Raw genomic sequence first — 144,179 nt, 5'->3', positions numbered from 1 at the left:
GCCAGTTGTTGTAATGAAGGCATCCTGATTTAACCACTTTGCTCATGGTAACCATTGCTCTTAGTGTCCGGAGTTCCTCAGGCTCTGACTGCCAAGGGCTGCTGTTGGAGAGGACCTGGTTACCCCTCTGCCTGCAAAGGCTGTAAGGAGAGAGGGAATTAAGGGGATCAGCTAAGTGATAAAACACTCTACAAAAAGGAAAAGTGCATGTGTGCAGAGTTCCCTAGACTGCCTTAATATTGTATGTATTCAGAATTATTCTGTGAATAATTTATGCAAACATATTCCAGTGCTACAACTATTTCACTGGGTATTTGCTGTTCTGGGGCTTGTGCTGGTCAGCTGTTTCTGTGTGATGGTTACTATTCTATTCACACTTGATTCTTACACGTGGCTCTTTCGGGTGAATGTATTTGACTATTTGCCAAGCTTTCCCTATGTGCAAATAAATTTTGCTTTCAGCAGTGTGCATACAAAATCCAAAGAGAGATAAGAGGTTGCAGATACTGTCAGGAAGAACAACAGTACCAAAAAAATGCTTCTCTACAACATTTTTTTTTTTGTCTGATGGTGCTCTGGTTGCAATAGCTGTGTTTCCAAGAGGATAGGAGGCTACCCCCAATGTTACTCCCCTAGTCAGTTTTGGGAAGTGCCTGGAGGGATGCCTGAAGCCATCCTGGAAGCTCTGAAGGCAATGAGGAGTCCAGCAGCACTGGATCTTTAGTTCTTACTAGTCCAGTAAGCAAAAAAGCTGTGCCACATAGCCCAAACTGTGTTTGTACACCACAGTGTAGAGCCCACCTGACCACACAGACAGAAAATATTCAGGGATGTTGTATGATTATGATTTATGAAAACATGAAAAAATTATATTCCTGCTTCCTTTCTTTCCATGTATTTTCCATCCTTGCTCTTGCTTAGATTTATTAACCTGGGGGACAAAAAGACATTAAAAAAAATCACATTGGTATGGCTTATTTTTTCTGCTCCACCATGTCCACTCGCTGAGCTCCTTTGGAGCTTGGACACTTCTCTTTTGCAATTCTTTCTCACCCAGTGCTGGGCAATGAAACTCCCTGTGGTGGCTGCAGGGTGCTACCTGGCCCCAAGGAAGCAGCATGTGGGGCTAGGGATAAAAGGGGAGTTAATAAACTCAGTGAATTTTCTGTTTTCTCCCAAGATGAATTCAGCTGTGTTCTCTCCTGCTGTGCAAAATGATAATGAGGCAATTGATCGTAAACAGGTGCAGCGAGGAGCTGCTCAGCACACAGGGAGCCTTCGCACTCCATTGCCACGCTCAGGGTCTGAATCTTAATATCATTCCACAAAGAGTGACAGAATAATAATTTCCATGTCGTGTTAAGGTAGAAACCTGTTAAATTCAGAATCTTCTGCAATTAATGCTGCTTTTTTCATAGGTTCATTGCATTTGCAAAGCTTCGTTTCAGGGATTCCTTGAGCAAGGAAACGCATCTTTATGAAGTATTTGTGTAATGAATTATTTAGTGGGGATCTGAAGTTTTACACCATTTATAAATCTTAGAGTTTTATGATTACCTCTTCTTACTATTCCTCGTTTTTAATTATTTTCTTAAAAAAGCAACTTAGTTGTGTCTCCGTTTAGTCTTTCTTGGTGCTGTGGTCTTACCAGCCTTGTTGTGGGGGAAGTCTGGAGCAGAAAATACACTCATAGTAACACACACACATACATTCCCATGTGTACGCAGCTCTGTAATAATGCACAGACAGAAACATAACACTGGATGGGTGGCTGCTGATTTTCACTAGGACAACAGCACTTCTTTGCAGAAGGGGTGTGAGGATGTGCTGTGGAGCTGGGTGAAGGGATGGCGCAGTGCAGGGGCACCTCTTCTCACTCCACTCTTCCTGCATTCCCAGTCTTGCAGAAGGTTGTTTTATTCCTTTTTTTTTTTTTTTTTTTTTTTTTTTTTTTTTTTGACTGCTTTGCATTTTCATGCTATGGGAGATACTCTATATCTACACAATATATGTTCTTTGTTCCCTTTTTTATGGCTTCTTTGTTATTCTCTAAAAGAAGCCTACCTGGATCTGAGTTGCATTCCTTTATTGACCAGTCTTTGACCATGGTGGTTTGTGCTTTTAACTTAGGTGTCATCCTGTGCCTGTCATCCTATGGGTGTATTCTCACAGGGGCCCCAGTGACAACTTGCTCAAAACCCACTAAAAAGTAAAGGAGACAAAGCCTTATATATTCATTTGTGTCGAAATCCATGAATCTTCTACTCAGCTTTAAATATATGCTGAAATATCTTTTTCAGTATCTGATTTGTTTTTTTAAGTTGTCACTGGAATGACATCTTTTCCTCTTTGAAATGATTTTATCAGATCTTTTCTGTGTTCTGTACCTAGAAACTTCCACAGGAACCACTTGTGCTGGAAACATGTGTACACATGAGTCAAAACCATCTGCTGCTCTGTCACCTGAAAGACTTTGTAGAGAAAGCTAATGCATAATTTATAGTAAAGATTTTTGTCATGTTTGGAAGTTGTAGATTTTTTTACCTCAGCTCTGCAAAGGGGAAGATGCTTTTTCTCCACAAAGAGCCTACAAATCTAGTCTTAGTATTGCAGTCACTAACTCACATGGGTAACACCTGCTCTGTACCTGGTAGGCTGGTCATGCAGTGCCTTGAAGGCTGTGTAGCTTCACCAACCCCTGCTTGACTTCTTGCCCACCTAAATTTAGCCCAAGCCTCCAGGACTCACCTGCTCTTTTGGGATGTAAGGATGAGTACTCCTGGTGTCTGGTCTGTTTGATGCAAGTAACCAGTAACCTGAAAGGGAATGTAAATTCATGTGGTTCCTCACAGCAAACATAGTCAGATAAGGAGGCAAGTTCCAAGGGTGAAAGTGCATCCTCTGGGCAGTAGACAGTGTCATCATAATAGCTATATGGAACAAACACCATAGACAAAGTGTATATTGAAGACAAAAGACTGATTCCAGACTGAAAGACACATAATTTAGTCTTAGTAAACCCACTGTCTAAAGGGGAGGTCTCAAAACTCAACTCTTGTTGTTCCAAGAACAATACTGGGAATAGATGATTGTATTGATGAGAGGGTCCTTAAGATTAAATCTATGTGTATTACCAAAGAATATGTTTTCAAAAACAGATATTTAGATTTTATGTTCTCTGAACAAGTGAAATTGTCTTCCTTCTCCAATGCTCCATCAAAGATGTTATCTGCAACTCCTCAGTTTCAAAAGAAAAAAGTTCAGTAAGAATAAAAATGGTTTTCTATCCTTTATTTAGGATTTGTGCAAAGCAGCTGCCCAGGGTACCAGACACACAGTGGATGAATACACAATACAGCCTGGGTATACAGTTTTGACTTAGAATTACATTTTAAACCTACAAGCCATGAAGTGAAACCCTTACATGTTGTGTGTGCCATGTGCTGAGTAATACATTGGCATAACGTTGTATTTCTAAAGTTAAACTAATTCTTGTGGGTAACAACCATTGGTGCAGTGTTGGAATAGGAGCAAGAATGCTAGTGGGTGCGTGTTATCTGGCTTTCTGTGAAATCTTCTCAACAACTCTCTCCAGATTTAGCCAATGGCCACAGTGCCGTTGACTTTAGACAAAAGTATTTCTGCTTTAATACTGCCTTACCACGTAATACATGGAACTTTTTTATGAAATATGACTCAGTATAGATTTACAATATGCACCATCATCCTAAATGTGAAAGAACAGATGTTTCCCTATTACATCTTCTTTTTCTCTGCTTCATCTTTGGATTTTTCGAGTATACTGTAGCATACTAATTTGAGCTTCACCAGGTCATAAAATATTGTTCTAAATCACTTCATCCTCCCCCAAATATTCTTAAGCTAGTCTTACTATCATTATTAAAGTTCTTGGATGACACATGTGCCATCCAATGGGCTAATAAACACAAAATATTGCACCTTATTGTACTGTGATTTACCTCCACGCACACAATTCAGAAGGGAAATGGTCAGTGATCTACTGCACCACAGAAATATACATAGGTCTATGTGGCTGGATGGGATACACCCAAGGGTGCTGAAAGAGCTGACAGGGGTGCTCATCCAGCCACTTTCCATCCTTTATCAGCAGTCCTGGCAGACTGGGAGGGTACCAACAAATTTCAAGTCACCCAATGTGACACCCATATAATAGGAAGGGATGGAAGGATGGACAGGGACACTAAAGTCCTGTCAGTTTTGTTCCAGGGAAGCTGATGTAGCCGATCATCCTGAGTACTATTATCCAGCACATGCAGGATAATAGGTGATCAGGCCCAGTCAGCATGGATTTATGAAAAGCAGATCCTGTTTGCAAGCCTGATCTCCTTTTATGAGAAGGTGACCTGCTTATGGGATGAGGAAAGGCTGTAGATGTTGTTTGACTTTAGTAAGGCATTCTCCTAGAGAAACTGGCTACTTGAGGCCTGGATGCTCATACGCTTTGCTGGGTTCAAAGCTGGTTAGATGGCTGGGCCCAAAGAGTTGTGGTCAATGGAGTTAAATCCAGTTGGCAGCTGGTCAAGAGTGTCGTCCCCCAGGGCTCAGTGCTGGGGCCATTCTGGTTTCAAGTCTTTATCAGTGATCTAGATGGGAGGATAGAGTGAACCCATAGTAAATTTGCAGGTGACACTTAAGCTGGATGGAAGTGCTGACCTGCCTGAGGGCAGGGAGGCTCTACAGAAGGATCTAGGCGGGGTTGATAGATGGGCCAAAGCCAATTGCAAGGGTTTCAGTAAAGCCAAGTGTTGGGTACTGCACTTCAGCCTCAACAAGCCCCAGCAGCACTACAGGCTTGGTGAGGAATGACTGGAGAGCTGCCCAGCAGGGAGGGACCTGAGGTATTGATTGACAGATGGCATGAGCCAGCACTTTGCCCAGATGGCCAAGAGGTCCAATGGCATCCTAACCTGGATAAGGAATAGTGTGGCCAGCAGGACTAGGGAGGTGACCTTACCCTTGTACTTAGCACTGGTGAGGCTGCATCTCAAGTACTTTGTTCAGTTCTGGGCCCCTCACTACAGAAAGGATACATAAGCTACAAGAATGTGGCCAAAAGAAGGGCAACGAAGCTGATGAAGTGTTTGGAGCATACATATTACAAGGAGCAGCTGAGGGAGTTGAGGTTGTTTATACTAGAGAAAAGGAGGCTGAGGGGAGATCTTAATTGCCCTCTTCCACTACCTGAAAGGAGGCTATAAAGAGGTGGGGATTTGTCTGTTCAATGAAGCTACAAGTGACAGGACAAGAGGTAGTGGCCTCAAGCTGTGCCAGGCGAAGTTTCAATTGGATGTTAGAAGGAATTTCTTCACCAAAAGAGTTATCAGGCAATGGAACAGGTTTCCCAGGGCAGTGGAGGAGTATCCCTGGAGGAATTTTAGAGTCATATAGACATAGTACTAGGAATAAGGTTTAGTTAAGGACTTGTCAATGTTAAGGTTAACAGTTGAACTCAATCATCTTGAAGGTCTTTTGCAACCAAGGTAATTCTGTGATTCTGTGTTAAAGTTTTCATGGCAGTACAAAAATAATGTTCTTAAGCTCTCACATGAATATCAAAAAGCTATGCTCCTTGTCTTTAATCCATCATTTCTATTAGCACTTCTTTGCTTCACTTGTTTACTGTTGTGTCAGGAAGACTATTCCTGCTTTGGCTGTAGTACACACTGCATTTTACTGATGTTTTCACAAAATTCTTAATTGGCAGGTTTGACTGGGTGCTTTCCAGAGGGGTCTCTTTCACTGGTGCTTACTTTATTAATTAATTTATGTCTACATAACACAGCCATTCTCTGATGGAGCCATTGCAGGGAGCATGAAGGGATTGTGACACAGCTCCTTACCTGACAACAAGTGCTGTTCTCAGTCTCCCAAGTCCCTTACACACACCATCATCTAAATGGGGACAGATCATAGGTGCTGGAAGCAGATGGCTGTGAGGACTCCTCCTGCATTATCAACTGCTTTGTTAGCTCCCTTTTGTTACTGTGTTCTGCATGGTGTAGATGTATTGTCTGATGAAGACAACATGGGATTTATTTTTCTCTGAGAAATGAGCTCTAAAAACTTAAGTTTGCCAAATACGTGTCAAAGGGACCAAAACACCTTCCCACTCATGCTGCTCTTTTTGATGCTGGCAGCAGTTCACTGATCCCAGTGATGGCCTCAGTGGTGGCAGAAATGGCCAAAGGAGCTGCAGGAATGGGAGCAGCAAGAGCAGCAGGAGGCTGTCCCTGTCTTATGAACTCTCACGTTTTGCCTACCAGAGAGCATTCAGCATTAAAAGTGAGGGCACACAAAAATTGAAAGGGCTTCAGATAACTTTACAGCTAAGAAGACTTATGTGTTTTGAAATGAAGAATGTTGCAGCACTGCAGTGATAAATAACATGTGAAGGTCAAGGCAATACTTGCGGTAGCAAAAGGCAGCCACAGTTTGACAGTAGAAGTCCATTAAAAAGAAAAGAACTTTTGGGGAGCACCTCTTTGTCTCACTAGTGCTATATCATTGGTACGTGTGGCCAGGAGCCCAGGGAAAAAAAGGAGGGCAGGAGAGAAAGCCTCCACTATCTTTGGGTTCTAGACATATAGATCATATTCCAGAATTCATTGTATGTAGCATTGCATTGCTCCTTTTGTATTCCCTTCAGCAGTCAGCAAGCATAAAACATCACACAGCTGCTTTGGATTAATTTGATGCTTTAGCATCTTCATGTTGCTGGGCTAAAATGATGCTATCTTGGCATCACTTCATTCAATGACTCTAATAGATCTGGGCAAACACTCCTTTGGGTTCAGAGACCAAACAAAAAAAAAAATAGGAAAAATATGTCTTGGGTCAGAATATTCTAAAGTTTTCTTTGGCAAAATGAATCCAATAGCATCATCATGCCAAAACCTTAAATGAACCAAAATGTTTCATTGCACCAAAATTGAATGTTTTGTGTTCTGATTATTCTTCTCCTATTTTAAATTGAATGATACTATGAACAAAAAAGTTGGAAGATTTTATTTGCAAACCATTGGAATGAAAGGATTTGCCATCTTAAAAGATTTATTCCTGTGCTCTTCTTTCAGCCAAGAATTTAACTGAATTCAACCTGAATGTACACAATTTCTTTTTTTTCCCTTTCCTTCTTTTTTTGTCCAATTCACTGTGTATGGAAAATATCTCCCAGAACTATTCCTTTTTTTATTGAGCCAGTTCTTAAATTTTCTTCCTGCCCTATCAGTGAAATATTCTCCTACTTTTACAGGTTTTATTTTGACTTTTTTTTTCTGATGAAGGAAATTTCAGTTTTGTTTCTTGATGATCTAAAAGCTGCTGACATTTGCTCTGTGCCTATGTTAAGATCAGTCATTAGCTGGGCCTTGGTCCTTCCCTACTTATTCTGCAGTAAAGTTACAGGCTAACAGGGACTAAGGCAAACTCTGTGCCTTTGCAGAGTAGATGGTGCAGTCAATACACTTTCCTTGTACACTTGGTTTGATTTAACTTTGTAAAATATGATTTTTTATTTTTTTACCTATTCATTAAGCAGCATTCAGTTAAAGCACAAGTGTGAAACTATGCGAGGAGAGATGAATCAAAAATTTCTATTTAGGTTGACATGTTTTGCATCTTCTTGAAACACACCTTGCCTTGAGGATGCTTGGCTCTGCCAGTGAAGCCCACAGTCCTCCAGGCAAAAGTCCCTCTCTGCCTAGAAATATTTCTGTTGCTGTTTGTTTGTTCCTTGGCCCAGCATCTTGGTAATCTGGGCTTTTCCCAAAGTACATGTACTTGTGGGCACAGGCTGCTGTAGTGCATCCAGTGCATTTGGAAGCTATCTGTCTTCTGGTTTTCTTATGGACATAAGAATTCTCACGAAGAATTTCCAATTAACTTCTCTTTAAAGCTGGAAAGCAGGGCTACTTCCCAGACCTTGCACAATTCATGTCCTTCCATCCATCCCCCTGGAATCTTCTGCATGTACATTATAAGTATCCAGTAAACAGTGTGATTAAAATGCAATTATTTTGGGACAATGAACGTTGTGTCCAAGGCTCATAACTTGCCCCTTGCAACCTTGAAAGAGGCCCATTTGAATGAAATTTTCTAAGTCTGCCTTGTCTGCAAAAGTGAGTTTTAAATATTCCCATAAAACCTCTTCATTTCCTGTGCCGTGTGCATGAAAATGTAATCTTTAGTTTGTTGGGGCAAGCAAAATTGAGGTTTGAAAATTATGCTGCATTTATATAGAGAGAGTTAAATAGGCTTGAAAATAATCCTTGTAAGACTTTTATTTACACAACCACAATTAATCAAGATCTGATTGTTTGAAAACTACAGTATGGTATGTCAGTAATACTTCAACAAACAAACTAATCAACCATTCTCCCTACTGCCTAGAGCTGATGAAAGAAAAGGATTTTTATTAATTCTATTTTTAAATACTTGAGAGCCATGAAAATGCTTGCTGGTAAGAGCCAGATGGGTCCCTCGATAGTGAGATTCTTTTATAGGCTCATTCCTCATTTCTGTGGCTAATGCTTTCCTCCTAATGGGGAGATTGTCCTCTCAGATCCTATTCCTGGTTGCACTGCCATTCTCAGAGGCAGCAGGAATACTGCTGGCATGGCTGGCATGGCATTCTGGTGGCCACCACTGGGGATGGATGTGACACTGAGACTTGAGCCCACCTCCAAACTTGGGTTGCTGCTGAGAGTGGAGCATTCTGCTGGACTGAGGGTTTCTAGTTATTCCTGGTAGCTGGGTGCCTTCTTGGTGGCTCAGCAGAAAAGGAACAGGGCAGGGCTGAATTGTCCCACATGCCTGGCCACGGGCAGTCTGCTGGACTGCTCTGAACTTGGTCTCCTGGCCAAGTATGGCAGGCTTTAGGTTGGATGAAATCTTTCTCTCTAGCTTAACAAACGTAAAAATTGCTTCATTTTTGGCATATTTTGTGTGTAATTACATCCTTTGATTTTTTTTCTTTTTTTGCATCAATTTCCTTCTGTATGTATTTCCTTCCAGGATAAGCCTGTCAGTATCCCTCAGCAGGCCTCCTGCAGAGCTCAGCCTTGTCCCTCAGAATGGATTGGCAGAGACACCTCTTGCAGATCCTCTTACTGAACAACCCATTGCAACTTTCTCAAGCATCTTTAAAACCCAAATTTCAAAAAAAATCTTTGAACTTCTGATTCAAAGCGGTTGGAATGATGTTGCAAGAGGGTGAGAGTGAGGCAGGCAATAAATTGCCTCCTGGGACATTAACTCACCAGAACCCTCTTACTTTCTTGTTTTCTTGAAAAATTATTTCCACTTGGCTACTTCTGTAGACTTCAGGTTTGACAGATGGGGTTCCCAAAGCCAGAGACCACTCAGCCCCAGCTATTGTCCAGGCCAGTGAAAAGGCTTCACACCCAGAGATGGTGTTTTTAGGAGATGATGCCTCAGCTGCCTTTGCTTGCATTTCCAGTAGCACTATCTACATCCTGGGTCTGTGCCCATGTGCACCGACCTGCTACAAGGTCCAGAGGTGTGGAACCTGCAGACCTCTCTGATCACTTTCTACACCTGAAATGTGGTCGAGGGAGGAAAAGCTCCTGGATAATGCACTATTATTAAGCTAGAAGGAGGATTCTTGATTGGAGGAGGCATATTTGGGGCTTTTGCCCTTCAGAGGAACGGACTTGAGGCTTGTGTTTGCCTGCCTGCGACCACTGGATTGGAGTGCCCTGCTGGAGGCACTGGAGCTGCAGTGTGAGCTCTCCCAGCCTCGGGAATCCTCTTTAGGCAGAAATGCGGTGGGAGAGGCAGAGACTATGGGAATCAGGTCAACCTGATTAGCAGCAAAAGCTTGTCCAGGGATATTAACAGCCATATGGAATGAGCTGGCTGAGCCCTCTGGCTACACGGGGCTGCCTGTGGATCAGCAGTGCAGAGCCTTGTGCTGGATGTCAACCAGAACAAATCTGTAGTTGGAAAGTGGAAGATCCTGAGCTGGGGAGCTCAGGAGCAGCAGCAGCAGCACAAGGAGGGAGGTAGGGAGGGATGAGGGCAATTAGAAGACCATAGGAGGAAGGGGAAGTGCCAGCTGGGTGCTGTGGGGGAGCTTTCATGGGAGCAACAGTGGGTGCTCCTCTGCAACCAAGGGCATTGTGCAGCTTTATGGTTAGAAGGACCAGAGAAATGCCCTGAGCAAGGTCTGACATGGGGTTACAGAGAATTATATGGAATTTGAAAATGTGGGGAAATTTTGGAAGCTGGGGCATTTTGACCTAGACTGCATGCAGATTAGAGCTGAAACTATGTGGAACCATGTCATGAGCTTTCTCTGGTCACTAAATTCTGACCCCTGAAGTGCCAGAGGCCCACTTCAGACAAAGGGGCCACAGCTGAGTCTGTGGTTTCATGTTGCCTGAGGGATATGGAGCACTCCTACAACATGTTTCAGAAGCCTCTTCCTTTGAGGGTTGCAAGCTTGCCAGTAGTAAAAGCTGAATGTAGCAGCCAGTTATTAGACTTATTGCTTTGGGATTTTAGGATGATGTGGGACTTTGTTCAGAGAACATAAACTGGGACTAATTTTCTCTGGTGAGAAACAGAGTCAGTCTCAGCAGATGCACAAGACCTACCACTTATTTGAGAGATGGCATCTTTTGATTTTTGCTAGGGGTATGTAAAGTACCTATTGTAGAGAATGTAGTAAACACTGCAACAGAGGGAAAAATGTTAGATTCCATGCTGAAACATAATAGCAACTGAAAGCTGGAGATGTCAGTGACTTTTGACTGAGGAGGCAGCATTGGCTCTTGACTTGCTGTCTTGGAGGTACAAAAATATCTAAACCCTCAGGCAGGAAACATAGCAAGAGAACATTTATAAAAAATGCTAAATTAGGGTAGATGTTAAAATATTCTGCAGAGCAGGAAATACTACATGACCAGACAAGTGTTGGTCAACCTCTGCAATGATGGTGATGGGAAACCTGTAGGCCCCATGTCTGACCACTGCTCGGGGTGAGTTGCGTGGAATGTCCTATCTAAACAAGAGTGCGTGTGCTTGGTCAGCAGTGTGCATTTGGGTTGCCCATTCTGCTCATTTTAAATGGAAGTGGAAAGGTTATTTTCGGAGGTGGACCATTGCAAGAGTGTGAGCGTGGTAATATGCATATATGTGTGTGAATATTTGCTTCTTGTTCAACTGGGGAAGAAGTTCCTACAAGCTGTTGACATGGAGCTGCTTCTGCTCCCTCTCTTGGTGTGCTTGTGTCTGCCTTACCTTGCTGGTGACTCTTTGCTTCTGTTTCCCCCAGGGAGAACTGGCATGGGTTTATACATAGCAATATTTATAATCACAAGCCATATGACAACCTTCTGTTTATCCTTCAGTTGCCACATTTCTTTAGCTCCATTTATGTGCAACCAGGCAGTGTGTCTGCAAACAGTTTGGTTGCCATCCCTGGCGCCTTCTGTGTGAGCAACCACCTCCGTGCCATGGCTCTATCCACTGACCAGGGGAGAAGGGCTGTATCTTGTGCCTTACGCTGCCATATTAGCTGCCACTTTCTTGGCTGTCTTACTTCACCAGGCCTGACAACACTCTTTTTCTACCCCATGGCATATGGGGTCCACGGCAGACCAAATGCGCTCAAGACACAGATCCATGTCTGTGGCTGTTGGCACTGATGTCAGGATCTGCATCTCATCCTGCCTGCTTTGCAAAGGGATAGAGGGTGCTTTGAAGGCCAGAACATTTTTCTTCTCTGACAATGCAGCACTTACTGCCTTGGTCTATGGCAACTACCACGAGGCATGTAATAAATGGTCAGGGATATTGACACACAAGACGGAAAAGCATCCTAACCCAGTATCTACACAATCTCTAGTAGTTCTCAGGGACCATTTGGTATAAAAGTTTTGTTCCATGATAGAGTGCCACAGAGGCTGATTCTGGTTCTGTTACCTCCCTTTTCTTCACTGTGTCAGTAAAAATTGATTTCAATGGCTCAAACTCAGATTTATTTCATTTTTCTTAAGCATTTTACAAAGAATTAGCAATACTCACAGACTATATGCCTAATCAGAGACCGTATAATTATAAATTCTTGGCATGAGATCATGCTTGTAAATAAATCACAGACAAGGAAAATAGACTCCTTAAAAAAGGACTCCTAGTGTGCTGCAATGATAATTATTGTGATCATAAGGGAAGCTGTTGACAGACAAATGAAGCAGTCTAGGAAAGCTGGTGAAGAGATTAATCAAGATGGTTCACCCTGGTCAAATTGTATAAAGTGCAAAGTGGTACAATGAAATTCAGCCTATACCAAGCATCAGGGCTATCTCGTATGAAGTTTTGACATCTCTAGAAATATGTGATAGAAGTTTGCTAATGTCACGTAGGAAACCCTACAGTGAAACTTAAAAGAGAAATTATTAAATTTCAGACTTTAAAGGCAGATGTGTAGTGGATTGGGAGAAATAGCTAGTCCAGTCTGGTTTTATGCAAGTTCATTTGGGGTCTTATCTCCCTGGCTTCACAGTCATATTGTGTAATAAAAACAGTGATTATGGCTTCCTAGGCTCACTCACCTGGCTTAGATGTTGGCAAGCTTTCATATATATCAAGCCTCAGCTGTGGGCTTTTAAAAATTACTTCCATTTTTAAAAATAAACTATAGTAAATTAATTAAATTTTTCATTCACTCTTTGTGCTGGAATAGAACACACCATCATGAAATACACAGAACTTTAAAGACTTGTCAAGGTCTGTTTGGATCTCTCAAATTTACTCTGTAAATTAAACTTAATTTTGTGAGCTCATTAAGTAAAAAACCAAGCACAACAAACAAGAGCTCAGTCCCTTTTGTGAATCAGTAATTTTTCAAGAATGTAATGAGATTTCTTACTGGCGAGTTCTCCCAATTCATAGCTTGCAACTCACAGCTTAAAACCTATAACTCAAATCATGCACCTCGGAGCAAAACGGTCACTTCGCTGAGGGTGAGAGTGCTCATCCCTCCTCCTACAAGATGGTGCAGGCATCCCCTGTATCACAGCATCAGCACAAAAGCCTCAGCAGCCCAGCTCCTGTTGGATCTGCTTCCAAAGTTTTTGGTTCAGGTGACATATTTATACCTTCCAGTCTTTCCATGAGTTAGCAGATGCTGATGAGGCTGCCAGACAATCAGCATGCAAAGATGATGACTGCAGGAAACAGCAGCCTGCAGTTGATAATGGCTGCAAATGGTTCTTTCTCTTCCTATTCCTCCCATCCTGATTATGTGCTGCTCTTCCTTTGACCCAATGGTCTGGCTTCCAATATCCACTAGGCCTTAGCACGACCTGCGTTAGCCACAAATCTACATGGGACCTGAGTGGTCACAATTATTAATATTAAACTGTGCTAGGAAGTATAAGGTTGGTAAGTCCCAAATGCTGAGAGAACCATCAACTGGGTTTCAACTGGCTTTGGAAGCAAAAGAAGATAATTCCCCCTCTTGTAGACAGACCAAAATTCTCTCTCTGGGAAAATGATAACCACCGTTTTGCAATAACTGGACAGACCAAAGTCCTTTCTGAAATCATTGTTACCATAGCCACATCCAGGATTGGAAAAGCCAGTGCTGAGTTATCACTTCCAATCTGAATAGCATGAGCAATTTTATGGGTTTGTAAGCATTTCTTACGCAGTTATAGAAATTAGTTGATGGCTGTGGCTATATATTGCTATAAAGCTGTTTCTATATTATTTTATCACATTGCAGTTAAATTCTTGCTAGATTTGTGGACTCATTATTTGACCAGCTGTCACCTAATGTTGACGTTTTGTTGACCATTTCATAAGACTGGACTTTCTCCTGAATGTACTTGCCCAGGCTCCTGTCTGCTTAGTTCTAAAAATATTGAATCCTCGTGATCATGAGGAAGGACACCACAAACTGCTACAGAAACATCATGGAATCATAGAAACATTAAGGTTGGAAAAGACCTTTAAGAAAATTGAATCCAACAATAAATCTAACTCTGCCAAATCCACCACTAGACCATGTATCTAGAAGATGTGATGATGAACTCTTGGGGACTGTTTGCATAAAGCTGTAGCTCCGAGCACCTTCACCTGCTGGTGCTGAGGGCTTAAGGAATGCTTTACCTTTAAGCTATTTTGACACCTTCTTTTCTGCTACTCTCTTCTGCTTTCTGTGCCAACATTGTAATTTGAATGGCAGACAAGATCAGGGATTTGATTGGGCTGGAAAAAAACTATTTAAGGAGTGCTGAACCTTATGTGTAGTTGTTGCCTCAGACTGCAAGACTAATTTTACAGCTGTGCTGTGTAATGGCTTTGGCCATGATTGTCATTCTCATTGGCATCCGTTTGTACTGCTGAAGTGATGCAGAGAGAACAAGCTAGTCCTTTATTATTTACTTTACTGTTATTTTCTGTTTGCTTGTGATGGCATGGACCTGTTTTGCAATAAATGATTAGATTTTAGATATACAAAGTAATGTAATTGTATGTGATGTTGATTATGACTAAACACTGTATTTGTAGATAGCCAACGCACTGAAGCAGTTTATTTTGCCTGGCTTTCAGTTTGCCAGAACTGAAATGCTGCTGTGTTCAAATGCAGCCTGCATGGAGCCCAAAGTGAAAGCTGATCTGTAAAGAATCAGGGCATGGTATATAAAAAAATACAATTACATTATGTGCTACTTATTCACACATAAGCACACTTCCAGCCCTGATGGCATGCAACTGTAACCCAGGCTTTCATTACTGGTGCTGCATGGAAATTAAAGTTGAATTTCTCATCAACACCTACCTGTCACAAGGATCCTATATGGATTAATTCTTGTTTAGAAGACTTTGAAAATTAAAATTATGCTGATTTCACAACTTCCTTACATATAAGAGAGGTGTAATTCTCAGCACATAGATGATACTTATTAATACATCCTAGTGTCAGGTACAGTTGTCTGCAAAATACTTCAGTGTTTGACCATAAATGATGAATGGATGACTATCACGATCTCATAAAACATTTAAAGATATGTACTATAGACAGATGCTACTGGAGTTTGTGAAGCCATTAATCGGTAAGTGAGGAGCTGCTTGCTTCTAAAAACTGTGTAGGCTTTGGTACTTAAGATCCCCTCCTCATCCTGTGAATTTTAGTGGTACCTCAGTAGACCCATGAAGGGCAACTGTTTGATAGGTGGGCGTCTGGATGTGGAGACATCTTCATGACACCTATCTGCAGACAGCAGAGGTGACTGATACAGCTTGTGAGCAGTAAGAGAGGACGTAAAAAAAAGGCTAGCGAGTGATGATGGATAGGTGAGATCCTCTTGTAATCTGTAGCATTCCTGGTGTGACTCTCAGCTGCAGGCTTGCAGGAGGCCAAGTACACTGTGCCTGCCCGAGAAGCTGAAGCCATGTGCCCCTGCCCACATGAAGCCCTTTGCCATGTGCTGATTCTCTTTCAACGTGTAACCTGGGGCTCATATCAAATCTGATTCTCACCAGAAAACCACACCTGGGAGCATGTGCTGTTTCCTAGCCAGTGCAGCCAATTTGCAAGTGGAGACCAAACCAATGCAGAGTCCTGGCAGAAGAGGCTTCACTCACCTGGAAGGAGGGGAGTGACACAATGACATCTAGCATCCAGAAGTGTTCTGCAAAGCTTGGCTAAGGGAGCAATCCTTTAAAAGATTGAAGAGGGAAAGGTCATTTTATTTTGTACAAACCAGCTACCAATTGTGCACTGTCAGTCTCATAGATTTTACTCATTCATCTGTACTCAGAAGCTTGAATATGTGTGCACATGGTCTTTCCAGGACGCTTTGTGGTGACAAAGGATGAGGGAAGCATCGTGCCTTCTGGCTTGTTCTTATTCTTAGCAACTAGGTGGTTGGTATTTTTTGAATGTGCCTTTTACACCTTTTACAAGTTGACAATGACTGTCCAATCCCTTCTGTCCCACCCCTGTGAGTCATTAGGCAAAGCTGCTAATTAACTCATTGTCCTTTTGTCTCACTCTGGGTGTGGGTTTCTGTACTTCGATTGCCCTTTGTTTTTTCAATGGGAGTGTTTAGAGGATCCACAGATAGTTCAGCTGTGGAGTTGATGACCTGTGAATGTGGGCGCCATTAGCACAAGTCTCCTTTCCTGTCTTCTTCCTCCACTTCTTCTGGTTCTCCCACACCAGACATGTCCCACTCGTGCTCCATCCGTACCCAGACTGACATTTCTACAATAGCTTTTCACGGAATTGTGTCCAGCACTTCTGCTTCTGCTGGATTAGGCTCTTACGGGTCTGGGAAGGCAGATGACTGAGGAATGTGCTTGATGGCACTTCCTATTGGAAAATTTTCCTGACACCTATGGCACTAACTCAGGCTTCTTTCAGCTATGCTGGGAGCAATGCCAACAAAAACTTGTGAAATTAAAGGTGTGAATGTGAAGGACCATGATAATGATGCTGAAAAAGACAGGATGGCATGACCAATGGAAGGTGTTGCTTGCTGATCTTATCTTGATAAGAATGTCTGTGGCCACAGGAGATGGGTATCACCTGTAGCACAGAACTATGAGTAGTTAAACTTACTGGGAAGCACCTCCTTCTCAGAAAAGCACTCACCAGACAAGTGTGTAAATAATTATATTGGTATACTTGGGAGATGAGATGAATTTGCCTTTTTTTATGTATAACAGAAATATTTATTACAAATGTTTCATTTATGGGACTTCACAGGCACCCAGCTATGTGCAAACCTGCAGTAAACAAAGTCTCCTTCCTAAATGTTTTCTCTTTGCATTTTGGGACTGTTCAAAATGACCGAGACTCAATATTCTGTTAATGGTTTAATTTAATAAAATTGCAATAAGCAAAACAGCACTGGGTGCGTGGGGACTCTCCACTCCACTCACACGCACAACCCCTAGAGCTCTGGAATTACCTTTTATTGATTACAATTCTATGCATAATCAAAAGGAGGTGGGCTTACATACATATTCATAGGATTACATAATTCCATTATAATATTCATGATGGGCAGAGTCTGGGAGGAGTCTTCTTTTGGGGAGATATCCGGGGGGTTGTCAGGGGGTCTTTGGATGAAGCAAGAGGTCTTCCTCAAGCTTCAACTTTTTACCTTTCTTGATTTCACTGACTTCTTTATATTGTTACAAGGCAATATCAGACCCAAGCCATAACTTTCCCCTTATCTGCTGGTTGTGACATCTTTATGTTCTTTTTGTGCAGATATTCACATTCCTATGGTGCCTAGTTAGCCTTGGCAGTGTCTTGTTTTAAGAACAGGACCTACACTTTTAATTATCTTTGAGACAGAAGTTAGCCTCGTTAGGGCCTTATATTGTTCACACTGTTTCAGTGGAAAATTACGTTTCATCTGCTTTGTCTAGCCCCATATTCACTTCTTTCTCAGTTTAATTCTTTCCTGAATTTTACTGATTAGGAATACAAATTCATCAACATATATTACAAGACCTAACTTAAAAAAAAGATATTAGGAGAAGCTCAGTACACCTGTGTCTCTTCGAGTTCTCTCACTGGGATTTGTACTCGTGACTCCACCAGAGCACCTTTGAAAATGTACACTTCTGTGACACCCACGGCAGCTTTATAACTCCAAAGAGCTGTTATCCCCAAAATAGATTTGTTACCAGGTGTGCAGAGTTCACTCCCTGCACAGAGACAAGGTAGTGGGGGTATTACAGTCTTGAGCAGATCTGGTGCTGACAGGCTAATGCAAAAAAAAAAACCACAAACCTAATCTATTGCCCTTGATTGGTGTCTCTCCATATTCAGAGAGTAGGGGCTAAAGTGGAGTAAGGGTTTTTTGCCATGCTAATGACATCCTGTTATCTGTATGCTTTAGGTTGCATACAAGATTGCAGTCCTGCAGTGGGGCCAGTCCACCACTCCTTAGCAGGACAGCAATGATAACTCTTTAGCACAGTCATGCTGAGTGCCACTGAACAGACCAAGTGTCTGCAGGCACAGGGGTGGCCATGGGTGTTCCGGAGGCAGCCACGGATGAGGTCAAACTGTGCAGCTTCCCATCTTTTGAGAAGTGTAGGAGAATCAGCTGGACCATCTGTATTACCCCTAGGCCACGAGACACGTCCCAGTGAGTGTATGAGTGTGGGTAGTCACTTTGTCAGGATATCTGTGATGGGCTTTGAACCCAGGAAAGCTCCAGTAAACAGGCTCTGCTCAGGGGATGTGTTTTGGCTGGAACAGAGGAGAGTCTCTCTCCCTAACAGCAAGGAGAAGGAGCTCAATGGGATGCCATAGCTATGGAGGAGCAGGAATGTTGGGTTGGGTGCATGGGTTGGCCATATGCACCACACAGACAAGATGACAGTATGACAGGCTGGAAGTGCTGCACCTTTATATATGGTTGTGGTCCTGTTGTTGCAGGGGCAAGGTAGGGAGTGTGGCACTTTTTTGTGGCAGCAGCCAGCTCTGGACTGTGGCATTGCTCCCCTGTTTTGTGCCGCAGCCAAGTGGAGCAGCTGCTCAAACCCTCATTGTACATCCTTAGCACTGACACATGAGGAGCTGTAGGAGCAGCATCTCCTACAAGGCTGATGGTTTGTTTTGAAGGACAACTCCCTGACTGGTTACACTGCAGTCTTCTCTTCTTCAAGCAGTAGGTTTGGACAGGTGACTGTTTGCTTTCTGCCCCTGCTGCCCAAGGAAACATCTGATCTCTCAGTCCAGTGCTTGGGCTGGAGATGGCCCAGTGGGGATAGACTTGTCCCAGAACAATCAAGTGCAGTATTCCCTTGTCAAATGGCTTGTCAAATGGCTGTCAAGGAGTCACTGCAGGAGAAGGGGAAGGGCTATCCTTAATACCAGGATGGGAAAGGAAAATGGTGGTTGATCATTTCTTTAGGAAGGGACATGGGGATGCAGGTTTCCTGAAAAAAAAGAAAAAAAAAATTAGCCCTTCGTCATCTCACAGTATTCCCAACCATAAAAATAAGAAAAATGACTTGTCAAGGAGGTTGGAGACATTAGTTAATGTTTGTGAAGCACTAAGTACTATAGCAATAAATTACACGGGAGATCCTATGAGGATATTACTAATTGTGTATTCAGGGTAGAGTTTGAATAGGATATAGTAAATAAGGCATGAGGCCATGCACTTTACAATGAGGATAAAACAAGCTAATGAATTGTTGCTCATTAAAAGCATGCCCTCCATGTTCACCGAAAGGCCAAAGGTCCTGTGTAAAAAGGTATATGTTATCCTGTAATTAAAGATTTTACAGTGCATACAAGGGTTACAAGGCTTTTTTTTGTCTGGGGAAAATTTAAATCAGGAATTTCACATCCTCTTAGTACCCAACGTTGCAACCCCAGTACTCTTTGAATATAGGCTTTTATGTAATTCATTAGAAATCATTTAAATATCATGTTTACCCTGCTTGTCTTGCCACAGCTGGCAGTGAGCTCCTTCTCCCATGCTGCTTTCACCATCTGGAATAAACTAAGTAGCTTCCTGAGGTTCCTTAAATCCCGTTACCAAATTCCATCTTCTGGACCTATAATCCCTGCCCTCCTTTGTCATTAAAGAACCCAGCCCCATCTCTTCCAAGCACCATAAAACATATGTCCCTATCAGGTCCTGCCTTTCCTTATCTTTTTTTTCTGTTTTTTTACCATAGAGACATGAAGCAATAAAATGTCAGTACCTCTTCCTACGTTTATTAATATAAAATGAGACCATTAGTGATTCAGAGTTCTGAAGTTTTCCATGTCAGATTAATTAGTTCAAAGAAGTGTTTAGTTCAGCCTAAATTAGGTTTTAATTAAATAGCAGCTAACTTACTTACTATATATGGAAATTCAGACTGTCTGTTCTCTTCCTAAAGAAATCCGAATTCCAGTACCCTGCTGAAAATCATTAAGGTAAATAAGAAGTGGAGAATCAGATCACCTTCAGTTATCATCCAGCAATAAAAAGCAAATTACAGAATCGTTCTGGTTGGAAAAGACTTTTAAGATTGAGTCCAATTAATATGTTTCAGCTTTACACTGCAAATGTATTATAAATACAGACAACAGCAAATAAACAACCAACAGTAAAATGGTTACAGAGAAAAATGGAAGATGATGGATTTCAATGCCTTTGCTTAAACAGTATCTGTTAAACAGTGTAGTTTAACATGTACCACCAATCAGCCATGCACAGTTCAGGAGGTTCCTGGTGATAACTCCTTGACACAGCTGGTGGAGAAACCAACAAGGAGAGGAGTACTGCTGGACCTTGTGCTGAAAAATGAGGAGGAACTGCTTGAAGTTATGAAGACTTGGAACACCTTTGGCTTAATGGCTAGGAGATGGTGGAGTGCAGTATCAAGTGCAGCAGTCACAGAGCAACAACAGTGAACATAACCCTGGATTTCAGGAGAGCAGACTTTGACCTCTTCAGAGATCTGCTTCTGTAGAGTACCATATGAGGGTACAAGCCCTGGAGGGGAGAAGAGCCTAAGAAATCTGGTCAATATCTAAGGATCATCTCCTCCTAGCCCAGGAGCAGTGAATCCCAACAAAGAGTAAGGCAGTTGAGAGAGACCTGCCTGGATGAACAAGGAGCTTCTGGACACACTTAGATGTAAAAAGAAAGTCTACAGAGGATGGAAGCAAGGACAGGTACCCTAGGAGGAGTACAGAGAAACTGAGCAGCCAGGGATCAGGTTAGGAAAGCTAAAGCCTCGTTAAAATTAAACCTAGCCAAGGGCATCAAGGGTAATAAGAAAAAGCTTCTACATGTATGTCAGTGAAAAAAGGAAGACTGAAGAAAATGTGGGCCCTTTGCAGAAGGAAACAAGGCCAGGTCATGAGAGGATATGAAGAAGGTTGAGGTGCTCAGTGACTTCTTGGCCTCACTTTTCACTAGCAAGGGCTCTGGCCACACCACCTAGGTTGCAGAAGGCAAAGGCATGGACCATGATAAAGAAGATCCCCCCAACTGCAGGAGAAAAGCAATTTTGAGACCATCTAAAGAATCTGAAAGTGCTCAAGTAGATGGAACCTGACAAAGTTCATCAGTGGCTTCTGAGGCAACTGGCAGAAGAAGTTGTAAAGCCACTTTCCATCATATCTGAAAAGTCATGTCAATGGGGTGAAGCTCCCACTGACTGGAAAAGGGGAAACATAAACCCCATTTTCCAATAAAAGGAAGCAAAGAATACCCAGGGAACTACAGGCCAGTCAGTCTCATCTCTGCCTGTCAAGATCATGGAGAAGATCCTCCCGAAGGCTATGCTAAGCACACAGAAAATAAAGAGCTGGCTGGTGGTAACCAGCATGGTTTCACCAAGGGCAAATCATGCCTGATGAATTTGTTGGCTTTTTACAATGGGGTCACAGCATCAATGGGAAAGGGGATAACAACTGATGTCATCTACCTGGACTTCTGCAAACTGTCCCACATGACATCCTGGTCTCTAAATTGGAAAGATAAGATACAGATTTGATGGGTGGACCACTCAGTGGGTAAGGAATTGAGTGGCTGGTAACACTCAAAGAGCTGTGGACAACTTCTTGATGTCCAAATGGAAACCAGTGATGTGTGGCATTCCTCAGGAGTTGGTAGTGTTTAACATCTTTGTGAGTGACATGGGCAGTGGAAATGAGCGCACCCTCAGCAAGTTAGGTGATGACATCAAGCTGTGGGTGTGGGTTCAACATGGTGGAGGGAAGGGATGCTGTCCAGGACCCTGACAGGCTTGAGAGGGGGGCCCGTGCCAAACTCATGAAGTTCAACAAGGCTGACTGCAAGGTCTTGCACCTGTCTCAGGAAAATCCCAAGCACAAATACAGGTTGGGTGAAGAATTGAGGGCGAGACAGCCCTGAGGAGAAGGACTTGGCAGTGTTAGTTGATAAGAAGCTCAGTATGAGACACCAATATGTGCTTGCAGCCCAAAAAGCCAACTGTATCCTGGCTGTGTCAAAAGAAACATGGCCAGCAGGTCAAGGGAGGCAATCCTCTCCCTTTACTTTGCTGTGCTGAGATCCCACCTGGAGCAGTGTCCAGTTCTGAAGCCTCAAACATAGGATGGAGATGGAGCTCTTGGGGTGAGTCCAAAGGTAGTGCACGAAGATGGTCACAGGACTGGATCACCTCACCTATGAAGACAGGCTGAGAGAGCTGGGTTTGTTCAGTCTGGAGAAGAAAAGGCTCTGGTGAGATCTTTTAGAAGCCTTCCAATATCTGTAAGGAGCCTACAGGGAAGCTGGGCAGGGGCTTTTACATTGGTATGTAGTGATAGACCAAGTAGGAATGGTTTCAAATTTGAAGAGGGCAGATCTAGGTTAGACATTAGGAAGAATTTTTTCCTGTGCATGTGGTGAGAAACTGGAACAGATTGCTCAGGGATGTCGTGGATGCCACCTTCTTGGAAGGCCTCAAGGCCAGGTTGGGTGGGGCTTTGAGCAACCTGGTCTAGTGGGAGATGTCCCTGCACATGCAGAGGGGTTGGAACTTCAAGATTCCTTCCAAACCCAAACCATTCTATGATACTATGAACTGAATTTGTGCAATATGTTCTCTTTGTGAAACAAAAATTATAAAGATTTGGAATAAAGCAGTGGCACAGTGATCTCTCTGAGCAGAACTTTAAATAATCACTTTTTAATATATGGTAGAAATAACAAGTAGTGCAGGGGAAGTTTTGACCTGGGCATCAGCAGGAAGTGGAGATGGCACTTGGTGTTATTTGCCTTGAGCTTCTGCTTCTAGTGTGCTATTAATCTAATTATTCTAGCAGTTTATCACTAAAACTTTTCTTCACCATTATTTTATGTAATAATCTATAGGTTTGTTTTCCAGAAAAGTTAAATAATCAAGGATATTGCTGCATCTCATCACTCTGACTTTCAATTCACCACCATGATTTCTCTTTGGTTTCAATAAGGCTGGTACAGGGATGCTATTATCTACACCCTCCTGGGCCTCCATGGCTTTGCAGAAATCACAGATCAAATGCTCACATCCTGCATTTTTTTCCTGGGACCAGAGAGCCACTTCAGCCACAACAAACTCTCCTAATTATGTTGCAGCTGAGATTTTCAACCTGAAAAAGCACAACTGCTCACGTACCACGTGAATTCAAAATTCAGTTGTTTGGTTTTCACTGTGTCATGCAAAATAATTTTAAAAGAAAATAGCATTAAGAGTGCATAGAGGTGAAATTCAAAGAAAAGAAACCAACCCTTCCCTGCTGACAAGCTAATTTGCATTCTGCTAAGAATTACAGAATGAAGTAAAATTATTTTATTGCCTTCTTTCATCATTATGCTGCAGTGCTAATTATGCTCCTGGTGTTCTAAAGTCTATAATGCTATTTCCTGCCACTGAGTTCCCATTTCTTTATTAACTTAATTCTTTAAACACATGCTTTATGCCTCTAGTTAGGACCGAGTAGCAGTCTATCATCTCACAATGACACCGGTGGGTAAGCCTTCATCCAGTGTGCAGATAGAAATGGCAGAACAATGACTCTATATAGAATTAAAACCATAGAAAAATTATTAATATTTTCCAGGATGATCAACATATGCTGCCACAGAGTGAATATGAAATAATCACATTTTAATATGGAAAACTGATGAAGTATAGAGCAAAAATAATGCAAGTTATGCAAAGATATCCCTGCTTTCATGTAAGAGGCTGGTGTTTCTCAGTGTATTTCAGGAAGGCACTACACTTCCTGAAGGCTAGAGGATTTGCTGGAATCACTGCTTTGCATAGACTTCAATAAGAGTGACCTTTAATTTCTGACACTGTTTCCATCTGACTTCTGAAAGAGCTAAGGACATTTAACCAAGAAATGAGCACATCTCTGATAAAGTTGGACCCACTGCCACATCTCTGACAAGCTCAAGGCTTAACATGGAACAAAGGGTCATTGCTGTCTGGTCTGGGAAGTGTTTGCAAAATGTACATAAGCAGAGGCAAGCTAAATAATAAGCAGTTTCAAGGTGCTTTCCAATCACTGCTAGAGAGAGATGCATGAAATATGACTCTGTTTTTATTAGAGTATGGCAGAGTTATTCACATAGAGAATACACAATTCAAGCATTAACCACCAAGCAGAAACCATCCCCCATGGGAATCAAGCTTATGATGGTAAAGGGAGTGCCTTGGGGCAATATAGTCTGATGGCTAAGTGCAATATGACTGCAGAAACATTTTAATTTAGTCCTTTAACTAACATTGTACCTTCTGCTCATGCTTCTAGGGGGGTTTTAGCTGCTGGGATTTTTGCACAGAAGCTGTCCCTGGCACAACCCTAGGACCAGACCTGCGAAAGGTGATGGCAAAGGTTTTGTCACCACACTGGCTACAGTGCTTCTGGGGATGTGCTGGAGAGGTGTCCTTGGCCAGGGAGAAGTGGTGAGATCTGCAGTTCCTTTCCTTTGTTAGAGAGGGCCAAGCTTGGGAACAGAGCTGGAGGCTACCAAATGCTGAGCCTATAGGAATTTCCAGCATATGTCTAAGGCTATTAAGAATTACACTTATGCCTAAATGAGACCTTCAAATATAGGATGCCTGTCATCAGTACAATTGTCTGGCAAAATTTAGTGGTGTGATTTCCAACCATACTTCCAGCAATTGTCACAGAGACATATTATTTGGATATATTATTTGGAGACATAGTCAGACATGACTGTGGAATGTTTTACTTCCATGGCCATATTTTTCTCTCCATTAACTGATTACAGTTGTAATTCCTGATAAAGCCAGTGGGAATCATACCCATGTGTTTGACAGCAGGAACTTAGCCTGTTCACTTGAAGCCAATGAAGCATTTTTCTAAGGTCTTCTAATTAATTATAATCAGGAAATTGTTGTTTATGTTTTAATAAATTGGCACCAGACAGTTTTAATTTGAAAAAAAAAATCTTCTTTTATTTTCCCCCTCAGTAAATTACACAATTTCTGATAATCGTTTGAATCAATGCATAACTGAAGCAGATCATGATAACATTTTGTTTGAAAAGCTTTGTTACTTTTCCTCTTGTCCTAACCACTCTCCTATGTAAGACTTCAACCTCCCACTATGTGAAGACCACGAGGTTAGACAAATTATTGCAGCGATTTTGTCATATAAGCAAGTGCTTTAGGCTAATTTAGATCATCAGAATCATTTCCCATTTTTCCTACATCTAATGATATTTTGGATCTTTACTGCCCTTTTGCTAATTATTTTAAAAGAGGCTTTGTAATAGAAAAGGAGATCTATCATCAAACCAGTCATTTTTCTGGCACACTGCACTGGGAGTAATGCGATTGCTTAAATACAAATGGTGTAGCTTTAACATCGTAATGTAATCACTCATTTCTTTGCCTTTCATTCTAATAATGTAAGACGTAATGAACTCTGGGTTGATGTAATAATACCCTGTAAGTATTTCTATAAGATTTGTGTTGTCATTTAATATTATTTTTCAGAAAAGCAGGACAAAACGTAGTTCTTGCCATTTTGCTCCGTTACTCATTTTGTGATTTTTATGTTCTCCCACTATCACTGGAAAGAAATGACCGAATTAACCATTTTTACAAGCATTTGCTACTTGTGCATACAAGCCATTCATTTAAATGACTTGTGAAATCAATCAAATAATGGGGCCCAGTCTCTTTACCCTGAATAATGACTTCAAGGAAGATCCACCTCCCTCTCAGGGAAAGAATGGATAGCCGGGAATGCTCAGGGGAATAAAAGGGTTTAAAGCACGGCACATAAAAGACTGAGTAGAGAAGTCTTTGAAAATAAATGCAGGCTTCAACAAAAGATTAGAAAGAAAAGGGTACAGAGGGAGCGGGGGGACTTGGTGTAGATATGGGCAGTGCATACAGAAGAGGCTGCTGAGGAGATGCACAATGCCCTGATCGAAGGGCGAATGTGCTGTAGGTGCAGGGTTGTAGGCAGAAAAAAAAAAGCATTTTGATGAGGGGCATGGGATGTGCAGAGTCTGGCTGTGGCTAATGGGTGAACGAGGAGACCCGAAAAGGAAGCCAGTCTGGAAAATTACATCAGTTAGCTCAAAATGAAGTGTTTATATTTCCACTAGTAGAAAATGAGCTATTTTTCACAATCACAAGATGATGGTGAGAAAAAGGGAGCTGAGGGGTGTATTAATGTTCTTTAAATGTTACACCTCGTAACAACTATTTTCCTTTTTCCCGCGTCTCAAATCTAGATCTAACTGAAAATAAAAGGCACCTGACTTCTCATCAATCCTGAGTGAAACAAAAATCATAATATTGCCTCACAGTTGCATGTCTTCTGTCTGGGTTGTTCTCATTTGTAGCAAAGTCACACTGGAAGAGACTCTTAGAGCAGGACTGGAATAGGCTGCAGCATTTCTGGTAAGTGTTTACATCCCACTTCTACAGAAGAAAAGCAAATACAGAAGTGATCAGAGAAGATGGTAGGTAAGCTGCTGGCTGATATCTTAAATTAGCATCTTCTGCTTCAAAAGATTTTCTAAAAATTATTTTTAGCCATTTTCTCATTTTTTATTATCAGTAATCTGTTGATAGATTAAACATGCATTTGAAAAGGAAGACACAGAACAGTAACAGATTTGAGCTATTGTAGCTGAAAGAATTACTTTACATAACATGGTTGACATTTTTAATCATGTCAGAGGTATCAGCTTCATGGAGATCAGCTAAAAGATCGTCACTGCTTTACAAATTTCCAACAAGGTATATCCAGCCACTTCCAATTATTAAAATAGCAGCAGAGTCACAAGACTTACTTGTGGATATTTGGTATTACTCTCCATCTGAGGTTACCTACTGGACTGGATCAGTGAAGAGTCTGACCCAGCATTGTACTGGCAGCATTTTGAGCTCTGTTTTTCTAGGAGAGTTATCCATGCACCATGGAAGATCTTATCTGAGCAATTGGATATTTTGGTTTGGAAGATTACAAAAGTGCCAAAGGTTGAGCTCAAATACTGCAGTGTTTTCTGAATATTGGATATGAATCTTAAAATAGTGAGTGGGACTATGTTGACCATGGTAGAGAGACAGGATTACTGGTGGTGGGTACAAGACTTATGGATGATGAAGGGCATCATCAAGATCCTCTTCTGTGAGATGATGCCATACTTTCACCATCCTGACATGACATTTCAGAGCCCATAGCCATGCCCAAGTCAGTGGCTGCCATCCTTTAGAGACTTGCAGGCTCTAGCCATTACTTCTTGATCACTAATCCCTTTGGGGTGGGCAGGTCCATCTCATGGACCTCAACAATGATGTTGTGGAGTTTTCATACTCCAAAAACATTTTTTATTCCCATAGTGTTGTGGGGGATATCTGAGAAGATCTACGTGCCTTTGGTCTCCATGACTTCCTAAACTGAGAGAGAGCTTGATAAAATTCATATTCTCCTTCTGTTCCCAGCCTACTGGCAGCTACAACTTCATACACTGTAAGGCTTTGCTCAAACTCTAAAGGAGATTTATGGATTTCTCAGATTTTGATGCAGATGTGGCAGTTTCAACAGCTCCAGCCTTGGGCTTGGTAGGGATGTTGCTACCTCCATTCCAAGAAGGGAAGGTTTATGGTGTTTAGGTTTTGTGGGAAATGCTGTATGATCTACATGTTGTTTGATCACAAAGCCATACTCTGACAGCAAGAGTGTACTTGTAAGGTTTAACCACACCTTTTCTGCATGTAGGCTGGAAGTAAAATGAGCTTTAAGTCATCTCACTACCAGATGCTGAGCTGTGTATACCACACTGACTTGGCTCCAGCACTCCCAGTGATCTCCAGTTACAGGTATTTTCTGAACTCAGCACAAACTCTGTGAGGATGGAGGTGAGCCCTTCCATTCCGGTTGACCAATGGAGACCAGGTCTCTGGTGGATGTATGCGTGGTCCCCTCCTCCTATCTGGGGGCACCTGGAGACCTGGAAAGCACTGCATGTTCTGCACTGCATGTGTGGGCACATGGAGCAGAATGAAGCTTAAACAGCAATGCTTCCCTGCAATGCCTATAATAAGAAGACAGAAAAGAAAAGTTTTCTAAGATATTGATGCATCATCTTCCCCCTCTCCTGGGGGAAGGGATTGAGAGTTCCTTCACACCCTGGTACCCCCTCTAAGGCTGGCCTGCTTTGTCCACTCATCCCCCAGGAACATGCAATCCACCACCCTTTTAGTTTACTTTTATTATGTGGCATCCAAACATCTCTACCCTTTTTGCCTCTCCTCTGGTGGCATAGACCTTTCTGGCTTTCAAGAAGTCACCTCCTGTGACTTCCTGTTCCATCACTGCCACAGGCACCTGGCACTGGGGAGACCAGGGCAGCAGCCACAGCCCAGCAGAAAGGGTGGAAGAGAGTTTGCCTGTTAATAGATCTGCAAGAAGCAGAGAGGAGAAAAAGTGGCAGGATGGGGAAGCTCAGTAAAGGCTGTGAAGGCAGAACTATGCTTGATAAGGAAATAGGATAAGGGCTGGGTAGATTAGGTCCTGGTGGAAGGGAAGGAAGTCCTTCAGCAATGTAACTTTCCCCTCCCCCATTTCCCTAGTGGGGGGCATGAGTTGCTTGCTTGCTCCCTGCCACTCCCTTGCAATGGCCATTGGTACCCAGGGCCCCTGATCCTACTGTGCCCCCACCCAAGGGTTGTGAGTGCAAAGCAGACATGAGGCAACACTTGATGGAAAGGCCCAGGATATGAGAAATCCTGTTGTAAAGCTGGCTCTGCTCAGTGAGAAGGAGGAGCTGGGCAAGGGCTTACTGTCTGGCCTCAGATAACTGCATTATCTTGACAGGTTCCCATATGGAGCTCACCTGGATTCTAGCAATGAGCCAGGCTGGGGCATGAGGTTTCTGATGCATACAGTTCCTCTGTAGAGAGTTTTCCTTCAGCTTATGGCTCCAGTGCACTTCAGAACACAGTAGTCTCCATGGGCAGCCTAGTAAAATCCATCCCTTCTCCAGAGCTTTGAGACCAGTGCTGTAATCCCAACATAAAACCTATAACTCTCTCCCCCCCCATCCCTCTACCTCAGAGATGTTGTATAAAAGAGGTACACACCAGCTGGAGTCAGAACTGGGGGTGATGGCAGAGGAGGTCTTGTGTATGCTGTTCAGGGGAGAGGGCTGCAGAAATGTCTCTGGATGTTCCCTCCCAGGAGTTTGCTGTAAGGCTCAGGGCACGGTTCCCAAAAGTGATGTGAAGGCTCACATTCCTTCAGACTCTCCTACATGGGGACCCTGACATTCATGGAATTTAAATCCAAGGACGATGCTGGCTCAGTTGGGTGCTCCCTCCCAAAGCTTCTCAAGCTCCCTGTACTGAGCACAGGACTGACTATTGATAATAGTACTGGCCTGCCAGAAGACTGTCTTCATCTTTGACTTTTTAACAACCTTCTCCACCACTTCTCTTGTGAGCGACAGCTGGTGGGAGTTTCTCAGCCATCTGAGATTTTTACTGGGTTATTTTGCTTCTTGACAAACTTATTTCTCTCATGGCATGGTAAATGTCATATCATCAGGGCTGCAGGTGGCAATTATCTTTAATTTTTGGTGGGTGGAAGAGGGAGATCCCAGTGTGGTAGAGGTGTAAAGAAGAGATAATACAAAAAGGAGGATAATGAAAGATGGGTTTAACGGTAGAAGGCAAGAAAAATGAGAAAGAGAAGGCTTCAGAACTGAAGCCTGGATGAGTGAGGATAATGCAACAGAGAAGCAGACACCACGATAGCAGCTGAGGACTGGCAGCTGACAACAAATAGGAAGATATATGTAGTTCTTGATCTGCAACCACCTTCAGGCTTTGAGGCCTCTTCAGTGTCTGTGACCCTTCTGGGAATGCTTGTACCTTAACTACATTCTTGAAATCCTTGGAGTGGAAAATCCACACACGGATGTAGGACCCTCTCTTATTACTCCATTGGGTGCTGTAGTGCTGTGGACCAGAGCTCCTGGTTTGGTTTCATCCCACAGAAATCTGTTTGGTGCACACCAGCAGCACTTTGAAACACCAACTAATGTGACAAGTGGGGAGACAGTCTGGGGATTTGTTAAATATGATATATATATATATAACATGTTATATATATACATTAGCAATACATCTGTTCATGACCATGATCAAGAATTTTTATCAGATCCTGGTTCTTTTTTTTTTTTTTTTTTTTTTTTTTTTTTACCTTGTGGGTTGTATTTGAAGATATCTGTTTAAAAAGAAATAAGATTACTGGTTATTGTTTCTGCAAAACTGAGAAAACTAAAAAGAATATTTTCTGAACAAGAGATATTTGTGACAACACAAAGAACGTCACCCATAGTTTACTTTTCTTCTATGTTGTAAATATTTCAAACCCAAATAAGTTTGTGTGGTAGCTGACAGATATATTGATTTTGCAAACATAAATCTTTGAACAATGTTACTCCCATTTTTTAAAAAGGCCAAATAAATTGAGAGATCTGCAGCCTGGAGGAAGAGAGGAAATAGTAACCCTCTGTGAAACTTGATTTCTGTATTTTCACTACAACAGTGAATTATTGGCATGCTTCCTGCCTGAAGGTTAACTTCTGTTGATTCCCTAAACCCCAAAGATACTGTGAGCCTTCAACTTCACAGATGCCTGAAGCTCTCCAGAACTGACATTGATAAGCTCTTGAAAACAAGGCCTTTTTGTAGCTCTCATAGAAGTATTTTTCTTTCCTGTTCTAGTTTTGCTAAGCTCAGTTTATAGTGGAGTATCCCAAACCATGGCCATGTGGGCACTTATGGCTAGAACCAAACTTCTCTGCCTTTGTTCTGCACTTGTGTCCTGTGTCCAGCTGTGGTCTGGAAGCCCTCTGACTGTTTTAAGGTGAGGGTCAGGGGTCAGCAGCAGCAGTGCCTCTCGAGTAACCAGAGTGGCCTGAATCCCACCATCCATGCGTGCACAAAGTCAAGTTTGTTTTGGTTGGGCCTCTCTCCGTGTAGCTATGCCTTTTGTTATTGAAACTCCATCTTCATGAAGGTTTGAGACATCTTCTGCAGTAGATCTCCTTTGTCTTGTCAGGCACCTTACTATTAGTTACGCGGTAGAAATAAGCAGGGCAGACTTGGTTGAGTTCAGTTTGTGGTGCAGTATTCATAGAATCATAGAATCATAGAATTGGCTGGGTTGGAAGGGACCTCAGAGATCATTGAGTCCAACCCTTCTACCACCGTTGCGGTTGCTAGACCATGGCACTGAGTGCCACATCCAGTCTCTTTTGAAATATCTCCAGGGACGGAGAATCCACTACTTCCCTGGGCAGCCCATTCCAATGTCTGATCACTCTCTCCATAAAGAAATTCTTTCTAATATCTAACCTAAATTTCCCCTGGCACAACTTAAGACCATGCCCTCTTGTCTTTGTTGAAAGTCGTCTGGCAAATTCAGGAAACCCCAGGATGCAGCAATGCCATCCTCTGTTGATAATAATCAGAAAGTCAGTCTTTAAATTCAGAATGTCAATTGCCTATTGATGATTGCACCTATTTGCTAGCTTATTCATAGAAACTAGTGGTGTGAACGTTGCATTAAAATCTTTAGCTCCCTCAGTACAGAACTGTTCTCTCTATTTGAATCTTAACTTTCTAAATCTTAAACTAAGCTAAACCTGTCTTAGTTTATCAAAATTATAAGCTGAGCGTATCAAAATGGTCATTAAAAATAGTACCCATCTGGGAGGGTACATTTTGACAAATATTTTTTGTTGCAGTATTTCACTACATTTTTATGAGTGAATCTATAACTGTCCAGTTGTGGGTTTTGGGGGGGTTTTTTGTTGTTGGTTTTTTTTTATTTTTTTGTAGTGAAGATAGGTTATAAAGTGTTTTTCACATCTTCCTTTTGTGGCGCGATGCAACTTTTTCTGAGAACTCAAAGATGAACAACACCAATAAACATAACTGTTGCAGAGATCTGGATCTCAGAGCAATGCTCTATAGTAAGAGATCAATAGGAGCAGAAGTTTTGTTAGGAAGCTCCCTGTTAAAGCAAGAGAAAATGTGTTTTGGGGAACCTTTGACCCCTCACTGTGTTTATCTCAAGTTACGACCAGTGTGGCCATGCTGTGAGGAAGTGCAATCCGTGGTTGATAAAGCTGTGCTGGTAGAAAATTCCTAGTGTAATTCCACTGCATCAGCAAAAAACTTCAAGAAAGATGTATTTTTTTGTGTCACTCCACCACTTCATTGAACTGAAGTCTTGGTCCTTCAGCCTCTCTCAGCAGCCCTTTAAGTAGAAACATGGGTGCCAAGAGCAATTCTTGTACTGAAGAAAGGGCTAGAGATGGAGAGCTATTGAAATGCAGAGAGTGAGGAAGTGTGTGGCAGAAAGAAGCTCCTGATACAGTTTGACACCTCTTCCTCCATGAGTCAGTGCCTTTCTCTGTTCATGCTTCAGTGATTCTCTCTCCCACTAGGCTGCAATTCCGACTCTCAGCAGCCAAGCGGTACCAGTAATACGAGGGGGGCTTAAGATCTGGAATCTCAGCCCTTAGGATGAACTGAGAAGCTGAAAATGGAGATGATGGCCTGCCAAGATTCAGAGGAGCATAGCAGCATGCCAGATCCTTGCTGGATTTGAGCGTATTAGCCTGGTAAGCATCCAGTAAGGGGGCCCAACTGGGTCTGCAGTGCTGCTTTTATGGTAGAATATCACTACTAAAGGGGTTTTACTACAGAGCTCCCAAAAACCAGACAAATTTTCCAAGCTAATGCAGGGCAAGGCCTTGAAGACAAATAACAGCGTATTTATATAGTGCATTTCTTTTTGCCGTCAACTACGGAAAAAAGCACATTGATTCTAGATTACTATGTCAGAGATACATGAAGAACATCTGTCACTATGACAGAATAATAAATCATCACACCAAAATCCTGACATGCCTTTTTTTCATTGGCAAAGTAGTTCCTTAAAATGGGATATAATTAAGTTGCTTAGAGCTGCATATTATCTATTTTGAACGTGTTATTTTTCTCACAAGAAAAATGTTGGATGAAACAGACCAGTTTCATTTTGTTTTTAAATTAAGCTAGTTTAAAAATATGACTACTACATACCACAGCAATTCAGGGTGCTGCTAGGAACTGTCCCATGTGAAGAAATTATATGGAAAATAAACCTGTGAGTAAATGACAGTGCTGTAAGTGCACCAGCAAACCATGCTGATATGGGAGACAGATAAATAGTAAGAGACCAGTATAGCTGCATCAGGAATTCTACAGTGACTTGAATATCAAATAGGAAATCCTGCACAGAGTGAAAGCAAGGGCATGTAAGTGAGGTGAGTAATAAAGCAGCAGCATAAACATCTAGGGATAAAACTAGGAAGTCTAAGTCACTAAATGAGTTACAACTTCTAGAGCATAAAATAGAAAAAAGAAGAGGTTCTAAAAATACCAGGAAGTTAGAGGAAGAGAAGGGCAGAGGAACAAATAACTGATACACAGGGTAGAGCAAAAATGTTTTATTATTTATTTTGCTACATTCTATATGTGCACATAAACATTAATGATACTTAACAACATCTTTTTTTTTTTTTTTTTTTTTTTTTTTAATAAGGGGAAGCACATATGCCAGCATAAAGGAAAAAAACACACAGAAGAATGTTTGAAAAAATTAAGCATACACAGATGTCTAGAGCTTGCTGAAATTCACTTAATGCATGCTGGGCTCTCAACTTATCTCTGAGAGTTCTTGGAAGAGTGGTTAAGTCACTGGGGCCTGCAGCAACTCTCTGTCCTAAGATGGAAATAGAGTTGGGGTCACACTTCATGTTTTTGGTAACAGTCTGAGATCTGACATTGCAATGCACATTTACAAATTGTTTTAAACAGAACACTCACTTGGTTTGAAGACTCACTCTTCTGAATTCTTGCTGTCATGGAACACGGTTTAAAAAAAGAGAAAAGATAAGAGCAATAAGTTTTCTTAAACCTGTCATTCATGGAAGGCTAAGATCTGGGCACTATTAAGTTGTTGGCGTCAGCTCTAGTTTGCAGGCTGATTACCATTTCTGCTTTTACAAATGGGAAATGAAGAACCTGAGGAATTGGAGTACCCTGCATAACTTCGATACTGAAAAAGATAGCATGACAAAATAATTGAGAAGTAAATGCATACAGGCCATGGGAATAAGATGATAAGAAACAGCCAACATGAATTTGTCAAACTAATCTGATTTCCTTTTTGAACAAGGAAACTGGTCCAATAGATAAGGAAAAGCAGTAGAAATGACTTTATGTTGACCCAAGATGTATCTTGACATAAGTGAGGCTTTTGGCACTGTCCTGTAGACTCACAAACAGTAAGGAGTGAGTAGGGAAAAGTAGGGAAAGCTTCCCCCTTTGAATTCCCTCCTAGTTCAATCCACTCTTAAATGTAAGCCTAAGACATGATTGCTGGTAGTTGCACGAGGAGGATGTTGAAGAAGCATAGGTCCTCATGGAGAGGCTTCAGTGTTTCAATAAAGACTTAGATGACAGAATTAAGAAGAAAAACTACTTACAAGCTTGGTAGATGACACTATGTAAAGTGTTGCAAGATGTGTGCTCAAGGATAGAATTAAAATTCAAAATTATCTCAGTAGATTCCAAACAGTTCAGAAATCAAATATCAAAAATTCGAACAAAGACAATGGCAGAGGACTGCATTTGGGAAGACCAAATTAAAAGCACAGCCAATTAAAAGTCACCACAGATGAAATCTAGTGATTAATGAGGGCCATGAATAAGTCAACAGTGTGATGCCATTTAGAAAAAGAAAGAAATGTAATTCTAGATTCTCTTGAATTTTCTGCTTGAAATAGTATATATGACAAGATAATTAGCATGCTCTTCTTGGCACTGGTGAGGCTAAAATACTGTATTTTACTCTGAAGCACCATAATTTAAGAAAGATGTAGAAAAGCTGGAAGGAATCCAGAGAAGATAAACAAGGACAAGAAGTTTGGAAAATTAGATCCATAAAGCAAAGTTACAAGTTTTGCTTTTGTTTTAATCTAGAAAATATAAGACTTTATGGAGTTCAACATTCTTCAAATACGTAGTGGGTGATATAGAGATGGTAGCAATATGTTTCTTTCATGTCTGCTAAAGATATGGGCAGAATGTAAAGGGAACTTTTTAGCTCTACTAAAATGTTGTAACTGGAAAAAAACATTATCACTGGAATATGTTACCCAAGAAGGTTGTATAATCCCTGTCATTAATGATTTTAGATACAAATCAGAGGGGCTGCCATCTACAATTATCAAGACAGTTGTGGTCTTCCTTCAAAGTTACGAGATGGACCAGATGAATGTTTTGTAGTAGGTGGCTGAGATCCCTGGAACCATGACAGAACAGACAAGTTATTACAAAGTAATCCATAACAGATTTTCACTAAGAAAGCATTTGAAAATTCCACATGTGGTCCTGAGTGTATTCCTTAAGCGTTATGGAAGACTGTACAGGTTGACCTCTGGACTTTTCTAAAAAAAGACAAAAATTTTTCCCCCTTTGATCTTGTGTTGTGGAGTCTTTTTTTAATTTGTTTTTATTTCAACTCAGGAAGGTTAGGTAGAGCTTTGATTTAAAATATTGAGGAATACCAGACTATATAACCCCTTGAGATCCCATCCAAGTTTGTATTTCTGTGATCTGTGCAATCTTGAGTATCTTTTCTGAGTTGTTGAAAAGCTTTGCAAACACAAGTTAATTATTAAACTAGGTCTTTTCCTAGGGCGATAATGACCTAATCATTTATGATAGTGCTCAAATGGGTAGTTAAACAAGTATATCCAAAATAAACACAGATCAAATAATCTTTGCCAATGAAAAAAGGACAAAATCTTGTTTTCATGACAGTGGGTCTGCAAAACAACAGCACAGAGACAGAACTCAGTAAAACTAACAAGTTAGGGCTTCTCGATTTCTGAGAAATTCTGAATTTTAGTAATTTTTTGTATTAAAAATTCTAGTGTATTGTTTGGTTGTTTTTTGGTTTGAATTTTCTTTGTTGTTTGTTTTTTTTGTTTTTGTTTTAAACTAGGAAAGTGGGAATGAGAAAAAACGTGTTTTGGAAAAGGTGAAAAGTTTTGAGGACTTAAGTTACAATGGAATATTTCAGCATTCAGAAACCAAAATGTTGCAGTCATTGTGTCCCACATATAAACCTTATGATAGGGAAACACAGTCCTCTAGGGACCCTGGTATAGACAAGTGAATGCCAATCAGAATTACAGTGCAAATGAAGTAGCATTTTTTATTGTTCACTTAAGATAAACCTTTTTAAAATCATACTCCCAAAGGAAAACTGACTTAATTTTTTTTCAGAAAATATCCTCCTTGCTAGAAATCCAAACCCACATAAAACTTCTTATAAACTGTATTGTCACTACTTAGTATAACAAAAAAAAATGTCTCAAAACCATTTTCTAGAGAAATCTATGCTCATCACAGTGTACCATGGTGTTGACCCAAATATGGCCACAAACACTGGCAGTGTTTGCAGTAACCATTATTAATTTAGTCTACAAAAAGATGAAGATAAACCTCAAAGATAAGATCAAGGTTTGGACTCAAGATGACTTTCCAGAAATTCAGAAATATTTAGGTTAGATGTTTACTGACTCTGCCATACTTCAGTCAATGTCTGCTCGTCTTTTTGTTCTTTAAAAACATATGTGACTTTTAGACACCAGTATAATGATTTCATGCTGCACAAGAACATTCTCTCTCATAAGCAAAGACTGGATTTTGTGAATTTTGCTGTGCAAACGAATGAATATTAACCTAATGAACCTGGCTAGCTTCAGGCCCACCATTAGACACCCTCCCCTTGTTAAATAACAGTAAAAAACAGTTCAAAGATCCCTGGACAACCCTGTCAGGTGTCAAGGACAGCCTTAATCCCAAAATGCAGACCCAGCTGATCAAATCTCATCTAGGATGAGCTTTCTTAGAGCATCCCTGGTTTTGTTGTTATGAGGCGACTCATAAACCCTATGGTCGCCTGCTTGGTTTGTAGGCCAAGATGTTGGGTACAGCCCCATGGCACACGCCAACAGCCTGAAGTGTCTTAAGCAGCTTAAATAGCTTTAAGCAGCTTTGAAGACTTAGACACATTAAGCTTATAAAGCAGTTTTAAGCTGCTTAAACTGCTCTAGGACTTTAACAAGGGCCCCATGATGCTGCTCCTCGCCAGGCAAGTGAAGCGAAGCTGGCTGCGTGCTGCCAGGGGCTGGAAGGAAGGCGCTACAGGGGATGAGCTGGAAAGAAGGAGTTGTGGGGTTGCCACAGATCCTGCCAGGAGTCTGCAAATGCAAAAGCTGGCATTGACATATTTGGGGAATTATACTGTGTAAAATAATGAATGGTACACTCTCTTTCCTTGCTTAGTTCACCTTTTCTTCCTCTTTTGTAGCTACTTCCCTTCCCCAACCATCTCCTTCTCTTTTTTCTATTTCTCCCATTTTGCTCAGGCTCTTCCAGTATCTATTTCCTCTTTAATTAATTCCTCCCAAAGAGACCAGTGGAGTGCTCTTACTGCAGTGATATACTTTCATGAAGAAAACACATCTCCATGCAGCCTATTCAGTCCTCAGAACCATGCTGGAGTAACTGCTCATTTGTATCATTGTGGTTTAACCTAAATCTATAACTTTTTTCTCAAGAAAAGTGTGTAAGTTGACAGAAGCATTGTGGAAAAAGCCAACTGTGTGATTTTGGAAAGAACCAGTGGCAGCCATTAGCTTATCACCTACAAAAGCAGATAACCAGCTGGGCAAGCATTGTTTAGAAGAAGGAATGCAATGCATTGATCTGTACTGTGGCAGCTTGGGCAGTTGTTCTATCACTCAACTCCACCCAGGAGGGGGAATCCAGAAGAGGAAGGGGGACCCACGGGTTGAAGTGAAAACAGATTCAATGGAATAATAATAATGAACTAATATTTACCCAAATACTAATATAAGGTAAAAAATTATACTTGTCTCCTTTGCACTCCTAGGAATGAAGGAGTGCCCAGCACTACGAGCATGAGAGCTCCAGCGAGAATGCGATGGTCACAGCAAGGAGAGAAGGAGGCCTCAATCAAACACAGGACACACAACGAGACAGATGGAACCTTCTCAGGAAGATAACCATGGTAGGAGTCCCAAATATCCCCACAAACTTCCCAGTATACAGTGAGGGTGGTGTTTATTGTATAGAATATTTTGAATATTAGAATATTTTAGCTTGGGTCAGCTGCCCTGGGCTTCACCCACCCACTGCACCTGCATAATTCAAAACTACCCTTTAACTTGGTCACTATGGAAACCTTGCATACCAGAGCTGTGTATAAATGAAAAGGATACATTTTATCTCTCTTGATCCCACAGAATTGGACTCTACAGCCTCTCAAAACTACAATTTCTCTGAACAGAAAAAGTTATTTTATAGGTCTGTCCCAGCAAAACTAGGACAAATTTTGGAGGGTTCAGAAAGGATGGAGGAGGAGGAAGTGTGGGGACAGCTGTCTGGAAAAAATGGCCAAATGTATCTTCCTTAACTCCTAGGGTTGAAAGGACCTTGTTTTCACTTCCCTCTCAATCTGGAGTGTGCTCTGGAGTGTGGATCCTTCTGTTCCTACCAAAGAATGTAACACCTCCTCCTCCTCCTTCCCCTTACATGCAAGACAGCAGGAGCATGAGTAGCTGCTTAATTTATTTACAATTGTCACCATTTAGTAACTATTCATTTTGAACTGCCATGATAATAACTAGGGCTGGAGTGATGATGTTCTAGAGCACCTGAGCTGAATGAAATGTCTTTACTGCTGAGGATTTGCTCAGGCCTATGTCATCATGTTTTCCTCGTGCTTGAATCCCAGTTCTTTTAATAGGAATATTCTGCTATTCGATATTCTTCACTGATTTCCTGGGACAATACCCTAACTTCTTAGGTATTCTCTCTCCAGAGTACTCAATTTAACTGCCTGCATATTTTCCACAGACTCATGGAGTCCCATCACAAGTGACTTTGTATATATCACAGCACTAATCGTAATAGTGCTGCAAAATTGATCATATTCAAACAATGTTTTCTAAAGCCTTGAAGGTGTAAGCAGGAAGAGGGGTCATGGTCAGCCTTACTCACTGCTCTATTTTTTGCTCATTATCTATGTTACACATTCCTAAGTGATGTGTATCAGCATAGCATGTATGCATGCACATCATGTCCAGTGTGGTGCATTTATACAAGCATGACTTAACACTCTTGTTGAGGCTTGATTTATATCAAACACTATTTTTCCCAGTAGACTGAAAGCATGACTGAAGAAAATAATTTCTACCACAGTCTATTCCATTCAAGTCATCAACACACTTTAATCCCTTTTTCCATTTATCCAGCTATCAATTGTTACTTCCTTCCAAGTGTGTTCTAAAACTCTACATAATATGCCAGTAGGATTCACTGCCTTGTAAATTACCAAATTACTTCTGCTCCTTAAATATTTATTTCATATACTTCCATCAGGTGACACTACTAGTAGTTAACAGATTTAGTCTAAGTGGAGTATTGGAGCCATCAAAGCATCGTTTCCTTGGCTTCATGCCTCATGTTTACAACATTCTCCTTATAGCCCCAGCTCTTTGTCAGGCTTCAGCCAGTTCATCAGAAGAAATGGCAGGTTGTCTGGGCTGCCTATGGGCCTCGTGGTCAGTGAGATAGTGTTACCTGCTTGCTGTCCTGGCAGCTCTCAGACTGGAGATGAAGGTGAGCTGTACCCACCATTCCCTCAAATTTGATAGTGATTTGGGTCTCGCTCCCCTCTAGGCAGCTGTTAATTTGCATCAATGATTAATGATGGGGATTAATGAGTTTAATTAAGGTTAATGATGAGCATGGAAAAGTCATCTTTTTTGAATTCTGAAAAGCTGTATCTATTAATAACTAATGCATTTTATGACCAATATTTTTCTTTACATCTGAGAAGAAAAAGGTCCCATTCATGTTACAAGATAGTTGGGGCAGTTTCAGATCTGAAGGATTTTTTTTAACATTTGTAAACCAGGAAACATACAACACCAGACACCAAGTCATGTGTACAGGCTGCAGTTTGGCAGACATTTATGCATACGCCCCAGTTTTCAACTGGAGCTCCACTTCCTTTGGCTTCCAGGAAACTCCAGTGCATGTTAAAATTAACTCTGCTGATTTGAGGCGTAGCAGCACTGCACGTTTGCATGCTGTGATAAGCAACTGCACATGAGCCAGAAATATTTTGTTGACTGCAAAGAGCGTAGTGAGGTCTCACATCTGTGCTAATCCACCAGTGGAAAAAGATGTTTCAGAGCTGTTGGACTAAATCTCCAAGTGCTGTCAAGCTGCCAAGGGTCCTGTTGCTGAGCAGATCTCCAGGTGCTGGTCACTGATGGCTACTGCTGCATTTACCAACTGCTAACGTGGCAAAAATGTATGGGACAGCAGACCCACCCTTCCTTCCTTCCTTCCCCAAACTCAACACAACTGACTCCTTGATGAGTGTGTAGGACTAAAGCTGACCTCACTACAGGACAGCATGGGGCTTCATAAGCCAAGCTGCCACTTTTTCTCACCCTTCCATGTTCTTCAGCCTCTTCTCCCAAACCTTTGTATTCCCACCAGTGTTTATTTTCTAAAGTTAGCTAGTTTATATCAAATTAAATTTATAGCTTATTTGACTAGAAAAAAATAGCTTTTCTTTACATTTGTTCCTAGCTGTTTGGGGGTTTTTTGGGGGGGTTGTTTGGTTGGTTGGTTTGAGCTTTTTCTAGTTTTCAGTTTTGGTGGCTACCTTCTTTGGCTAATGGATGATACAGTGAATTGCCTGAATCTATTACATTCTGTGAATACCATTTCCCTAGATTTCAACACCAGCCCAATTCTTTGGCACTGCAGGAAGCTATCCTAAGAGAAGGGATTTTAGGAAGAAAACCAGCATTTACACTCTACCAATGTTAATTTTATGCATTCCTTCTTGCATTCTTCATTCTGAAATTGGGCTCCACCCACATCCTTCCTTGACACACATCCGTGTGAGGATGACCTGGGGAATGCTGGGTGAGCCAGCAAGCCTGTAGGCTGAGTCACCCCAGGAAGGCAGACTCTCATCTGGTAATTAGGATGGAGGAGAAGGAAATGTGCCAACAAAACAGGTGATCTGAGCAATGCATTGCACCCCAAAATGGATATTGCATAATGCTCTGCTATGAGAGGGACATGTGGAGAAGAGCACAAGCATGCATTTCCAAAATGGCCTTCAAAATAGGAATTAAAGAAATACCAAAACTCAGTCTATTTCTTTTCATGGAGCACTTTAATACTTAATGTGAATATAATAACCAAGCCATGGATAGAGCAGGGGTATAGTATAATACTCTGAGTATTTTTCACCACTTCTATTTGTGTGTCTTTTCCTGTGCACAGAAGCTCAAAACCAGGGCCACAAACACAATTATGAGTATTCAACAATTATGCCACTTGTTGGATAGTATAAATGGCAGGGACTAACGGGCTGGTAGCCCCAGCGCTGATGTCCTCACCACCTCTGATGCAGTAGCTGCATTTGGCTCCTGCTGGACAGGCAGATGGTAATCACGTGGGGAAGAGTCAGTGTCTTTTGTTCCTTTCAATAAGTTGATCCTCAGTTTTGTTGAGTTGCTATCTTCTATTTTGATTTTTAGAGTTTTTTTCAATTCAGATTTTTTGCTTCAGTCCTTGAGTAACTTCTACTGACTCAATAACTTAATTTCTGTCCTCATTTCTGCTTTTTAAATATATCTTGCTTGGCTTAAGTTTATGTGCTGTCAAGTTGGCAACATTTTTTTTTAGTAGAGCGGAGCTGGGATCATGTAGTTGACCTAGGCCTTCTGTTAAAATAGTAAGAGTGTGAGAGACACTGATCTGTGCTTGTTGTCTGACATTTCTAAGCACCTTGCTGACTTAAAAATGGGGACCTTACCAGATGGCAAAAAGACTCTGAGAAATAGATACTGGCACAAACACCACCTGAGGTCAGATGTGCTACATAGCTGGTAGTAGCAGTGATGGTCTTTGTCATGCCAAGCAGAGAAGGATACACTTCAAAGGGAAAATCACTTAAAAATCAGTAAGATAACACTGAAAGAAAAACAGTGCTGCATGATATTCTGATTTCTATTTATAAGATTTATACAGAAAAAAAAATTAAATTACCGTGATGATAATTAATCACTGACACAAGTTGCTCAGAGAGGCTTGGCAGTCTGTGTCCTTGGAGGTTTTCCAGACAAGATTGGATAAAACCCTAAGCTGCCTGGTCTGAATTCAGTGTTGACCCTGCATTGAGTGAGATGGATGGACTAAGGACTGCCTGAGTCCCCTTCCAGCTTTGATAGTTTGGAAATCCTGTTCTTTAAATCACTGCTAGAGCCAAGGGTAGGTGAAGTGGAGAAATGGTGTTACAAAGGGAGAATGCTCAGCATGACATTTCCCATTATGACTGAATTTTGGCAAAGCTTAGCTGCTGCCATCCATGTAAGGTGATGCTGTCTCTCTATATATCTTGTCCTGGTGTTCCTAGTCTCTCTCTTGAGCTAATGCTGGTCCTTGTCCAACATCTCTGTGAGCTATTTCAGCTCACCAGCCTGGCATAAGCTGATTAGTTTTTTTAAACTGGTTGGCTTTCTGCTGATATAGTTAGCTGAACTATTTCACTAAGAGACAGATGAGCACCACAGCATGAGGAGGAGGTGGGAACATGTGGTTAAGACTGGAAGGAGTCAAAGCTGAGCAGAGCCCTCGCAGTGGGAGGGAGCCATTAAATTTGCCTCGCTGCCTCATGAAACAATGTGATATATCTGCAGCAGCCTTCAATACAGGCATAACAACAAATTGGGTAAGCTCAAAAGGGATGCATCATAAAGAAAATAAAAACTTGGAAATATAAATTCTTTAATGCTGAGACCTCTGAAAAGTGTGAAATTACAAAAAAGAACATGAACACAGACAAATGAGTGAAAAATAATGTTCAAGGAAAGATGAAGAGAGAGGTATTAAAGATCTAACACTTGAAACTGAAGCTCATGCCATGGTAGAAAACCACACATCTTGTTTACCAAGCTACAAAAATCCTGTGTGGCTAGTTTAAACAGGAAATGGGCTGATCAGAAGCAAAGATAGGGAAATGCGTGCAACAGAGATAAAACAGATGGGCAAAGCATTTAAAAAAAGCCAGCAGCAAAAACTCAGCCCCACCTTGACATGAGGTTCTGTGACAGAAGATGATGTAACTTTGAACAACAGATTGCCACTGGCTCAAGAGTGATATCAGAAAAGCAAGTTGTAGCCCAGCAGGTAGCAGCAACAACACAATGAAAGATGATTTGCCATAGGAGAACTACTAAGATCCCATGATGTCAATGTGGAAGTAAAATCTTAAAAGGTGCTGTATAAAATCTGGGAAAAAAACCCCAACTTTTGATGAGGGGGGACATGGAGTTGTTAAAAGATTGAAAAATGAGACTGGGAAATTGTCTCTCTGTCCTATGCTATAGGGGAGGTCATTTGCTGTGGAATGCTGAATAACATGACACAGATGATAGATTCAGAATTGAAGGAGAGCAGACTCTGGACTCAGGCCCAGAAAACTGAGTATTCACACAAAAGAGCATCCTGAAAGAACACATGCAATGACAGGCTTTGCTCATCACCAGTTTCATTGAATTTTTTTAAGGTCACTTGACAGCAGCCTTGGGAAAGCTTCATGGAGTTACTCAACTTGTCCTCCATCATCACAACCTTGCAGAGAGGGATGGATGGTTGCATCTGGGATCACATCTAAGTAATGGACTGGTTCACTCTGCAAACTGGTGTAAAACAAGGGTACCCTTGCTCTCTGTTGCTGTCTTGCATTATCATACCATAGCTACTGTGTAAGCAGCACAAGTAGCAGCATCATAGCATAGTTTGGATTACACGTATCTTGGAAGCATAAATTGTGCTAGTAGCATTTTCTTGCTGAGCCATAGACCTGAAAAAAGCTGTGAAGGTATATAACCTAGCAAAAAATAAGTCAAATGGGATTCAAAATCAGCTATGAAAGCAAACATCACTGAAAACTTAATACCAGCCATTCAAAGTCATGTTAGAAAGCACAAAGACCAGGAAAGTAGAACATTTTCTTCAGTGGGGCTTTCTTCAGCATTCTTAAAGCATTTTGATATCTTGCCTGTCCTTTCCATATCCCACTTCTGAGTAACTAGGAAGGAACTGGAAGCAAGGATAGGAGAGTCTTCCAGCATTCATACTCCAGCATATGGAAATCCCAAGATGCTCAGTTCCAGAATGAAAACAAAATTTTTTAAATTAGTGTTTACCTATAATTACAATGCTAAAATGGGCCCCGAGAAGTAGAGCCAACAAAGGTGCAAGAAGACTAAACACCTTGAAAGAAAAAGTGCCTATGAAAAAGTCTGAACACTGGTCTCTGTCCTCAGCATTGATGCCGAATTTTGCCCCAAAAGGCGAGAATAAACTGCCTCAAAGACTTGGTTTGAGTCAAACAGGCAGGAGGTATTGTATTAACGACGCGCGTCGGAGAAATCGCAAAGGGATTTCTGAATTCCCGTGACAAATGCAAGCCTTTTTATACATTTTGATTACAGAATTACATCATAGTACATATGTATACATATGTATGACAATCATACATATGTATATAGAGGCGTGGTATAGGCGGGGCGTAGGGCGGGGCCTTTCTTTTGAGGAGCATCTTGGTGGTTGTTCCGGTTGCCTTCATCATTGGCAGGGGGCGTCCCGTGAATCTTCCTCCTTTAAACTTTTGAACTCCTTCCTAATTTGGGCAATCTCCGATGTACTTGGCTTGGCCCCCATAGCTTGGCAGAGGCCTTTGGGTCAAGCCGACCTTGTTGGCTCTGAAATGCGCTGAGCTCTATCACTGCCTGTTCCTATCTCTCTTCCCTGCCATTGTGTTCCATTCCTTAACCAATTTATTGCTCTATGTGGTTTCCTAAATGCTGAGCTTTCTCCAGATGCTCTATATCCTATGCTTTAACCCATTATCTCTTGAAAGTAACTGTTTTAGGGGCTTCAGCATAGAGCTGACCATCCTACCAGCTCTTCTTTCACCAGAGTCAGCAGGGATGTATTTGGATATATTTGGATGTATTTGTATATACTGGATGTATTTGGGTTGCATCCTCTGAACAGCAGCCCTCAAGAATCCTCCACAAAATGGTCCACTAGAGACTGGCATGTTGGAAGAGGACACTCAGTGGAGACCTAAAGATCAGCCTCACAGGAACAACAGTGATCAGTCTCAACTGTCCACTAGAAACACCAACAGATGAGAGACAGGAATAGAAGCTTCTGCTTCTGTGCATCTCAGCCTTGCTATAGGAAGAAGACAGTAAGTATAAAATAAAGTCTACCAGAGAATCAAACACATTCCTCATGGTTGCATTGTTTTCTCAGTGAAAAAACAAGCTATCACTTGTTTTGATAGCTGCCTCTGGAGGTAATAGTTGTGAACCTTACTGAAGGGGATCAAAAGAAAGCCCTTGCTTCAGAGATGCAGAGATTACCTGATGTCCAGAGTAAAGCTGTAGTGAAATGAGGCAACCAGGTGCCACTAATTGCCAGGGAGTGAGCATGAGCTTGTGTCAAGCCCACATGTGCCTAATTAGGGTTGGCCCCCTGGTCCTGCTCATGCGCAGTGGGGGCCCACCCGAATTAGGCACAGATGGGCTTGACACAAGCTCATGCTCACTCCCTGGCAATTAGTGGCACCTGGTTGCCTCATTTCACTACATAAAGCACTCTGCCAAATGCTTCAAGGAGCAGGGGTCCTGTTGCTAAGGCTCTGCCCTGTGATTGTTGCAGTCATGATAGACTGGGGAGAAACTCCATGCCAGGAGGAGTTGGCAGGTGCGGGGCTTGGGTAATCAGTGGAAATTACATGATCTTTGATTAAGGAGGTTTTGCCTTCCATACATCTTCAAAGGTATCTGTAGCTTACTGACGTTATAAGCAATGATGGTTTATTGTTTTATTACTCAGACTGAATGAGAGATCTTTAATCAAACTGTGTTGCATTAGAGACAGTTCTGCTGTTTAACCGTAAATACTTGGGCATGCAATCTGGTGTAGAACTGCAAGGCTACTAATATCTATAAAATAAGTAGTTCTTTTCTATTGATCTACCAAGTTGCTTCAGCTTGTAAGTTGATGTGCCAGGGCTCGTAGACTAATGTTACGTTGAGTACTTTCGGGATATACAGTCTCTGCTACAATTCGAAGCCATTTTCTTAGCCAAGTTTTAACACAAAACCACTATTTTTATGTTTTGTTTCGGTTTCAAATGTAAAAATCTGTTGACTGCTCTCAGCTTTCTTCTACTTTTCTTATAAAATCAGCCCCACACATAGCCTAGATTCCTCAGTGGTAACTGGTGAAAATTTTCTCCACCTTTTCTGCTGTATGTATTCTTATGCCCTGAGCAGCAGTATATATATATATATAAAGATATTTTTTAAAATTTGGGAGCATGCTCACCAAAGCCTATGTGTATTTCTGTGAATATAGGAGTTGTAGTGAAGAGCCTTACTCAGGCGAGGCTCTTTAATGTGTTCCTATGTTTTAAAAACACACTGAAGAAAAGTTTGGTGTGCTTTTACACGCTTTTCTGCATGGGGGTGCACTGAAGAACAGGTTTTTTTTCTGAAATCAAAACCTATCTGAAATGTGACTGCCTGGATCACAGAGCAGCAAGAGCTTATAAACCATAGCTCACACTTTCCTCACCAGCAACAAAAGTGCACATGGTACAGATTGCATATAATCACACAACAGTTCCTCAGCAGAGATGATGCTGTACAGGACCCTGCCTTCATTCAGGGGAGGCATCAAGATGAAGGACACGGGCCCTAGAACACAGCCATGACCAAGATATCTGCATGATGACATTTAATTTTGTTATATAATTAGAGCATTCAATTATAAAGTGGAAGACATACTTACACTGTATTAGAATATTCTCTGCTGTAAATGAGGTTGAGTTGATTCCCCAGCAGGCTGGCCAGAGAAAAGCAATAAGCTTTTAGCACTGACCAGGGACAAAATTAACCAAATGGTATGTTTGCTCGCCTGCCCTGTCCTGCCCTGCTCTCCTCTCTCTCGTGCCCTGGTCCTACAGCCATGACAGCCCTCTCCAAACCAAGAGCCCCTACAGCAGAGATCAGTGGGGCAATGTATGCTTTTTTTAATGATATCTGCTAATAAATTATTTCTCCTTCAGATTCCTGCCTCAGCTCTGCTCTTTTGCAGGCTATTAGTTGGATGGAGCAGCTGCAAGCCTTAGAAAGAGCAAAGACTCTTCAACAGTTTTGCTAATTTTCTTGGATTAATATTGGATTACTTTTACCTCTGCAAAAACAAGGACTTTTGATATGAAACCTTGTGTCTTTAAGATGATCTGGCAGGTTCAGCCATAGCTCACATAAGCTAGAACATTAGGGCTCATTTCAAAGACAGAATGGCAGCCAAGACACAACCACGAGCCCTTATTTTCCTTTGAAAAATATGATTAGTTTTTCATTTTCCTCTTAGGCAGCATTAGGCTACTCCCCTGAGTGAGCAAAGGGTCCTTTATATTTCATAGATACTTGGGGAAATTACCCTGGCATTATTGTTCCATAAGTCACTTTCAAAATATTCTAGATAGGACTCAGAGATGGAAAGACAGCCTGTGACCGGAGCACACAGCCTAGAAACAACTGAGCTTAAACGTGAGGGCAGCAGGCACAATGTACAAAACAGATAAATCAGGATGACTGCATAGTTGCATTCTTGTTTTTTTCAGTGTACTAATTCACAGAGAACACAAAAAAAGCCTGTGTAGCAAAGACGTATGAAAAAAAGACATGCTGAAAGAAATATTTGTGTTGTATTAGCATACTGTCTGCTGTAAATGAGTTTGGGCTAATTACTTATCAGGCCACACAGGGATAACAGGGGAAGATAAGCTCCTAATATCACATTCAGATTAATTAATTAAATAGAATAAACATAAATTATTTGATTCTGCTCTTTCCTGTTTCAATTGCTTTGCTTGGCAATCTTAGTAATGTTCTTTAAAATATTCTTTTATTTATTTTCTTACGCAGAGAGAGAGAGAGAGAAATGAAATTCCATCATGATGCCTCATTTTCTTCAGCAGAATGAGACCTGAAGAATCAGCTCAGATTTCTGCTATTTCGTCTAATGGAGTGTCACTACCTGTCACAGGTTGTCATCCTCTGAGTACAGCACTCCCAGAAGAGGATCACTGATGGGCACTGGTGAGAAACATGAACCAAGGATTTGCTTCTCAGCTGGGGTGACAGCTAATCGGGTAGATGAAAGATAACCTGCTGCATCTCCCTCAGCCTCCCACTATCCTTGTCTTTTGCCTTCTCCACTTCATCCCAGACCCAGTCTCCTCCTGATCTCCCAATCCAATTAGTTCTTTGCTCACTCCCAGTATGACATTCTTCGCTGACATTCCCAGTCTACTTGACTGGAGTAACTCCTTAACTCCCCAGTCCCTCCTTCCCTCCCCATTCCTCATCTAGCACAGCTCTGGGATCCAGCATATCTGCCTGGGAGTCTCTCCATGGTGCATTTCAACAACTCCATCTTCTGTACTCCTGATCTGAACAACAGGGCCGCTGGAACCAGAGGAAGGCAGACCCCCTGCTTTCTGTTTGGGTGCCCAGACTGCTGTCGTACAGCTCACAGGAGCAGATGTTTATCCACAGCAAATAGGACCTTTAGGAAAATTTGCTCTTAAAGTCAAAGTCATCTGTATTAAACATGTGCCGTGAGTTTTCATATGCTTATCTCATGAGGATGAGATAAACCAGATAATTTGTCCCTGACACAAATCTTCTATCAGTTTTTAAGTCCTTGCACCAAACTTGTGAGATGGAGGCTTTGTCATAGAAGACACCAGAATTTTAAAGCACAGCATTTTTTCCCCTACAGCCTGTCAGACATGTCAGACTAGTTTTACACCAGCTCCCCTTGAGGATGTATATCAAGTAAAAAGTCTTGAATTATACAATTTCTTATTGTTTAGCTAGGACATGATACATGTCCTAGGGGCTGATACATTTAATCTCATAAAAAGCATTCTAATACCGTTAATGACCACCCTACAGACTTTCATTCCTTAGAGAAGATAAGAAATGTCCTTGCAAACAAGAAAAATTAGATCCTGCTGTGCCAAGGCCTACGCTCTAAATAGTTCAAGGTGACCAGTGTACAGCTCAGCCTGTTACATAAAATAATTTGCAAAGGTCAGTAAAAATTAAAGATAAAGTGACAGTCTTTTCAAGAAAAAAAGACCCAGTGATAAGCCCCAAGGACTATGCTGAAATCATATCCAATAAAGAAGAAAAGTACGAGACTAGGTTTAGTGGGACAAAATTGATATACTGTAGAGTAAGGCTAACTGAGGAGCAAAGTGAAGAGTTGATGGGTTATTCTGCCTCTCTGGTGCCCCTAAGCTGGTGAGTCAGCTACAAGGATGCTTAATTTGACCCAAACTGCGGAAAGATAGGTAGACAGCATAGTTGCAGTCATTTCCCCCATCCCCTGCAGTCAGTCCACCACAGCTCTTTTGCACTGGGCTTTTATTATCAAGGAAAGCTCTACAGACAGGATTGGGCCAGAAGGAGGAATCCAGGTGGCCTCACACCTCCATTTGCACTGGCTAAATCTTGAACAACACCTGGAATGAGACTGGCATAGCCCCCTACTTTGTGCTTTTCCTTCCCTCCCTTGTTCTTTCCTCCTTCACCTGTGTTTCATAGAATCATAGAATTGGCTGGGTTGGAAGGGACCTCAGAGATCATCAAGTCCAACCCTTGATCCACTACTGCTGCAGTTACCAGACCATGGCACTCAGTGCCACATCCAGTCTCTTTTTAAATATCTCCAGGGACGGAGAATCCACTACTTCCCTGGGCAGCCCATTCCAATGTCTGATCACCCTCCCCATAAAGAAATTCTTTCTAATATCCAACCTAAACTTCCCCTGGCACAACTTAAGACTGTGCCCTCTTGTCTTGTTGAAAGTCATCTGGCAAAAGAGACCAACCCCCACCTCTTGTTTCCTCTTGTTTTCTGTTTAAGAAGAATCTGCTTGAGATGTTAGAGCCACATCCTCTAGAGAGCTGCTGGGATGCTGTTAACAGACAGCTTCCCAACAGCCGTGTTAGGGACAGCAGGACACTGCTGCCATTTCCATGTTTCCCTGTGACCATCAGACATTAATGCTGTGCTGGAGTTTTTCTGGCAATGAACTTGTTATTCACAGCCAACACCAGAGAGCCTGAGTTCTTTCCCCCTGCAGCTCTTGTGCCTTCTTTGTCCCTTATTTGTGTTGCCTGCCTCTCCAGGGAAGGCCTGGGCTCTGACAGCAGCTCCTGTAGCACTTCCAGCCCATTCCAGTGAACTTCCTTTTCTAAAATAAAAACAACAATAAATTGTCTTTCTTGCAATCTATTTAAGCCCCTTTGACAATGGTGGTTTGCTCATACAGATTCTTAGTAGAGAAGAGAATGGAAATCAGGTATTTTTCAAATGAAAGCCTTAGTTTTCTGCATTAGAAGCATTTTTATTGTTTTCCCCTTATTTTTTCTATCTTTAATAAAAGGTTTAAAAGATTTACTGTGGTTCATGTTGCCACGGCAAAAAACAAGCTAAGATTTATGCATTTGAAACCTCAAACCCTATCCTAAAACATGTTTAGCAATATAGTTTCGTTACATCGACACAGTGCCTTCAATACAGTCGGCCTTCTGGGTCTATTTATTTCACTCAAATTTGACTCAGCAAAATTAAATTCCCTTATATCATTCTGCAAGACAACTCATTTTATGTCTGGATACAAACCAATTCACCTCCTAAGCTGCATCATCAACTCCTGCCCTAACATGCCACTTAGCACTAGTGCAGCTGAATGGAAAATGAAATGGTGATGGCTTTATAGAAACGTGCTTAATTTCTATGGGATGCTTGTGAGTATCAGAACAATAGAGAGTCTCTTAACTACCATGTCTAATGACACTCTTTTTCCTTGGCTTAGGTAAGATTTTTATGTAAGGGGATGGCAGTCTACTCTCACTGTATAAAGCAAAAATCTTGACTGGATTCTATGAAGTAACCCTTTTTTTTTTTTTTTTGCTTGTTTTTACTTGATATTTGGGAAATTCTTCTGAAATGACAAACTCTGGATCAAAATTTAAAAGTCAGGGTATTTTCCATATTTGAAAGATTTCTCCATGTGATTACACACAAGAAAATTATGGAAACGTCTTATTCTCCAACTATTCCATTTTGTCCCATCAACATGGTTTACACTTCCCCTTTGCTATATACTCTTGTGCAATGGTTTTATTGTGTCTGTTTTATTTTTTATATTTATTAACAAAGAAAACAGATAAATTATCTATTTCAGGATGTGATGGAAAATTTTATTTATTTCCATGTCAGGCTGTGGAAGGCTAGTCAGGGAATATCTCTTTTCACCTAAACAATTGTAAGTCCACTGGAAGAAAATTAAGATTGGACAAATAAAGCTTTTCTTTGCCTATTATTTTTTTTCCCTTCTCCCTCATTTTATGTTAAACATTAGTATCCAGGCAAAGCAGCTCATCACTTTAAGCCATAAACCTGTTCTTTTTCCTGTTTCAGGGAAATCTTCTTTCACCTCCAGGCTTCCAGTTTGGCCAAACCAATGGGCTATTATTCTACCTGGGCTATTACTTTATTTTCCTCTTCTCCCCATTGATCTAAGCATGGTTCCCATGAAATCCCAGAGGGAAGACTTGGAACCCAACAATTACAGCAACATCCTTCGCTGAGCAGGTTAGAGAGAGCCTAAAGATTCTCAATACTTTTCAGTCCCAGCACACCAGCTCTTGTAGTACCCAAAGTGTATGTGCACATCTAGCTCCTTTCTCTTGCTGTCTGATTATAACATTTAGAGATACCAACAATCTGGGGACGGCTACATGACTGCAGCCTGAAGAGGGAAGGACTTCAATGCTGCTTTCTTCAAGACTGACATTTGAGAGGTAATCTTTGGCTGCTTGCAAGTCTGAATCACTCATTTTTAGTGGCTTGCTATATATCACTGAGAGAGTTTCTTTTTCCCTCTACCTTGTTGAAGTGGAAACACTTTTTATCTTTGGCTCCCTGTACTCCCTTTAAAAATCCTGAGGTGTTTTTCTTAATATAACCCTGTGCCTCAGCTACAGTGCATCATAGGTAACGGTGTAAGAAGAGTGTGCTATATCTGATATGACTACTGCACGACTCTGATCTGACAAAATCTTGTTGTAATGCTGTTGGGACGTGGTTGCTTTAATGCAGTCAGCACGGAGCTGGCACTGCACTGGTGGGAAAGCATAAATACTGCAAGGGAAATGCAGCAAAATTGGGAAGAAGTCAGTCAAGTGTGGCAAAGCATGAGTAAAAGAATGCAAAGACTGAAAGGAAATGTTAACAGGAAATATATTCAAGAAAATACATTGGAGGGTGTAGGATCCAACTGTATGCAGTTACTGAAAATGCAGATATTGACATTATAAAGATTTTTTTTCTTTTTTGATAAAGAAGGATGTATGTAGGAAAAAGGAAGTAGGAAAATGAAAGAAAAGCCTTAACAAATGTACCTGAAACTGTGAAAGGTGTTGGACTGTGGCATCATATTCCAGTGACAAGAGTGGTAACTTGAGCTGTTTAGCTTTTGTACCTGGGCAACTCTGTAGAAAATTACAGAATGGAAAAAATTCTGCACTGGCCTATTGGATAACCATAAATAATTTAGAGCAACTTCTAACTTGTCTTCCATAATACAGTGGAAAACTGATTATTCTGTTATGTAATTTCATCATGGCTGTCTCTTTTTACCAGAAAATAGTGTGGTTTTTAAAGAAATGTACATATTGTTTTCACCTCTTCTGGTTTTGTTATTTAATTTTCTCAAGGGAAAATGATTTGTCATGTTAATCACTTGATACTTCTGCTATTCAGGTCTGGTTTTACATCAGTCCTTCTCAGTTTGTCACCCACCTGTGACTGATCAAGCAGAAGCTAAGATTATGTATTTTGTAAAGGTGAACCAATATATCAATCACTGCAAAACTGAGTTGGGACACTAGGACAGACTGTCAGCAAGTACAGCATGGCCTGGTTACTTTAGTGGAGGTACACTGAGCCATATTTGCTGATAATCTGAATACTGAGTATCCCTGTTGACCTTTTTTTTTTTTTTTTAATACAGTATAATCTCTGAAAGAGTAATAACTTGAAATAATCTTTTTTGGCTGGTATATGAAACTAAAATTATGTCATTAGCTGTGAGTTCTATCCCAAGACAAAAATGCACCCAGTTATTACTTGAGACCAAGAAAAAAATGTGCAGTATTCTCCTTATTTTAATCTTTTACTGGATGATAATAATGACAAATTAGAAACTACTTCTGAGTTCCAACTTCATTTTAACATTTAGGATATCTGCCTGCTGCAAATTTTATCTGTCTTCCAATTACAACAATATGTGAGACATCTCAGTCTTTGAGGTCCCTCACAACATGCCCATGGGACAAGAAAATACTATTTTTGTGCCAATGCAAACAGAGCTATAGAATCACTAATTTGCCTAGGGAAGTATGGGATACATATATAAAAATTCAATCTAGTTGCATGTAACCTTAGAGTATGTCTCTAATGGATGAACCATCACCCTTGATCCTAGCTGAAAAGTCAAATGTTATAATCAAATAATACATTAAAATTCATGATACTGTAGATCACTAAGATATTCCTTTGGGGTATGGCTTGTTCAAGAAGAAGTAAAAGAAATAAATTAGGCTTTTAGTTAGTTACATATTGCCTACAGATCTACAGAGTTGTGACAAAAAGAAATCAGGAGTGCTGCATTGCACAACTTCATAATGCTGCAGTTAGATTTTCCTGTATATTTACAGACTGGTTTATTTTAAAATCTATTCAAGCACTGGAAAACCATAAATACGCAGCTTCACAGATCTGTAGGTCAGATTTCTGTAACTGTAATACAAAGCTTCTGCTTACAAAGCTCTCCAGTTTAGGAGAGCTTGCGTGTTTTACTCACGTTTCATTTATGAAGCAGCAGGATCTCCCACAGTATTGAATGGCTGCACAGTCCTGACAAAGCTCCACATAGAAACAAAAAATATGCACTAAGGGGCTGTTCTAGGAGTGTCAGAAGATGACAGCAACATTTCTAAGAGGTGTAACAAGTGCTTGCATGGTTCCATCGGAAATACAACTGAATCCTGATGCACAGCTGGTTTTCTTTCCTTACCAGTCCTTCTGAAAGTTCACACCTATGCAGTCAAAGCCTCATTCTGACTTCTCTATTAATTTGTGAGTGTCAAACGAAGCAAATCAACAGCTGCAAAATCTGGTTTCAGTTACAGTCTTTTGGGTTATGCAAACCTCCAGTCCCTACTGTTTGCTACACTATTGTAAAGGAGCAGAAAGTGAAAATTTTAGCGTGCAAACTTTCTCTTCAAACTTTTCAGAAGGACATAGAATGACCTGCCCCGAGTCCCGTAACACCCTCAATCAATAGTCATCCATTGAGCTGTGTGAATCACAGGCTTTTGATCTTGGAGCTTCTTTATCCACCTGGTACTGAAAGAGTTGGTTGGGATACTGCACAGTGCCTCTAGAAACTGCCCTATTTAATGAGCAAGAGACTGTGTGGGACCAGAAACAACAGGTGTGCATCTCAGCTTGTAATAATTGGAGGAATATTTCTGTCACCTTATGTACTATATTTTAATTTTTAAAATACTGTTTCTCATAATAAGTGTATTTGAGAATCACCCTTTTATTTTAAAGAAAGAGGAAAGTATGCCTGGGAAGCTGAAACATGGGCATTAGGTTATCATCAGTATTCCACAACTCTGTTGTGATGGGACAGCAGAGTTGTCACTGGCACAGTCATTGACTTTTTATCTCCAGCAGTCAAAAAGTTTCTTCTCTGTCAAAAAAAAAAGAAACATAAAGATGCCTTATTTGTCATTTAGCACTGCTATGTTCTTATAGGCCATGACTGAACATTTAAGCAGCCAAGGTGGCACCACTTTATCACTGCCACTGTTGCTTTTAAGACTTACAGGTCAAATTGTAACCCCAGGTAGGAATTTCTCTACAGCTGGAAACTGAATGTAGAAGAGCAAAGGCAAATTGAACTTTGCCCATTTCCCACCCTTCTCCCCTAGATGATAAACAAACACAAAGACTTGGAGAAGGAAATGTTCTAAGATGTTCAGTAGTTGCCTAGATCCATAAATACCTTGTGTTAATTGAGAGTGAAATGTGTGAGGTTTACATATTATCTATCTACTGTTACTCTATATATAATCTACTCCTTTTAATCTCATTATCATATAATCCCCTAAGAATTTAAACCATAAATAATGACAATAGAATGGGAAAATTGGAGAGAGGCTTGGAATATTTCATCCTTTAAGTCTTGGGGCTTAAACAAGTCAGAGTGTCTCCCATGGCAAAGAAAGCTTTCAGAGCCAAGAGGCCAGGTAAGAGCCTTTAACTTTGTGTGCAATCGTACTGACTCCTGGCCAGACACAGGGCTTGGAAGGTGTTATCCCAGGCAACACGGTCCTGTGTCTATCCACTGTGGCTTTTAGCCAAGATTGTGACTTGTTTATCCTCTATTTCAGTGTCCCACCCTCTACTCGGGACTTTTTTAGAGAAGTTGCATAATGAAACAGAGGAGTTGGTTTGGCTCCAGCTGGTCCTGGTGCCTGTTGTCCACTACGGGTTCAGTTTAGTTGCCTGAATGAGGCTTGGGACACAATGAGAGGGAAACTCTAAATAGGTCATAGGCTTTCTAAGAGGTAAACATTTTATTTACTAGCCAATTGCTAATGCAAAGCAATTTTTCAGTAACCAAGATAAAATTAGTTATATGTTTCTGCTTGGAAATTTGTAGCATGCTTCTTTGGCTTAAATTGATGAATTCTGAATTTTTTAATAAGCTTTGCCTCATTAAAAACCCAACTGTTTGTAAAAGTAGCAACATGTAAAAGCAAACCAGCCCTTCTTAGTTTCCCTGTATCTGTATTCAGAATGCTGTCTCCAAACAACCTTAGAGCAAGTTTTTGTTACTGTATTTTTCTCTTATTAGTTTAGCATAGCCATCAGTAAAGGCCTTGTTTACATTAAGCAAATGTGCAATGATGCAGCAAAATCAATTTAGTCACACTGATGCAAATCCCGCATACAGATGTAATGCCTGGGTGCAAAGTAGGGCATTTCTGAATATAAGCAATATTTAAAAATGAAGTGGAAGAGAGAGATTCTATTCTTCCCAGCTGATTCCTTGCTGTGATTCATACAGATGCTCCCAAAAGCCTAAGTTGAAAGAATGGGATTTTCTGGTAAAAAATAAGGGTTCATTAAGAGTATTGTTGATAGTGAAGGTGAAGGAATATCATGACCTATAGATTGTAAGTTGCAGTAGCTTAGCAAATAGATTAATACTTTAGAAAACACCCTTTCCATTTCAACTGAGCACATTTGACTTAAAATCATTGGGAAAATAAATATGTGATTGCACAACTCCCCTTTACAGTTACTTTTCAGAACAGAAGAGAAAACTAATGTATTTTTGGTTCTGGGCTGTTCTTAGTGACCTGTTGTCAACAAGAGGGAAAATAAACCTCTGACACCCAATAACAATAAGAAGAGAACAAAATGTACCTTACTGTGGATATTCAGCCTGTGGATGGGCAAAAAAATGGCACAGCCTGTGAAGGCATTACTGAAAACCAGTTGGGGCCAGCAAGCTGACAGCAGAATACCAGTAATGAGATAATGACCATTTTCCATTGCAGTCTGCAGATATTTTTGAATTGTTATTATTGTAGTCTTTTGTTTTTTCAATAAAAATGCTTTGCAAGATTGTGAAGTTGGAGTAGAAGTTCTAGTAATTTAGTAAAGGTCTTAGATGAAGGGGTTTTTTTTATAAAAAAAGATTCCAAAGCCTTTATATAGCTGTATAACATTTATTTTACACAATAAGAAATGAAAGGCCAAAATCCAAACAATTTTTGTTATTAAAATCATATTTTAAAGCCAGACTATGTCCTAAATTATTTTTTTTTACAAAGTATTTTAAAGTTGAAGAATTTTTTCCCTAATCTGAATGAAAGAACATCCTGAAACCCGTGATTTTTTTGTTAAATGAAATTTTGACTCTCCTGACAGCTAAAGACTCACACTAGGGAGGTGAAAAAAGTCATTTGGGGTTTCCTTCCCATTGCTACTGATGCTGAAAGTGGCTGTTAAAGCAACCTTTTTTTCCCTCACCCTCCTTTAAAAAGAAGTTTAGGAAGTCCATTTTCAGGAATGAAGTCAGGGCAGAATCTCATCCTGGTGTGTTACCATCCCCCAGTAGAGCCAGGTGACTTCAGAAATACTGTTCTGTAGGTCCAAATCCTCTTTGGACCTTTCCAGAAACATAGACTAACAGGAGTTTCTGCAGTGTTTCATTTTTATTAACATCAGTGCTAATGCTGACAAGAACGTGAGCAGGAAGCCCTCATCAGAGAGACAGAGGCAAGAGAAGTGCTTGAGCAGGTAGGGAGCTAAGCACTCAATTATGACAGAATTTTCAAATCCACAGGTTCTACAGCTAAATCCCCTGCCTCATAATTCCTGAGATTACTGAGATTTATCAACAGAAGCTGTGGCCCCCACTGGATAATTCCTGAGTTCCTTGAAATGAATCTAATACCCAACAGGGCTGTTTGTGCTGCTGCAGAAAGCTATTTCTGGCCTTTTACGTTTCAGAAAAGAAACTGGATGTGACAGATTTGGAGCTGCACTGCCATAATTTAGGAATGTGATCTGTTGGCCTGATTATTTGGATGAATGTCTGCGTTTAACTCATCAGGGGCTAGTTTGAGACTACACTCTTTAATCATTGGGACAGTCTGGGATTGGGCAACCCTGGGATTCCCCCAGTTCCTCTGAGGCTGCACAGCCAGGAAGCACAAGGATTGGGAAGGGAAAAGAGATTCAGTTTTGAACCACGGGGTCTCAGCACAGGCATCCTTCTCATCCCTAGGAGTGATGCTAGATCTCTAAAGGTCCACTGGAGATTAGAGATGGGAATTGTAACTGTTTGATAAAACAACTGGATAGAGCATTGTCAGGGGATGCCAGCTGGGATGTGTTCACATTTAGCCATGCTGATAACACAAGTTTGTGGAATTTTCAACAGAAGTGAAGGTCAACCCTAAAAAATAAATTTTGGAATACAAGAGATTTGTGAATACCATGGTCATTTTCAGCAGGTTTTATTCAAAGGGAACTCAATGGGATGACCCCAGGGTTAATTTACAAAAGCACAGTGACTTCTCTGAACATGAAACTAGTGGGAAGCTGTGAAGTGGTATTGATTTTCCACAGGTTAGAGTGGAGGCGTGTTGGGTGGAGCATTGGAAACATTTTACAGGGCAGCTGGCCCACTCCAGGATGTTGGAACCAGCCTCATCTGTGATGAGCTTCCAGCTGAGACCAAGCTGGTCAAGTGAATCTCTTCTGGACTGTGAAAGAAGAGTGCCAGTGGTTGTTTGCCAGGTGCTGAAGAAATATTTGATTTGGGTGAACAGCATATATAATAGGACAGGAAGAAAGTTCTTAAGAAACTGTTCCTCAGTTTGGAGGAAAAGATTTCTCTGTTTGTGTGCATGTTGACTAAATGAAGTATAGGAAAGAGAAAGTAGAAAATATCACTCTTTCCTGGGTGAAAGGGCAAGTGGGTGGTTTCCTGTATCTTTATAGGTTCTTAATTGCAGAATTTAAAAAGGCAGTCTATAGGCCAGGTCATATTCTAGATTGATTCCTAACTCATCCATCATAGCCAGGGAGGCACTCTGTTCATCCACTGCTTATTCCAGCTGTTCTGGTATGTGAACTTCTCCTTCTTCACTGTTGCTGGAAAGGTTAATTTATTACATCTCCCTAACTGTGAATTTCTAATGCACTCATCTTGCCACCAGTGAACATCTTTTATATTTTATGGATTTTGTTCAACAGCAAAACCAATCATATATTAAGACATCCATTTGTCAAGAGAAGCCAGGCTAGAAAATGCTGTGTATTCTGAGGCAGATCCTCCCAGTGACTGCTTTGTGTTGCTAGTAGTGGAGTCTGGCCAAAAAGCTGCTACATCCACCTCTTAGATGACCACAGTGACAAAAGAATTTTTTTAATGATACAGAGCACTGAGTGTCGTTTGCCACTTCCTTTACTGTTGCCACATAAGGTAGAAAACCGAGCTGTCCAGATCCTGTCCCCATGGCTTTGTTTTGGTCAATGAAAAAACTTTGGAAAGAGACTGGTTAGTGTCCCATGGCTGCCTGAGGAGCAGGAAATGTGCATGCTGATGTTTCAGGGTAATCTGGGAAGGGTTGGGGTTTGTGACTGACTAGTAGAAAATCTAGAAATACAAGGAAGGGACAAACTGTACCTTAGACAAATGGAATAAATCAGAGCTAGCAAGTAAATTCTGAGTGCAATGAGCTCCTAGTTATGAGCTCTCCATTAAGTTCTGCTGGGCAGTTGGCAGCCATTTCCTTCTGCAGTCAGCTTTCTGAATGGTAACTTTTTTTTTTTATTATGTTGCAGGAATCCATATTACAAATGGCAAAGATCTAGACTGTGGGCATAAAGTACATATCTAAAGAGCAGGCAAAATGCTGAAGGAATAACACCGCTTCTGCAATTTGCTTTAATTGTGATGTCCAGAAAAAACAGAAGTTTTAGTAGAAGTCACATATTGTCAATAGAAGTAACAAGTACATTCTTCTGTAAGTGTAGAAGAGGGAAGGAGAGATAAAGTTATCTCAGTGCCTGGTTGGTTCCTTCAGCTAGTCAAGGTAATTTCCATGATCTCTAAGCTGACTCTATCAGCTTGTCACCATCTTCAGGTTTTCTCCACTGGTTTGTCTCATTCCAGTGAAACACTGGAGAACCCAACAAGTCATAGCCTGCTTTTGACAGAAACTAGACAAAACACGCAGCTGTCTTCAGGCTGAAGACAGCACATCCTGTCACCTCATGGTGAGTTTGTCTACATCACCTTTTACAAGCAGCCTCAAGCCAGATATGCCTGGGGTCCCATCTGGCCAGATACAGTGTAGCTGTGGTCCACAAGCAGTGCTCTTAAATGAGTATAATGGGGAGCATCATCTTTCGTTAACTGTTTCCACATTTTGCCTGAACAACACAGTTATTCATACTTAAATGCTTTTTCATTCACTCTTTTCTTCCTATGCTGCATGGCTGTTTATTTTGGTATCATTATTTCTGATCCTTTTCAATGCTTTTTTTGCTTCTGTCCTGAATATTCTTAATATGATGCCACCACTAACAGGAAGGAGAGCAGGGCTCTACATTCAAGTTAGAATCACACAAGTTCAAACATTTACTTTAAATCAGATGACACACAACTACAGATTTTACAGTATAGATCAAGTGTGCTTCGCCAACATCCCAAGCAAACATATTTTGAAGGAAACAGAATTGTAGCATTTCACTTATATCTGGGATACTGGCTCATGGGGATCAGAATTTTCAACAAAGTGTCTGCTCATATCCTCTGATCTTCGTACCGTTAGATAAGATCTTAATTTTCCTGTGTGGCCACCTGTGGGAGAAACAGCTTATACTAGTTAGAGAAAGCACCCAGTTTGATGATTTTACAACTTGCTATCAACCATCACAAATATATTACTCATTGACTTTCCAATCATGTTTGCAGTTAAAACTAATCAACCATACTTCAGTTACCACATGTTCCTCCACAGGTTCATTTTAATGGCATTATTTGATACTTTTTCTTTCACCTTAAGGACCTTGTATCAAAACTTTACTATCCCCCTTAGCTTTATTCCCAAATCTGCTTCATCAGTACATGCACACACTTGCAGCCCATTGGTTCCCATCCCAAGGAATTGTTAGAACATCACTGTAGCTACACCGGGGAGCATGGGATCAGTGAACCAGGACAACGGGGCTCTGCCCGACTGCTTGCTGGGTCTCAGCAAAGAGAGAGAGGCAGCTGGACTGCAAGGCGGGAAGTGTGCTTCAGAAAACTGCTTCTGGTGATATTTTTTCCTTTTGTATTGGCAAGTGAAGAGTTGAGGATATCCCTCTTTTGGTATTTTTATGCATGGAGTGACATTTATCTCTTAAGAGTTCCTCATTGTAAAGCTAAATCTGCTCTTTCCCCTCCTTCCCTCCAAAACAACCTGTAGCATTGTTCTCCTTTTATCATGGTAAATTATAGATGTGAGACAAGCTGAGTAGTGACAGCACTCTTGAATGCAGTTGTTTTATGCGCTCAAGAAATTCAGCTTTTGTCATGTATGGCCCTCTTCTGCTGGTCCTTATCAGATGTCCGGCTGATATCTGCTGTGGACCTTCAAGCAGAGAGCCACGTGAAATATTCTGAGGAGTTGGGATTCCATTGCCATTCACCTGTGACCAGCGTAGAGCACAAGCAGCGCTTCATCCTTGCACGTGTACTCAGGTTAAGGCATTTGATCCAATCAAATGTTTCATCCAAACCGGGATCACACTTTTCCATCGTACTTTTTAAATTTTACTGCTTGCCACCCAACTTCAGCCTGTGCATGGCAGTGATGTGATCCAACAAACTGAATACGGGCCAAAATTTACACCGGACACCGGCACTTGAAGCGCGGGCGAGAAGGGGAACCTCTCTGATAACCTCTTAGAAGGTGTGAAGGCCTCTCCCACAACCAGCACCAGGCTACTCTGACGAGGGGGCGGCCATTTGGAATGGGGCTGAGGGAACCGTGGGCTTCCAGGGGGGCGGTAAGGGAGCTTTTATCTCAGTGTGTGAGGGCTGACAAGCGGCAGCGCCCCGCGCTTCTGTACCCCTGGGCAATCACCACCATGGGCACCCCCTGACCGTCTGAGGGGAAGGCGGGGCTGGGGCGGGGCCCTTCGGGGCGAGGCCCCTCGGAGCGGGGCTTCCGCCGGCCGTCGGGCGGGTTCCTGTGGCGGGGCGGGCGCAGCGCTGGCCGCACGTAGGCGGCGGGCCCCGGGCGGGGCCTCGGAGGGGGCGCGGCGGGACGGGGCGGGACGAAGCGGGGCGGGCGGCACGGGGGGGGGAGGGGAGGGGACGGGGCGGGGCGCAGCGGGGCGCGGGGCGGGGCAGGGGCGGGTGTTGTCCCTGTGTCGCGGCGGGGCAGCTCCCTCCTCCCAGGGCAGGCACACAAACATCGCGGGGCGGAGAGCGGTGTGGCGGCGGCGGCAGCAGAGCAGGCGGGAAGCGACGGGGAGCAACGGGGCCGCTTCGTTTCCTTTCGGCGCTCCGGCGGCCGGCGCAGGACAATGGAAGAGGCGGCAGCGGCGGTAGTAGCGGCGCCGGCAGCGGCAGCGGGGGGGCCTTGCCCGGCGGATCGAACGGGGGCGGCGGCATTGAGTGGGGAGAACGAGGCCGAGAGCCGGCAGGGCCCGGCGGAGCGGGGCGGGGAGGTGGCCCCGCTCAACCTGTTGGACACTTGCGGCGTGTGCGGGCAGCCCATCCAGAGCCGGCGGCCCAAGCTGCTGCCCTGCCTCCACTCGGTCTGCCTCCGCTGCCTGCCGCAGCCCGACCGCTACCTCATGCTGCCCCCAGCCATCCCCTCTTCGGCCGCCGGCACCCCCAGGGAGCCGCATCCTCCGGGGCCCCCCTCCTCACCCCTCTCTTCGACGGCCTCACCCCTACACTGCACGGCCGGTAAGTAGCTCCTTCTGCCGCCGACTCCTTCCCTCCCTCCGCCTGGCCCGCGGTCCCCGTGGTCTTAGGTACTGCCCTCTCCGTCCCCTGCTTCCCGGAGGGCCGAGTGTCGTGACAGACGTGGCGGGGCGGGGAGGTGTCACGACGGTGAACTTGGGGTGCACACGGGGTGCTGTGGGCGGGGTGCAGGTGCCCGGCCGTGGGACTGCCGGGGGGCAGGGACCTGTCAGGGCGGGCTGTGTTAGCTGCTCGCCAGCGCCAAGACTGGCGGGGGAGTGGGGTTGGGTTTTTCTTTATTTTTTAATTGTTATTATTTTTTAAATTTCCCACTTCGAAAGGGAGGGATGGCTGTAATTTACTTTCCCAGGACCTCTCTGTGTGGATAGAGAAACGATAGGAGCCGTCCCCTCCTCCCCTCCTACTCCTTCCCTGTCTTGGGCGGCTTCTCCTGATGGGCGCCCGGAGTGGGATGGGAGGCGGAGGGGAATGTGCGTGAAAGGAAAAACCTAAAAGGTTTACTGTTGCCATTTGCCGGGGGAAACAGCCTGGACAAGGGGTGGTCTGAAGGCAGAAAAAACCGTGGGGAAAAAACAGACTGTCTTGTTTGGTTGTGGGTTTTTTGTTGGTTTTTTTGTTTTTTACTTTTTTTGAGTAGCGTTCCATGTCTGGTCGTTTGGGGTTGGCCCCTTAAGGTGCCGTGCACTTGGCAGGGCATCCCGCCGGGGTGGGTCCGGGCGGTGATGGGGGCGGAGGAGCCATCACGTTTGTCCACGTGATGGGCATCCCGGAGGGACCCGGTGGTGGCTCGGTGGAGGAGTGAGCTGTTTAATTGTTCCTCTGAAGGGAAAACGCCGCGAGGAAGTTTTGGTGAGCTCCTATACCGGCGAAGTATCTTATGTCAGTGCTGTAGGAGATGTACAATAAACTCCTGCAATCTGAAAGTGCTTTTCCCAATGCTTTTTCTGTTTGGTTGTTTTTTTGCTTTTTTTTTTTTTCTCTTATTTTCTTTCCCTAGCCTTCTTAAATCTAGTAAGCCACTTAATTTCGTGAAAGGCAACTTGGTTTTAAAAAAAAAAAAAAAAGGGGGGGGGGGAAAGGTGGGAACAAGAACAAGCATCCTCTAAGTGGAAATGGGTGAGGATCCTCGAGAAACTTGAGCAGGAAGTGTAATGAAAACCATGGGTATTAGCGGAAGTTGTGCTTAATGGGATGGTAGTGGGGGCTCTAATGACAAGTTCTATAGGAAGAAAGAAGTAGCTCCAGGTCGGCCATCCTTAAGTGAATATTGACCATTGCCCTTGTGCATTTCCTAAACATTTTACCATCCTGCTAGCAGTTTAGAGCAAAATGTTTAGAAGCAAAATGCTGAATATGCAAAATGTTTGCAGCAATTACTAAAGGAACACCTTCTTTAGAGAGGAATGTTTGGGACAATTGGAGAAGTAGAATATCTGAGAAAGTCCTTCCTGAGAATATTATTATCTGGACATGCTGAGCCTCTTCATTTACATGAACATCTGTGTTGGTGTAGTCATTCAGTCTTTAATTGTAGCATGTAACTGATGTAGAAGTCAGACTGCCCTACCCACATGTTCTAGAATGGAAAAATCTGTAAGACCCAAAGCCCAGGATGTTTAAGTTTAGTTGGCCCAGGTAATGTTACTGCTCAAACCACTACAAGTAGAACTGCAAATTCTACACGGGAGCAACATAAGAAACACAAGCTTTGGTGTATGGTGAGGTATTTCAAGATGAGTTATTTGGAAATGAGAAAGAGGGCAGAGATAGAGCTGGCTCAGGGGTTGCAACATAGGCTGAAACAATACAATTATCATCTTACGAGTTTTGAGGTCATGAGCAGCAATTTCCAGATGTTCTGTTTAAATACAGCAGAAATAAGGATTCTGTAGGTTGAGTAAGAAATGAAATGCATTATAAGAATGAAAAGATTAAGTTTATTCAAACATCTGCCTGAGAGGACCAGTGGTAAATGAAATAATGAATTGTAGCAACAGTAAACATGTGGTTCTGTTGCCTCCTTTTGACTGCATAAGTTGGTTTGGTTATTTTTAAGAATGAATTATACAATTTATACTCATCCTCTTTCTACAAATTTACTGTTTTGTTTTTTGTGGCATTTTTTACCCCTTTGAGCTAAAAGAAAAGTTACTTTCATGCTTTCACATTATTATTCATCTTCTAATGGGAAGAAGGAACTACAAATGTCGTGCTCTCCTTGACCCATTCTTAACATCTTCTCATGGTTTTGGTACAGTTAAATTGACAATGCCTGTACACTAGTTAGCAAAAACTGGACTTGATGATGGGCATTGGCTGCTTTCTGTTTTCCAACTGATTTAAAAAATTTGTAGACTTAAGTTAGGATTGGAATAAAAAAATGTCAGTGTTTAAAAGTGATTATATTGAGAAAAGGTGTTCTTAAATCTCAGAAGATGGAAGGACAAAACAATGCAAATCTGTCATCTTTTCTGTTACTAACATTGTGCAAAATGTTTGAGGTGTGACCTGAAGAAATAAACTGAAGACTATAAGCTTAGACAGTTGGATAGTAAATACCTCTCATGGTGAGATTACTGTGACTAAACTGAAGAAATAAACAGCAATGAAGCTATTTGTGTTGAAGGGATTGTCCTAGGTAAGGAACACAATAGAAGGACCAACTATGAAAAGCTCCTGAAAAATAAGCACAGACAGCTTATGCATGTGTGCAGAGCAGTAAGATGTTTCACAAGAAGGAGCCTGAAAAAAAATTGTAGAAGGAAGTCTGACTTGAAAAGAAGATGGTGTGTTTTGAAAAGTTCCTCACTGAGCCAGCTTTGAGGTGGACTGTTTTGCTAATGGCCAAATTAGTTGAGAAACAGGTAGCTAAAGAGAATCTGAGTTACAGGTATAATCTGGGTGTTTTTTGTCTTTATGAAATTGCTTCCAAGCAGAAACAGTCCTTCACTTTACTGGAATAGCCTTCAACTTCCTACATACAGAAAAGCTCACTTGGAGAATGTTGACTCTCTTCGTAAAGATGCAAGCACCTAATAAAGGAGTACTGTGAAAAAAAAATTAATCAAACTAGAGAATCTCAAATGAATTAAGAATTCTAGGGTTCCTCCCTTGAATACGAGGTTCAGCATGGGTAATGGAAAAGACAAGTATCAAAGCATTCAAAGAGTTACCTGTGGTGGATGTTGATCAGGATAGGCTGGTGGAAAGGCCAGTTGGTATGGATATACTCTATATTGCCACATGTGTTCAGTTTTGAAATTTCTATAGAAAAATCTTCTGATCTGTGTACTGTTCTTGAAGTTTGAGGTGATGCAGAATCAGCTGTGGGTCAGACTACAATGGTCTCAGCACTTGAGAACTCGCTGTTTTCTGAATGTCCAATGGTAAATTATTTGATGTAGGTGCTGTTTTTGTTGTTGCATTGCCAAAAAACAGGTTGCCATGATCATAATGTTCCTCACTGTGGGGAATGCTGCAAGAGTGGGTCTATAAATGTGATAATAGTTTGTGAGCAGGTGTGTCTATAGACACTGCTGTTCATGCATTTTCCTTTTGTTTCCAAAATGGGCACTCTTCATTGATTATGTGAGTTAAAACTCCCTCATACAAAAAGTCTATTATTAGAAATATACCATTTGCCCAAATTTTGTACTGGGTAGTGCTTCAATGAGTAGGTGAGTAGCTGTCTATGCTTAATTAAAGGACAGTATTCATAATCTGGAAAGTATCTGAACATCATAGTACATTTGTGGAATATTTAAATGTAAAAGAGATATATGAAAACAACAGAGCTGTAGATCAAGATCCTGTTCCTTCTCAAAACTGTATTTTGCATTGTTGTAAAGATTCTATTTTGTTGTTTGTCATCAATCCATACACCAAAACTGGTGTGGGGAAAAACCTGGTGAATAGAAATGTGTAGCGAAGTTTTATGTGCATATTAGGATAAATCTTACTAGTGTCGAAACGAAAAATAGAGATAGAGGTTTGGGTTTTTTTAATGTGGTGGGGTTTTTTGTTTGTTTTTTGTCTTTTTTTCATTACTATCTATAAACTTAACATGCTAGCATACAAATCTGTATGAAGCTGTTAAAAGCATAAGATGTTTGGACACTCCAGGATATAAACTGAGTGTCCAGACTACACAACTCAAAATATATTGGATAGTTGCTGCTAATTAAGGAATAAATATTTTGGAGTTACTAACCAAGGATTTTAGTGATCATGTTTCAGCTTATTGCCCTGGAATATTGTTTGCCAATACCACTCGGAGGTCTATAAGGCATGGAATGCAGACCTTGATACCCCTTCATGTACATGTTTGGCATCTGCTGATTTATTGTGTCCCACAGTCAGTCCTTATCCAGATGACTTTCAGGCTCTCATCTGATCTTAATATCTGGATTTCATGATATCATCACTTCATTTGACCTTGAAAATGCAGCTTTTGAAAGGGAGTTAAATTTTCTTATTTCTCTGTGTGTAGCATGTTTTTTTCCCCTCTTTCATTTTGATAATTATTAGGACATTTATTAGGTAGTTTGAGGGATAGCTTTCACTGTTATCTCTGGAGCATCTCTGGAGGGTCTTATGACCCTCCTGCCCTGCATTGTGTTGTTGGAACCATACAATAGGCAGCTATACTGCCCTTCCCCCCTTGTGACCATTTCAATATGAATAGGTGTTTATGAAAAAACTCCTATTTCAGAAATTAGAAAATTTAAAATTTTAGAGTTTTAAAAGATGTTTACACTAAGATCAAATACTTTTAATAAAGTAATTTTCACTTATTTCCTTAGCAACAGTACACTGGTAAGGCAGGGTTCTTAGGTGAATATGGGGCTGTAGACCCCGTTGCAGACCTGTGCAGATAAGCACTAGCAAAGTCTCCCACTGGCCTTACTACCTCTGATTTAACTTAAGTGTGTTGTAAAAATTTAATGATGCATTATTTTTTTTGGCTAATTTAAAGGTCACAGAAAAGGTGTTTTCACAGAAAAATTCCAGTCATGCTGTTAAAACTTACCACACCAATTAGCCAGCTGTGGAGTCATTTACTGTTCAAACTAGGTACTTGCAGCTGGAACCTGGATTGGAGCTGTCAGTTGTCATAGCTGAACCAAGTACCTGCTTTTTTTTCTAGTGGCCAGAGAGAATGCATGTAAAACATAAATGTTTACCATCAAAGAAAGCATGAAAACAGTTGTGTGAAGGAACTAAGCAAATCACACCATTCTTCAGGAGAAAGGGTCTTGTAAAGTCAGGTATGAAATCAAAGGTTAAGCTAAAGAATGTTGCTAATGACTTGATACGGTCTCTCTAGTACTTCAAATAAGTGCTTTTTTGAAGCTTTTATGTGGGAGAAAATTGTGCATTACCTTGCATACATTACTATCTTATGAAAGAGGACTGATTTTAAACAAGCCTTCAGATTCTTTTTTAAATTTATCAGTGGGCTGTGGAAAACGGGGAGATGGTAAGCGAGGCTAAGCTGTTTAAACTCCACTCGTGGATTCTGAGGGCCCTTCTTTCAAAAGTGGGAACTCCCTAAGTGGGAGGACGTGGACCTCCAAAAAAACCCAAGCCTTTTGCTTTCTGACTGCAGAAAGATTCCTGCTTCTGATTAATAAGTGAGTTGCCACAGGCAAGTTCTTTTTTTTAAAGTGGTGAGTTCCCCTTTCTACTGAAGTCTCTCAAGTGAATATAGTGCAATTTGAATAAAACAACACTATAGCTGAATTACCCTTTGAACTAAAATGATTACCTAATTTGAAAAATGTGTGTTTTCCCAGTGAGTTGACACATCTTTCTGAACTGTACATAGTAAAAAACAAAACAGGGCTGTTTTTATGTAAATGTTGACTTGGGAAAACCCCACGTGTTTTCTGGGATGCCTCCTTGCGTTTGGGAAGCATGTAGTAAACTTAAAAGGTTCACTTAATCTGCTTCATTCATTTGTAGCCATCTGCTAGAGTCACAGCTGTGAGTAAGAACGTGTGGAGTTGCAGATTGAGCTAATGCTCAGAGTGTAGTGTGAACTTTTGTTGGGCTGGCTTAGGCTGCTGCTGTGACCTTCCTGCGTCAGGGTACTTGTGATACTGATGCTGGATAGGGGAGGGAATGCTGGCAGTGGTGCAGGGAGTGAGGAGGTGGGAAGAGTAGTAGAGCTGCAGCACTCTGCTGAGGCTGGAGAATAAGATGTTATAAGTTTTAAAGTAGAAGCAAAGTTCTAATTTTAAGTGCAGTGTGCCTTGGTAAAACAATCCGGCATCACAGGCCTGTTTCTAGAGACGAGCAGTGTGCAAGATGGGCCTGAACAGCAAAAGTATCAAAAGCAGCTTCCTGTTTCCATTACTACCTTTTCTCGTTTATGCATTTTTTTTTGTTGATCGCTAGTAGTTCTGTTTCTTACTTGCTTTTGGCTTACTTGGGGGTCCTTCATCACACATTAGCAGCTATTGTTCTCAGTTGTTTTAGCCTATGAATTGTTGAGTTTACCAACTGCAGAATACTTGGCCTTCAATAGTTCTATTTTCTCTTCTAGCTGGTGGTTGCCATCTGGGATGATGAGGGCATAGCCTGCACTGCAGACTGGCAAATTCTTCTTTGAAACTCCTTAAATAATTTAGACTACTCCCATTGCTTAGATTAATCAGATGTTAAAGGACCTTAATCTGCTTTTGAAAAACTCTACTTAACTTTTTCTCAATCCCTTCTCTATGCAGGAAATGCAAATGCAAGTTTAGAGCTCATGCTTTAGGTTTTGCCTGGGCAAGTATTGTCTCAAAATACAGAATTATTTCCTGAGGTAAACATAATGTAGTTTGCCTCCCATAATCTAACTAAATGTGAGTCCAGAGATGCTAGTAGCCTTTTCTTCAACTATATCACTCCAAACTGTAAAATACAGTGGTTATTCCCTGCTTGATAGCAAAGGAAGGGTCTGATGTTGTGAAAGAATTCTGAAGAGCCTGGGATGGAAAGTACGGGAATGCCTGTGGGCTTCCCACATTTTCTGGCAGTGAAGATGGAAAAAACCCCACCCCTATTACCTAGAAATGGGATCTTGTTTTGTATCACAAGGCTGAGCTGCTGGAAATGCTCTTACCACTTGCTAAATACTTGTTGTATTAACTGTTGGGACTGGCACCATCAGTAAAATTCATTGTATCTTGGTGGATGGAGCAGCAGGTTCAAGTGCAGGTCGAGAGACAGCCCTGTGTTGCCTTTATATTCTCACAAATGGACTTATAATGGCCAGGTAAAGCTTAGAAACAAAACCACAGTTCATGGTAGTAGATCATGTGGCTTCTAGATTATTATTGCTGTTCTTTGAATTTGATGAGGCCAGAGATCTCTTCTCGAAATAGTAATTCTAAACAGTCTTTTGGCAAAATGAAGATTACTTTATACATGGGCATCCCAAATGGGTTGAGCTGACAGGATGCTTCCCTCTTTTCCACCCTTTGTGCAAGCGCAGAATGTAGTATGGATTCTTCAAGCAGCTAAATGGTAATCATACTTCTGTTTAAATTCCATTCAGAAACAGTATCACAGTATCATCGTGTTGTATTCCAACCTGATTGCTCTTTTTTTTTTTTTTTTTTTTTTTTTTTTTTTTTTTTTTTTTTTTGTGGGTTAATTCCCACCCCTGCTTCCAGTTCCATTGGACTTCATAAGATTTTCTTTAGCTGCCTTTGGACTGATTAAAATCTAGTGTAGGTGCTTCACATATGTCTGACTTCAAACCTTTGCCAGAGAAGCTGTCATTCTGTGAAACAATTTTTAAAGTTGTGGTTGATTGTTTTTTTCTTTTTCATTTGTTATTTATGCCAGCCATGTAAGCTAAAAAACACAATGCCAAGGTCAAGCCTTTGTGTATATTTCTTGAAAAATAAAGTAGGAGTAGAAGTATAATCTAGTTCATTTCTAAACCAGCATTGGAGGCAAAGTGTAATAATGTTTTCATAAATTCAGTATCTAAAAATAATATATGATCAATACTTTCAGGCAGTATGATACAAGAAAGTGGAAATAGAGCAAGTGAATCTAAAGACATTGAAAGTAAAAGGCATTTATAAAGACACATTTTGGTAGATTAATTTCCCTAAGCTTCATTCTTAGTCATGGTGGGAAAGCACCTTGGAAAGATCTCTGCTCTGGTCTGGGGAAGAAACATAGGATTTTTTTAGTGGATGTTCATATCAGCCAACAGGGTCTAGTTCATGATTCAGTTATCTACTGCAGATTGCAAGAAGACAGAATATTATGAGGTATGCAGTGGGAGCACAAGTAGTGCCACTGATGGTAACCTGTTTTCTGAGAGCTGTAGGGCAGCTGTTTGAAATTGCTGTCCATACTTGATCATTCAGGTAATCTCTTCAACCCAGAAGTAATATGTTTTATTAGTTACATTCAGTAATTTTTAGATTAATCCATTGTCAGAGTGGAAGGAACAAAGCTGCTTCTTAATTAATGCTGGCTCTTGGAGGCTGGATCAGTATGGATCTCTCCAGCTTTGTAGTCTTAAAGTTATGTGGGAAGTGGAAAAGGTGACTGCCTTGCTTTTTAAAGCCATCAAGCAGTGATGTGGGATACTGGGCACATATAAATGTGAAGTAAGTTGGCTTTTTGTTCCTGTAAATCTACACCCAGAAAATGCAGCACTTGTAGCTTGCAGGTTACTTGGAGGATCTTCTCTGCTCTAATTACTGGGGTTAGGATAGTGGAGAGATTCTTGCAATTGAGCTGGATGCCCAATTGTGGATAAGATATTAGTGCAGTTACTAGGAAGGAGTGGATGTTTTTCAGATGTGATTTGTCTGACCAAGCAAAGAATTCTGCTTTAAGGATGAGATGTCTCATGACCTAACTATGTTGCCTGGGTCTGCATTGACTGTGAGGAAAACTTGTAGTAAATACATAGGATGTAAATCAACACTTAATCGAATCTCACCCAAGGTATTAAAATTCAGGAGCACTACAAAGAAACTTTATCCATTTTTCAATTGCAAAGTTGAACTTTGTGGAGTCCCTTTGGCATGGTAAATCAGTATTATTTATGTGCTACCATTAACAGGTCCTTTTTCATAGATGCAAAAATTCTGCATATTACAAGCTTTAGTATTAAACAGCTTCTGAATATAATAAGCAGTCAGAATAGACTGGGTCTGAGAGTTTTAAGGTTGTTTTGTTCAAATAAATTAAATAGCTTGAATCTGTACTTTATTATTGGAATAAAAATGTAGAGCACTCAGACCTATCTGATGGAAACTGCAGGAAATAAGATGCATCTTTATTTTTTCATCTTACTGACTATTTATCAGAGTTGGGATTGTCATCAAATATTGGTTTTCCCTTGCATTTTCTCTTGTTGAAGAAAAGTCTGCTAAGACCCTCCTGCCAAGTTTTGAGGTTTGGACTGGACCTATTTGCTTTCCAAACTCCTCAGACAGGAGTCTGTGTGCAGCTGAAGCCAGTCTTAGCCTCTAACCATAAAGAAAAGTTTGGACCCTAGGTTCTGTCTCAGTTGGTTCATTATCGCTTGAGCTGGGTACCTCTGAAGAGGGACCCACTTGTGCTTTTTAAGGCCTCAGTCTGATGCTGCTCTTGTTCACTTGACGTGCATATGACTCTTCATCCAGCTGTCTTCCATGGTAATTACATCTTCCCTTTCTAAATGGTTCTACCCTCCTGTATCCAAGGGTCCCTGTTCAATATTAGTCAGTTCTTGTCAGGGCAACTTTCCTTTGTTCTCCAGTTACTTCTTACCAGGATAATTCTTCAACTGTCCAATTTCTCAACCTTAAGCTTTGGTTAATCCATCTTACCACTGTATAAAATAGTTTAAGAGTTATTATCTTATTGTCTCCATCTTGTTTCAATATTATTCTAGGTGGTGGAGTAAAAATTTAACTAAGATTCAGTCATATGTGTTCAGCTGAAGTTATTTAGAATTGTGGTCCAAGGCCTCACTAATCCAGCTACTCAAGCTGAGTCAAAATGTTTATGTCAAGCAGTATTCTTTTTGCTCAAATCTTAAACAATTATACAGTTCTAATATTCTTTAATCAATGTATAAACTTCCTAAACTTCCTATCATCAGTCCATTTCTGCTTTAAGCTTGCACTGCAGTTCAGTTGATGGCACTGAATATTGAAACTTTATTGAATATAGCCAAGATTTCCTTTGGAGGTACAGACTGTAGTTTGTTTGGGTACTACGTAAGAAATCTTCAGTGTGCCTCTTTGTTTTATTTTGCACCAGGAATTCCATATCACAGTAGCAAAGATATGTGAAATAGACTGGTAAGTTGAGACTGAACTATCCAAACTTGAGTATCCTCTGCCATTTATGAATTTCTGGTATGCCTGTGGTATTCAAAAAATATCACAGGCCTGGCAGATGCACTGCTCTGTCCACAGGGGACCTGTTTCCTTCTGGAATAGTAGCTGGAAGATGGGTAGGATATCTCCCACAAATTAGGTATGTCTGTTTAGGCACCTGAATTACTCCCCTGAGGCTCCTGGCTTGAAAAATAAGGGCCAAGAGGCTAGTTTCCCAAGTCTTCCTGATAGGATAGGTACTTTCCAGTTGATGATCTATTTGATAATGGGAGGACACTTATGAAAGTAGAGATGCAAGGGTGCATCTGGGCAGTCAAATAAGAGGGGGAGTAACATGAGCAAGCCAAAGGCCTTAAATTCATCGAATCAGACCTTGAGGATCATCTGGTTCAACCTTTCTCTGCAAAAGCACAGTCTAGACCCAGCACCCTATCCAACTGAGTCTTAAAAGTATTCACAGTTGGGTAAGGTGCCACTTGGAACATTATTCTTTACTGTGAAAAATGTTCCTTTTCTGTCTAATCTTAATCTCCCCAGGAGTAATTTTGTACCCATTTATCTCATGTCTTTTTTGTGACTACTTGTAAAAAGGAGTCTTCTTTGTAGCTGCCCTTCAAGCATTGCATTAGCTATAATAATTAGTAATTGCATTAGCATTATTGTTTTGGGAGACATTTCTTCTGAAGTACTCTGGCTGAAGCTCATTATTTACTCTTGTTCCCACTGCTGCTTCTAACTTTGTTTACTTAATATAGTCCAGGTTCTTAGAAGTAATTTTTGAAGCTTTTTTTTTTTTTTTTTTTTAACGTTATCTGCTCAGTGTTGATGGGAACATTAAGGTATCTTTGTGGATAAAACAGTGAAGAGTGTTACATGCACTTGGTCCCCTACTGACAACAATCACAGGGTTGGAACTAGATGATCTTTAAGGTCCCTTCCAGCTCAAACCAGTCTGAGATTCTGGGATGCTACGTTGGAGTATAGTTTTCATCTTTTCTAAGAGGCTTAAAAAGAACCAAGCCCTTTGGTGCCTTCCAGACTGGTTTGGTTCTTTGGCTTGTGACTGGTTCCAACTGCCCAAATGATAATCTGCTTACCTAATTCTTTTATAACTATCATTTCCAATAATAGATGCACTGTACTGCAACTACTGAACTGTCAGTTGGTAGTAGATGGGAACTATTAAAAGATGAAGATCAGACTATGATGTTTCTTGCTACAAGACAGTAACTACTTAGCTGTGTCATGCTCACAGCTCTAAGGTTGGGTCCATCTCCTTACAAGAATTTCTGGGAACAGGATTTTTTTACGCCCATGATCTTTCTTAAGTAGTTATAACAACATTCTAGCATGTTGTTATTCAGGGAGAAAGGTATTAATTTCCTTGTTCCAGAAGCATGTGGATACAATGGACCTAAGCACTGTGACAGAAACCTAGTGTCTGCAAAACGGTGTTTCAGTAGGATGTATGAATCCAGGCAGCGTTAAGCCCACTTTTAAAGTGTTAGCAACTCAAAAAATTGAATAGTAGGCAGCTCAAAGAAAACTCTGCAAGAATGTCACTGAATCTCAAAAACCCCTGCATCCTGTATCCTTGACTTCATTAAATGTAAGCTGGAAATACATGAGAATTTCAGAACTTGAAATAAGGTATTTTATTTTCAGTGAAATAAATGCTTATCACAGTCAGCAGTTATAATTGGCATAATTGTTGGCAGCTTCTGCATTATCATTTAAACACGTTCATTACCAAGGCAGTGAGGTTTTTTATTCATCTTCTTGTACTTAAATATTGTCTAACCCACAATAGTAGCGTTTCCCTTTGTTACCATCATGACACTTCATATAATTGTATTATTGAAGGAAATGCATTGGGCAGCCTTGGATGTGAACATAAACTCTCCCTTCAGTATTTCTTAAGGTATTAGGAAGTGACTGGAGAGTCTGCTTGCAAAATTTACAATCTATTAAATTTAATACACAATATTTGAAATGTTTGAAGCATGTATAGCAAAACAATGAACCATTTCTCAGAGCAGCTGAAATATTTTAATTCAGCTCTGCAGTGCTTTCCAAGAAAGTCAATGCACTGCAGCGTAAAAACTGGCCTGTAACACTCTTCCAGAGGGGGGATTACAGCAGGTAGTCTTTGTCTGGTTTTCATTTATGAACATGTTCAAGGTTGGTAAATAAAGCATACACATTTTATTAAACTTATCAACTAGAATTGTGGTTGCTTTGAATTTTTCTCCTTTGGCAGTGGGTGCCAGTTTCCCCTTGAGATGTGCTCGCTTGTTGGTTTAACCTATCTCCCCTCCACTAGCAGCAGGAGGCTGTCAGAACTAGATAGAAGCAGCTTTTTCTGGAACAAACTGGTTTGAAGAAGTAGTCAGTTTTGCAGCACCACTTTTGGCTTAATGAGAAACAAGAGGAAAGCAGTAATTATTCTAAAAATTGATTCAGACGTTACTGCACATGGCATCATCTCTCAGATTCAAGTTTTCTAAGTGTTTGTTTTTAACAGAAAGAGGCGACCTGTGTAAATATAACCAGTTTGCCCTCAACCCCATGCATTTTAATGAAAGCCCTTGCAAACATTAATAGTGTCTATATACACAGTGAGAGGAGAAAAGATTCTGTAGGTCACAATTGAAATGCCCTAATTTTCTGTGTAGTTAGTCTAAAAATCATGTATCTGGCACTGTCTTTAGACTCCAGCATACCTCATATTAATGTTTGTGCAATTTTTAAAAAATTGTAACTGTGTGTGACTTGCTGTTAGTATTTTCTGTTCAGAAATCTGTTAAATGTTAAATAGTTAAAATGTCAAATAAGACTCCTGTAAAATTGAGGAAAATCGCCTTGCATTAACCTAATTAATTTATTCTGCAATGACTGTGTCATTTTAGGAAAAATTAGTTATGACTTGTGAAGTCGTAGTTTAAAGAAATAAAAGTAGTAGTTCAAAGAAATATGTAAGCAATAGTTAAAAGGACTCAAATGGAAATGTACTAGCTAAATAACAGAGGTAAAAGAAAACCTGTATAGCAGTCATACTAGAATGCGGTTGCTACAGAGGATATGTGCATGGCAGTGGTACATGTAATAATGGGATGTAGTTGCTTTGGAAGACTTACCTCTGAGAACGGGCTATGGGATTTCTCAAGGCTGCTAAAGTCTGCAGAAGTACCCAAACTGGGCAAAACTATTTCTGAGGCTTCAGAACTGACAGATAAGTAATAAGAATGCTGCAGGTCATCCAAAGGACACAGCGATGAAGATGATGATGAAGAAATGACCACCAAGGCCACCTGGAGACTGTAATGCACATGTGGAAAAGGGTGACCACCTATGTTAATGAGTTCTTGGAAAAGTTATTAATATGTTAATCGTTTATTGGAAACTGTATCAATATGTGTATTTCACCTGTATAAAAGCTTTGTAACCAACTAATACCAGTGAGCACTTCAGGAGGAGCAATCCCCTGTGTGCCCATACCTGCTTAACAGTCTCCCAGACTTTTCATGGCATCATTTGCTTCCAAGCACTCTAGTAACTTAAAGAGCTCATTTTTTAGTATATTTTTTTCACTGGTATGTACTGAAGAAAGAGAACCCCTAAGCCCTCCTTTTTTTCTTCTTTTTAGTAAAATGCTTTGCGTCTACAAACAGAAAATAACCTTTTGGATCTACAAATGATTATCCAGTGGCTTTATTAAATTGGCTCTAAAACCTGGTCGCTACAGTGGAGATGCAAATGAGCTGAAACTGGGGCAGACCAGAGCAGTCTCCTCCTATTGTCTCAGGATGCTTCAGTAGTCTGGAACATACTCCCACGAAATTGAGAACTGAGTTGGAAATAATGCAGTATATGCCTTAAATCCATTCTGCTGGACAGCTTGAGATTGCGATGCTGTGGATGCAGTGTGTAATTTGTGAGGAAGAATGAGATAATGTGCCTTCTCTTCCCTTGCATCTCTGAAATGTTGTTGAGAATTCCTTGAAGAGGTTACACATTTTAGGCCTGTGGCCAGTGGGAACTGTTAGGGTGGAAACTTCACTCTTCTCTCCTGGCACAGCCCCACTTAACCAATGTTTTGTTTCCTAATCCACCTCATTGCATGGCAGCATAAATCTGTGTGTTCGCATGGGAGAGAAATGAGCAGGCAGGGGAGCCAGGGTTCTTACTTTTATTAGCAGTATGGTGTCTGGGTCTGGTTCAGGCAAAGTCTGTATAATGTTCCAAAACTGCTGTTTTTTTCTATGAATGGATGGTGCTGCTGAAAAAGGTGGAGGTCTTTTCCCTCTACTTCAACTCAAGACCCACCTGCTCTTGATCCAGCTCACTCTTAAACAGCATGAAAAACTATCCTGGTTGAAAATGTGGTATTTTATCACTTGCTTTCCTCGTGATAGTCATGGTGGTGATTATGGAATTCCTTCCAAGTAATGTGTGTTCACTCACTTGCTTGAGAACTCTGGAAATGCTCACTCCATTAAAAAAAAATATCCTATATGATTATTTTGATAAAAACCTGAACACTTAAGAACTTTATTCTTCTGAACAAGAACAAAGAGGTAGCTATGCCTTTAAAATCTTACTTCGGGTAGTGATTTCATGCTAGAAACTGGCAGTTACAGGTGACACATCTACTCTCACAGCTCAGTGGTCTGCCCACCTAAACTTAGGTCCTCCTTCAGCTTGCCTCAGTGCACAGGCAGGAGAAGAAACAGTTTCAAGCCTCTTTTCCTTCTAGATAGACAATGGATTTCTTTGTTTTACACCTTTGAATGAAAATATGTATGTAATAATCAGTTATTAGAAGAAAGCAAATAATGCAATTCTTGTTTGGATTCTTAAATATGAAAACTTGAGCCCACGTAAAATGAGGCTGCTCTCAGTGAAAGGCACTCTAATGCATATAATCCTTATCCCTTGCAGTGTTGTTCTTTTGAAGATTCAGTAAATGCTAAGACTACAGAGGAACTGTACATGTGTCTAGCAATAGTTTGGGTTTTTTTCGTCTCTACTTATCAGTTGTCTTGTCTTTTTTGGATATTATCCACTAAACCTTGCAGCACATCAGGCCCTAATAGACTGAAATTTTCCATTATTTTACAGATTAATTCTGTGGGTTCTCTTCCTGCCCACATTTAACCCATTGTAATGGACACTACAGGATAGAAGAAGTAATTTGCATTTGATGTGAAGAATATGTTAGAATCAGCAAATGGGTCTCTTGTTATCAGTGGAGAAAGCAAGGTTCTGTAGGAGAGGGAAATCTGCTGGCCACTCAACTCAAGCTTGACAAAAGCTTGAGAGGGAAACACATGGTTTGAAACAAATAGGCAGTCAGGGAAGGCTAAGTCCAGTAAGAAAAATGGAACAACTTTTTCTGGTGATATTCAAACCCGCCTGGATGCAGTCCTGTGTAATGTGCTGTAGGTGATCCTGCATTAGTGGGAGAGTTGGGGTAGGTGTCTCTAGAGTTCCCTTCTAACTCTGATTCGGTCTGTGGTTGCTGGTTAACTACACCTGTAGCTGCTCTGCTCTCCTGGTGTCATTGCTGAATCTTTGTTGTTTCTGTTCTTTAAACTGAAGGATGTAGATAATGATAGGGGATGCTACTTCAGGCAATTTTATGAAAATGCAAGGTGACGCTTAGCCAGTCCCCCACCCCCCAACTCTGTAGAGAGGAATAGGAAGGGAAGCTTGGTCTCAATATGTTTCCTGTTCTAGGTATTACTAGATCTCTCAGATATTCCCTGTGTCTCTGGAGTGTAGTGCAGCATCAGGCATTCTGAAAGGAAATTACACTAAAAATAGCAAGTGTCAATTCTTTATTTCTGACAATTTGCTGTCATAAGAAATCTTCTTTTGGAGAATCTTAAGGAAAATTACCTCACTAAAATAATAAGTTCGCATTGGAAGCCTCCTGACTATATTGTTCAATTTGCATCCAAATGTCTCAAAGCTCTTTAGAGCTGAATAGGTCAAAGATTAGCTGAGCTTGGAACCTTAATGTGGAATTAGAGATCTTCCTTACTCCCAGTTTAATCAGGATAAATAGTAGAGCCTCACCATTCGAGAATATACTTAACCTGAACAGTGTTAGCCAAAATGCTAACCTGGATCTGATATTGCTGCTCTACAGTTGCTCTGACAGTGTTTATTTAAATATAGTGAGTTTGTGTCTTTCATGTTACAAAGCTACTTATAATTTTTGGATCTGTAAAACAAAGTCCAGCCAGGAAGGGTCGGGTGCAAGCATAAGGTTTTATTTGACAAATAACACAAGCAAAGTGATATAACTCTGTGAAGGTATGGCAGATATGTCGCAAGGCAAAAGAGAGAAAAAGAAAAGATACAAGGAAAAGAGAGGGAGAGAGAAGGAGACAGGATAGAAGAGAGCAAAATAGCAAGAAAGAAAGAGAAGAGGGAAGAAAAGGAAAAGAAAAAGGGAGTTTGAGAAAGTCACCACCACGAGTGTTGGTGAAGGAGGGTTGGTGAAGGAGGACGACTAAATGGGAACCCCAGTGTTGCTTGTATACCCCCCAAATTCCTACTATTCCAGGCAAATGATTCCCTGGTCCTTTGTTGGCCCAAGGAGAGGGAAAATGCTTTCCTCCCCAGGAGGAGAGATGTCATTAGCATAAATTAGTCAATGGCCCATTATGGGCAGGAGGCTGGGGGTGTCCCATTCAGTTCAGAGACAGAGAACAGGAAAGGGGGCAAAAGAGAGAGAAAACCACCAGTCCTGAATCCAAGCCTTGAGCCAGCCAACAGGTGAGGGTTGATGTTGATGAGATTCCCCAAGACCACCAGTGCAGCCCCTCATATTTTAGGCCTGTTTCACTTCGTAAGCATGGGTGAGACATATCAGATTGAATACTGGGAGCAGACCTTATCTCTACCAGACCCTAGGCCATATGCAGACCATATCTGTCTCCTTCCTCTCCAGTACTCCCTTTGGAGATGCTAATGAGGATTTGGATGGGGAAGGGGTTTGCAAAGGTGATTTGGTGCCTGCTCCCTGCTGAGCAGCCTAAGAGGGTCCCATGGAGGTGGTTCCTCCATCTGGTCCTTCACAGTGTCTACTGTGAAAATACTAAGTTTGGGCTGACTTAATAGTGTACTTGAAGAACATATACCTGGCATACCAAATACCAGTTGCAGAGATAATTTTTGAATTAGTGAAATTTCATTATCTCACAGCATGTGGGTTTATAATGTTCCGTGCTGCAGCTTTTCAGCTATTTCTTCTCTTTTGCCCTCATTCCTTTTAACAAAATGTGGGTATTTTGGGAGGAGGAGGAAATAAACAGCAAAATAGTTAAAGGATTTTTTTTTTATCCTGTAAAGCAATGATGTTGGTTTTGCTTTGATAAAATTGTATGCTTCATTGTATGTTTCATTAGAGGATGAATTATTTCCCTTACCATTTCATATAAGGAAATCAACGAATGGCTTTTAATATTGTACTACGCAGAATTTGAATTTCCTTGAACAGACCACAGCATAAGAGCTCAGGTTCCCAGCCCTGAAAGCACTGAAGTAAACTGCAGCACAATGCAGGAAGCAGGTGTCTTGAAACAAGAGGAAGGAAGTGTTGCCAGTAAGATGAAGCATGGTTAGAAAGCTATTTCACAATTGCTTCCAAACCTTAACACTTGAGAAGAGTTCAGTCCATTGTAGCACTAGGAAGGCCTCTTGAAGAGGAACTCGATGGAGGAAATGTTAATTAATTCAGAGGTTAATTTAGGAATGCATTCTATGCATGCTTAAGGAACAGCTTAAAATGTAATTAACCGTTTAAGGAAAAAAATAATCAATGAACGTTAAAAGCAAATACATATATGAAATGTAGTAAGAAAATGCTGAGGCTATATTAACTTGCTTTTCTATTGCATTCCTTCTTTATGATATTGAAACTGAAGAGCAGAAATCTCTTTGAGAAATACCATTGTCCTTTTGGTTGTTAAAAAAAGTTAATTACTTGCTACAGCATTTGTTAGGAGTACACATAGAAACTTTTTGCTATGTTTCCTTCAGCCAGATGTCTTGATACCATTTGCCAGTTATGACTTTAAACCAACCTGACTGTGCACCAAAACAATTCAAACTCCTAATCATGGAGCAGTAATCCTTAGTGAGCAGTGTTGTGTTTTGTTAACTGGGGACCTAGGAGGGGGGGATACTTGTCCATGGTCCAAGTGAAGCCTTTGCACTGGAAAAGTGCATGAGGAAAAAGGGCTTCTGTCTGTGATTCCTTTAGCAAATCATCACTGTACATGCAAAATACATAATAAATTAAAATATTTGATACAGGGAATAATTTTTTTAAACTATCAGGTCATTAATATGCTGGTATTTATTGTACACTGTGTTAGAGTTTTTTGTTGATACCTAAAGACTCCAGCATGCATCTGTTAAAGCTTTCTTCCTAACCTTTAAATCAAATTTCTTTTGATCTACTGCAGTATGTGGTGTCATCTAGTTAGACTAGTTTGAGGTCAATGGTACTTTTTCAATAATGTTCCAAGTCATTTTTACTTGGGGAAAGGTGGAAGCCATAAGACTTCTGTGGCTAGCAATATTCTAAACTGGATTAGACCTCCAATACAGGAAGGTAGGGATACTGTAATTGATACAAAGTTATGTAGTGTCTCTACCTGACTGTCTTCTCCATATCAAACTTGAAAAGATACCTCCAAACCAGTATCTCTTGCAGTTCCACTTCACTTCTCTTACCAGCTAAGACAGAATTCAAACAAACAAACAAATCCACCCCAAAAAACCTCCAAGCCAACCAAACAAAAAAAATGACAACAAAAAACCACCAAGAAACATTGTCTGTCTCTAAGAGCTAGGTATGGTGTGTTAACCTAGGTTGGCTGTCAGATTCCCACCAAGCTGCTTTTTCTCTCCTCCTCCTCAGCAGGACAGATAAAGGGAGGGAGATAATTTACCTGTTAACATCATGACCAAAACAGATTCAAGGTGAGAGTCATAGTTCAGGCCCAGCTGGCTACTAAGCACCGTGCAGCTGCCTGTTCACTCCTCCCTGGTGGGATGGGGAGGGAAAATATAATGAAAAGAGACAAGGACAAGGTGGGATCATGTACCTCTTACGGTCACAAGCAAAACAGACTTGACTTGGATGGGAGGAAATATATTTTGTTACCAGTCAAAATAGAGTTAGGATAATAAGATGTAAAAAGAGATTTAAAAAAAAAAAAACAAAACCTCCCAGTCCCTGCTTCTTCTCAGGCACAAATTACTTTGCTCCTGATTTCTCTACCTCTTCCCCTCCCAGGGAGTGGGGTTTGCTCTCAGGTTGTTATGCCTTGTTTTCAGTATCTCCTCCCTCCCCAGGGGGAGGACTTCCTCATAGTCTCTTCTGCTTCAATGTGGTGTCCCTCCCATGGGACAGAGTCCTTCAGGAACCTCTCTGACATGAGTCCCTCCCAGAGGTGCAGTCCCTCAGGCACAGACTGCTCCAGAGCAGGCTGACCACAGTCACGGCTGCATGGGGAACAGGCACCTCCCCTGGCTTGCGGTCCTCTGTGGCTGCAGATCCACATCTTCTCCACTGTGATCCTTGACATCTGGGCCCCTCAGTTCAGGAAGGAGATTGAGGTCCTGGAGTGGGTCCAAAGGAGGGCAACTAGGCTGGTGAAAGGACTTGAGCACAGATCCTATGAGGAGAGGCTGAGGGAGTTGGGGCTGTTCAGCCTGGAGGAGGCTCAGAGGAGACCACATCATTCTCTACAGCTCCCTGAAAGGAGGGTGTAGCCAGGTGGGGGTCGGTCTCTTGTCCCAGGCAACTCTCAGCAAGACAAGAGGGCATGGTCTTAAGTTGTGCCAGGGGAGGTTTAGGTTGGACATTAGAAAGAATTTCTTTATGGGGAGGGTGATCAGGCATTGGAATGGGGTGCCCAGGGAAGTAGTGGATTCTCCATCCCTGAGATATTTAAAAAGAGACTGGATGTGGCACTCAGTGCCATGGTCTGGTAACTGCAGCGGTAGTGGATCAAGGGTTGGACTTGATGATCTCTGAGGTCCCTTCCAACCCAGCCAATTCTATGATTCACAGATGGTGGGTCTGTACCTGTCCATAGTGATCCTTCACAGGCTTCAGGGGAATCTCTGCTGTGGTATTTCTCTTCCCCTTCACTCTTCACTGACTGTGGTGTCAACACAAGTATTCTCCTCACTTTCCACTCTTCTCTGTGCTGCAGGTCCTTTGGCAATTTCCTTTTCCCCTGTTAAATAGTTAACTGCAGAGGTGTAACCACCTTCACTAATGGCCTTGACCCAGAGGCAGGTCTGGATTTTTGGTGTCCAGGGAGCTTCTTGCAGCTTCTCACAGAAGCCAGTCCTTTCAGGGACTGCTACCAAATCGCTGCCACACAGACTCAACACAGTGAAGAAGATAATTTTTTTTTTTTGCCAATTAAATCTTTTGTGTTTGGGGAAGTAAACAAAAAAAAAACCAACCCTTCCCCCTCAAACCTCTCTTCAACTTCATTCCTGACTTTACCTGTTTCCCTCCTCAGGTGGTGGAGCAGGTATGGGAAATGGGGTCAATTCACAGAAGTTCCTCTCTGCTCCTCCATCCACCCCCCATGTTTCCTGCTCCAGTATGGTGTCCCTTCCATGGGATATAATCCTTCAAGACCTGCCCCAACATTGGTCCTCTTTGTGGGGTGCAGGCCTTCAGGAACAGGCTGCTCCAGTGGGGGTACCCCCTGTACCTGACAGAAAGCCTGCTCCTGCAGGGGCATCTCCCCACAGGACATAGCTCCTGCCAGGAGCCTGCTTTGGCATTGGCTTTCCACAGACTGCTCCTTCAGAGCACATCCACCTGCTGCAACATGAGGTTTTCCAAAGGCTCCTTGTGGGTATCTGCCCTGTTGTGGTCTTCCACAGGCTGCAGGGGATAATCTGTTTCACTGTGGTTTTCTCCATGGGCTGCTTTTCTCTCACATTTTTCTTACTCTATCTCAGCTGTTGTTGCACAGCAATTTTTTTCATGCTTTCTTAAACACCTCTGTACACAGGGGTGCCACCAGCTTTGCTGATGGATTCAGCTTTGACCAGCAGCAGATCCATGTTGAAGCTGGCTGGAATTGGCTTTCTGGTGCCTTCTCACAGAATACACCTTTGCAGCTCATCGTTGCCACCCATTACCAAAATTCAGACATGTAAACCCAACGTACCATGTTACTGCACCCAAATCTTACTCTACAAGAGGACTCTGTACATGAAAAAAATTAAATCTTAATGTGTTATCTTCAGAAACAGGTCTGAGAAACAGCAAGTCCAGTGACTTTCCTGCTCTTGTTCCTAATATTTCATGGTTATAAATCTGCAGTCTGGCATTTATAGTTGTGTGCTCTTAGGGTTGTGCTAATGCATTTTTGACTGCAAGCAACACAAAAAACATGAACTGACTTACAGACTTGTGATGGTTCACAACTGCATAATATATATTGGATGAATGGCTGAAAACTTTCATTGGCCTGTGTGTAGTTTTGTTATTTTATATAAAAAGCAGCATTCTGTAACTAGTTTTGCAAAGTAAGAATTTACTGGAAAATTACTATTTCCAAATAAAACTTTAGTACTTAATTATAATAGGTGACCCTGGTAACATCATTATAAATTTTTATGTTAAAAGAGAAGCATGTTTATCCATGAGCTTTGGTAAACTCCAATGTATTGTCTTCACTTAGAATCATAGAATTGGCTGGGTTGGAAGGGACCTCAGAGATCATCGAGTCCAACTTGAATACAAGCAGTGTTCTTTTTTTTTTTTTTTTTTAATTAATTTGAATACATTGTTGTTATCCATGTTTTCAGCTTCAGCAGCAAGGAAACAGAGGTCTGATTGTAGTCTGCACTGTTGAAAAATATAAAAAATAGCCTTTATTTTTTTAGCAATTGTGGGGCTTGCATATTAGAAAATTTGTTCACTCTTGGCTGTGGTAAATTGATTTACTTGATACAAGGTGAAATTTGGTAGTTGGAGTTGTATTAACTGCCTGTCATATTAGAACTGGATTTCTTAATTATGCTTCATGGTGATGGTATTAAAAAAAGTTAAAATTTTTAAAGCCAAAATAGAGAATTTGTGTATCAAACAAAGCTGAACAAATATGTATTGAAGTGCAGACTAGCAAAATGGCAATTAAATAAAACCAGGCTTTCAGATGATAGTGAAATCACTTGCACACAAATGGAAATGTGTTGGCTAAATATCCAGAATTTCCAGAAGAGCTTATTTGGTAAAACTGGTGGACTTTGATTTGGGAACCAATTTATAGTGGGTTGGCCAGTTAGATCTCTAATGTTTATTGGAAGAGCATTATGAAAAAGTTACTTAAATCTTATAGGAAGCACTTAAAATAAGAAATTATAGTCTTCTGCAGAAAGGGAAACATTTAATAGTTTCTGTACTTCCAAGTTTTATTGTAAAAAATGAAACAAGAACAGCATTAAGCCCATGCTGGTCTAGTTAAATATGCAAGTGTTACATACTGGTGTTAAATTCCATGAGTAAAATGGTTCCTCTGATCTTCAGGGCCCTAAAATTGTGCAGCTGTAGGCCTAGAATCTATCTCAGTGTGGACTCAGATGACTAATCTACTGTATGCTTTGCATTATGATTTCCACATCCTAAGTATTTCTTAATAATCATTGTGATAGTTTTCTTACAGCAAGATGTTAATATCTACCATTTTAGACAATTTTTGTGGATGATCACCTCAGTACTAGTAAGTCCATCTGCTTTCTGCATGTAGGAAAGGCATGTGCTTTAAAATTATTTTATAGATCTTTTCCATTTAAGTCTGTTCTACTCAGTGTCGAGCCCCAAGTTTTGAACTTGACTTTGTAATTTTTGTTCTCTTGTGATAGATATTAATTGTTTAGCCCTTTGAGTTATGTGTTCTCCACTTTTGTTAACCCAGGAGTTTATTGTCCTAGAGTTGTTTCCCAGCAGGTGTTGCAGAGGAGAGGAGGGGAGAGGCCCTTGCTTGTTTACATTCCCTTTAGAGAAAATGAATTAATTTTCTGTAAGATTTAGGCAAGTTCTTTATAGGATTGAAACAAAAAAGATGCTTGACCTTGGTTGAAAGAAATGCATCACCAGGGAATAACAGGTAAAGGTCACTTCAGTGATGGATGAGAATTAGCTTCTTTTTTTACTTGCACCTTGTTGACAGGAAAGCATTAAAACAATCTTTCAAATCTTTCAATGTATCCCTACAAAATGCTTTTGAAGTTGTTTGATCTATCTTTCACTGTGCAAGTGTAATCAGATTTTTTTTTTCCCCTCAGTTGGTGTTATCCGCTGCCCAATTTGTGGTCAGGAATGTGCAGAGAGACACATCATAGATAACTTTTTTGTGAAGGATACCACAGAGGTTCCCAGTAGCACAGTAGAGAAATCAAATCAGGTAAGTGCATTAACATGTAATCAAGTTAACAACTTTTGGATGTGTGTGCATAACCTTGGCTTCTTACTGTGTGGCCTTTTTGCTGTTAATACTCAGAAAAAGACTCCAGGTACTTAGTTATCACATGGAGTAACTTGCTCTAGAAAATCAGTTAAAATCAATGAAAATGCATGCGAAGAAGGTAGTTATCTTATGCTAAACTATTTTTAATTGTTAATGTAAAATTGCATTGTGATAGGAAAAGATAAAAGTAAGGAATAGGTGTTAGAAAGGGAATTTCTATACTTTAGACAGGGCACTTGAAGGACTATGAATCTGAGACCCAAACAATACCATGTCAAGACATCTCGATGTATAATGGAATCCTCTAGTGAAATCAGCTACATTTTTCTTACCTCAGCACTGACAAAACACAGCACTATATAGCTGGAGTGCACTAATCCAGCAAGAGGCTCAAACATTTCATTGGAGAAGGTGACAGATTGTAGGGGCTTCTTGTTTGTTTTTCTTATGTAGGCTCTCTTCTTCCTTTTGCAATCTAATAATAGCCATCTCACAAAACCCAAACCAAGAATAGTAATACTGTGTTTTTTTCCTCATGGTGATTTTTCAGGAGGAAAGTACTAGCATGGAAGCATTAGAAAATAGTCACATCTGCATAGGGCCACACTTTAGCAATGTGTGGTATCAAAATATTGCATGTCCTAAGTTTTGGCTAGTAAGACAGTATCTCAAGTATCTCTTTACTTATAAACTTTTTATTAAACTTCAGGTGCTTATTGTAAATAATTCACCCCCTTTATGTATATTTTCACATTCTTCATAGTAAGACTGCAAAAAGGTTACTATGTCTAAGTGATTTGCATTTTAACTCATCTCAAAACATTCAGGTCTTGGGCTCTCTTTTGCTTTCTTGGTTTGGGGACCTCTATAATTGGCTCTTGATTGATTAATTTTGGGAGTGGCTTCTTAGAGGTCCTTTATTGCATGCTCTGTGATGAAGTGCTTACATAAATGAGTGGCTATCTCTCTGTGGAACAGATGCAAGTACCTAGTCAGGTTTGTGGTACCAGCTCACTGATTATTCCATCTCTGAGAAAAAGGAATTAACTTCTCAGAAACCACTGAACCCTCTTCAGTTTAGAAGGAATATTAGAACTGAATTTCTGTAGTGAAATGAGGCAACCAGGTGCCACTAATTGCCAGTGAATGAACATGAGCTTGTGTCAAGCCCACCTGTGCCTAATTAGGGTGGGCCCCCACTGTGCATGAGCAGGACCAGGAGGCCAATAAAAGGTACCACTCAAGCCTTACCCTAATTAGGCACAGGTGGGCTTGACACAAGCTCATGTTCACTCACTGGCAATTAGTGGCACCTGGTTGCCTCATTTCACTACAAATTTCTGAGAAATTATAGACCTTTCTAGAAACTGACATCTAGTTGGGAGTCTCTGGAAGGATGAGCAGTGGTCTCTATGTAGGACAGTTTGTAGTTTGCTTTTTGTGTGTGTGTGGCTTTTTGGTTTGTTTGTTTGTTGGTTTTTTCCCCCATGGTGTTGCAGGAAAACACCTGTATTTTGGATTGAACTTTTTGTTTACCTTCTGATCCTGGGTGGCTGCAGAGGCATTCAGAGAAGTTCCAAATATTTTAGCAGTTGGTTTGGAATCATGCATTGTTGAGTGTTGTGAGGAGACGTCAGGGAGATTCTTCAAATCATTTGTGTTCCTGTAGTTTCCTTCTCATTCATCAATTTTAGTCTTTATTTCTTTTTCTTCCTATGAAAAAACAGCAGTCTTGAAGTACATAAAGTGTGTCTGTTATTCAAGTAAGGCCCTTGGCTGAACTCAGCACAGTTCCTGCAGTAGTTAAAGGCAAAGCAGCAGGCTGCTCAACTGGCAGAGTAGTATCCATGCACACAAAAAGAACTCTATCATTTTGTTAGCTATCTGCTTAGAGAGTGTGTACCTTGCTTCTTGGAAGTAAATGCTGTGCAGTTCTGTTCTGTTTGATTAGGGTTTTTTTGTATGATAGTGTAGCTTTTTGCACATTCATTTATACTTTGACATTGGAACCTGAAGCTTACACCTTTTCATAAAGTGATTTGTAACTCAGTAATGGTTAAACAGATCATTGTCCTGTCCAAGGGGGAATATTACGAGGTTTAAGAATGATCCATCCTTCTAATCAATCTGTCTTGTTTTGCCTTTGAAGCAGCAAAGAGAAAAGAAAGAAAAATGGACAGTAGCAAAACTGACAAAGAGTGGAAAAGAGACTGCTACTTGCAGGAAAAATTTATCAAAGATCATCCAAATTCTGTTAAAAACTGGCTGTTTTATAGAAATTTTTTACTGAGGTGGTTTGTTTGGCTTTGTTACTTTCACAGCTTTAGCAGGATGCTTAAGAAATTATTGGACTTAGAGGCAAGCCATGGGTTTTGTGCAAGCATCGTTGTGTCTTGGAGCCACTGGTCCACATATATGACTATCCTGTACATCTGTATTGTCAGGAAGGACTGGTTTATTTCAATTCAAGAGACTGCAAAAAAGGACTTTAAAATGCAAGTTTGCTTGTTTCAGGTTTAAAATGTCAGTAATGCTAAAATACTCCTTAGCATATTTAGTTGGCTTATATAATTAAAACTCTAGCAGTAAATAATGTATTGTTGAGCCTGGCATTGTGGAATGAGAAGAATAACTAACTGGAGCTCATTAAGATGCCATCCATCTATCTAAAGTCATGTTTACCTTGTCTGAGCTTGATTTTAGCAGCTCAGTGCCCTTCTTATGCAGCTGTGCTTTCTTGCAATTACAATTTTTGTTGCATTATGATTTATTTAAAGATTTAGCAAAAATTATTGGATGCTGAAAGAAGTTTAGAAATCAAAATGGATGATACTTGACTCATAAGAACAAGTGGAAAGGAGCTTCTAGACCAAGAGATGCTACTGAAGCAAATGCTAGATTTAAATATTACTAACGTAGAGAAGTGAGGGAAATTAACAGAAGAAAATTATTTCATGCTTGGGCACAGCCATGAAAGTAAGAATGAGAAATGCAAGATGAATGCAGAAGAAAAGATGGGTGAAAACATTGGTGTTACTTGCATTTTATTTAGACTAGATCCTAATTCTCATAGATTCTATGTCCAAAAGACAACATGTATGAAAAATACCCTTTTATAGTGGGAACACTTTGTCTTTACCAGTTACTGATACGGGAGTTCTGAATGTTGTTATCAGGATGAAGAACTTTGTGAGATGCTTGCATTGTGATAATGAAACAAGTTATGAGTTTAGATGTGATGCTAGGTCTGGATACTAAGACAACAGGTCTGACTGGCACAATAAAGCAATTAATGAGGACAATTTAGAGCAAAAATTTTCTTTAGTTTTGTATGGTGACAGAGTAACCACCATGTATTCTAAGGAAGAACTTTTATGCTTAATAGCTTATGAAAGCTGTAACTGGGGCCAGGATGTCTTTGAAAGCAAGAGGTTTTGGGCATGACAAGAATATCCCAAAAGAGAGGTGCTGTTTTTGATGACTTTGTAAGTACCAAGGCACAGTTACAGAGCTATTAGCACTGATGTTTTATGGATCCAGCAAGGGAAGCCATTGCATCTTATTTACACTGATGAAGTTTGGAACATTAATTCACTGAATATTCATCTGGACTACTTTGCTCTCTTCCTTTGAAACTTTGGAAACCTTTGGTTGCTTTTTTAATCTCTTTAATACTCAAAGTATATTTAAGTAGAAGAGTGGGTAGCTACTACAGTTGCTGGGGAGACAGCTCTATTATGTCAACTCTTGCATGTAAATCTTAAATACACAAAAGCAGAAAAAACAGTACTTGCCTGCAACATGCTGAGTAATTTCAGCTTTCATTAAATTTGAATGAAGTCTGAATGTATGCTTCCCGGGGTTATAAATACTAAAACTAGTAACTGAATTAAATATAATTACAAGGAAAACTCAATTAAAAATAAATATCTGTCTAAAAATGAAGGCTTACAGGTTAACTGGAGAGAGTTTTCTTTGACATCACGAAGCACTGCTTGTGTGAGTCTCAACATAAGAGCAAAAAAAGCTTTAGATTTTGGAAGCATGTAGTAAATATTTGCAGTAATTGTACTTTGGCTACATGACTTATTCCACTGATGAGGAGTTCTAGCAAAATCCAAGCCATATCTGAAAATGAGTGTTACAAATAAGAAGTGGCTAGAAGTGAATCTAGTTTCTCCCTAGAAGAGCATAGCTATTTTGACAGTATGAGTTATGATGTCTGTGAAAAATTTTAGAAATATGTCTGTCTTCCACTTGGTGGCTTTGAGGAATATAAAGTTGGAATATATGTTTTTGGCAGTTTCAGTTCATTTGACAGCACCTGATTATTAGTTGTTGAATCACAGTCTTCATATAATTCCAACTACAGCAGGTCAAACCAGTTGGGGTAAAAATTTAAAGCATATTGAAAAAATTGACAAAGATTTTGGAATCTAGGAGGAATTAATAACTTCAGAAGTCTTGTGAACTTTTTTTAAATGCCATGTCACTATGCAAGTTTATTTGCCTAAGTCTGCAAAAGGTGGGCTGGAAGGGCTGTTTCAGGCAGGGAGGAGGGGGCTTGATCTTCTTTTTCCTTTTTCCTTTTTCCTTTTTCCTTTTCCTTTTTCCTTTTTCCTTTTTCCTTTTTCCTTTTTCCTTTTTCCTTTTTCCTTTTTCCTTTTTCCTTTTTCCTTTTTCCTTTTTCCTTTTTCCTTTTTCCTTTTTCCTTTTTTCCTTTTTCCTTTTTCCTTTTTCCTTTTTCCTTTTCCTTTTTCTCTTCCTCTCCTCTCTCCCCTCTTCCTTCTCTCTCTCTTTTTTTTTTTCCAGTTTGGTTCCTGCCTTTTTAATTGTGGGTCTCTGTTTTTCCTTTGCCTATTTTATTTTCACTGTTGGTTTTTTGTTGTTTTTTGTTGCTTTTTTTTTGAACTACAAAAACAATTATCCAATCTCTTACTCTCCATCCTACCTTGCAAACCCACCTCAGGGTATCTGGGGGCATAAGCTGATCATACCTCTCTGGCAACAAGGCTGACTTTGAAACTGCTTTCTTGACCTGCAGTACTTCACTCCCCAGTCAGCAGTGCTGATGTGGCTGATCCTTGGGCTACTATGATGCAACCAATACTATTTTACACCACAGTCTTACAAAGGGTTGAATTGGCTCACTTGAAGAAGGGATAATTGGCAGAGGAGAAGGGAGGAATTTTTTTTTTTCATGGTAATTTCTGTGAGAGAAAACGTAACATTAAAGTAATGTCTCAGTGATAACTTGCTTGTTCTAATTTTTTTTACAAGAAGCTGTGCTGAGTCTTTAAGTCCTTTTTTTTCCCCAAATGTCATTGAGATTAAGAGCAAGTAAACATTTTCAACTTCCTGCTGATTACAATTGACTTCCTTTAACCTGCTGTTCTTCTATTTTTTTGACTTTTTAATAATATTCTGACTCTGACCTTTCTCTAGTCAACCAGTATTAAGAGGGGGAAGAAAAACAAAAACCAAGTAAAAGATTAAAAAAAACCCAAAACAAACCTAAAACTTTCAGGCCTCCTTTTTGTAATCAAACAGAAAAAGGAGCACAAGCCCAATTTTTTCTCCTTTGCAGGTCCTTATAATGAAAAGGAACTGCTTCAAACTGCAAATGACAGCAAGAGGGGTCAACAACCCTTGTGTTGTAACTCCATTACTCAGAAGATACTTGCTTTAAGAGGAAACATGATCCAGAAGAATAAACACAGCATTGGTATCTGGACTCCTATGTTCAAATTCCAGTTCCATCAGTAACTTGCTATGTGGTCTAAGGCAAGTTTTGAGCTAATTTTCCTCTTTTTTCTTGAAGGGGAAACTAGGACATAGCTCTACATATAAATTATCTATCTGCATAAGATCTTTAACATAATCTATATTTATCCTGTGTGGGTGCAGAAGTTGGATTTTTTAAAAAAAATTCTAAATTCTTCTCCTTGTTGCTCCTTCTAGCAGAATTCTACCACTGTGATCTGTAAGATATAGCAATCTTCAGACATCTTGAGGCTTTTGTTTACAGCAGTGCTAAACATTGATAGAAATGGGTGGTAGTTACCTAAAAAAGTATCTGCATATGTTCACTATTTTCACTACCTTGCTAGCTTGAAGGTGTGACTGCAGAGCTGCATTGTAAAGGAGGTCTTAAAGATGTTATGAGCATGTGAAGTGGTGTTGTCCATCATTCATAGTTTTTAACCTGTTGTTCAAATTATGGATCCAAAGAAATTTTTTCCTCTCTGTGCAGAGGGGTTTTGGTTTGTTATCATGTTGGTTTTCCTTATTTTCTTGTTTTTTCCCCTAGGTCTCTTGGGTATATTCCAAATAGCTGCAGGAATTAACAGACCACATTTAAAATCACTGTTCACTGTTTGAAAATCTCTTCTAGGGTAGCTTTATTGATAAGCATAAATGGAATGCTTGCTTAGTGGTGATGCAGAGAGTCTGAAGAGCCCTGCTGCTGTTCAGAACAGTTTGTACTTCCTGAAACTCCTAAGCAGGTGAACAAAAACTAAAATGAAAGCTTCTGTGTGAGCTGAGGGAGAATTCTAAAATCAGGGCAGTGCTGATCATGTTCCATCTTTAGTAAATGTTTCACAAGAGCATATTGTACATTGTAAACATTTTATGGCTTATAAGTGTGCAGTGCTGGGCAGAGAATAATGGTTTGATTTCTGTCATGTCAGGTAAAGGTTCTGGAGTAACACTAAAAAAAATGACCATTTTCTTCAAAGAGTCTCATTTGATTACTTTTATGCAGTTATTTATAGTGTTCCTGTACCTTAGGCATTTTTCTGTTCTCATTTCACTTTTTTCAAAAAACTGTAGAAGTGCACTAATGATATATGAACAATACCTTGCATTTATATTCCATATTTATTTAAAAGCCACCTTATCTTCCTTGTGTCAGGTCTGCACAAGCTGTGAAGACAATGCAGAAGCTCATGGGTTTTGTGTGGAATGTGTGGAATGGTTGTGCAAGACCTGCATCAGAGCTCACCAGAGGGTAAAATTCACAAAGGATCATACTGTGAGACAGAAAGAGGAGGTATCTCCAGGTAACACACTTGGTTTGTATTTTTACAAAGAATATGTGTCTATGTTGGAAAACTGTATTAAACCACCACATTTCTTTTTAAAGGGATTAATTTAAAAAAAATTTTTATTCCTTAATCCTTGTAAATGTAAAAGCACAGATTCCTTATGATACAGCCCTTCGATGCCTATGAATTAGTGGAACCATGTTATTTTTCTGGTTGGCAATGGATATGCTTTAATAGTTTCCTGTCTCTCATTGTTGAAGGCAGCAAACATTTGAACAAATATTCATATCTCTTTTGCTGCTCTTCATCTAAGTGGATTTCTTAAATGATCCAGATAACAAAAGAGAAAACTTTATTTTTAATATTAGATGCATTAGAGCATAGACTGAGTCATGGCTAGTGGTTTGACAGCTGTTTTTCTGCCAGGTATGCTGCATCGTGATACAAAACCCTACAGACTGGTATTTCATAGGATTTTTATGCAAAATGTTTTAAACCAATAAATACACATCTATTTTATCTTTCACCTGGAATGATTGCAAATTATTGCCTAAACTTCAGAAATCAGCTGCAGAGAATACTTCTTCATGCAAACAGCTCCTCCAGTCTATCTAGAGATCTACCAAACGGTTTATATGAACATTATTGTTGTATATTGCAGCAAAAGGAACACTGGGAGATTATATTTTTTCAGTACACTGATGATAAAGCTAGCTCTGTTAACAATAAAATATGCCAGAATCCATGTTTTAGCTAAGTATATTTTAAGTTTGAAATGAGATTAGAGATTATTGGGAAGAATGTTATGAGTTGGGGTGGTTTTCCTCAGTAGGAGCTATGATAATTCAGGTTAGTTTAGGTAAGTTATAAAATCATCTGGTCCAGCTTTCCTGCTTAAAGCAGTCAGCCATGAGATCAAATCAGATTACTCAGGGCTTTTTATTCACCTGGACTTTGAGAACCATCAAGGATGGATGTGTTATACAGTACAGCCTCTGAGAAATTTTGACTATTTCCATGGTGAAAATGGTTGTACTTCTATTCATTGAGAACCTCTTCTGTTAGTGCCCTTTGTGTCTTGTCAATCAGTAACACTGTGGGACAATTATGAACACAATAGGACAAACATTCTACCAGTTCAAAGTTCAAATTTGTCTTGTAAAAATATAATTTAAAAAAAAAAAGATATTTTAAATAGATGTATTACAATATATATTTATTTTCATTCCACCATATCTAGTCCTGTGAATGTAAAATATAATGTGGACTTTAATTTCTGCAATCTTTATTGCTCGAAGGGTAGCTTCCAGTATGATACTTTGAAGATAAACACTATGTTGTGTATCTCACCTTCAGATGTGATTAATCAAAAGTGAGTACTGAGTGTACTTACAAGGGAGTTTGAAAGTAGAAGTATCTGACTGGTACACTGAACATGATTTGGTGGTAGGAATGATCTCTCTCTGCCTTCAGGCTTCCTCTTGAGTCTGCTGGTCACTTTTAGATCTGAAAGATACAGATCTGAAAATAACTTCTTCCAGGTTTTGTGAAAATTGAGTGGGTGTGGAAAAGAGACCTTGTTGGGCTGCAGTGAAGGATGGGCAGCAGTGTGGAGGCAGTTTTCATTACAGGCCATGCAATTGTCATGAACTCAGTGTCCAACCTGACTCATAAGAAATAAAGCTTTGTTGGTTAAATTGTTTAAACAACAGATTTAATTTCTATCATCTGGTGGTGTTTGCTGTGCTCTTTGCTCACTGGAAACAGAAGTGAGACCTCTCACCCATTTAGAGTGGGGTCCTAAAGGGACATCAGTAACTTCTGATTATTATATTTTGTATGGTTTAAGCTGAGATTGTTTGTGTCTTGATATCTTCAAACACCCTTTCACCCACTGAACTTTAAAGAAGACACAGCAATGAATGAAGCCATCAGTGTCCTCATTTCCATATAAGAAAGGAACTTACTGATTGTGCAATGTCTCTTGCAACTGCAACAGTACTGGCCACTCCTTTTGCAAATAATTCTATGGGGCCATAATAAGATATGGTAACATAGGTTCTAGACATTTTCCATGAGAAAGGATGTGACCTCCATGCTTGACCAAGAGTGAGACATTGCAATTTTGAGCTTACAGCTGTTAAGATTCTTCATTAGGTGGCCTGATACTCATTTCTAGCATCTAAGTGAGGAACATGGTAAAGGAAAAATAGGACAATGCGAATCTTTATTAATCTCAGGAGTCTGAACTGACATCTTAAAATCATAATCATTTAACTTGGCAAAGACTGTCATGACCTGGATAGACCTCCCAGGGAAACACAGATTAAAGCCCTTGCTTTCTAAACGTCTCAGAGGGGAGCTTAAGTGCAACCTTATAGTGTCAGACCTGTCCCTCCCAGGGAGAGTTACTAAGATATTATGCGTCAGATACCCCTTGATTGGATTAAGATGAAATTACATTCAAGGTCTGTATTTGAATATAAGATTTAATTAGAACTATGGAAAGAATTACACATAAAAGCTGATACTTCTGTTACTAAATATTCTCAGGCTAATCAATCATAAGGGCTGATTGTTTTGATGGTCAAAATGGGCAACCTGTGTTACTTAATCATTTTAGGAAAGGGAATGAGAAAGCCAAGGGAGTTTGAGAAGAGAGGTAACAGAAAGTCACTGGGCTTGGATCCAGCCACGGGCCAGCCAAGGGGTGAAGGTTGTTGTTAAATCCCAAAGCCCACCACTGGCATAATCAGGGCTGAGCAGCTGGAAAGGGCTTCAGCTCCTTGGCCTCTCAGTCCTTATCATGATATGCAGGACCTAGGCCATATGCAGACTTCTGTCTCCATCCTCTCCAGCCATCCCTTTGGAATGCTAACAAGCGTGGGAGTGGGGGTTGTGTGGCACAGATCCCTGTGGGCCCTTCCCTTTGGAGTGCTAACAAGGGCATGTTCAAGGGATTACAATGGTCCCTCTAATACCTTTAAATCATAGAATCATTTAGATTGAAAAAGACCTTTAAGATCATCCAGTCCAACCATTAACCTAGCATACTGCCAAGTCCAGCGCCGAAACATGTCCCTAAGTACCACATCTGCAGGGTTTTTATGGTGACTCCACCATTTCCCTTGGCAGACTGTTCCAGGTCCTCACAACCCTTTCAGTGAATAAATTTTTTCTCATATCCTATCTAAACCTCCCCTGGCACAACCTGAGGCCATTTCCTCTTGTTCTATCACTTGTTACTAGAGTTAAGGGCCCAACACCCCCCCTTGCTACAACCTCCTTTCAGGTAGTTTAAAGAGTGAAAAGGTCTCCCCTCAGTCTCCTTTTCTCCAGGTTAAGCAGCCCCAGTTCCCCCAGCTGTTCCTTGTAAGACTTGTGCTCCAGACCCTTCACCACCTTCACTGCCCTTCTCTGGACTCACTGCAGAACCTCAATGTCCTTGTAGTGAGGGGCCCAAAACTCAACACAGTACTCAAGGTGTGGCCTCACACCTTGTGAGGTGTGGCTGAGTACAGGGGCACCATCACTTCCTGCTGGCCACACTATTTCTGATACAAGCCAGGATGCTGCTGGCCTTCTTGGCCACCTGGGCACATTTCTGGCTTATATTTAGATGGCTGTGGATCAACACCCCCTGGTCCTTTTCTGCTGGACAGCTCTCCAGCCACTGTTCCCCAGGCCTGTAGCATTGCCTGGGGTTCTTGTGACACAAGTGCAAGGATCCAAGCCTTGAGCTTTGAATCATAGAATCATAGAATTGGCTGGGTTGGAAGGGACCTCAGAGATCATCAAGTCCAACCCTTGATCCACTACCGCTGCAGGTACCAGACCATGGCACTGAGTGCCACATCCAGTCTCTTTTTAAATATCTCCAGGGATGGAGAATCCACTACTTCCCTGGGCACCCCATTCCAATGTCTGATCACCCTTTCCATAAAGAAATTCTTTCTAATATCTAACCTAAACTTCCCCTGACACAACTTGAGACCATGCCCTCTTGTCTTGCTGATAACTGCCTGGGAAAAGAGACCAACTCCCACCTGGCTACACCATCCTTTCAGGGAGTTATAGAGAGTGATGAGGTCTCCCCTGAGCCTCCTCCAGGCTGAGCAGCCCCAGCTCCCTCAGCCTCACGTCACAGGACTTGTGCTGGAGTCCCTTCACCAGCCTAGTTGCCCTCCTTTGGACCTGCTCCAGGACTTCAATCTCCTTCCTAAACTGAGGGGCCCAGAACTGGACACAGTATTTGAGGTGTGGCCTCACCAGCACTGAGCACAGGGGCAGAATCAACTTCTGGCCACGCTGTTCCTGATACAGGCCAGGAAGATAGTTAAATCTCATACAGTTGGACTCAGCCCATCAGTCCAGCCTGCCCAGGTCCCTCTGCAGAGTCTGCGGAACAGCAGATCAACACTCCCTCCCATCTTAGTGTCGTCTGGAAATTTACCTTCTCTTCCTTTGTTCAACAGAAGCAGTTGGTGTGACCAGTCAGCGACCTGTATTTTGTCCATACCACAAAAAGGAACAGTTGAAGTTGTATTGTGAAACCTGTGACAAGCTGACTTGCCGCGATTGTCAATTACTAGAACACAAAGAGCACAGGTATTGAAACAATGCACCTGTTTCCTACAACTCACTTACAGGAAGATAGCTCGAAGTTGATTGTAGCTCTCTCTAGCTGTATGGAATAGTTAAGTGAAAAATGTGAAAGTGACATTTTCTGCTCAGTAACAAAGCTCACAGGCATGGAGTGTTTGTATCCAAAATAATGCAGCTGATGTGTGTGTGATAATTTGGATTAAAACCTAATTCTTCCAGTTTTTAATCTGGTGACTTAAACACAAGACCTTTCTTTACTGTCCAAGTAATTTGCACAGAATTTGTTGCTATGCAGCTCTTCGGAGAGTCCTTAGAAAACACAGGGGCTGTGTTATGCAACTGTACACTTTAATTTAATTCCTCTTATTTGTCCTTCAACAAGATGATTGTATAACAGAACATTACCAAACATTTCAGAACAGAGTAAATGGATGTTTCTTTTCTGTGAAGAGTCCTCTAAAAGGAAGAGGAAACCTTAAGTTTGGCTATAGTTGAACAACATAACAAACCTTTGGACTACTGTTCTTATGTCATCACTTACTGGCCACAGAAGCTGAAAAGCAGGAGTTTATACAACTTCTGAGTACATGACAATAATCAGCTGGCTGATGTATTCTGGGACAGATGTACTGTTAGGTTAAGTATTAATGTGCTTGCTATACCTGATGCAACCACCCAGTGCAATTCCTTGCCCGACCAGGTAGACATCAGTAGGTGGAGAAGTGTTGGCCACTGTTGTTCCTTGGAACAGGCCCAGACCTTGCCCTTGCAGAGTTGCGGTCTTCCTCTTCAATTCTCCTTTTCATAGGAGTTTTATACCTTTAAGAATATGCCACTTCTGTTTTTTCCTCAAATTGTTGATTATTTCAGTTCCTTGATTTAAAATGTTGCTGACTTCTACTGACTCAGCAATCTCTCTTTTTTCTGTTTCTACATACTTGTCTTGCATGAAGTAATAGCTTATGTGCACTTTCACTTACAAACTTGTAACTACAACACAACATTAATTTTTGTTTTGCTAACATTGGGCTGGGGTCACACAATGTTCCTTCATACTTATGAAAATCATAAATTATAAAAAATATACTATACAAGAAATATACTATAAATTCATATATAGGAGAAATAAAAGATACCAGCGTTTGCTGATGCTTCCATGATGAATTAATTTTTAGACTCAAACAGCATCTTTCTTCAAAAGAAGTCTTACATAAGGCACTCTGTTTTTTAGCAATTATATCAGACGTTTTGCATGTGCAAATACTCAGTGTTTTTTATTACAGGTACCAGTTTATAGAAGAAGCTTTTCAGAACCAGAAAGTGATCATTGAGACACTAATCACCAAATTGATGGAGAAGACTAAGTATATAAAATATACAGGGAAGCAGATCCATAACAGGTATGCTACCTACTTTTGAGGTTAAAACTGACGAAGAGTGCAACTTTATATACATTGTCATTTCTTGAAGTGTTTAGATCAATGCATTTTGTATCTCTTTCCTTGTATCCTTTGATGAAAATCTAAAATCTTCAGTTTGCCAGTGACTTTTGCCTGTTTAATGTGTTTGTTTGGTTGTTTGGTAACTCTTCTGCTCAGCCTGTGGACTTAATGGGCAGCAATATCTTGGGTGGAACAAAACAGCTTAGGCACTACAGACTGTAGAAGGCAGTCTTATATTGTTCCCCACCATCAGCACACTTTATTTTCTTAGTGTAGATCCCTCTTGGAAAGTGAAAGGTTATGACTCATGTTTTCATAATGTTTATGACATATATTTGAAGATTTATGTAATACTTTCATGCTTGGGGCTCTATTCACTCGTTACTACAAACCTAAGAGAAAAATAAATCTTCAAAATATGTGCTACAGTAGCCCTTTGTCTCCACTCCTTCAGCACAGTTCATAGGCCATAGCTAGGGCGATTCAACTCAGTGTAAGATGCTGAGTGCAACTTGAACTCTTTTCTTCCTCTTTTCCTGTCTTTGAGGGTAGTGGAGATGGAAAAAAAAAACCCACACCAGCAGACACTCTGCTTCTCTTGCTGCATCAAAGCGGTTATTATCCCTTGCATCTTAGCAGTAGTTGTTTTCACAGTATAAGGTTATGCTTTGCTGTTACAGGCTTGAGCAATGTTGTTAAAATAGCTAAATTAGAAAACATTTTTTTTTGTTTTTAGTACTGTGGACCATTCCAAAAATGTGCTGTACAATTAAAAATCAAGAATTCCAATTACAGTGAGCATTTAATTTTCATCAGTGGCAGATGTCAGTACTTATACAGGCTTAGGGTATTAGAATTTGAAACCAGTTGATTCATTTTATCATAGGTTACAGATAGTTGCTCTTTTCTTTTTCTCCCAGTAGGTTTCCTGACTACTAAGTACCTGATGGTAGATATATTACTTGGTGCAAGAAATACTGTAGTCTCAGCAAGAGAGTAGAGGTGCTTTTTTAATGCTGTTTGGAGGGTGGGGTTGTAAGCTAAAGGACATTATTTTCTATACTGTCTACTTACAGAATTCTTGAAGTGAATCAGAATCAAAAGCAGGTGGAACAGGATATTAAAGTTGCCATATTTACATTGATGGTAGAAATAAATAAAAAGGGAAAAGCTCTACTGCATCAGTTGGAGGTAATTTAATTTCTATCATAAGAAACAAAAATGTCAGTCTTAATATTTTTTTGTGGGGGTCCACATTGAAATAAAATACATTTCTAGCATTAGCCACCTGTGCCTATCCTGTTGCAAAATAAGTGGAGAAATGTCCCACACAAGCCATTTGAGCAAGTGGGATTTTGGTTGGGGAGGGAGGAGGGTTTGGTTCTGGGGGGATTGTTGCTGTTTTCTTTGTAGTTGTCTGTGTGAATCAGGACTGTCTCTGAGCCCGGATTCTTTCTCTGTGTTTTCAAGTAATAATTCTATGCATGAAAAGTGTTTCCCTCAGATTTTCTTATAAATTCAGTGTTTAAGTAGCAAATTAAAGGAGAAAATTGTCTAGAATTGAGACCTGGAAAAATATTATCTCAAATTGTGTTTTAAAAAGTGTGTGTGTAGAGAGAGCCACACATATCTTTACATGAAAATGTATCCTAGGAGAATATGGGAATTGTACAGAAAGGCCTAATAGCAAGAATAAATATATAAATGTATAATATATAATATATATAAATATATACTGCCTTTTCTGTTTGATAGCTGCAGTCAGGGGACACAGGTTCTTTTCAGAAGAGCTAAGTGAAAACGCTTGATCATCTTGACTTACAAATATGAAAGCCAATGCTTGTTAACTGTAAATTGAACCCTTTGGCTGGAACTGCTTTTCTGCTTGCAGACTCTGGCAAAAGAGCATCGGATGAAACTTCTGCAGCAACAACAGGAAGTGGCAGGACTCTCTAAACAGCTGGAACATGTCATGAATTTTTCCAAATGGGCAGTTTCCAGTGGGAGCAGCACAGCACTACTGTACAGCAAACGCTTGGTAAGGGTAGGAAGATAGCTCTCCACATTCATTTAAAAACTGTAGTTAAGGCAGGTGTGCACTCACATGATTGTAACACCAGGGAATGAAATGTTTTAATGCCTTTCTGCTAACTGGAATGTTGGTATATAACTTTTCATGGCTTTCCCTTAGACATAAATACAAAATGTTTCTAATAATTTAGCTCTCTGGGCATTATTTTCTCCTACCATAGAAATTTTTTAGATCTGCAGGAGTAGGGACAACTCCTTTTGTCTGGAGTAAAACCCACAAAACTGTGAAACAGTGGGAATAATGTTGCATTTCCTACATCACTTGAGGTTCTTCTCAGAACTTGTTCCAGTTTCTGAGTAAGAAGGGCCTGATATGTACTATTTTAATGTAGAAATTATTGTATTTCTTTGTTCTGTCACCCACCTTCCACTACAAGTCTTCAAAAATGGATAAAAATGAAGCTGAGGGTTTTGCTTGTCCATGCAAAAAGTATGAAGCTAAATATTTCAATTGCTATAGCGACATTTTAAATCTGACTATGTGTGGTATCATTAAGCTGCCTGCTCATGATCAACAGAAATCCTTAAAGACTTGCAATTAAAAAATAAAAAAACAAACAAAATGCTGACTAATTTTCAAGAAGTTACTAGATTGTACTAGCCTGATGACAGAAACCTTTGACAATGTTGAGGAAAGATGCTAGATCCTTTTTTTTCCAATTCCTATAAATGAATCACAAAAAATTTTCTTTATTTTTTTATCTCTTAGTTAGAGAACCTACTGGGGAATTTTGTGTGGTTTCCTGTTTGGTTTTGGGGTTGTCTTTTGAAGCAGTGTTTTTTTTCTTCTGATACCAAAATGCACTGCAGGCTCTAGCAAATGGGAGCGGAATATTAGTTTTATCAGCTTCAAGAAGTTAAATTCATTTGGCCTGCCTTATACTGCCTCAGCAAACCATAGTTTTGATTGATTAGAGAAGAAGACCATCAAACTGAGTCATGTCATTTATAATTGCTTAGTGTTATCCCAAGACTTCTGCTAAACCTAACATAGGTTTGGGTGGGGGGAAACCAGCAGTAGTTACGTGAGCTTGTACTTCACTTGGAAATGGTTCATGTCATTGAATGTCATAACCAAGTCTGTGGAAGGATATGTGTATCTGTAGGGAAGAATAATTAATTTTCTTTACGGTGGAATTGATTGTTTTTTAAAATAGTTTAGGAACAAAGGGAAAGATGTTGAGAATATCTTTTATTTGTAGCTTGGACAAATTTCTCAGTCTTTCCCCTCAATAGTCTAGGGTCTTATTAAAGGTTTTTTTGTTGGTGGGGAGTTTTGGGTGTTCGTTTTTTATTTTCTTTTTAAATAATTTTTAAACTGTTTGAATACATAACACTGGCCCCAGAGGAAAAACAAATCCTGTTTTGTTCTTCTTCTAGATTACATATCGACTACGGTATCTTCTCCGAGCAAGGTGTGATGCTTCACCAGTGACCAACAATACTATCCAGTTTCACTGTGATCCTAGCTTCTGGGCTCAAAATATTTTCAATCTAGGTATGATAGAGTTTTATTAGCCCTTTGAGGTCTTGTTCCTATTTTGAAGGCAGCTTTCTTTTTGTGAAGATAAGTAGCTGCCGCATTATTCGTTTCTTGGTTTGCTTTGTTAGATTCATTTCCTTACCTGTAGAGGACATCTGAAGTGCATTGTATGGGAAAAGGTATTATTTATGAATACTTATGGTATACTGTTAACAAACTTACCTTTTTTGAATGGTATATGTGATGGTGAAAATAGCAGCTTTTAGTTTCCTGAGCAATATTCTGGCTTCTGAAACAGAGACCACCATCTATAACCCTGCTTCACATCCTAACAAAGGATTCCAGAAGTCAGTGTCATCCTGCATCTTCCATCCGTTTCTTCTATTTCAATCCCACCTTCCCAAGATGGAACCCATGGAGCAGCATAATGTATTCATGAACCCCCTGTTGCTCCCTTGTCATGCTGAACAAGAGAGATAAAGAGAAGGGGAGAATGCCAAAGAAAAACAGAAAAACAAGGAAGAAAACGTTACTTTTGGACAGTTGTCTGGCTTTTAGACTGCCTTTCTTGAAATTGTGGAGTCAAATTCAGGAGAAACTTGCGTCTTTCAGAGCTGCAAATGTCTCCATCTTCATTATCCTAATAGATTTTGACCTAGTCTCCAAATTAACTGCTCTTCTCATTTTTTTATTACAACTATAAGTTGCTAGCACTTCATGATACTGGTGAATCCCAAAACCTGGTAGCTTTGCCTGAAAGCCTAAGTTCAGTGGAGATAAGCACCCTGGGAACCCTGCAGCTTAGGAGCTTAAAGGGTTTTTTTAGGATTTTGACTGCTGTCATCCTTCCTTTCCCTCTCCACTGCTAGCTTGTTGGGTAGTTCTGTGTTTCTGTCATGTGCAGAATGCTTTGTGAGATACCTGTGGGACCTTTTCTGCCATTCATCAGAAAACATAGCTCTACAAACGTACAGAGAGGTGCAAATGTGTGTTTCTCTACAGAGAAAGAAAGTGTTATGGCAGTGCTTTAGGGTGAACAAGCTCCTTTTCCCATACAGTAGGCACTGGAAAGTAGCAGGGAAACTCTCCCAAGTATCTTCTTTGTAAATAATTTTATTTGGGAAAGAAATTGATAGTGATTCTCTTGTTTCCAGAAGTGCCAGGCTTTGTGGTGGTAACTGTGAACTGATGCCAAACAGAGGTGATGTCAAGAGAGTTTTTCTTGTGTTAAGTTTTGGTGTTTTTTTTTAAAAAAAGTTTATTTGTTTAATGACAAGTATGTTCAAGTATGTTCCCTTAAATTCTGAAAAGTACTGCAAAAGAAATGGTACCTTTATAGGATCAGCATGGGAGGTTTTTTAACAGTTTATATAGTTAAGTGATAGATAAAACCAGATTACATTTACCTGTCTGGTTTCAGAAATAACAACCTTTAAGCAGTTGCATTTATGATCAGGTAAGTTAAATTTCTGTAGATAAACCAAATTTAAGAACCAGTGAAGGAAAAATAAAGCAAAGCTTGAGTAGAGAAACAAGTTACTTTGGGAATGGCTTGAGTTTTCGATAGGATGCATGTTGCTGACAGTGTGATAGTATCTGTACACTAATAGGGTGGCTGTCTTATGGATTTCAGAATGTATTAAAGAAAAAAAGGAAATAATTATCTATAGTACCTGCCCCAAAATGAGTCAGACTGGACTGCACAGGATCCACAGAGACTGATGGATATGTAGAGAAAGTAGCAGAAGGTGATTTCAAGCTCTGCTGTAACAGGGATTGTCAAACCGTCAGTGATGGACCTACCTTGTGAGGTGAACTCTCCTGGGAAGAAGCCCCAGATCTCTGTGATAGAAGGGAGTATGAGGTGTCTATCACCCAATTGTACTGGAAAGCTGCTGTGAAGCCTTTCACAGATCACTGGAATTTTTTAACTTGCAATCTTGGACTGTGGCTTTCCATATGTCCTGGTTTAATCCCAGCTGGCAGCTAAGCACCACGCTGCTGCCGCTCCCCGCTCCCTGGTGGGATGGCGCAGAGAATCGGCAGAGTAAGAGTGAGAAGCCTCGTGGGTTGAGATAAAGAGAGTTTAATAGGCAAAGCAAATGCCATATACACACAAGCAAAGCAAAACAGGGAATTCATTCACCACTTTCCACTGGCAGGCAGGTGTTCAGCCATCTCCAGGGAAGCAGGGCTCAGCTGCCTTGGGAAGCCAACACGCCGTCACTCTGAATGTCAGCTCTTTTCCGTCTTTTTCCTCCCAACTTCATATGCTAAGCATGACATCAAATGTTATGGAATATCCCTTTGGTCAGTTGGGGTCAGCTGTTGCAGCTGTATTGTCTCCTAGCTTCATGTACACCCCCAGGCTACTCGCTGGCAGCGAGTTGTAAGATGCAGAAAAGGCCTTGATGCTGTGTTAGCACTGCTCAGCAATAGCAAAAACACGTCTGCATTATCAATACTGTTTTCATCACAGCTCCAAAACATAGCCCCAGACTAGCAGCTACAAAGACAACTACTACTTCAGCCAAAACTGGCACACCGTGCTTCACTCTGTTTTAAACAAAGAGTCTCTCTCTTCCTGTACAAACAGTGTGTTATTTCCGTGAATCAAGTCTAACTCTGTTCTAGTTAGAGTTCATGTTTCTCGGATGAAGTAGCCATAATTTTCCATGAGAGGTTCATGTAATCACACTAGATATCTCTTCAGATAAAGTGTCTCACCCAGCATTAATCTCTAAAAGTTATCTGTCTTGTCAAATTTCCTTCTAAGTCAGTGGAGGGAGATAAAACATCTGCTTGAGGTGGTGTGCAGAATTGGTGGTGTGCAGCAACTGAAAGTATCATTTGAGTATTTCATGATGTTGTCTCAAAGGTCAGACCTTTAAGTGTTACAATACAGTTAAATGGATCAGGATACTCTTTCCTGGGAAACTTCACTCCCTTGCTCTTTGGGAGAGGCCAGGTCACCTTTCTTAGAGAATCCGCTGTGTAGAGGAGGCTGCAGCGCAAGGCAGTTTGCTATAAAATGCAATCTTTTTTTTTTTTTTTTTTTTTTTCAGGGAAAGAAACAAAGTAAGTGGAGTTCACTAGCTCATGTTTATCCATTCTTTATATTACAATAATGCACGATGACCTCGTGGTTTAAAAGGAAGTAATTGTGAAAAATGGCATTTCTGCTAACTGGAATATTTTTGTATTGATTTTTATTTCTTTTGTTTAAACTAGGTTCTTTGGTAATTGAAGATAAAGAAACCCCACCACATATGCCCAAAAGCCCTGTGATGGAAACAAACACACAGCCACCAGGCAGCATAAATTCAAACCAGTTGTCTAAGTTTCCAACACAGATAAGCTTAGCTCAGCTCCGACTCCAGCATATGCAGCAACAGGTCATGGCTCAGAGACAGCAAGCTCAACGCAGAGCAGGTCCATTAGGTTTACCACATCCAAGAATGCCAGGAGCCATGCAGCAACCTCCTCCTTCTCATCAGGTAAGTTATGACTATTTCCAGATGATACTCTTTTTTCCAAGACACTGAAGGAGAAAGTAAAGAAAGATAGAAAAAAAGAGGAAATTAAGATACATAACTTCAGATGGCTTCATCTTTAGCAAATGGCTATGTCAATGGTTTAGGGAACATTTTCTTTATTGACAATTGAATGGGCATTTTAAACTTGTCTGGCAAAGTGCATGGTAGCACTCAGACCATTTTTATTTACAAAAAAATAATACGGTATCCAACCATATGTAATGTTGAGCTCTGTATTTTGTATTTCTTTCAGATGACTAAAAAGTAAATCTCATTAATTTTTTTTTCACAAGGCTTTTTTTTTCATAAAACTGATTCTCCTGTGTAACTTTTAAAGTTGGAAATATTCTCACTGGCTGTTGTGATGTATCTGCATTTATTGTATCAGAATAATTCAAAACCATCTACTATGTTTTGTTATTAACATCGAAAGTCTGTGTTCAGATAAATGATGTGGCACTATTTGTTTGCATTTAATTTATTAAGAGTTTTCAGAAGTTTAAAAGAGTAACTTCCTAAAAATTTCTGGAACATTAAATAGGTATCAGCTAATTTGAAGAATTGTTTGTTTTCATGCAGGCACCTCCACGCTTGATTAATTTACAGAATCATAGCCCCAAATCCAATGGTTCAGCTCTTCCTGCACAACAGATGAGATTGCCTCAAAATCAAAACCTACCAAGGCAAGCAGTGAAGCCCAACCCATTGCAAATGGCATTCTTGGCACAGCAAGCCATAAAACAGGTAGAGTTTCTTTCCCTTTTCTCCTGCTTGCCATGTAGAAGTAAAACATTGAATGTGCTTTATAAAACCACAGCCTCCCTGGGAAGCCTGTTCCAGTGCTCTGTCAGTGAAAACATTCTTCCTTATATTTATACAGAACCACCTATGCTCCAGTTTATAACCATTGTCCCTTGTCCTGTTGTTAGTCACCCCTGAGAAAAGCTTGACTCTGTCTTCCTGGCACTCACCCCTTAATACTTACAAACATTATTGAGATCACCTCTCATTCTTCTCTTCTCCAAGCTGAAGAGACCCAGCTCCCCGAGTCTTTCCTCATAAGGGAGATGTTCCACTCCCTTAATCATCTTGGTACTCCCTTAATCATCTTGGTAAAAAGAACCTGTAGTAACAAAAAATGAGTCACATCTGAAAAGATGATTGGTCTGACTGTAAGAAGTTCTTCCAAGTATTTTCATTATCTGTTGATGTCTTTCTGAAGCTAGCAACCAGTAAATAGAATGACTAAAAAGGAATGAAGTTAAATTTTACCTACTGTTGCCACGAACTTCCATTAAAGTTGTTGAAAACTGCATACATCTAAATCAGAAATTTAGTCTGACTTCACTGTGTACTTCATATCATGGTGTTAAATGTATGTGTGGGTGGAGATGCAGCCAGCATTTCAAATTCTTAATCATATTGGGTTGTTAAAGGAAGCACAGGATCAAATACTTGATGCTGTCCAAGTGACACTCTAGCTATTTTACTTAATAAAGCACTGGAGCAGTTGTACATTCAGCCTATTATCTGTAATGCTTTTACTTCACTAAAACTGCTATATATCTCCCACAACACTGTCAGTGCAACATGAAATAGTAATAGATGCTTAGATCAGATAGGTACAGATGCAAAGATACAGCTTTGAATTTAAGAATTCACATTCATTTCTTCTACTCATAGTTTTCAACTACTTGTCATCTTCCCTTGTCTTGTAAGATTGGTTCTTGAAATTAGGGAACTACGAATAAACCAGGATTTTATGTTTGGATTTAGCTTCCTGAACGAAGCTGCTTGTTAACTGCTGAGTTAAAACCTCTATACTCAATAGATGTGGTCTGTTGAAAAAAAATAATGCTTAATTGTGGATTATCATCTTTTCTTTACAGTGGCAAATTGGTAGTGGACAAACTTCAACTGCCCTGTCAACTGCAAGCACCACAACATCTACTCCGTCCAGCCCCACAGTCACGAGTGCTGTAGGATGTGATGGGAAGATGTGTGGTCCCCCTGTGATAGATTTGAGTTCTCCAGTGGGTAGCTCCTACAATCTACCATCTCTTCCTGATGTAAGTGCAATGATTCATGTGATGAGAGCAATGTTTATAAATAAGAGCAATGTTTCATGGGTTGTGTTTTGACGTAAGTCTTAATGCTTGTGAGAACCTTTTACACTGAAATTCTTGCTCTGTCAAAATAAAACAGTTCCAGAAATCAACAATGCAGGATTGCCTGTGTATTGCTGGCAGTATTCAGAACTGTTCTGGGGGACAGTTGTTGGGACAACTATGAAAAATAACATTGCAGGTTGTAATTGTAACTGGACTTGTTTAGTTGGATGCTGCATATTTTCCACTTACAGCTTATAATGGTCCTAACAAAAATGAGTTAGTTTAGCTTTCATTTACCAGTGTCCATAGATAGCACTGGTTTGCTAATGGTATTTCTGGTAAATTTTATATGTTTTTAAAAATAATATTTTTAGCTATTTTAATTAAAAATCAGTCATAGATAGGTATTATGTATTGGCATACTTGATATAGTCCTTTTAATCTTTTCCTTGTAGTACTTCTTTGTTTCATATAACCTCTAACATGACTGTGAGGTGGTGATAAAAGGAACATTGTAAGATGATCTTTTCTTAATCTTCTAAACTTCTCTTTCATAGTTTCTTCCAACTGATATGTGTTTGTCAGAGGTCCACATCAGAGCTGTTGAGTTTTAGTCAGTTGACTTTATTCTTCCAAACAACTGCTGAGTCTATTTTAATAGTCTAGGGTTTGTAGATAAATTAAAATGCCATGGGTTTCTAGTCACAACTTGATGGTGCTCCCTGTTTATTCCACCTCTATTTTGGTCTCACCAGTACATTTTCATATAAAAGTGTTCTGTTTTTTAAATAGAGTACTTGAAGTACAGAATTACAGTATCTGTCAGGCTTAAAAGGTGAACTACACAGCACAATCATAAAACTACTGAGACTAAGACACATTTTAGCATACTGATTTTTGTACACAGTATTATGAAAACTTCTACTTGTATATGGTTTATACTTTTAAGATACATGGTCCAAATCACTATAAATATGCTAGCAGAGGCTTCTGCAATCCACTTCAGATGAGTCTAGCTTATAAATAGAAATTTCAGTGGCCAGTGCTCTTGATACCAGTGGGTTTTTGTGGTGTGTGGAGAGCTGAGAAAACTGATACCAAGGTGAAATATTTTCTTATTCAACATGATCTTGCATATTGCAAAAAATTCCAACATTTCAAAAGGTCATTTATCTCTATCAAACAAGAATGTGTAATTTTTACCGAGAGTTAAAATGGTAAATTGGGATCCCCTAAAAAAAATTCAGTTGTCTCTCCTGGGCTGTGGGTGGAAAGAGTGAGTGCTGGTATGCTGTTTGCACTTGGAACTCCGTATACGTTGCCCCTGCCCAGAAGGTACATGGGGCAGACATAATTGAGTGTCCTTTGAGGTTCTTCTGGTCCTTTTAAATATTAGTGGCTTAATGGGTAGTTTGTGTATTGCTTACTATCATTTTTAGGGTATATAATGTCAGAAGAACATATGAAGATAAAAATGTGTCTTACTTCAGTGGGTGAAAGCTCCCTGTCTGATGTAAGCCTTCTGTGTAGTTGGTGTAGGAAAAGAGGCACTTACAGACTCATCTGATCGTGCAGTGAAGCACTGTCTGGATTTTGCCATTTCTTTTTAGAGAAAGCAAAGTAACCACCACACCCATTGGATGGCTAAAGTTGGGTGAAATGCATTTTGGTCTTCACCTTCAAAATAATTGTATGACAGAGGCATGGGATGGGATTTTTTGGTTTTATCTTCTGGGAGGGATTTGTTGCAGGTTTTTTTCCCTCTCAAGGCTAACTGCTTCCCAATCTCTTCTCCACCTTTTAGATTGATTGCTCAGGAAACATCACGCTGGATAATGTTGTTAGGAAAGATGCAACTGCAGAGCAGAATCAGCCAAAACCCCCCTCAAACAGAACTGTGCAGTCCCCAAATTCATCAGTACCATCACCAGGCCTCTCAGGTAACTAGAATGTGGTGCAGTTTTTCTGTTAAGTAGTGTAATGGGAAAGTCTAACTTGGTAATGTTAACACTGATACCAAAATTTGTTACTTTTATTTTGTATCAAAGATGAGAAAATGAAGGCAAAGCTATAGAAACCCTACTGGGAGGTAAAATTGAGGCAGTATTGTAGCATTGTGAGCAAGGGTAAGTGGCCAGATCTTAAAAATATAGTGAGAAAAACATAACAGATTTTGGGAGATTGCATTGAAATCTGTAGAAAAATGGCACTTTTAGGGAGTACCTGGAAGCTGTGGTAAGAGACAAGTATTTGTAAAAGCAAGATAGGATGTAACAGGTAACAGTTGCTACAGATGGTGACTGGTGAAGTTTAATATGGATATCAGAAAAACTGGGAGGGTAATAGAACACTGACACAGGCTGTACACTAAAGGTATTGTTAGGGGCAGCTAAACATGGTGGACTTAAAGCATCCTGAGGATTCTTGTCACCAGTTCCTGAGAGATCTGCTAGAATTTAGTAAGACAGACTGCAGCCATCAGGGGAAGGGGTCGGCTGGGCAAAGGTACTGACTTGATCTATCAGCCTGCATGATGTCCTTCTGTCTCCTCTCCTTCCCTCTGCTGTCCCGTGCTTCTCATTCTCATAAGAATTAGAATTAAATGAGATACAGTTTAAATTAATGATACTGCATGAAAAAATTTCCTCCAAATCTATGTACTTCTCTGAGTCACTTTTCAGGGTTGGCACAGTTCTGTGTTTTCTTCTAATTTGATTCTTCTGTCCTAGGAGGAGTCAGTGTGACAAACATACACCCTCCAATTCGTTCACCCAGTGCCTCCAGTGTTGGGAGCAGAGAGAGGTAAGAAAAGAGTGGGAGAGGAGAAAAAGTAACTTTGACTTCCACAGAAAATGCTTCAGTCTTTTCTGTCCTTAATGCACATAGAAATCACTTTGCTTCACCTTCTCTGTTACAAGCCAGGCTTGATGATTATTACATCACTCCTTGTGTTCTAAAAGTAGTAATTTCATTTGTAATGTATTAATAGGACATCTAAAAATGTATTAACTCTATAGATGATGACTAGGTTGGCATCATTAAAGAAATGCCAATTCTAAATTAGGTTTTAAATTGAGAAAATAAGCTAAAGGAAAAGGTTACATGCTTAAAGTCCTCATAGAACTATAAATGACTTTGGCTTTAAGGAAAAAGAAGGTTATTGAAAATTTTCTGCCATAATACAGTAAGTTAAGTATTAGATATCTATAGAGAATCTACACAATTTTCTTTAGACTTCAGTGATGGAGTATTAATGAGTATGTTTACACAATGTTGTTTGAGGAGTGCAGGTCCTATAATGTGTTCCAGTAAATGAGAGCATACATCTGATATGAGGTGATCTTTTCATGCAGGGAAAAATCAGGTGTCATTCATCCTACTTGAACTGAAAATGCAGAAATGCAGATGCTTTTTAATACAAAATACCTTTTGCTCTATTACACTTACGTGGTAAAGCCTGTGAAGAACTCTTATGGGCTGTTTAAAAGTTTTACTTGCATTTTAAAAAATGTCATTCTATCTGCTGCTGCATGAATTAATTTGTTATATTTAAAATTCTTCATCCTTATTACAGAAATAATAATAAGGTGGTATTTTTTACTTTGGTTCCCCATCATATTATGACTAAACACATGAAAAATATACATCTAGTTGAAAGATCAGTTCAGCTCTGGAGAAATACTGGCCTTCCTGGAAATACAGCTGCATCTCCTTCAAAATGGGATGATGTTCAGTGGGAATGCCTTTTTGTGCATGACCTAAAAGAAACAGATTGTTTGCAAATCTTGCACTAATGGGAAATAAAAACCATGAGTGATTCTCTAGTTCTGGAACTGTGCTATTAAAAATTTCCCCTTTTTGTAATGCCTTTTCAATGTATGTGGAAGGAAATTACTGGGATATTCTCTAGAGGTAATACTGAAGAGCTCAGGATTCAAAGAAGAAAAATGGATTAGTGTCCTAAGGTCTTGCAAAACATCAGTGTACAAAAAGCATCAAGATCTGACCCTTCCTTTTTTTTCCTGTCATTTTGTTTTTTTCTCTTTCTGTCATTTACAGTTCTGGCTCCTCTAGCAGGCCACCAGGAGCTGATTCTACACACAAGGTCCCAGTTGTCATGTTGGAGCCAATCCGAATTAAACAGGAGTCAAGTGCACCAAACGAGAATTTTGATTTCCCAGTTGTTGTAGTGAAGCAAGAAACAGATGAAGAATCCCGGCCTCGGAATGTAATATGAACAGTTACAAAGATCTCCTTTCTCATTGGTGGAGGGCACTTAGCATTGATGGGAAATCAAATAATTTACTAGTATTCCACTGGGGAATTTTTTCAGGGGAAAGCTGAAAAGCTAAATAAAAGAAAGAAGCAGAATTCAAAATAAAACCAGGTGTACTGCCAGTTCAATTAATTGACTGGTGCTATCAGGCTGCTTTTATCCACTGAAAACCTGGGAAGGCAGGAAATAGCTTGCAACCATCAAATTTTCATGTGGTGCTAAGAATTCCAATCACAGTGTTGTATTATACTTAATAAGGTTGCTAGACTTTTGGGGCATCAAGGATTAGCTTTTTATTAGTGGAGCAGTAAATAGCCTTTCATAGCTGATTTCTTGTGTTTAGTTGCCTGACGCTGTGGTATGATAATAATGTTTGTGTGCATGTTGCAAGTTGTATGGCTGCTTGCATATATATTTGTTATCCTGTTCAGTTTACTTGTTTTTAGAGTCGTGTAAGCTCACAGAAATACTATAATCTGGTTTCCACTGGAAGCCAATTAAATGATTTCCATTGTTTTTTTCTCTCAGGCTACCTTTTCAAGAAGCATACTTACTTCATTGCTGTTAGATAGCAATCATAATTCCACTTCTGATGAAGCTGTGGTAAGAACAGATGCACCAGACAGCACGGATGATCAACCAGGGGTACTGCAGGAGAACACATCCAGTGGGAAGACAGCTTGGGTAGGTCCCTCCCATGCTGGGGAGGGCAGAAAAGAGGATGATCCCAATGAAGATTGGTGTGCAGTATGTCAAAATGGAGGGGAGCTCCTGTGCTGTGAGAAGTGTCCCAAAGTATTTCATCTTTCTTGTCATGTCCCTTCACTGATGCACTTTCCAAGGTAATTATGACCATTTCAATTCCATCTAAAATTTCATTAGAAGATGTAAGCTTTGTATTGTGAAACCCAGTGCAAGAAGTTTCAGCCTCAAAGGAAGCAGTGTCTTCTTTAAAGTCTTGAATCCAGAAGTTTTATTAATTGGTGAAAACTAGAATTTCCATTGAAACTTAAGTTCATTGTGGCTTCAAAATATCTAATAAAACTTCACTTATTTGACAATCAAGCAAGACCACTTACATCTGGGGCATCTATTATTAAAACTAGGCCACATAATTACTAATTGTCATAAAATGTTTTAAGGGTGACAGAAAGGATTTACATTTCTCTAGTAAAAAAACCAAACAAAAATCTAAGCTAATAAGAGTATTAAATAAATTATTTACTATGCTGCTAAACACAGCTACACTCCAAGCATGGGATCTTGTGACTGACATCTGGCAACATCTTGTTCTATCTTGAAACAGGAAGTAAGCTCTCTTGACTACTTGTTAAAAACAGCTACTCAGTTTCTTGAATTTCAAAATGCAATGTTAAATAGGTTGTTGTTATAAGCATTACTGGCATTTGCTTCTGGATTTAGCATCTTGATTAAGATAAATGCCATTTTGCAGTTCTCCAACTTTGCAGTAAGCAAATGTCATACAATAAGTAAGCTTTCTAGTATTAAAAGATAAAAAAATGTCATAACATGCTTGTTGTTTAATGCTTCTAGAAATACTGTTTTTTTAATTATATATCAGCATAGTATGCTGGTATAAAACATATGGATACAACTTAGTTAAGTACCTTGATTGTCTCTCCTGATCTCAAGAAGAATACTTCTGTAAGCATATCTCTTCTTTAAAATGTCATTTGAAATGGCACATAAAAATGTTTCTCTTACCTTTTGAAACAGTAATACAGTTTGTTTTTTTTCTCAAACACAATAATGCTCTTTTACAGTTTTGTTTTATAAGCAAAACCCATTAAAGTTATGGCAAGCACTCAAACTGGTAAAGAGCTGTGCCTTTTTGACAACAAAAAACCCAGTTCTTAAGCAGGCACATAACTGTATTTACAAGGCAAGAGAGTGAAAAGTAGCTTCTCAGAGCAATGTTCAGATCTGTAAAGGTGCATATTAAAACAAGTGCACTGATGTTGGTGGACATGAGAACTACTGTTAGTGTAAGTTTCCTCCTGGCTTTAGGTATATCAGATTTTTATTTTCATCTTTGTGGTTGTTTATTTTTTGTTTGGTTGGTTGGTTTTGGTATTGGTTGGTCTTGTTTGTTTGTTTGTTTAACAAACAAATTCTTTTTAACAAATTTTGGTCTCTTAGCCGTAATTCCTTCAAAGACAGGAAATAATGCCTATATTATATCAGCAGTGTTAGTGTACTTTCATCATTGCTTTCTGTTCTTGCTTCAGGTGGATAGAAGAATTTCATAAAGTCACAGAATAGTTTGCGTTAGAAGGGACCTTTAAAGTCATCTTGTCCAAACTCCTTAAAATGATCAGGGACATCTGCAACTAGATCAGGTTTCTCAGAGCCCTATCCAACCTGACCTTGAGTGTTTTCAGGGGTGGGGCACAATCCACCTCTCTGGACAACCTGTCCCAGTGTTCTACTACTCTTATTTTTAAAAATTTCCTCCTAATATATAGTCTAAATGTACCCTCCTTTAATTTAAAACCATTAATCTTTATTCTATTGCTGTTGCCCTATGGATTCACAGACTGCAATCTGTTTTACTTCACTCCAACCCACCATGCTATTCCTGAATCTTGGATATTTAAATTTATCATTCCTCTACCTTTCAAGTGGTTTTGTTTTATTGTATCATAAGATCTTCAGGTCACTGCCTGTATGAATTTTTGTATGTGTTACCACATCATCTCTTTGATTCTGGTCTAGGCACAGGCGTGGCACTGTTGTATAAATAACTCCATCAAGTTAAGACAGTAGAAAGCACAAATCTCTTTGACATAAAATTCCCATTATTTACTACTGTATGCTAAAATTAGCACATGGTGGGAAACTTTAGACTACTCTGAATAAAAAACAGTAAGATTTTATTTTTTTAACTTGTAAAGTCTTCTGCCTTACCATTAAATTACTATTCATTAAGAGGTGATGCTGAAACTATTCCCCAGCTACAGCTATTAGGACATCCCTCTGAGCACATCTCCTTTAGTGCTGGTTTCTGCCTACTATATAAGAAGTACAATTGAGCCCTCTTGTGGTTATCTGTAAGCATGCAAGTTGATAAGATTCCTAAAACATCTATAAGAAAGTGTTAAACACAGAGGTTCTTCATTGGTTTTTCAAAACTGTATTAGAGAATCAGTAAAGATAGCCTGCAGAAGAAATTTTATTATAGTCTTATGCTGTTGTTAAAATGTGTAAGGTTTCCCTAGACTGACTGATAAAACTGGGAACATCTGAAAGTTTTAGGGAGTGAAGAATTTCCAGTTTTCCAAAAAAAGCTTTTTTAGGCCAATGTATAGACAGTAGTAATACACTGTAGATTAAGCTTGTAGAGAGAATATCTAGTTTTTGCCATATAACATGTAACACTTTTCCTTCTGTTCAACCTCTGTGGTCACCTCAGTGACCCCATAGTTAGGAAACAGAACTTGAATCCTATGAGGTCAAGTGAAAATTTTTATGTGCCAAGCTGTTTTGTGCCAAACTGTTTTTCTGTTATGACACCATTAATGACACCAGTGCCATTAAAAAAGGAAAGTCAGAATAAAACATTTTCACCAGCAGACTCTGCCTTTTGTAGTGTTTAAAAATCCACCAGCAACAGAACAACACACAATACAGACAAAAACACCCTGCAAATGAGGGAGGAACTTTTCCAGAAATATGTGGAAAGCCTTTTGTTGTGTGCTGCATCACTGAGGTCAATGTGTCTGTTTCTCTTCTTTAGCGGGGAGTGGATTTGTACGTTCTGCCGGGATTTGTCCAAGCCAGAAGTTGAATATGACTGTGATAAACCTGGAAAAAGAAAATCAGAAGGTGCTGTGGGTTTGGCACCAATAGACCGTAGGGTAAGGATAAAATGAGGACTGCCTGGCTGCTTCTTGTATTCTGAGATGTATGCACCTGTTAAAAAGTGATGGTTAAGGAGGAGATTTAACTTGTAAAAGAAGCTCTCAGATCATAGCAGCCTTCTCGTAAGCATGCTGAGCAACACATGCTGAATGTCTTGAGAAGTGGTTGTGATCTGGTGCTCTGAACAGGGAATTACAAAGTGCTGTTTCTAACAGCTCTCACACACAGTGACTTTGCAGTGAGAATTTTTTTTTCTTTGTGCTTTCCAAATGTGACCTAGAGTGGTGTTATCAACTAATGGTTTCAGTCTTTAAAGCACATTATCAACTTCCTTTTTAAAAATTAAGGTGGTTCTTTCTCCATGAAGATATACAGAGAAGCAGTACTGATCCTGCAGAGATTAACACAAGTCTCTGGCAGTAACTGTCCATCCTTTTGCAGCTTTGAATGTTCTGGTAGAAGAGCTACAAAGCAAGCAAAGTGTCTCTGACTTTTGGTTGTATCCCTTAAACTTCAGAATGAAAAGAAAAAAACTGTGCCTTTGAGCAAAGATTGAACTGCTTGACAGAATCATTTGGATTCTTGGGGGGGGTGGGTATAGGGTTGCCTTTTCCTTTTATAGTTATTTTATTCTTATTTAAAACCATTTTTTAAAGCAAAGTTTGAACTGTATTGGAAATTTTCATTGGGGATATACTTGGCTTCACCTGGCAGCTTAAGTAAATACACTGAAGTTAGTGTTTTATTTGGAGCCTTAGTCTGCCTGTAGAACCATTATTTACATGTGCTGCTATCTGAAAGGTAAAATGTAAACCCTGTCTGTATTTTGCTGCAAATGAATGTTACAAAATGTAAGTTATAGGTCCTGTAAATATTATGATAAAGAACCAGCAAGCATAAAAGCACACAAAATGATTTTTAGAATCTCTTTCAAGGCTCAAGATCAAGTTTAATATATTTGGAGCCACGAAAGATATTCCTTCCCATACCTAACGAAGAGCAATATAGGCTTTGCAGTTAGAGAGCACTTACAGCCAGATCAGGACAAATATTATTGATATCACTGAATATTTGTAAATCACTAGGAACCACGCATACTTTTTTATTATTCTCTGGAATGTCTGCTGGGCTCAGCAAAATGATGAATAATAGTTTTAGTAACTGCATAAGGTTTCATAGCATGCACTAGAGCATTGACAGTGGTATCTCTGTTGCAGAGAAGGAATGTATACTGCAGGGCACTAGTTATGACATTTAAACTTCCTGATACAGTTTTGATTCTCACTTTTCTGCTGAGGGGCTGTGAGAGTACTGAGCATCTGTTTGGTATTTTCTATAGCTTATTATATTGGAGCAAATCATGTGGGATTCCCTGGTTACTTACTTATTTATTCTTCTTGACACAGAAGTGTGAAAGACTGCTGCTATACCTCTACTGTCATGAAATGAGTCTTGCTTTTCAAGATCCAGTTCCACCCACAGTATGTATTTCACTTCTTTCCATTTTATGTCAGGAGGATAACTAACATGTTTCTAATGTCATTTTTATGTCCCACCATTGTCCATTATCAGAAGCCAGGTTTCCCAGACACTGAGTATATTAGAGTATGAGTTTAATTTCATTAAAACTGTCTGATGGGGAGTTAAAAGTTAAAACATTGGTTTGTAAGGGGATTTACTAATAAAATTCCCCAATTGCTTTTACTTAATACTTTAAAAAAAGACACAGAAAATAGGTTTTAGCACTGTCTGCTGATTTCACAATGCTGAATGATATCACTAGAAAAGTGAGTTGGGATATATTTCGGCTTTTTAAAGAGTTGCCTCATGTTGGGATCTAGACTACTCCATAGTACTAATATGAAATAAAACTTCCTATTAGTTTGACCTATGTTAGTTTAAAATGGTAAATACTTGGGTACATTAGAAGTCCAAGGATACACAGAAGAGTTACCAGTGCAATCAGATGTAAGTTCTTCAAGACAGTAAATGGGAAAAGAATTAATCAATAAGTAATATGCTACTGTGTACCCTTTTTATTACATTTGCATAAAAATTATTCTTTTGAAGAACATTCCACCGACTTCAATAATAAGAAAAGGCACAAGAGATTAATCTATTAATCATATGATGGTAATGTATCACCAAGTTCAGGTATTATAGCACCTCACTTAAAGCATGAATCTAGATAGGAAAAAATGTGGTCATCATATTTTGTATTTTATTTTCTATTTTCTAATTCTTTATAAAGAAATAATAAATCTTCATCTTACAACTGCAGTTTAAGATGCCAAAATCATCAGCATCTCTGAAATTTCCTACCATTTCCAAGGACATACTTCATGACCACAATTCATTTTAAGTAACCAATGTACCATCTCTGTTTTAATGTGTTGCCAAAGTCACCATATGGTGGTATTGAGAATGAAACATAATACATGGCTTATTTAACTACATCCAAAAATAATGTCCAAATCATTTACTCTCATACGTAGTCAGTGTAGGTGGAAGTTTAATTATTTTTTTTTTTAAAAAAGCATTGGCAGGAGTGTATTTCAGCCAGCAAAATTAGCATATGCTACTGTTATTCCAGAAACTTCCTGCCTGTATGATAAAAATACAACTGTTATATCTTAGAATTGTATTTTGAAATAAGGCTAAATCTTGCCTGCTCTCTCAAGGGTTTATAAAACACTAAATAATGAACATTACTGCATTCGGTAATAAACTTCATTCTCCATTTAGGTTCCTGATTACTACAAAATAATCAAAAAGCCAATGGACTTGTCAACCATCAAGAAACGACTTGAAGTGGCCACTGTATCCTACACAAAGCCAGAAGATTTTGTGGCTGATTTCAGACTGATTTTCCAAAACTGTGCTGAATTTAATGAGGTTAGAAAGCTATATAGATACTTTATCTGGTTTTATAGGCTTAGTTGCTTTCAGGAAAACAGAAGTTGGGGGTGGATCTTAAAAGAGAGGAATTTATTGCATTAAACTTATTTTGATGATGAGACTGCAGTGAAAAAAACATAAGTCACATCTGAAATTATTGTGGTGTTAGATGAAAATGCAGTGGAGATCCTTTTGTAGAGGAAAGTAGAATTGTAACAAAGATGTAGCTGAATGGCAAGAGAGTTGTTTATCAGAGGTTAATGGTGAGCATTTGATTTAAAAATAGGCTTAATCTTCCCAGCCTCAGATCTTTAATTCAGAGGGATTTTCATTCTGGGAAGTCTGTACTCACCTTGATGATTTCTAGTTGCATGCTGAGTGATTATTATTATCCCTCACTGCATATACAGGAACACGTGGTGAAAAAAGGATGCATGTACTGAGTGATTCACAGAATTAGTGAGAGTTACACTGGGAATATAGGCTTCTATAAGTGGCCTCCATGGTCGCCCTTGATACCTGGGAATACTTTCTGCCACAGTGACCTCCACTTCAGGAAACTGATGAGTCACAGTGGCTGTGCATGACTTGAGGACAGCCTGGTCTTCCAAGTTACAGTCATCCATTGTGGTAGTATTTTCACTATAATTAAAAAAAATCCACTAGATAGAGAAATTCTAGTATTTCAAGTAGTCATTCAAAAACAATTTAATACCCTGAAGGTGTACCCATAGATTTCACACATAACCCAACATATTGTTTTTGTAAAGTCAGAATTAGAGTTTTTAGAATCTCTTTATTCAGTATGGCTTTTGCCAGTGCCTTTCTTTGATAATCCCATCAGAGAAAAAAAAGCCACGAGGGGTGTTGGCCAACAGATCTGCCCTTGCCCGCTGTTCTGCAGGCTTTTGCTCTTTGGGACCATGTGTTCCACAGGTGCTATTCAAATGATTTGGGGTTGTTTTTTTGTAGTTTGTATGAGCATCTAATGTGCTGTAAGGGCAAAGCTATTTTGTGGTGCATTAATGCTGTTAATTCACCCAACAGCCTGACTCAGAAGTGGCTGATGCCGGCATGAAACTTGAAGCATACTTTGAAGACCTTCTCAGGAACTTGTACCCTGAGAGAAAGTTCCCTGTCCAACCCAGTTGCCAGAGTGAAAAAGATGATCCAGAACTTACTGATGACTCGGATGAGGACTTTGTACAGCCCCGGAAAAAACGCCTCAAAGGAGAAGACCGTCAGCTGCTTAAATGAGCCACGTGTTACTACAGGACATTTTTTAAAAAAACTCAAAATGTTTATCACTGTTGTTTGTGAAAAAGTACTTTTTGTGAAAAAGCTTTTGACTTGTAGGTTTGAGGATGTTTACTAGACTTTCTACCCCTTGTCTGAAACACAAGTCTAATCAAGAAGAAGGCATATGGAGGTTTTCTCTGAAGTTCCAAACTTTCATTTGACTTCTGGAGCAGCACAGAAATTGCCATTTGCTGGTGGTGACAGCTGTTTAACTTCACTTTGAGGAGGAAAAGGAGTTTGTATAGAACTGGACTTTAAAACATTACATGGGTTCAACATGTGGCTTCCTGAGTTTGAAGAAAATGTGATCTCACCAGACTTTTAATTTTACCAAAGGCATGTGGCTGGCCATAATTTGATTTCTTTGTACTGTATTTAACACAAGCCATGAAAACAGATGGTGTAATATTATTGTTCTGCAATACTGACTGGTACAATGGAAGTGTAGTTGCCCCCAAAGAAGTTATTGGTAACTTTAAAATGTAAGGGAGATTGTATTAAAAATAACTTTTAAAAAGCGAGGAAAAAAAAGAAAAAGCAGTTTGTTTGAGTTTTTAATGAAGAAAGTAAAGGACAGAATACTTTTTTGTGCCACTTTTCTCAGCACCAGCAAGAAACTATGGTGTTCTTGCACTGCTTTGTCTCATGTTAGGTTACCTCTGTTTAATGGAGCCAATGGAAAAGTCTTGAGGGGAAAAATGTTTGCCTGCAACTCTCAAGTCAGTCTTTGTGTATGTTCAGAGGAGGAAAAAAACCATAATTTCTGTCAACAAGATCTGTTATTTTTCCAAATTTCTAAATATGTTGTTGTCAGAATGCAACCAGCACTGTTATTCACTTGGAAATACACACGTTTGAAAAGTCAAAGAAGAAAGATACTACTCTTCATCTGTCCCTGTTAAAATCTGCAGAAAGATCTGCTTTCTAGAAGCACTGACAACAATATAGATGGTTGTTTCTGCCCTCGGAGATTGCAGAGCTAGAGAAGTATTGGTGTGTGGCTGCCCCAGATATTGGTTTATATTCTTCATTTATGTCATCTTAAATGAAAACAGAGTTTTCAGGGGTGCAGGCAGTCTTTTGGATTAATTGAGCTCTGATTGTTCCAGAATTTTGTAGAAGGAATTGTCAAGACATAAGAGTGAATAGAACCCTGCTTTTGAGTTGCTACATAGCACTGATGTGGTGCTGTGAATAGATCACTTGAGGCTGCTTGCATCTTAGAATCATAGAATCATAGAATTGGCTGGGCTGGAAGGGACCTCAGAGATCATCAAGTCCAACCCTTGAACCACCGCTGCGGTTACCAGCCCATGGCACTGAGTGCCACATCCAGTCTCTTTTTAAATATCTCCAGGGACGGAGAATCCACTACTTCCCTGGGCAGCCCATTCCAATGCCTGATCACTCTCTCCGTAAAGAAATTCTTTCTAATATCTAACCTAATATCTTTTCCCAGGCAACCCTCAGTAAGACAAGAGGGCATGGTCTTAAATTGTGCCGGGGGAAGTTCAGATTGGATATTAGAAAGAATTTTTTCATGGAAAGGGTGATCAGACATTGGAACGGGCTGCCTGGGGAGGTGGTGGACTCTTCGTCCCTGGAGACATTTAAAAAGCGACTCGATATGGCACTCAGTGCCATAGTCTAGTGACTGTGGCGGTAGTTGATCAAGGGTTGGACTCGATGATCTTGGAGGTCCCTTCCAACCCAGCCTATTCTATGATTCTATGATTCTAAACTTCCCCTGGCACAACTTCCTCCTATGTACATCTGTGTAGAATCCTGGAATTAGAAATTGTCTCAAAACATCTGCAGTGACACTTCTGGATTTTGTTTTCAGGTAGGGGCCTCATTCAATAAGCCATCTGGATGCTGCTCTTGCAAGGAGAGCCCCTCTTTTGGTGCCCACCCTGATAAGCAGGACACTGTCCTTGCCAGGGGAGCCCCTCATTCAGTCAGCACCCTGATAAGGAGGATGCTGTCCTTGTTTGATAAGGAGCAGTGGCCAGCAAGTGGGACCCTGCAGAGGCAAAGCACACCCCCATGCCCCACCAACTCATTTCTTGAGCCCTACACTGAATTAATGCAAAGTAGGCCAAGCCTCACTCAGGAGGTAAAAGTGTCAGACTTGAAACTCAGGGTGCATGGTCCCACCATGCAAGGACCACAACATCATGCCAGGATCATTAGCTGGATCCATGGGTGGTGATATCTTTTCTACTCCCTCTTTCTTCATCTCTTTATTATCTCTTACTCTCTTTCTTTCTAACCTTATTCTCAGAGCAAATGTTAGTGTAACATCATTTCTAGTTTTGCCAAGTTCAGCTAGTTGCAGCCTGTTGTTTTGCGAGTGCAGTTTTGCTAAGTTCTGTTAGTTGTAAGCTGTTGCTTTGAGAGTGATACTGCTGTGTGGGGTTTTTGACAAGCTTTATAATGTTACTCAGCTCTGAGTAAAGCTGTGTTTTGCATAAGCCTCCTGGGTAATGGTCTTACTCTGAAAGTACCACACTGAGGTCAGCCTCAATGAATTGGTTGTTAAAAAGAGATGAACTAAGAGAGGGTTAACCCTGCCCCTGGGGCAGTCAGGGAGAGTTAACTCTGCCTGTGTGTGTTACCCTTCCTGGGAGTGAGAGGTTTGAGAGGAGGACTGGATCTAACCCCTCTGTGAAGGAGCCCAGTGTGAGTCTCCCTGGGTTGCCCACCTGGTGGGACGTGAATCTCACCTGGTGCATAAAGGGGCCTTTTTCTAATGTCATTTGTGTTACATCCCACCAAAACAAGTTACAACCCATGGAACTCAGCAGTGATATTGCCCATATTATGCTGACAGTAAAATTAGAAATGAAGAGAAGGGATAGAGGGGATAGAAGAGATATCACTACTTAGGATCCAGTGATGATCTCAGCATGATGTGACCTTGGCTGGTGAGTGTGCACTCCCCATGTTTCCAGTCTGCCTCTTTTATGCTACCTGGTCCTGCCTCTCCTGCTGAGGCTTGGCCTACATTGCACAGACTCAGTGTAGGGTTCAAGAATGTTCTGGATTTGAGTTGGTGGGGCATGGGGGTCCAGATGGTTCCTTGGCCTCTCCCAACTGGATTGACTGAGCAATGGCTCTTTATTTTCCTGCATGCATTTAGTCCTGAAACAGAAGAGTGAGCTTTTGCAAGATGATTCTGCCAGAGCTTCCTATGCTACCCACTCTTCCTTATTGACTAAGGGCAGTGCCCTGCTGAACAGGGTGGATACTGAATGAGAGACTCCCCTTGCAAGGACAGCATCCAGGTGTCTTATCAAATGAGGACGCTGCCCAAAGACAACGTCCAGTTTGTTAGAGCAGCTGTTTTGAGACAAGTATTAATTTCAGGAGTCTACAGATGCTACCCACTTGCCTTTGTCATAGGGGAGTACTGTGCATTTAAATGTAGTGGGCATTTAAGAAGAACACTTTTTTTTTCAGCAGGCCTTTGACATAGGTTTTGAAATTTCATGATGATTTGGTTGTCTTGGCCAATCTTTTTTTTCTCTTTAATTTGTTTGGATTACATGAAGAGTTTCTTGTAGCAGGAGTTTTACTACCCCAGAGTACCAGAAAAAAAAAAACAAAAAAACAAAAAAACAAACCAACAAAGCAGCAAGGTGAAGGAACAGAACAGGCCAACGAAGGAGATCATTCTAGCAAAACAGATGTGAACAGTGGACACTGCAGTAGCACAGACCTAAGAAATTAAGAGGCACTGCCATTGCAATAGTTGGAATCTTGAAAGCCTAACAATACCTGAAAGTCCTAAATACCCTGGCACCAAGTTTAACAGTGCTTCCAGAGGAGGTTGGTGTGTGTTTCCCTGGACCATGAGCTTGCAAGGACAGGTTTTCTGGGAGGCTTAGTACATTTAGGGGTGAAGTTACACCACCTATACAGCTTCACACTCAAGTTGTTCTCCCAGTGAAAAACATTGAGGAGAGGAGCACAGATGTACTTCTGCAGTCCAGTGACTTCTCTGTCTGCTGTAAGCTATTTCAAAATGTCTCTGCTTAAATAGTCAGCTGGAAAAAATCTGACTCAACTTGCATTTTGTGGTCCTGAAGGTCGCCCTAAGAATCTTCAGAAATTGCCACCACATTGAGGACTGGGATGTTAAATTTAAATACTTTCACACAGATGATACATTACATGCACACATAGTTGAGGAATGATATTTTGTTTCTCATTGAAAGTACCAGATTCTTACAGCAAAGAAAGATTTTTCTAGTTTTTCTGCGCTCTTTGCCTCAATCTACTGTGAGGGGGCTGCTTTTCCCTCTTTTTTTTTTTTTTTTTTTTCCTGTCTTTTGGTGTATGGAATGGCACTACTAATAGCACTACTAGTAAGGAGTCTCCACGTTGCTTCATGGGACAGGTAGAAAGCATCTTTTTATTGAATAATCAGACAGGGAATGTCCTTGAGAAATTTGCCATTTGACTATACAAACCATTGCTCTTACACTGTTCAGTTGCAATTTTTTTTATAATGGAAATGGTATGGAGAAGCAATCAACATCAAATGCAGCTCACAGGAAATGACAGATTCCAAAGGTTTATTTTTCTTTCCTGCCCAATCCAACATCAAACACTTGCTTTCATTTTACTTGCTAAAAAGGGGGAGAAAAATACATGAAATTAATAAAATGCACATGAATACCCACAGAAATGGATACAGAGGAAAATAATATTAATTTGGTTATGTCCAAAAGGTCTCTCCTCTGACAGGCACCCCACCATGACTGCTTTAAGTTTGGAGTGATGCTGTCCTAATAAACTGAAACAAGTAGATATTCTTTTTAAATATTCTACATTTCACAAAAAGTTACTTATGTTTATCTAGTTGTTTCATATAGACCTTTTAAGGAACACATCTGTTGCCAGGAGCCTGAGGACTGAATATTGCCATGTTAAAAGAGCTTTTACATACTTTTTTTAAAATTCTTGTATGAATTGGATGACTGTTCTGTGTGAGGCCCTTAGACAATACATTGAACAGTTGTGATTCAGCAATCCCTGAATGACCACATACACAAATCCCATCTCTGAGATGACCACAAGGTAAGAATGAATTTAGGATGAGTTTAGGTAAGCTGCATTTAGGATCTAGTGGGGGCTCCTTTGAGGACACAAATAGGTCTGCAGGTCTTTACTTTTCCATTCTTTTGACTTCTGCACATAAAGGCCAGCAGCTGGAGCTTGTAACTTGGTTGTTGCAAGGACTATAGTAATGCTATTAAATCCCCAGGAAAAGGGGGGATGCCATTAAGGAATTATTACACTCCCATTTTCCCATTTATCTTGACCACTCTTAGCAAAGTTAATCCAACTGTAGCTGAATGGAAGCCTTCTTTTTATGTCTAAAGCAGATTTAATGAAGTGTTTTGCTTAGTAATTATTGTAAATCCAACTGTTTGAAGGCCCAAATGGTTCTCTGGCCTCTGCATGGGGCTGAATTTCACCCACAAGGGAAGATTAACTTGCTTTGACCACTTCCTTACTTTAACTTTGATTTTTTTTTCCCTCCAGTCTTTTATAGAATATATATATATATTTAATTACATGAAAAATACAAGCATTTCTAAAAGTCAAGCATTTAAAGAAGCAGGCAATGATTAATATGCTGCTTTTCTGAAAACCCCAAGGTAACTGTCCTATGCACCTAGGGGAAACCTTAGAAGATGAAGTTGAATGTGGGTGTGCACATATGTAATGAGTGTTTCTATAAACGTCTTTATTTCAAAGTCTGAAGCCCACACAAACTAATTTGATCAAACCTGTATCTTGCTCTAGCTCCTAAAGAGCATGGATTATTTTGCCCACAGGCTTCATGTTTATACAGGTAAGACTGCAGAATAATGGGCAGTGTGATGTGGGTGTGCTGCCTGTGTGGTGTGACAATTTCCATGCAGGTGTAGCTGAACAGAGAAATCACAGCACTGCTCACTTCCTCCTGTGATTAAACCAGTGCAACTTGTCCAAGAGAAGCTGAATTTAAGCTTCCTCCTTAATCATTATGTTGAGTTGTTTTGGCCAGTTGCTTTTTAGGAAACACTAGCTGCAAAGGCATCACTGACAGGCTGATGCAGTTGAGGCTTTTGACTTCTAATTTGGTGAAGAACTGGCTTTAGTAGTTGAAGGTATTATTGTATCCACTGTCCTCTCTCCCTAGAGCAGAGGCAGAACAAAATGTGTGCTGGTGAAGCAGCAGCTTCAAGTCAGGACTGGAGATACTTGCAAAGACTGCATGAGCTGCAGCTAAATGTACACCCACATTCAACTTCATCTTCTAAGGTTTCCCCTAGGTGCATAAGACAGTTACCTTGGGGTTTTCAGAAAAGCAGCATATTAATCATTGCCTGCTTCTTTAAATGCTTGACTTTTAGAAATGCTTGTATTTTTCATGTAATTAAATATATATAGATATATATATTCTATAAAAGACTGGAGGGGGAAAAAAAATCAAAGGATATCGAGGTCCTGGAGCAGGTCCAAAGGAGGGCAACTAAGCTGGTGAAGGGACTTAAGCAAATATCCTATGAAGAGAGGCTGAGGGAGCTGGGGCTGTTCAGCCTGGAGAAGAGGAGGCTCAGGGGAGACCTCATCACTCTCTACAACTCCCTGAAAGGAGGTTGGAGCCAGGGGGGGGTTGGTCTCTTTTCCCAGGCAACTCTCAGCAAGACAAGAGGGCACAGTCTCAAGTTGTGCCAGGGGAAGTTTAGGTTGGATATTAGAAAGAATTTCTTTACGGAGAGGTTGATCAGACATTGGAATGGGCTGCCCAGGGAAGTAGTGGATTCTCCATAGCTGGAGATATTTTAAAAGAGACTGGATGTGGCACTCAGTGCCATGGGCTGGTAACTGCAGCAGTAGTGGATCAAGGGTTGGACTTGATGATCTCTGAGGTCCCTTCCAACCCAGTCGATTCTATTCTATGATTCTAAAGTGCTTGCATGAGGTAGCTGGGTCTAGGACAGGCCATCTGGGTTCCTCAATGAGAAGTGAGCATCAGGCAACAGGAGTGAAAGTGCTTTAAGCTGCTGCAACAGCAATGTCCTTTGCTTGCCTCTCAGGCCTTATTTTGGCTTATGAATCCTCAAGGAAGTTTGGTTTGAATTCTGGATGAATCATAACCTACCTGTTTTTAAATAGCATTTAGAACCACAGAATGGGTTGGGTTGGAAGAGACCTTGAAGATCATATAGTTCCAGTCCCCCTGCCATGGGCAAGGACACTTTCCACTAGACCAGTTTGCTCAGAGCCCCATCCAACCTTGAAACACTTCCAGGGAGAGAGTGACCACAACCTCCCTGGTCACCACCCTCGCAGGACAGAATGTGTTCCTAAGGTCTAACCTAAATCTTCCAATTTAAAACCACTACTCCTTGTCCAATCACTACATGCCCTTGTGAAAAGTCCCTCCCTCGCTTTCCTCAGGTACCCAGGAGCTACTGGGGTGGTACAACAAACCTGCAATGCCCTGCCCTTGGTCTCGATGGGCAGCGTGATGGCCGAGATGGCACAGATGACACAAACAGATGAGAACAGGCAGAGGGCCCCAATGAAAGAAGCACTCATAAGAACCTGCAGGAAAAAGAACAGGTCAAATATCTGTTCCAGGAGAGGGGATCTGGCAGCTAGTTAGGAATTTAAGAGTGGACAAAGGGTGACAAACACTGAAGTATGAAAACGTCTTGGGAATCTGAGAGCAGAAAGCTCTGGGGTGAGGTTTGTGCAGAGCTGCATGGGATGAAGACCACAGAAGTGCTCCATGTAAAGATAAGGTAAAAAAACTAATGAGCTGGGGGAAAGTCAGTACTTCAAATTTTTTTTTTTAACTTAGGGGACATCTTTGTATATTTGATAGCAACGATCAGCACAGTGGTCACCGACATTACCAACATTATCAAGTGTGCTCTTACTTGTGAGATAAATGGGGCCACCATGGCTCCAACACGGCACAATGAGCCACTTGTTCCCATCCCCAGGGCTCGCATTGTGGTGGGATAAACCTAAAACAAGCCAGAAAGAAACTTGATTAATGCAACAATGATGGGTGGTATGTGTCCTTTTTTCTTCTTTTTTTCTTCAGAGAAAACTATTATGTTATCAAGGGCAGCTAGTGGGATATGAAAAGAAATAAAAGCTCCTTTGGGTCTCATTTGTGCCATTTTTTTGCCCCAAGTAGTTTTAGGGCAAGTCAATCAAAGCTGGATGTGATTCCCCTGCTGTTTGCTCCTTTCCCCTGTTCCCACCCATTTTCTCCCAGCTGTGATTGGCAGCTCACATCAAAGGCACAGAGGATATGCTGGGTGTTAAAGGAAGAATTCAATTTATATTGCCAGGCCCTGTAGCTGCAAAGCAGGAAAAAAAGGATATTGTCTGCAGCCTTCAAGACTCCCTGTTTATTTGTATCAACAGCATTTTTGTTTAGAAGGAGGAAAAACAGATCCCAATGATCTGTTAACCTGTATAACCCACAAGCTTAGAAGAATGTCCTTTGTGTATTTTCTTTTTACCATCTCCTAAACACCTGTGCCAGTAAAACACTTAAGGATGTGTTTTCCTTCACTTAAGTCCTGTTAATAGATTTTAGCAAGTACACTCATCCTCAGTTTAAATACTTCACTGGGCCAAGCCAATAGAGGCAAGGTAATAAAAGAGGACCCCAGGCATGTGACTGGAAAGGGGATTTCCAAATTTGGGTTTGATCACTGATTACATTGTGAGTGGTATTGGTTTATGATACAGCCTTGAAGCAATGGTCTTCATATCAAGGGTATCCAATTCAGGATTAGTAAAAACCTGGTATTTATTCAAGACTGGTGCATACGTGAATAATACAGTATGCTATTAAAAGATGGGAGCTACTTCTGCCTGCTTTTTATCATTTTCCCCTGTCTGCAAGGCAATGCATTAAACTGCACACAATTGTTTGAAAAAACCCCACATGCAACAAAACAGAACAAAAAAAAGCAAAACACAACAATGCATACTTAACCTCAACCTTTGCAACTCAAGTCTCCAAAGCTGTGGGAAGGACAAGCTCTCTGAACGGATAAAACTATTTGTAGGCAAAACACAGCTTTTTACATGAAGTGGGAAAAAATTTACACACAACCTCAGTCCTTTAAGTGCTGGAAAATGTTTCTTTCAGTAGTAGCCTCTTTTCTGACTTTTCAGGGGTTGTGGAGGGGATATAAAGGGGATACTGAAAGGTGGTGGTACACAGCATTATGAAGAAAAATGTTTTGTAGTGGGTGACCAACAGGAGGCTCATCAGAGCATTCCTCTTCCACATGCTCTTGCCACCTCCAGTTAGTTTTCCCATTCCTTCTCTGATCTTGTATATGAAAACAGTGTCTGGGAAGCAGAGACACTTAGTTCAAGGAAGGTGACTCTGACCAGTCAGTAAATATGGCAGCATTCCTGAGGATAGGCAAATGGTCTTTCATTCCCCCTAGCAGCTTACTGTACCTTCAGGAGGACTCACCTCTGCTGTGTAAATGTAGATGGTGTTGAAGTTGGCTGAAACCAAGGCACGCAGTATGAAGAGAAAACCAATCATGCCTGTGCTGGAGAGAGAAACCCATGGAGAGCAGAGCTGGTGTGGCTGAACAGTGATCAGCAGAGACACAGCCTAACCTGCTCACTCTGCTAAGGCTTGTACCAGCTTAATAATACAAGGAAACCACAAGGAAAAATTGATTCTTGACAAATATAATCTTCACTCCATTGGCAAAGCATGTTTGCCAAGAGGCTACTGCATGTTAGGTTTTTTTCAGGCCTGTGTTAGAGGCTGGAGGGAGCAGTCTGGACAGGACCATAATGGCTCAGGTGATGCCTTTGGCATTACAGTCAGGGCTAGACCTTGCTTTCCAGTCCTCTACAAAATTGTTGCAAGCAAAAATGATGGCCCAGGCTCAGGCTCAGTTTCAGGGAGAGGTAGAAAATAACAGTAATAGCCCCACAGAGGCCGATGTCTTAGTGAGTGACTGTCAGCTTCCTGACAGGGGACTAATTTACCCTAATGACTATTTACAGCCTCCCACTCCAGCTCTCAAATGTTTCAGCCAGCCTCAGTGGCCAGTGGTCAATATGGCCAGCAGCAGGGGTACACACCACTGGCAAGCACTTGTCAGGCTACCAGCCAGTTAGAGGAAACTTCAGCTTGAAGCCATCCTGGTTGCCAGTAGCTGCTGGGCTCTGCCAGCTTGAGAGGGATCTTTTTTGCACATCCTCACAAATCAACCTAAATAATTACAGGACTCATGGTAGTCTTCATGCCATGAGCTCTTCATGAACTGTACAAGTTAGAGGAGGTGTATATAGCATTGCCAATAGTAGAAGAAAGGGGCCAAAAAAGAGGCTGAAAGAAAAATATTACTCCTTTCTGGTAGATGTTGCTCACATAATTTTTAGTTTTCTAGACTGTGCTAGAAAGCAGTTAGCCATATGCTTAGGGGAAGCCTTTTGGCTTCCAGGTCACACAAGTGAGATGCTCTGCACACCATGGCACCAGAGCATCTCCTGCCCCAGCTTTCCCCAGAGGTGCAGGGAGCGAGTCAGAGATGTACAAGAATTACTGTCCTGACCATCTGGTGACCTGAGACTGCCATAGGAACTGCCCTCTGCCCTCAGCACTGCCTGGACCCCTGCCTCCCCCTCCCCACCCCTACAAAAAAGACCCACATGCTGATTTTCAGATTACCTCGAGGTGCAGATATTAAGGAGAAGAAAGAATAAGGCCGTACATCCCATGGTGATGCACAGGCTCAGGCGTCTTCCGAGGAAATTGATGCCAAGAATGTTCAAAGGATTTACTGAAGACAGAAAAGACAACCCATAAAATGTGAGACCACCGAACTGCAATGATTGTCTGTCTTTATAGACTTTAAGTAGCATCCTCAAAAATACCCATTTCCTCAGCACCTACAAAAAACTCTATCAAAGTGCACAAACCCTACTAAATCTCTTCCTATACCCAAATCCTGCAATTTTATCTCTCCATTTTGTTTGTCCTTCCTCTCAGAGGACGGAGCCTTGTAGTGTGGATACAGCAAAAATTTAAAAATTGCCTCTTGAATCAGCAAAAATACATCCAAGCTAGTATGAGGCAGTGCTGGCCTAGTTTACTGTATTAAAACGTAGCAAACTTGAACCCACAAAAGCCTGGCTATGAGGTTTTCTGTTTACTCTGTTTAAAATGCATCACACTTACTTCCATCAGCAGAACCCCAGCTCCACCGGCATAATTTACACTGTTTAAAAAGGTACCAAATTTATTTTCACCAATAAAATCTCATCAACAAACCTCCCCCCCCCCCTTTTTCAGGACTAAAAATGTAAAATGCTAATGATGCTGATAACCACCAGACATCTAATGCAAATTGATAGCAAATACTAGAATTCCAGGAAAACCTGAATACAAAGGGAAGACCCGCAGCTACCAATCTGCAACCTCTGGCAATAATTGATGAAAAGAAGGAACTTGTTACTGCATAAAAAGTCAAAGAAAAAAGGGGAAAATGAGAAACAAAATCAGAGGCGACAGGAGAAGTGAGGAGAGGCAGAAAAGCAGCACCAAGGAGCAGCAGAGCATCCGAGACAGTACTGGGGAGACGACTTTTTCCTCAGATGGTGAAAAAAAAGGCTTAGTTGCTCTCTTTCTTTTCTTAATAGCTCTTTTCTCTGGGGTGATTAAGTTGTTTAAAAACCCTGTTCTGCCTGTTTCTCTCCCACTATTATCTCCTTCTTAAGACTTCTGTCAAAACTGGTGTCATTTTTCCCTGAAATAAACCACTGTAATTTGTTCACACCATAAATCTGGTTACTTCGTAATTTGTAGTACATGCATGAGTAGTGGCTAATATTTCCTCACAAAAAATTATAAAATATTAATAGTTACGGACCATGACAATCCTGTCCTCTGAAATCACCCTGCTGTGCTGCAGCAGGGCACCAGTGCTGGTCCTGTGCCATGTGCAGCCCAGGCCAGGAAGGCACCTGCTGATTGAACACCCCTTTCCTGTGTGGTTTTGCTTCCCAGCCACAAACCAGGGCCCTGAGTGTGCCCTGATTAGCCAGGGGCCAAGCAGGCACCTGGAGACATCACTGGACTGGTCCCATCAGGGGCTGCACGTGCAGGATCCAACACGTGATCGCTTTGAAGTTCAGATGCTGAAACATGAACCAGGGAAAACTTTCACCTCCCCAGGAGTGTTGCAATATTAGACCCACACACAGTGCCAAGTTCTCTCCAGGGTGCCATGTAGGTGTGTTTTGGCCATCCTGCCACCCCCCAGCACCCTGAGGTAGGCTGCACCAGGAAGCATTTTGGTTTTTTGGGGATTCCCTGGGCACTTTTCTGCCCCTTACTACAATGTTCAGCACAGGAACTGTTTCTGAGGTCACCATCTCTTGGGAAGCATGTGTGGTGTATTCAGCTACATCAATCTGATTATTTGCAAGCACTGGTTATTTATGACTTCCCCAAAACTACATGTCTGGGAATTTGGAAAGCCAGACTTGGTTCTGGTAAGTTAGGAGCAATTTCCCCTGGAGTTCAACCAAGCCTGTAGGTACATGCTAACTGCAAAGGAGGTTTTCGGATCAGCAGGGAGCTGTGCTTTTACCAGAAGCTGAATTATCCACCTTTGGAGAAATGCCCTCCCTTGCCACTTGGCACCAGCTCACAGTCTTTGTCCCAGCCCTTCTTTTGATGAGCCTGTGCCTCTCCAGCAATGCCGAGGACATTTCAACTCCTGGCACATCACTAAGTGCAGAGCTCAGAGTTTTGCAGCGAGGAGCTGCTGGTGGTAAGAGAGGAGCAGCAGAGCAGGGAAGGGAGAGGAGGAGGAGGTTACGTGCGATCTCCCCAGCTGTGCTGATGATCATGGTCTGGTAGGCAGAGGGCCCAAACAAGCGGCAGTAGCAGGGGCTGCTGATGCTGCTGCTCTCCTCAGAGTCCCCTCCTGAGCCCTGCCCGGGCGCTGTTGCGGAGCCGCAGACGAGGTCCCGCTCCAGTAGCTCGGCGCTGGCCAGGATGACACCATAATAAGCAAAAGCTATGCCAAGCCTGTGGGGCAGAATGATGCAGTGAGCAGCAGCAGTAGTTGGGAAGGTGGGGAAATAGCACTGCAGCAGGATTTCGGCGGTCTGGGACCCCAGTGAGTACCCCAGCTCTGCCGCACTGCGTGATGGATAGACCCTCCTAGCCTGATCCTAGTGATGAGCCAGGAGCCCACCAATTCACCCCATGCACGGCACACTTCTGTCCATGCAGCTCTCTTCCTCAGAGCAACACAATCCAGCTCGTAGCTCAGCTCCTTGGCTGCCCCTTCGTGCTGCTTCTTGCTCTGCAGCAGGTGACCTGATACTGTCACACAGAACTTGCCTCTTCAGTCCCTTTCCTCTCATTGGGCTGTAGGTGAGTACAGTTCCAAACCATCCCTGTCCCAGGGAGGCCCTGACCAGGGAATCTCAACATCAGCCCCCAATGCTTGCAGTTCCCATGAAGCCACCATCCAGGGTTTTTTTCAGCCCTTATCCTTTCTGCCCAGGGATTTTTGGAAATAATTTTCATTAGATGGCTGGAGAAGCTCACATTGCACCCTGGCTGTCTGTCAGGAACACAGTGTTGGTGATGGCATCCTGACTGTGCCATTATCAAGTAATTCAGTATAAGCTTAATCATAAGCAGGTCGAGATGTAATTTTCACTTTTTTGTCCCCACTGGCAGTTTCAGAAATGAGCAACAGAATCTGGGCTAGGAAATGAGTTGCCTGGGGAATCAGGGGAGGCTCGAAGCATGGGGGGGTGGAATTACAACCCAGAGAACATGACAGTGACTCCTGGGAGGACTAGGAGAGAAAGGAAGATTAAAAAACCAAAAAGAACAATATTTCATAACACTTTTACAAGCTGAGGGGGAAAAGACATAAAAAATTCAAGGCCTGACTTAGCAACATTTTGAGTCAATGAATTCCCACAGATTCATTATTTACACATTTCCATTCCAGACAGCAAAGTCAATGGAACATGTTATACATACAGCTACTGGGAGGATGGCATTTGAAACCCATTCCCCTTCAATCTTAATTTGCCCCAGTCAGTGGCACTGGCAGCAGTTAATGTGTTCCTGTTGGAGACCTGTTTCACAGAGACACTGGTTGGGCTGCAAAGTTGGGGCATTTGTCTTCTTTTCAGGAGAAGATATTCACCCCAAGTAGGGAAGTGGAGTGGCTGGCACATGCTGCAGGCAGGTGTAGACTCCACCCCACCTGCCTGAGCTGCCCTGTCCTGAGAAGGCGCTTGTGGCATCCTGCAGTGTCCTGGATATGCAGACTTTTTTTCTGTCTATGTTAATAGTGACTGGCACAGAGTGTGTGAGGCATGGCTTGAGATCAGGACAAGCCTACAGTGACCCATGTCCAGCCCATCTCCCTCCAGCTGCCAAGGATCTGCAAGCCACTCCCCCAAGAGAGGAGTGGTGCCTTGTAATGTCAGAGTCAATGAGAGACTTCTGCTCCCTGCACATCTGCACATGTTCCAACTGAGAGAGAGAGATGATGAACAAGAGGGAAAAAAAAAAAGAAAAAAAATGGGTATTACCATATGATCCATATCTGCAAAGTGGTTCTGAGGTATTTGGGGTGGATGAGGTCCTTGAATCTTCCTCTCCTTTCCTGAAAATTTATAGAAACAGATGGTTTTAAAAAGGTGTCTTTTATACAGGGGCAAGTGTTCTGCAGCAGTAGTAGGCACCCCAGGCCCCCTGGGCTGACGATGGCACAGACAGACTGATGGATGGTGTAACACAGCACCCCATCAGCCCTCCAGAGAGGAAAGCCCCTCTTTCCAAAGGATACCCATATAGGGGGACTCACTGCAAGGGATGGAAGGGAGGAGAAGAGAACACCCTGAGCACTCCTGGTCCCCACAGGACTCCCCAGCAGTCTGGCCCCAGCATGACCATCACGGTGCTAGAGGGAGAACTGGTTGCTGTTGGGTGGGTGACACTGCTGGAGCTGCTGCCAGCCCCCCCTGCCCCACACCCTAGGGAAAGGGGCCCTACGTCTGCTGCTCTGCCCATGGAGCAAGTTTTTGGCCACGTACATCTTGCTGGTAGCCCTGAAATCCCAGTGAACAGGGAACCAAGCAGGCACGGGGGGGCTTTCCCTGCCCCCCTGATCCCCAAGGGCCAGCAGCTGCCCCTCCACCAAAGGGAAAGGACTCCACAGGGAAGGGTTGGGTTACTTTTTAAAATCTTTTTTACCCCTCATCATCATTTAATCCTGACAAGGTGCACAATGAACAGAACTCCTTCCCACAGCCAGTGTGGGTCTATTACATAAATTAAATTAATCTACAGAGGAGCTTTAATCCTAATTAATTCCAATACAATAGCACCATCTTGCATGAATTGCTAAGTACAGTGTTTGGTTTCTGTGGGACTCAGAGGTCCAAGAAAGGTACTTAAAAGAGTTGGATAATAATTTTGAGTCCCTGGACAACAGTTTTGTTCAATCTTCCTCTCCAAGGGTCAAAGGAGCCACCTGAATCAGTCCTCTCACCCTGTAGTCAGCAGGGTCCAGACTGAGGGTATGGGGAAGCAATCTGGGGGAGTGCCTGGCCCTCAACTCCTCTCCTGCCATGCCTGAAACACTTACAAATGCTTCTGGGCATTTTGGTCCAGTAATGATCAGCTCCTGAGCTGCTCAGCTCTCTACAGGTGGAAATGGTAGTAGCTGTGAAATGGCCTCTCTTGCTTTGACCCTCTCCTATCAGTTCATGGCTCCACACTCAGGGACCTGGAGTACTGGGACATAGGGGATGAGGCTGGACAGGGGCTGGGAGAAGCCTCCGGGAGCAGTGGGTTGAGCCCATGGCAAGGACCATTGCAGCCTGACCAGGCATATCCTTCAGAGGGACCTCAAGGGGCAGGTCCCAGGTCCTAGGGCACAGGGGACACCCCTGGGGGATGAATGGGCAGTAAGGAAGAACGTAGTTTGCTGGAGGCACTTTCTGGGGTAAAAGAAGAAAATGCTTTCTCAGCATGATATTTTTTTCTGAGCAAATGCAAAGAATGTGAGAAACAAGAAAAGTCAATTACATTTTGAGGGACAAGATTACTGCCTTTCCAAAAGAAAAGGGATGTCTTCATCATCACGTTCAGTAGTCATTTGGAAAGAAACGAGGTGAGGAGGGGGAGAGAGGCAGAGTGAGATGTGTTTGGTGGTCCCATTCCCTCCCCCATTCCCACATGCTGGCAGCCCTGCCCGGGATGAAGGTGCCAGGGGCTCATCTCACCTTGGGGGGCTCTGTCAACACCCCCTCAGGCATTGCTGCCCCGTTCATCTTGGCTATCCTCTGCAGGGTGGCCAGGGCTGCTGCCACGTTTCCCGTGGAGACGTTGTACCGCGCCGACTCTGGGATGAACTGGAAGTGAAGTGGTATCAGAGGGTGCCTCTGCACCTCTCTGCCAACACAACCAAGATTAGCACAAAGCACCACCTGAGCTGGAGGAGCCTTTTTTCTATCCTCCTCCATCACCATGCTCTGGGACACTGCTGCGTGTCCCAGCTCCCATGCTGGGGGCTCACCCTGCCCAACAAAACCATTTCTTGGTCCAGCTCTCAAGAGTCTGCTACTGACCCATCTGTGGTGAGCACTTGTGAGAGGTGGAAGTCTAAGATGCAGGTTTAACAAAAACAACCTATAATTGATTGAAATTCTAAAACAGGATGAGGCACATGTGCTTCCAAGCAAAAGTCTTGGAAGATTCAACAAGGTCTTTAAAAAAAGGAATATGTGGATGAAATTTAGAAACAAACCTACTCATCACTAGCATTTGCAGCATTCACCCACACCTGGTTGTCCCTCCAAAGTAAAATATATTTTCATTAAATGATGGCTATGCACAAATATATTGAAATATGGATTTAAAACTAACTTTTAAAGGTATATATACTGACTGTTTTTTATATTCTGGACTAAAAACTCTGGCTACACATTATTTTCTGGCACAAATAATTAGGGTAATGGAACATCAAAGTTATACAGGTGGGCTTTCAGATTGACCCTGCATTTGGCTGTCCAGGTATTACTCCAGATCAACTTGTGCATCTGTTCTGCTGTAGGAGGAGACTTCACAGTCACACAGCTTGCAACAGCCACAGCTTAGCACTGCAGTGCCCACGAGTACCATAAGTAGAGATTTTCCAGATCACTCCCCATAAATATGATGGTCTTCCTGTCAAAGGCTGATATTTCTGAAGCATGAGTAGACCCTAGGGAAGCTGTATTTTCCTCTGGCATTTGCTGTTTGAACACTTCACCAAGGCTTCTTTTGTCAGCCTTAGCAAATGTACAGACTGAAGAGGATGTGCTGTGGCCAGCGTTAGACTGAAGATATTAATTGTGAATTTTTGCACATCCTGTGCACACACTGTAGTCTGTGTTCCTCTCAGTGCCTGGAGCATCCCCATGGTCCCTGGGTACTGCTGGCAGCCTGAACACTGGAGGGCAGCGTGCTGGTGGGCTGCAGCATGGCAGTGAAGCCAGAGGCTTTACAAAGCAAGGCAAAGCCTGGTGACACCTCCTCAGCAGCTGCTCTGCAGCAATGCCCAGGCCATTGGGACCTTCCCAAGCCACCCTCAGGAAAGGACTACAGTGGTGAAAGAAGGACACAAGCAAAGTCCTTCTAATGGATGGTGAAGTGTGACACCTGTTGGTGCCTGGGGAGACATTGGGTTGGGGGTGGTGAAGAAGGGGGTGGGGAAAGGGTCTCTTCCTACCTTGAACACCAGGATGAGCAAGATGCCAGGGATGGAGGCAATTCTGATCAGCCACCGCCAGCCAATGGTTGGGTTCACCACTGATGCCAGGCCAATGATTAACAAGGATCCTGCCAACCAAAAGACCTTTCCAAGGCAAAGGAAGGGGTCAAAACATGAACACATGGCAATGATTTATATTTCTTCCTCCATTTGGTTCCATGGATAGGTGGGGATCTGTGCTGAGGACTGCAGCAATATAAGCAGAGCCATCCTGAAGCTGTCTGAGAATCTGAGCTTGGGTTGTATGAAGGAGGGAAAGACAGACATGGATTTAGGGAGGGATGGCTGAAGAGTCTTAATCAGTTCCAGATGAAAACACCTGCTGTGGCTACCATTGTGCTTGAAGCCAATGGCTGCTTCTCTGCTAACACTCATGTCTTTGAATTTTCCTCTTATCTAAATCTCTGTGAGGAAGCAGCAGGCTTACAAGCACTGAAGGCAAAACGGGGCCAGAGTGCTGCTGCTGGAATTGCTAGGTCTCCAGTGGACCCAATGCAAAGACTCCAATGGAAAATTTGGGCCCCAGTCTGTAAGTTCCTCTCTGGAGTTCACTTGTTGCCATGAGGAGACATGTGCTTTTCCAGGGGACCAACCAAGGGAGCTCAGCCAACACAAAGAACAAATACAGAAAAGCCACAGCAAGTTCATGAGTAATCCGTGGGCAGAAATAACAAATTTCTGGAGAGAAATAGGAAATTGTTCTTTTTTATATGTTTCTAATGACACTTGGTAATGAAGCAATGAGATCAAACAGTCAGTAATTAAAAGCATTCCAGCCACCAAGACCATATACAAACACTTCTGGTTCAACAGCCAGATGAATTCATGTTCTCAATGAGGCATCCACAGATCATTTGTACGTGCAGCAAGTGCCCGCTGCAGAAATCTGGAGTAAGCAACAACCCCAGTCACATTTGCTGTAGTCTTTGCCCAGCAAGTGGCCACAATCCTTCCAGCACATCTCAGGAGTAATTTGGGACTATCTGTGCAAAGCCCTTTGTCATCCCTGAACAGGGACAGGGAGAGGTTTAATCTAGGACCTCATCTGGGCATCACCTTATTAATCACAGAATCATAGAATGATTTGGGCTGGAAGGGACCTTAAAGATCATCTAGTCCCAATCCCTCTGTCAAAGGCAAGGAAACCTCCCACTAGACCAGGTTGCTCAAAGGCCAATCCAACCTGGCCTTGAACACTTCCAGAGAGGAGGCATCCACAACCTCCCTGGACAACCTGTGCCAGTGTCTCGCTACCCTCACATTAAAGAATTTCTTCCTAATGTCTAACCTAAGTCTCCCTTCTGCCAGTTTCAATCCATTACTCCTTGTACCACTACATGCCCTTGTAAAAAGTCCCTCTCCCGTTTTCCTGTAGGCCTCCTTCAGGTACTGAAATGCCACTATAAGATCTACTCAGAGCTTTCTCTTCTCCAGGATGAACAAACTCAACTCTCTCAGCCTGTCTTTATGGAAGAAATGCTCCCTCTCATTATCTTCAAAGCCCTCCAACAGCTCCATGTCTTTCATGTGTGGGGGGGCTCCAGAACTGAACACAGTACTGCAGGTGGGGTTTCAAGAGAGCAGAGTAGAGGGGGAGAATCACCTCCCTCACTTGCTGGACACTCTTCTTTTGATGCAGCTCGGGATAGAGTTCATTTCTGGGCTGCAAGTGCACATTGCTGGCTCATGTTGAGCTTCTCAAGAGAAGAGGGTGACCCCAAGCCAGGAGGGGGATGGTGGTGCTGCTAGTCCCAGGGCTTGCCAGAAAGCCCATCAGCACTGGCCTCATTAGAGCACACAATGGTGTTATTAACATGGCAATCAAGAGGCTGGGTGCCAGCCATCAAAGTCCACATGCAATGTTTGCAGCATCCAATCATTTGGTATTACCTCTTTCCTACAGGCAGCTCCCTGTGTACATCTTTAATGGGACAGATGCTACAGTTCAGTGTGCAGAAAGCAGGCATTTGCTGTGAACATCTTGCAAGAAAGGCTGATGTGATGGAGACTTGGCTTCCCAAAACAGTGGCAAAAATCTCCTGGGTCATGGGGATAGAAGAAACAGTCACATGCTCACTCTTACCTGAGATAAGGGCAACATGTATCCTCGGTATTTGGTGGGCAAGAATTCTGTCTTTATGATCATCCTAGTGAGAAAGGGGGGGAAAAAAAACCAAAAAAGATATACATCAAAAAAGAGATGCTCAACTCAGTCATTGCTGGACATTGCTGTCCCTAGACAGAGCACCAGCCCTCCCCCACCACTGAGTACCCAGAGATGGGGAATCCCTGCTTGGTATGGCTGTCACTTGTGCAGGTACCAAATTACACATCAGGGAGATGCACTGCATGAATCCCCTCCAGGACACAGCTGTAGAGCATAGGCAGGGAAACAGCCTGCACTCTGTGCCCCAGGAAACTTTGGGAAGGTCCTGTGGGGTGACTGAAGTGCCAGCATAGGTGAAGAGTATGTTTGCAGAAGCAGTTTTTAATGACACTTTTCTCATTAAATAAAGAGTCTGTTCTACTTTTTATCAACTCTTGGGGAAGAGCCTGGCCTGGGCACCTCTCTGGCTCACAGACATATGGTGTGCTTCCTTACTTGGAAAGAGGGAATGGTGGGGAGAGATCCATATTATCTCCTTCCATCTTGGCTGTTGAAGTGTCTTATGAAATGTTCAATTTCCTCTGCTCATTAGCAGCCTCTGCAGCAAGGGACCAGGGATTCTCCTCCAAGGGAGGGAGGCCCAGAAGCTCAGCAGATGCTCAACCCTGAAGCAGGTTGCCTTCTCCTCCCAACAGCACCTATCTCTCTCCCATTTGTCCATTCAGAAAAGGGCTCTTTGGTCAATGTGCTTTGGGCTTTCCTGTCTGGGCAGCAATCAGGCTTTGAAGAACCATGGAAGATGCTGAAATGCTGCATTTGTTTTTCTGAGAGGGTCAAAATAAATAGTTTCTTTTGTCATGCTCTTAGAAAAGTGGTTGTTAATATTGAGAACTTCTCCTCTCCCCCTCCACGTTCCCCTTTCCACCCCAACAGAGCAAAAAGTTTCTTTTAAGTGGGAACATTTTACACTGGTTAAAGAAAAAATTGCTGCTTCAGCAGATTTGTTGGGACTTTTTTTACAAGGAAGTAGCCTTTGCTCATCTGTTACCTGTCTAATTGTTTTTATAATATATGTGCTTAATAATCCCTCTGTCACTGCTTTAATGTAAACCAGCTGCCCTCTCTATTCCTGGGGTTGGGAGTTCTTGGGAACTACAATTTAGGCTGATCAACCAGGATTCAGAGAGATTACAGAATGGCATTTTGTTTCAAGGCAGTGAGGGAATTTGCTCCCCTTTTCACTTCCAGCCCCCAAGGAGGCCCCTTCCCAGCCATCTTCTCCAGATCACTGTGCAGGACCAGCATGAGGAAAATCGGGCACCCCACCAGCCTCAGGGAAAAGGAGCCAAAAGGCCTTTCTGGCTGTAATCCTGGGACCTCAGCTCCTCCAGGTCCATGGGCACCTCTGCTAACCACCTCAAGAAGGTCGTCCTTCAGGAGTGAAGGAGGAATGAAGTGTGGCCTTACCCTTGTGCATGGCCCGACACGCCACCGCCCACCATGGCCCGCAGGAACACGAACCAGATGTAGGATGGGGCAAAGGAGGTCAGCAGGGAGAAATAGGCTGCCCAGAGGAAGGAGAGCAGCAGAATCTGCAAAAGGGGAAAAATCAGGGTCATCAAATGACAGGTTCAGCCAGGAGAACAACTCCCATGGTGCCCAGGAAAAGGATGTTCATCCTGATGCTCAACTCACCTTCCAGCGGCCATACCTGTCAGCCAGGAGCCCAAGCACTATGCTGAAGACCATGTAGCCAAAAAACACCATCTATGGAGAAGTGAAACACAGCTCTGGAGGTCCCACTGCCAGCAGCACTGGGCAGCTCCGCTCTTTGAACTCTGGGTGGGTTGAATGCTTCCCACGCAGCATTATGGACTGCATTGCCCAGAGCCACAGGGGAGGTGGCTTTCAGGGACTAACTTCCTCCATATTGGCACTCACTGCTTTAGCTCCCAAAGCTGAGGGATAGGTGGCAAAGACTTGGAATAAGAATATGAAAATGGGGACTTTTTCTGTCATTACAGCTCTGAGCAGGGATATCTGCTCACATCAGCTTGCTTTCTAGTTTTCTGCAGTTGTAGCTGTGGTACTGTTCTTGCCCATGAGAGGAGGCCCAAGGAATTTATTTGATCCACTGGGAAAGGTACTTTACAAAGCCCATGGTGGTGCCCAGGACAACACCCACATAGTGAATTACCTGCATGGGGAGAAAAGAAGCCACTCACCGTTGTCACCAAAGCCACCTGCCAGTCTTGAAGCTGCCACTCACATCGGATGAAAGGGGACACAACAGCTATTAGCATGATCTCCATAGCTTCAGCCACCTTTGGGAACAAGTGTGCATATTAGTGAGAACAGAAGCCCCAAGGAGCTCACAGGGGAGACCCTCAGGCCATCAATCCTGAAGCCATGGCGGTCCCACTGTGTCCAAACAGCTCAGTGAAGCCTCCACAGTAGTCACAGCCCTCTGCCTGATCAGGAAGATGTGAGCACTTGGAAACAAGGAGAGGGGGTAGAAGGTGCAGCAAGAAAGCAGATATCTAAGTACAGATCCAGTCTTCCCAGGTACACAGTGCACTTAGATGCAGCAAGAAAGCAAATATCTTTCTCCCCTCTCTCCTTGTTTCCAAGTGCTCACATCTTCCTGATGTACAAGGTCTTCAAAC

The 144,179-nt window shown here is 41.1% G+C and overlaps 2 protein-coding genes across 2 annotated transcripts; one reads left to right on the top strand and one right to left on the bottom strand.

The window, feature by feature from the left end:
• The first annotated feature begins 62,589 nt into the window (after positions 1 to 62,589).
• On the top strand, positions 62,590 to 122,331 carry TRIM24 (tripartite motif containing 24). The gene is made up of 19 exons (XM_030468948.1): positions 62,590 to 62,977; positions 86,689 to 86,807; positions 93,787 to 93,934; positions 98,395 to 98,527; positions 99,808 to 99,924; positions 101,043 to 101,157; positions 101,858 to 102,004; positions 103,438 to 103,555; positions 106,772 to 107,037; positions 107,656 to 107,820; positions 108,966 to 109,145; positions 110,992 to 111,127; positions 111,917 to 111,989; positions 113,247 to 113,415; positions 113,992 to 114,305; positions 117,221 to 117,341; positions 118,752 to 118,826; positions 120,091 to 120,240; positions 121,291 to 122,331. The coding sequence occupies exons 1-19, from the start codon at positions 62,590 to 62,592 to the stop codon at positions 121,498 to 121,500; spliced, it is 3,144 nt and encodes a 1,047-aa protein (XP_030324808.1). The 3' UTR covers positions 121,501 to 122,331.
• A 3,833-nt stretch (positions 122,332 to 126,164) lies between these two features.
• Positions 126,165 to 143,280, bottom strand: SVOPL (SVOP like). Its single transcript, XM_030447748.1, has 12 exons — positions 143,209 to 143,280; positions 142,981 to 143,105; positions 141,490 to 141,553; positions 139,365 to 139,490; positions 137,878 to 138,006; positions 136,180 to 136,253; positions 134,433 to 134,644; positions 132,278 to 132,389; positions 131,060 to 131,141; positions 129,489 to 129,578; positions 129,037 to 129,150; positions 126,165 to 126,176 (listed from the first exon to the last, which is right to left on the bottom strand). The coding sequence occupies exons 1-12, from the start codon at positions 143,278 to 143,280 to the stop codon at positions 126,165 to 126,167; spliced, it is 1,212 nt and encodes a 403-aa protein (XP_030303608.1).
• Positions 143,281 to 144,179: the final 899 nt, after the last annotated feature.

The sequence above is a fragment of the Calypte anna genome, chromosome 1, assembly GCF_003957555.1.
Source record: "Calypte anna isolate BGI_N300 chromosome 1, bCalAnn1_v1.p, whole genome shotgun sequence".
In the NCBI taxonomy this organism is placed as follows: Eukaryota; Metazoa; Chordata; class Aves; order Apodiformes; family Trochilidae; genus Calypte; species Calypte anna.
The sequence above is the reverse complement of the archived record's forward strand: the minus strand, read 5'-3'. Positions and strand labels throughout refer to the sequence as shown.

Bases quoted from the DNA above. Each gene is read 5' to 3' on its own strand.
- TRIM24 (XM_030468948.1), top strand. From the start codon at position 62,590: ATGGAAGAGGCGGCAGCGGCGGTAGTAGCGGCGCCGGCAGCGGCAGCG. The intron at 93,935-98,394 runs GTAACACACTTG...TTTGTTCAACAG, and splicing joins GAAAGAGGAGGTATCTCCAG to AAGCAGTTGGTGTGACCAGT. The intron at 109,146-110,991 runs GTAAGTGCAATG...TCCACCTTTTAG, and splicing joins ATCTACCATCTCTTCCTGAT to ATTGATTGCTCAGGAAACAT.
- SVOPL (XM_030447748.1), bottom strand. From the start codon at position 143,280: ATGGTGTTTTTTGGCTACATGGTCTTCAGCATAGTGCTTGGGCTCCTG. The intron at 138,007-139,364 runs GTAGGAAGAGAC...CTTCACTTCCAG, and splicing joins TGCTCATCCTGGTGTTCAAG to TTCATCCCAGAGTCGGCGCG. The intron at 136,254-137,877 runs GTGAGATGAGCC...ATAAATTTTCAG, and splicing joins TGTTGACAGAGCCCCCCAAG to GAAAGGAGAGGAAGATTCAA.